Below are 129,185 nucleotides of genomic sequence, written 5' to 3'. Positions count from 1 at the left end.
TTTTCATTTGCATAAAATATTTTTTCCATCCCTTTACTCTTAGTTTGTGTGTGTCTTTCATTCTGAGGTAGGTCTCTTAGAGACAGTGTATATATCTTGTTTTCTTATCCAGGCAGCTATCCTATGTCTTTTGATTGAAGCATTTAAGCCATTTGTATTTAAAGTAATTGTTGATAGATATGTATTTATTGCCATTTATTTTTTAAATTATTTTCCTCTTTTTTAAGAAAATTCTTCTTCTTAAAACAAGCCCTTTAACGTGTGTTGTGATACTAATTTGGTGGTTACAAACTCCTTTAGCTTTTTTTTTTTTTGGTCTGGGAAGCTCTTTATTCTCCCTCAATTTTAATTGATAGCCTTGCTGGGTAAAGTAGCCTTGGTTTTAGGGTCTTGCTTTTCATCATCTTAAAATTTTCATGTCAATCCCTTCTGGCCTGAAATGTTTCTGTTGAGAAATCAGGTGACAGTCTAATGAGAACTCCCTTGTAGGTAATTAACTGCTTTTTTCTTGCAGCTTTTAAGAATATCTCCTTGTCTTTAGGCCTTGCCATTTTAATTATGATGTGTTTTGGTGTGGTCTCCTTTGGGTCCATATTGTTTGGGGTCTCTGCATTTCCTGGACTTGTGTGTCTTTCTCCTTCACCAGTGTAGGGAAGTTTTTGGTCATTATTTGTTCAAAAAGATTCTTGATCCCTGGCTCACTCTTTTCTCCTTCTGGTATTCCCATGATGTGGATGTTGTTACACTTCATGTTTCAAGAGTTCCTTAAACTCTCCTCATTTTTTAAAATTCTATTTTCCTTTTCCTGCTCTTAACTGGGTGTTTTTTTCTACCTTGTCTTCCAAATCACCGATTCAGTCCTCTGCTTCATCTAACTTATGCTTATTCCTTCCAGTGTAGTATTTATTTCAGATATTGCATACTTTATTTCTGACTGGCCCTTTTTCATGGTTCCTATGTCTTTTATCATGCTGTTTAGTGTATCCTTATAATCATTACCCTAAACTCTGTATCTGACAAATTGCTTGCCTACCTTTTATTTAGTTCTTCTGGAGAATTCTCTTGCTCTTTCATTTGGGGACTTTTTCTTTGTCTTCCCATTTTGGCTACCTCTGTGTGTTTGTTTCTATGTATTAGGTAGATCTGCACAGATTCTGGTGAAGGCCTATGTCAGGTGCTGCCTGTGACTGGCCCAGGGCAACCAGTTTGTAGCTATCAGTGATCCACAGCTTGTGGCTCCTTCTGCTCAGCTGGGTATGTGCAGTGAGAACCAAACTGCACACCAAAGCCAGCTTTTACCAGCACTGGGCCTGTGGGAGGGTCAGCTAAAGTTGCAGAGCTCCCAGGGATCTGTTTTTGCCTGCAGGCTTTCTGTTGGGTTTAATCACTCACATAGCTTCCAGGTGTACTCTTTAGCACCCTGGTTTAAGATTAAGCCCTGGGGTGCCACGGGGTGGGGCATGAGGGATTCCTGCAGGTGGGGCTATTACTTCCCCCAGGCTGTATAGAGAGGAGTGCTCTGTATGAAAAAGATGGCTTCTGCAGTATGGGGAAAGACTCAGGACAGGAATCCTGGTGGCTGACCCTTCAGCTCTCTCCCCAGAGCCTCCAACCCCAGATTCTCCTCATGTGGCTCTAGTCTACTCTGCTGGAGCCTAGGGTAAGTAGATGCAAACAAAATTCTGTGCATTGGCCCTTTAAGAGACTCTCTGTGTCTCTAGCCATCTCTCCTGGTGTACAGAAACCCCATTTCTTTTCACAGTCAGATGTTATTTTGGTTCCTTTCTTGGTTCTGGTGATCTAGGCTGGGAGTCCATCTTGGCGTGTAGACCCCACACTTCTCAGGCAGAACACCCTGGCCACTGAAATATCCCTCCAGAACCTCAACTGCAACCCATGAGAACCCAGCAATCCCTCTCATGCCTCCATACTTCGTACCAGTCTCGTTGTGGTGGTGTGTTTTCTTCCCTAAGTCCTTGGTTATAAGGCTTCTCTCTAGGTTGTGTTCAGTTCATTATTCAGGATGATTTTTCTATAATTTAGTTGTAATTCCAGTTTGACCCTGGGAGGAGGTTAGTGTAGCTTCCACCTACGTCACCACCAACTTGGATCTTCCAGAATATATTTAAAGTGTACAATTTAGTAAGTTATAACATACATGTACACCTGAAAACAATCTCCACAAAAAAAGATAATTAACATATTTACTGACCAGAAAACTTTTCTGGAGGCTTTGGTAATTTCTCCCTTTTACCCTTCCTCCTTCCCAGGCAACCAACCACACATCTGCATTCTGTCTTTTTAGCTTAGTTTGCATTTGCCATAACTTTATATAAGTAGAGCCACACAATGTGTATCCCTTATGTGTGTGGCTTCTTTCACTCAACATAATTAATTTGATATTCAACCACATTTCTTTTCTTTTCTTTTTTTTTTAGTTTTTATTTATTTATCTTAGAAGGGAAGGGAGAGAAAAAGATGGGGAAAGAAACATCAATGTGTGGTTGGCTCTCATGCGCCCCCTGCTGGGGAACTGGCCCACTACCCAGACACGTCCCTGACTGGAAATTGGACCCGTCACCCTTTGGTTTTCAGGCCCGTGTTCAATCCATTGAGCCACACCAGCCAGGGCTCTATTCTTTTTTAAAAAAGAATGTATTTTATTGATTATGCTATCACAGTTGTCCTGATTTTTCCACCTTTGCCCCTCTCCATCCAACACCCCCTACTCCCTCAGGCAATCCTCCCACCATTGTTCATGTTCATGGGTCTCGCGTGTAAATTCTTTGGCTACTCTATTTCCTATACTGTACTTTACGTCTCCATGGCTATTCTGAAACTACCTGTTTGTACTTCCTAATCCCCTCACCTCCGCACCCATAATCCCACACCGCCCCCATCTGGCAACCATTAAAACGCTCTCTGTATCCATGATTTTGTTTGTGTTCTTCTTGTTAGCTTAGTTTGTTTTTTAGATTCAGTTGTTGATAGATTTGTATTTATTGCCATTTTCGTCCATAGTTTTGACCTTCTTTTTCTTAAACAAGTCCCTTTAATATTTCATATAATAATGGTTTGATGAACTCCTTTAGTTTTTTCTTGTCTGGGAAGCTCTTTGTCTGGCCTTCACTTCTAAATGAAATCTTTGCTGGGTAGAACAATCTTGGCTGTAAGTCCCTGCTTTTCATAACTTTGAATATTCCTGTCAATCTCTTCTAGCCCCCAAAGTTTCTTTTCAGAAATCAGCTAACAGTCTTATGGGAACTCACCTGTAGATAATTAATTTCTTTTCTCTTGCTGTTTTTAAGATTCTCTCTTTATCTTTAACCTTTGGCATTTTAATTTGCTGTGTCTGAGAATGGGCCTCTTTCCATCCCTTTTGTTTGGGACTCTCTGTGCTTCCTGGACTTGTATGTCTATTTCCTTCACCAAATTAGAGAAGTTTTCTTTCATTAATTTTCCAAATAGTTTTTCAATTTCTTGCTCTTTCTATTCTCCTCTGTCACCCCTATGTTGTGAATGCTGAATCTCTTGAAGTGGTTGCAGTTGTTCCTCATTCCTTTTGCTTTTTTTTTTACTTTTTCTAATTTAATTTTTTTCACATTTTTTATTGTTGGTCATATCCTAATTTCTTTGGATTATTTTTTTCTTCTTGTTCTGATTTGTTGTTTTTTGCTTATTTATGTTCCAAATCATTAATTAGATTCTTAGCTTCTTCCACTCTACTGTTATTTCCCTGTAAATTGTTCTTTATTTCAATTAGTGAATCCTTCATTTCTGACTGGATCTTTTTTTATCTTATCTCCATTTTGTTTAGCTCTTTTTCTGGAGTTTTGATTTGTTCTTTCACTTGGGCCATGTTTCTTTGTCTCCTCATTTTGGCAGCCTCCCTGTGTTTGTTTCTACATATTACATAGAGCTGCTTTGACTCTGTGTCTTGGTAGGGTGGCCTAATGTAGTATGTGTCCTATAGGGTCTAGTGGCATAGCGTCCACTATCACCCAAGCTGGGTATTAGAGGTGCACCCTTCTTGGGGGCTGAGTACACCCTCCTCTTATAGTTGAGCTTTGATTGCTGTTGGCAGATCAATGGGAGGGATTTACCCAGGTCAGTCAGCTTCAACGATTGGGTATGACCATTGACTACCAATCTCTGCCCTCCATGGAGGATGAGCTGTGCAGGGGGCAGGGTGGTGGTGCTCCAAAGTGGTCTGTATCTGTCCACTGGGTTTTCAGGCCTTGGGGTTTCCCAGGTGGTGCAAGCCGAGGTCAGCCCCCACCTGTGTTTTGCCTGAGGCCACCCTTCCTGACCTAGAAAGTTCCATGAGAAGGGTACTATTTGTGGTGGGCTTAGAGATTCCCAAGCAAAGGCAAGCTGTGAAACTAATCTGGCTGCTGCTAGTGCCTGGCCTGGAGCTCACTGAGGCCAGCTGTTGCTTGTTTGATAGGATTTAGGAAGTTATGGAAAAGCAGCTTGGGTGGGCTAGAGTCTCTGGGGATCTCCAAGGCAGGTCAAACAATGGTAGCCAGGTTGATGGAGTCTCAAATATGGCACCTGCCTGCCAGCTCCATGGCTCTGCATGGGGAGGGATCAGCAAAGGGACAATGGCCCCTGCTCACCTTGATGCCATACACTTCAGCCTCTCCCAGTATGCCCCTTGTGCCCTTCAAGCTGCCTCCCTGGTGCTATAGCTCAGAGGGAGTGAGTCTGCATAGGTGAGTCCGTGTGTGGGTTCTTTAAAAGGAACTGTTTGGGGCTCAAGAAGTTTCTTCTACCAACTCAATCCTTGCTGGTTTTGCTGCCAGAAGTTGTGGGGACTTATCTTCTTGGCACTGAAACCTTGGGCTTGGGAGCCTGGTGTGGGACTGGGACTCCTTGCTCCCGATATATTCCTCCCAAATTTTTATCCACCGCATGTGGGTGAGAGACCAGCTCGTTTTGTGCCTGCTGCCCCTCCTACCTGTCATGATGGATGTGGTTTCTTTAATTCTGTAGTTGTCAGACTTCCATTCAACTTGATTTCTGATGGTTCTGAGTGGTGGTTGTTCTACATTTTAGTTGTAATTTTGATGTGGTTGTGCAGAAATGCAAGCCATGTCTGCCTATGCTTCCATCTTGACCAGAAGCCCCCCATTTCACTTTTTAGTACCGCTGCCTCCACCCCAGGTTTCCACAGAGGAGGAAGTATAAGCTTTTTAAAATGTAAATTGGATCATGTCAATCTCCTTCAATGGACTCAAATTTTCCTTGACATGATCTATATGGGACTACTTGACCAGACCTTGCCTATATCTCTTACCTCACCTTATGACATTTCATTATGCTCCAAGAGCACAAACCTCCTTCCAGTTCTTCAAAATTTTCAGCCTCCCTTCTACATCAGGATCTCTCTCTCTGTCCCAAGAGATAATAAGCTCCATGAGGACAAGGACGTTGGTCTCTTTTTCACCTGTACAAAAGTACCCAGAACAGTGGCTATCTGCACATGTAAAATATTACTAGATCAATGTAGCCAAGAGTTATCTAAAGCCTGAGCTAAAAGCTAGATGCAAGAATTGGACATAGAAAAACTTAAAAATAAATAATGAATAAGATTTGGTGAATTATTTGACTTCAGATTAAGAATAGAGAAGTATCAGAAATGACTAAAGCCTCCCCATGGAAAGCTAAGAAAAAATAAAACATTGGGAACTCAGGATGTAGAGAGAGGGATTTGTGTAGAAATGGTGTATTCATTTGCCAAGGCAATATATAAAGTGTTCGAGGCCATGGTGGACCATCAGAGAGAAAATACTGATTGGGAAATTGGAAGTGTGGAATTGAAGCTTGCTGAGGTAGAAGTGAATGTATTCCTCAAAAGGTAGATGGTAAAGAAAAGTGGACAATAATGATAGAATTTTAAGGAATGCCTCATTTACATAGTGCAAGGAAAATATGAAGCAAATAATTGAGCAAAGAGTGACCTGAATGGTAGAAAAAAGGGGATATAATGTGTTACAGAAGACAAGAGAAAGTTTTTTGCAAGAGGTCACCCAACAGAGGAAAGTAGAATGCCTTAAAGAAATAAAAGCAAACTGAATAGTGGGTGGAGGGATAAAAGTGAGATCCTGGGCAACATTGAAAACTTGGGGGCAGGGGTTCATTCGGGTTTAGAAACAAAATGCTTATGTCCTAGGAAATGGGGAGTAGCATTTTCATCTTTACAAGAGGATGGTACACCCTATAATATAATAATATAGGGGTTAACCCTATATTAACCCCTAAGCCTCCTGTCTCTGCCTCCCCCAGCCCTGAAGCCCATGGATCTACATGCCACGTATCAGACAGGGCCCCTGATGGCGGTGGAGACCACTCGGAACATAGTGCTGCACTGGCGGTTCCACAGCTGGCCCCTGCGCTCCCTGCGCACTCCAGTGGCCTCCCTGCACTCCGTGGTCCGGGAGCTGGGGGGCTTGGCTGGGGGCCCTGGCTGGGGGGCCCCACACGGTGGTGGTGCTGGGGCTGGGTGCCCACTTCACCACCTTCCCTCCATCCATCTTTGTGCGACGACTGGCACAGATCCAGGCAGCCGTGGCTGCACTGCTGGCCCGGGAGCCCCGCACTCTTGTGGTCATCAAACTGGCCAACACCGGCTACAAGTCCATGTATGGCAGTGACTGGTTCACCTCGGCTCCTCCGAGCTGCCTTTGTTGACCTCTGTGTGGCCTTTGTGGATGCCTGGGAAATGACCTCCAGCCTGGCCCTGCCAGAGAGCATCCACCCAGGGTGGCTCATTGTCCGCAATGAGGTGGACTTCCTCCTCTCCTTCATCTGCCCCACCTGAGTGCTTCCGTGGTTTCTGGGGCTTTGTGGATAGGGGTCATAGGAATTGTGAAGAGGACCAGAGCAATAATGGGACCCTGAACTAACAATGATCCAGAGAAGAGTAGTTACCCTGATAGTGACCACCTAAGGTTAATTACTGTTAATGTTTTGGAGGCCATCCTTGTATACAGTTGTCTATATGCATAAAACATATATGTGTGTAATTTTAGACATATGAAATCTTTTACATGCCTTCTTTTAATTAACTATTTTAATTCCCAATTTTTTATTGGCATAATTGTAGATTATGCAGTTGTAGGTAATAATACAAAAATCTCTCATACTCAGTTTCTCCCTATGGTAACATCTTGCAAAACTATATTATGGTACAGTATCCCATGCAAGATATTAAGATTGATACAATCCACCAATCTTACAGACATTTCCCCAATTTTATTGCACTCTTTTGTATGTGTATGTTTTTAGTTTTATGCAAGTTTGTTATATGTATTTTCCATCTAATTCTCTAGCATCTGTATTGTAGCCTTGCAAAGGAAAGAAGACAAGGTCAAGGGTTTATCCAAAGTGGCAAGTCTAATAAGCTAAACTAGAGTCTCAGTGGACTCTACTCTCAGGCTAAAGATAATAGAGAAACAGAATCTCAGACCTTTTCACTTCTCAATCCACTTTCCCTCTAATCAACAACTATTGTCACCAATGTGAATAAGAGCCTCTTTGAGGGTAAGTCCTGTGAACAATGTTCAATCCTTACCTTTTGATTTTTTCTGCACCATGGGCCTTTCCTTCCTTGTTAAAACCATCTCTTGTCCTTCATAATATCAGATCCTTCAATTCAAACATGAGTAACTTGAAAAATGAGATCCATCAGAATCCATTTTGCTGGTGAGGATGGTAACAGGCACCTAGTTTTCAACATTTGTGGTGGTTGCAAGATCAGGCTCCTAGCACAGAAATGGCATCCTTGGTACAGTGTAAACCAAAGCAGGAATTCCTCCTACTGCTCAGCTGGGCAGCAGCAGTGCTGATGGTATAAAGTACAGTTCCTGGAAGTCTAGTTTCCAGGCCTGCTTCTCCAGTCTCCCAGCAGCATGTGGGATACCTAAGATCCTTTTATTAATACTTTTACTCTTTAATCAGCCAGCATTAGCATCTATTTCTTGAAAGCAAAAACTTGGATTAATCAGACCATGTGATTATGTACCTGGCAATTACAGGTTCTTATGTTAAGTACTATCATAGAAGTGAGCTATGAGAATATAAAAGACAGGCATACAACCCAGCTTTGAGGATCTAGGAAAGAATTCCACAAAGGTGAGATACCTGAGTTGGGTTTAGAAAGAAGACTGTGGATTAGCTAGGCACAGAGTATCAGAAGGGCATTCCAGGCTGAGAAACAGGGATACTCAAAACCACACAACATTTCTGAGTTTGGAATAGGCTGAGCCAAGAAGTCAAATAACAGAATAACAAGAAGACTCCTGAGAACTTTATATACTATGCTAAAAGTTGTTTCTTAGAGGCCCTGGCTGGTGTAGCTCAGTGGATTGAGTGCAGGCTGGGAACCAAAGCATCGCAGGTTCGATTCCCAGGCCCCCAGCAACTGCACATTGATGTTTCTCTCTTTCTTTTTCCCTCCCTTCCCTCTCTAAAAATAAAAATAAATAAATAAAAATAAATAAAATCTTTAAAAAAACATTTAAAAAAGTTGTTTCTTGGACTAGTAGCATGTTTAGAGACCATGCCTTTCAGAATATATGCCAGGATAAGGTAGATGCCTGAAATTACCTGGCTGTGGTTGTTGGTGAGTACTTATTTTGTATTCAGTACCCAGCCTTGCCTGAACACTCAGGGAACAGTTAGCTGAAAGTGACCATAGCCCGTGATGGAACCTGCTGACCTGGAAACAGCAAGCTGGACCCTCAGCTTGCAATCCTCTGAGCCCAACTTCCTTCCCTTAGTCCTTCAGCTGTGACCCTGCTCAGCCAAACTCCCATTCTCCTCGGGAACCTAGTTATCTCAAGTTCTCCCTCAAACAACTCTACTCCCTTCCCTGTGCCTTCTACAGTTAACAGAAAGGTCTTCTCCAAAGTTGTGTCTTGCTTTACTGGGAAATAAAACACTTTATGCCCTTAGCATTGCCCTTGCTGCTAGAAAATCTAAGGCTAAATTTATTGCTTCCATGGAGCAACTTCTGAGCAATGAGTTTAATTGCTGGTTTATCTACCTTTGCCAGTAATTAAACTATTGTCTCTCATCTCTAGACATGCCCTTCTATGATCTACTTTGTAAGTCTGGAGCTGGAACTCTACAAACATTTCTGCTCTAACTGCTGGTTCGCTACTAGGATCTTTCAACAGAGGATTCTAGAGTGAGGACTGCACGTCTGGAGGAAATAGAAGAGGCTCTATTCCTCGCTATTGCTGTTTGTATCCTGTTCCCATCAGCTGCAGCAACTTTCACACAGGCAGCATCTGTTCCTTCTAGGAGCAGAAGCTGAATTCAGTTGGTGTTTTTCCTTACACTTGCAGAACCAGTTGAACAGCTTCCCTCCCTGACGTCTGAGTTTTTTCTCCACGGATTCCTCTCCTAAGTTGTCATCATTCTAATATCTCCATTTTGCTCCTTCTACCCCAAGGGTGGGAGCTGCTTCCCAAAGTTGCAACCTACATGACACCTTAGTGTTCTTTTTCTGCTTTCTCAATTACCTGTGAACAAATTTGTATACCCAGTTAACACTTCTTTATGTTAAATTCTCTTCGTTAAAATCTAGTGTGATTTCTGTCTTCTTTCCAGACCCTGACTGATACACTGTCTTCTCTGCTTTCTGAGTTTTCCTTTTTGTAAATCAATCTTTATCTTGTCTAATCAAAAAATTGTATAATGCATTTTGGAAATAGAATAGAAATAATGTTTTCCTACATAAACTCTGGGTTTCAAAGTTCCTCTTTTTCCCCCAGCCTCTCACTCATTTCAACAGACATGCCATTTGGAATCCTCCCAGCCCCCAGCTTGAGCTCCCTGTCTCCTCTTAGTGCTCAGTGCTACAGAGAAGACAATGACAATTCAAGCTCAGGAAAAAAGAACTCAGTCTTCGAGCAAAAATGCAATATACAATCTGATGTACACATTTCCCTCACCTGCTTAGGTATGCTGCTTAGGTATGGGCTTCAAGTCTAGTTTCTCTCCAGAAAGGAGATCTATATCTCCCTCTCCCCAGGACATTGTTTTGTTCTACAGACTACAGACGTCAATAGAAAAGGCTTTCTGGTATGTGGGAAGAGGAAGTAATTATTCTTTCTCTGAGGGTTTGGACCATACTGTTCTTCAGTGATTAACCTTCTCTAGCCTACAGCCTTAGTCCCACATTTCTTCTTTGCTTTTGTGTTCTCTGCCTCAAAGTTTATTCTGTTAGGGAGTGTGGTTCTCTCTTTCTTACTGCAACTGCCCTTTCTCCATATTTGACCTCATTTTGGGCACCTGAGTGGCACATTATCCATGTGTTTGGAGATGCTGTGCTTTGGCAGTAGTTGAAGCATCAACAGGGCTCTGTGATATGCTATGAAGAGGAAAATAAAGACTTTGGGGACTTTATAGAGGATTGAGAGAAAGAACACGAGGAGTTGAGAGGTATCCTGCCATTAGGTAAGAGGGTTTAGGTTTCAGAAAGAAAGTGAGAGCAGGGGAAGTGGACAGATGGGTAGATTCGAGTTCAGGAAACAGGGCATTTAATCTATTTATCAAGCAACCACTATGAATTAGTCACAACATGGGCAAATTACTGCCCTTAGTGTTGTGTGGAATACAAAGAAGGGCACAAGATATCATGCTTGATTTTGAGAAAGTGATGTGCGTAGAGCTTAACAAATAGAACACTGGGTAATGTCATCCACGGATGGGGGTATGAGACAGCATCTGAGTGGTCAGGAAGACAGGAGACTTAGGTAGTTATAAAAACCAGAATTAGATAGGGTTTCAAGGAGGGAAAAGTGGTTGACATTTTAAATACTGCTGAGGACTTGAGAAAGATAATGGAGAAAGAGACCTCAGAGATGACAATTAGCATAGACAACCTTGGAGTATAACTGGGAGTAGATTCACGCTTGGGAGAGGGTGAAAAGGATCTTTTATTTCTATAACATGTGGAGTATCTCTAGGATAGGATACTGGGTGTCCACCTTTCAAAAGACATTGACCAGCGTCCAACTGGGTAGAGCCAGGGATGATGGCTAAGGTGTCATGGATTATGGTGCTGTACCTGTGGTATAGCTGACCTTGTGGTCCTGTAGCCCAATTCATGATTTCCTTGCATGTTCATTTTCATTTACGAACAGGACTAAAGGAGAGAGGAAGGGACACTATGTTGTGGTGTGGTCCCCATTCACAATGGTTCCCATTTCCCTTTTTGCCTCTATGGACCACTGCCTGGTGCAAGGCAATCATCTAGAATTTAGTGATCCCCAGCCTTTTTGGCACCAGGGACAGGTTTTGTGGAAGACAGTTTTTCTGTGGAGTGGGGGATAGTAGGGATGGAGCTCATGGGGTATAGAGAGCGATGGGGAGCTGGAAGAAACTTCGCTTGCTCCCCTGCTGCTCACCTCCTGCTGTGTGGCTTAGTACCTAACAGACCACAGACTGATATGGCCCATGGCCTGGGGGTTGGGAGCCCCTGATCTAGATGGTCCTGAGTACACTGTTGGTTGGGGAACCACGTACACTGATTGCCACCCAAATTCCAAAAGTAAGTTCAGGTCTGCATACAGTAGTGACTTGTCCATCCATCAGCTGAACAAATTTTCCCGAGATGACTTTGCTGGCATCCCTTTGGGGTTTGAGTTATGATGTCAACTTGACTTTGCCCTGGGCATCATTTATAATTAGATAGATTGATTTCTCTTCTTGGTCTGCTGTAGCTGAATGTGTCTGCCTAAGTCCCAAGGCTGTGTTGGAGAGAATATGGAACCTGTAATGTAGTCCCAGGAGTAAAAAGGATATACTGTATAGTAGGATGTCTGGATTTCTAAGGGAGGATGATCTGAATTCCTGGGTCTTTCATCAACCCCAAGAAGTAAGTGCTGAGGAGAATATAAGCTCCCTCCTAAATGAGGGGGATGAATAAGAGTAGACAGCAGCTACTTTATGAAGTTGGAGAAGAAATCATTGGCTCCTTCATAAGTTGAATTCCTTTACTACTTGCCTTTGGTTTAAATATTGAATAAACATGATGTGGTAATCATGCTGGAAGCAGATGCCTAACGGTGTAGGATGACTGGATTTATTAGAGCAGTGTTGGTGGCTTTTAGATTTTAAGGAAGTCTGTCCAAAATCATAGGTACAAGAAAGCAGGGGTGGAATTTCTAGGTGCTTGATGGAGGTGGGGGAGGTAAGTAGGTAGGTGGAGTTGGAAAGTTAAGATCTTTGTGTTTCAAGAAAAGAAATAAAATAGGAGTGTATCTGGAGTTTGCTAATAGCAGTTGGGGGATGGAATCTTTTTAATGCACTTATTTCTGTCCCCCATCCTCATTTGGGTGGAAACTAAAAATTTGCTCAGGTGTCCTGTGTTGCTGGGGCTGCTGCTACTACTACTACTACTCTTACTACTATATTCTATATTCTTGCTTTGTTATTGCTTCACATTTTTATGCTGCCTCATAATTTTATTACACTTGTGTGTATCGTATAATTACTCAGTCCCTGCATGGATGCTGATGAAGACAATAACATGGAAAGTTACAGTGAGATTGGTGACACCACTCATTTGCTATACTGCCCCCTGGCTCAGGGCTCTTTGCTGCTCTGGATTAGAGAACAACTAGAAGTTAATGCAGAAGATCGAGAGCAGTTTCAGTTTATTCTCAGCTTGATGGTCCCCGATCCTCACCAGCCAGGTTGTCAGAGAGGCAAGTGGCATTAGCTTTTGCCACTCCCAGGACTCATGCCGGGTAGTGGAAGGCCTGCTTCTCAAGCTCTAGGCCAGGTTTCCAGAGAGGGAATACATATCTTTCTCTCTGACTTTAGACAACCTGAAAGAGCCCCGAAGCCCATGTGTCCCATATAAGTAGTCCTCTGGACTCTCCTGGGCTTTGCTTCTGGGCCACCTGATCCTTCTTCAGACCTGTTCTACTTAAACATGTCACCAGCCACCAAAGCAGTACCTAGGAGTATGCCTGTCTTTGCCCCACTTAATCTTGCCCTTCTCTGGGGTCCAACTTCAAAGGAAGAGGAAGATAATTTCTCTATGAAAGTATACTTTTTAGATGGGCAGAAATGAAGTGTGATAAGCCCAGTTCCTTCTTCTCAGTGTTTTCAAAGGAAGTGAGATGTCCACTGAGAATATATGCTCTTGATTGCACTCTGCTGTCTTTTCATTGGTGAATTGAACCTGTTTACATTTCTTTCAATGACAGTGTATAAAGTAGGACTTGTTTCTTCCAACTTAGTTCAAATTTCCCATTTATTGTAAGTTTTTTTCCTTCCCTGGTTTCCAATGAATGAATCAATTTTTTTCTGATGATTTGAAAACTGTACATTCTACTTTTAGTTTTATATTCATTAACTATATTTACTTAACCCTGTTAAGGCTATCAATATCTGTATATTCACTCCTAAACAATACAAATACCCTCGTGTCCCTTAGTCATACCCCATGCACCACCTCCACTGTGTTGGTATTGTCCAGAATTTAGTTATGAGTTATATGAATATATGCATTTTTCTTTAATCTTTGTTTCTCCTCCTTTTTATTGGGATATAATTTATATATATAGCCAAATTCACAGTATATACTGTATTTTGCTGCATACAGTGAGTGCCCACGTATAATGCACACCCACGTTTTTGGCCCAAACTTTCAGGAAAACAGTTGTTTCAATTTTTTAACTCAATTATTTACTTATTTACATTTAGAAACAAAACTGATTATCATATTCCAAGGCATTATTTTGCATATGGATATCATTATTGCTTTCTAGAGTTACACTTTCAATTCATAAGCATAAATAAAAGAATTAACATTTATATAGATATGGAATTAGTACCACCCATGTTAATGTGCATCCTTATTTTTCCCTCAAAAATTTGGGCAAAAAAATGCACATTATACACAGCAAAATACACTAATTAACTTGGAAAAATGTATATACCCATATAATCATTACCCAACGGAAGATAAAGGACATTACAGAACCCCATAAGGTTTTTAAAAATAATTTATTTACTTTTAGAGACAGGGGGAGGGAGAAAAAGAGGAAAAGAAACATCAATGTGTGAGAGATACATCAATTGGTTGCCCCTCACATGCCCCCAACTGGGGACTTGGCCCACAACCCATGCATGTGCCCCAACTGGTGACCCTTTGGTTTGCAGGCTGATGCTCTCGGTCCACTGAGTTGCACCAGCCAGGGCTGAACCCCATAAGATTTTTATGCCCCCTTCCAGTCAACTCTTCACCAGAGCCAACTGATATTCTGATTTCTATCATCATAGATTAGTTTGTCACTTCCAGAATTTCTTATTAAAAGAATAATGTAATATGTGTCTTTTTGTTGTTATTGTTGTTGTTGCATTTATCAGTTGTTTTATTTTATCACTGGGTAGTATTCAATTTTATGAATATATGAAAACTTCCTTATGTAGTCTTCCATTAGTGGATATTTGCTTTTTTGTTCCAATTTGGGAATATTCTGAATAAGGCTGCTATAAACATTCTACATAAGTTTTTTGTGGGCATGGCTAGAATTGCTGGATCATAAATGCTCCAGGAGTGTGCTGGAATGTCTCCACTGGCAACCTGAACCACCCCAAAAGCCCTCTCAATTGTGGATGATTGTCAAAGTTGGTGTTCTTGGATGAATGTGGCTTCTTTAAATGCTTGGTTGTCAGACTTCCATACAGCTTGACTTTCTGACAATTCTGTGTGATATTTGTTTTGTAGTCTATATTTAATTTTTGCTATAATTGTGCAAGGAGGCATGGCATGCTTACCTATGCCTCCATCTTGAACGGCTGAACAACTCTTTCCTTTTTTTAAGGATTTTATGTCTTTATTTTTAGATAGAGGGGAAGGGAAGCAGAAAGAGAGGGAGAGAAACATCAATGTGTGGTTGCCTCTCTTGCACCCCATACTGGGGACCTGGCCTGCAACCCAGGCGTGTGCCCTTACTGGGAATCAAACCCATGACCCTTTGGTTCGCAGTCTAGCACTCAACCCACTGAGCACCCCCCCAAGCCAGGGCTGGCTGGACAACTCTAATTTCACCCTGTTTATGATGTCACTCCTTCTGATTTTACACTTTTGTTTACCTAGGGTCTTGGTCACATACCAGATGCAACTCCAGGCTTCTGCAGACCTATTCATCACACAGTTGAAGTGGCACAAGATTGTGGTTGTGGGGTCAGTAATTGCAATTTGGGTAAGTATACCTCTTTCCACTTGTCTCTCTCCATCCATAGAGCATGAACCAGTTACTTTCATCTAGACACAGAAGGCTGAGGGAAGCTCTCCGTTTTGTCATTGCATTTTCCTGTTTCTAATCCAAGAACAGAAATATCATGGAGGAACTAGATCATGGGAAGAACATAAGCACATTGTATCAGGTAATGGTAGCTGTAAGGGTGTCCAAAACAGTAGCCCAATAGAGTTTGTTGGAGGGAAAAAGAGAATGTAAGATGTCTATGCCTTCTCTTTCCCTAAGTTGTTATATTTCTTTCCAGTTCACCTGGATCCTTCTTAGTTCTTAAAACTGAGAAAGCCACTACTACCTTATACCTTATCTCTAAAGATACCCTGCCCCTCCTCCCTACCTGGTGCATATGTAGAAGTTTCCTTTTCCTCTTGGTTCTGCTGAGAAAAGTTGAATTCTAAAAAAAAAAAAGCTTAACCAGGAATAAAAAGGGAAAGCAAAAAAAGAAAACTTAAATATATAAATCTATGTGTATGTTTACAAAGGACAAACCACTTGGACAAAGAACAAAAACATCCTTTCTTGTTTTCTAGTCCAACTCAAGTCCATGTCAGAGAACAGGAAACAGGAATTCAGTAGAGAAGTGCTATGTCAGAATAGAGTTTATACCTCAGGGACATGATCCTGGTAGAGGAAAAGATTACCCCAAGAGATGACATTTCCTGATATAACTATAGAGCAATAAGCCCTTGAGCCACCCTACCCTACTGTACCTCAGGATATCTTCACTTTCTCCCCATCAACCAGGAAGTACCACACTAAGAGGAAATTCAGTTTCTTTGTCTACTGTCTTATACCTGTTGGAATCCAGGCCTAGCCTGGTTATGGTCACTAATATTTTGTTCCTTGACAAATGAACTCCTCTCTCTTTCCCCTCCACAAATGTTTCAAAAATACAAATTTGTGTTCTCTGATCACTACTGAAATAATTAGAAATCAATAATAGAAAGATTTCTAAAAACTTCCCAAATATTTGGAAACTAAATAATACACTTCTTAATAGCCCAGTGGGTCAAAGGAAAAATTTGAAAAGAAATTAGAAAGTATTTTTAATGGGAGGAAAATAATAACAGACCTACAAAATTTTGTATGATACTCAGAGGGAAATTTATAGCATTAAATATCTTTGTCAGAACAGAAGATTTCAAATCAATGAACTCAGTTTCCACCTCAAGAAGCTAGAAAAAGAAGAAACTCTATGTAAGCAGAAGAAAGGACATAAATATCAGAGCAGAAATAAGATAGAAAACAGAAAAATATAGAAAATGAATTGAAAGTTGGTTCTATGAGATGACCAATAAAATTGATTAACTTCTAATAAAACTACTAGTAAAAAAGAGTAAAAAGAAATTATCAATATCAGGAATACAAAAAGGTATCATCAATACATATTCTACAGATATTAAAATAATAATAAAATGCCACAAGCAAATTTAACCCAATAAATTCTACAACTTTCATGTAACTGACAATTCCTTGAAAGACAAAAACAAAAGATGAGTCAAAAATAAATTGTCAACCTGAATAGCTTTATATATGTTGTGGAAGTTGAATTTGTAGTTAAAAAGTCTACTTGCAGCTTCTGGTGGCATAGGCAGATATGGCTAGCCTCTTCACACAACCACATCAAAATTACAACCAAAATATAGAACAACCATCACTCAGAATCATCAAGATGAATGGAAGTCTGACAACCACAGAATTTTAAAAAAACATATCTATCGAGACTGGTAGGAGGGGCATAGACATGGAACAGATTGGTCTCTCACCCACATGTGGTGGATAAAAATTAGAGAGGGATATCTCAGGAACGAGCAAGCCCAGCCACACACTAGACCTCCCAGCCCAGGGTTCCAGTGCCAGGAAGATAAGTCCCTACAACTTGTGACTGCAAAAACCAGCTGGTATTGAGTCGGTGGAAGAAACTGCTGGAATTCCAAGCAGTTACTCTTAAAGAACTCACACACAGACTTACTTACTCAGACTCATTCCCTTTGAGCTCCAGCACCAGGGTGGCAGCTTGAGGGGCACCAGTGGCATACTGGGAAAGGCTGAAGTGCCTGGCATCAAGGCAAGCAGAGTCCATTGTCCAGTTTCTGTGCCCTCCCCCCACAGAGCCATGGAACCAGCAGGTGGGTGCCAATTTGAGACTCCATCAGCCTGGCTAACACTGTTTGACCAGCCTTGGAAATCCTCAGAGACTCCACCCCATCCAACTTTCAGGTCCACCCAAGCTACCTTTCCATATGAATGGCTGGTATTGGCTCATGCTTCACAACTTCTTAAATCCTACCAAAGAAGAAACAGCTGGACTCAGTGAGCTCCAGGCCAGGCACTAGCAGCAGCCAGATTAGTTTCACAGCTTGGCCTGGGAATCTCCAAGCCCAGTACAAGCGGCAACCTTCTCTAATTGCTTTATAGCTTGGAAAGGGCAGCCCCAGGCAAAACACAGGAGGGGACTAACCTTGGCCTGCAGCACCCGGGAAACTCCAGGGCCAGTGAACCCAGTGGACAGCTGCAGACCACATCAGAGTACTACCACCCTGCCCCTGCATAGCTCATCCTCCATGGAGGGCAGAGGTTGGTGGTAAATGGTCACAGCCAATCGTTGCAGCTGACTGACCTGGGCAAATCCCTCCATTGATCTGCCAACAGCAATCAAAGCTCAACTGCAAGAGGAGGGTGTACTCAGCCCCCAAGAAGGGTGCACCTCGAATACCCAGCTTGGGTGATAGTGGACGCTATGCCACTAGACCCTATAGGACACATACTACATTGGGCCACACTACCAAGACACAGAGTCAAAGCAGCTCTATCTAATATGTAGAAACAAACACATGGAGGCTGCCAAAATGAGGAGACAAAGAAACATGGCCCAAGTGAAAGAACAAATCAAAACTCCAGAAAAAGAGCTAAATGCAATGGAGATAAGCAATGTATCAGATGCAGAGTTCAAAACAATGGTTATAAGAAGCTCAAGAACCTTCTTAATGAGGACCTCATCAGCATAAAAAAGACCTGGTCAAAGATGAGGGATTCACCAGTTGAAATAAAGAACAATTTACAGGGAAACAACAGTAGAGTGGGTGAAGCTGAGAATCAAATCAATAATTTGGAACATAAGGAAGCAAAAAATAATCAATCAGAACAGCAAGAGTAAAAAAGAATCCAAAAAAATGAGGGTAGTATAAGCAGTCTCTGGGACAACTTCAAGAGGTCCAATATTTGCCTCATAGGGGTGCCTGAAGGAGAAAAGAAAGAGCAAGAAATTGGAAATCTATCTGAAATAATAGTGAAATAAAACTTTTCTAATTTGATGAAGGAAATAGACATGCAAGTCCAGGAAGCCAAAAAGGAGTTAGTTACCAGAAGGTTGCCAGATGGGAAGCGGGAGGTGGGAGAATGGGTGAAGGAGTGAGGAGGTTAAAAAGTACAACTAGGTAGTTCCAGAATAGCCAAGGGGATGTACAGTACAGTATAGGAAATGGAGTGGCCAAAGAACTTATACACGTGATCCATGGACATGAACAAAATAGTAGGGGGATTGCCTAAGGGAGTGGAGGGTGCTAGGAGGTGGATGGGGGGCAAAGGTGGAAAAATCAGGACAACTGAAATAGCATAATCAATAAAATATAATTGAAAAATTTTTTAATTGTTCCAAGTGTTGCCATCAACTGTCTGTTGAATGCTCTCTTTTCCCTGGGCTTCCTTAATCACATCTCAGTCTAATTCCATAACTTTTTTTTAATCCTCACCCAAGGATATGATTTGTTTGTTTGCTTTTTTTATTGTTTTCTTTATATTTTGTTTGACAAAGAGAGAGAAATAAATATCAATCAGTTGCCTCCCATCCTGACTGGGGTTCGAACCTGCAATGTAGGTATGTCTCCTGACTAGGAATTGAACCTGCCACCTTTTGGTGTAGTAATGATGCTCCAACCAACTGAGCCACCTGGCTAGGTCTAATTCCATAAATTTAAAGCAAATATGTGTTTATTGATTTTAGAGAGAGAGGAGGGAAGAGACAGACAAACAGATAGACATTGATGTGAGAGAGAAACATCGATTGGTTGTCTCTCATATGCTCCCTGACCAGGGATCAAACAGGCAGCCTAGGTGTGTGCCCTCACTGGGAATTGAACCTACAAAATTTTGGTGTGTGGGATGACATTCCAACCAACTGAGCCATACTGGCCAGGGCCAATTCCATAATTTTAAGTCAATTTCAGTTATTTTATCAGTCAGTTTTGTTTCTAAGACTCAATTCTATTCATTTGCAAATTCAGCTTCATGCCTTGTTTAAAGCTCACCTCCTCTGGTCCTTTCCTCCTCTGTCTATCCTTTCTTGCCAAATTCGGCTGAGGCTCCAGCTGATTTGAGTTGGGGAGTAAGGCATGCTGTGCTCACATGGACCTTTCTCATTCCTCTTCTCTCTATTTCCCCTTCGATATCAGGAAGGGAAACCAAGAGATAGAAAAGTAAACAGGCTCCTCCCTGTCACTAACCTGAGTGAGGTGGACATCCATTCCTGTTGACTGATCACAGCTAGTGACTAGCTGATTGACTGTTGGCTTGAGGAAGGGGTGGTGGCTCAATAGGTCCTGTGGATGAAGGGCTTAATCTCAAGCCACTCCCAGAATCATTGGTGGTCTCTTGTAGTTCTCTACCATACTGTGTCTCTTTGCTCAATTGCATTTCTCTTGGCCCCATGGTACATGGGTCCCTGGTACGTGACCACCCCACTTCTTGGTCACAAACTACACCAGAAACTCCTATGACATGGCACAGAAAAATTCAAATTCCATGAGCTAATTAATTGCCTTTTGGATAGGTAGTAATGATCTGCATAAAGGAAATATCTCCTCCTGCCCCACCCCCTCTGCACCAGTTCTTCCTTCCTGAAGTAGCTCCCAAATATTTTTTCCTGCTTATGTTGATTTTATCCAGGAGAAATGTAAGGAGAGGAGGCATTTGGGCATCCCCAGTGCCCTGGCTCTTGGGAAAATCAAATGAACAGGAGTGTGTACATATAACCTAATGTCTATGCTGTGAGTAAAGTCAGAGCAAGGTTGTCAAGATCCTTGATGCTCAGGTGTAGCCAGAGACTAAATCAGATGCAGGGTAGATAAATTCTGGAGACCATCAAATGCTGATGGGCCATAAAATTGAATTAACCTCCTGCCCTGGAAGGAATTGCTAAGCATTTGCACTGTGATTTTGAGCCATATAGATGTTTCCTATGAGGCAAGGCCAACTTAGGTTGTGCTAACTTAGATTTTTGTTGAGAGCTAGAGAGAGCTGCAGTCACAGCCTGTTGCTTCCCCAAAACCCAGTTCTAACTGCACATGGCTCTCCTTTGTGCCTCTAGTGTAAGGAAACCCCAGGATACCACATGTCCAGCCCATCGACTGTTCTTCTTTCTATGTGGAAAGGAAATCCTCCTTCTAAATCCAGGATGGAGATATCTAGTAGACTGGGTTGTGGAAAGAGAAAAATAGGAGGGAACAGTGGATTTACTCTGGGGTCTGGGGTACAAAAAGAGAAGATGAAATTGTAAGGAATGGGGAGAGGTGGAAATGGGGGCTAGGTCCAAGCCTGGACCCCCTCTGGTGGCAGTGGGAATGTGAATGTCAGAGGTGAGCACTTGGTGGGCAGAAATGTGCAGGGACCAGGAAACGGAAATGGTATTTATTCTTCATGGGATTTAGCAAAACCCACAGACGTATGGTTTTAAACACGAGTCAGTGTTTGCAGAGGTGTGCAGTGGTGGCTCAGACAGCAGCTTTGGGTCAGAAGTAGTGTTACAGGGTGCAGCCAAGAGGGGGGACCCCAAATAGGCATTTGAAATGGGGTCCAGAACTCAAGGTGTCCAGGAGATTTTAAGGTGTCTTCACCCCTTCCCCCACACACAGGTGTGAGTTGGGTGAAGGGGCACACAGAGCAAGAACATGCAGGGCAGCTTTGCAGCTAATCCATGGCATGGTCATTTAGCATACCTATAGCCTTTGGCTGGTCACTTAGATATGCTAAATAGCTATGGCCATGCTCAAAGCCAGGGGGATGGAAAGGGACCTCCCCCCAAGATGTGACTGGGGGGCAGGTCCCCCGAGTTACAGCACCTGCGTGGGAGCTTGGAGAAGATTGGCTCCAGTACATGGGGTCACACCTGCCCAGACCCACAATGGTGACCAGAAAAGCTGGAGAAGACAGCAGATTGAGGGCAAGTGTGCCCGAGTGTAGGAGGAGTTGGAAATGGGGCTGCAGAGGAAGATTGGTGCAGGGATTTAAACCCAGACACGGCAGCCATTGACAGAGAACCACGCAGCCTTGACAGAGTGGAGACTCCTGTAGCCCTGAGAGAGAGAACCACACGGCTCTGTCAGAGTGGGGACTCCCGTGGCCCTGGGAGAGAGGACCACATGCCTTTGCCAGAGTGGGGACCCCCGCAGCTTTAGAAGGGGGAACCACCACCTGGTTTTAGCAGAGATCCCGGCAACTCAGCTGAGGGTGCCGGGAACCCAGGGAGGTCTCCCAGTCGAGATGGAGTACTAACTGGGAATAACCAGAGGACTGCCTGAGCCATGGACTTCTATTTCCTTTCCTGAGATACGGTACTCTGGACTAGGCAAAGGGGGAAGGAAGGACTGTGTCTGTTTGTGTGTCTTTTAAGGGACTTTAGGATTTTTTGATAAAGACATTAGGTCACTACTTTAAGTTTGAATAGCATTAAATAAACATTCCTTTTCACGAATCTCTGGCATTTAGAGACGTCTTTCCTTGGGCGGCGGACATGATGGACCTGGGGGCTTTTTTTTTCAATAATAGTATATCATCCCAGGCCCCCCTTGTTTGTTCTGTAACAGTAGCAAAAGGCAAGGCAGGTAGGCTTCCTTCCTGAGACCCACCAGGCAGAAGAGACCTAAATTTGGCAAATTGAGAACTTCTTTCCAGAAACAAATATGAAGAGGCACAAAACCATTGACAGGTTCCTCTTTTTCTCCCCACAGATCTTGTACATCAGGGTGTCCTGGTGTGACAGAGCTGTCCCTTGGTCCCCAAGGCCCCAACCTGCCCACAAGTCCTCTGGCTCTTTCCCCAACGAGCTCTCAGACCTGACCCATCTTCTGTACTGGCCTCTGATCCCAGGAGATGAGGGGGAACTTTTAGCCTCCACCAGTCCTCAGACCTCCACCTACTGCCTGAGGGGTTCTGCCCAGGCCAGCTACACCCTGGGAGACTCCCTAGAGGCCATCCTTGTGGCCAGAGACCATCGGGGCAGGCCCAAGACCCATGGTGGAGATCTGTTTCAGGCACGGCTGCTGGGTCCTGACTTGAGGGCAGGGGTCCCTGGGGATGTTCAGGATCTGGAGAATGGCACATACCTGCTGTCCTTCTCCCTTCTCTGGGCTGGGCAGGCCCAGGTGCAAGTGTGGCTGATTCACTCCAGTGAGGCCGTTGGGGTTTTGAGAAGAATCTGGAGAGACCAATGGGCCACAGTCGATTTCATGGGCTATTTTTGGGGACCCACAGGATATGAAGAAATTGTAACTTGCAATATTAATCCCCTATTAACTGGGAAAGAAGAGTCTATCTGTCACTACAGGGATGAAGATTCGGGGGAACTGTGGTTCTGTGCTCGACCTCCCACCCTGACCTGTGACTCACTCGTGGGACATTCAAGTAGACAGTACTGGAATGTGACCACATCGCATGAGAAGGCCCTGCTGGTGTGGTAAGAAACCCAGCATTCAGGGATAACTGCCCCAACTCCTAAATCCTTGTCCCTGTGATTCTTCTGCCTGAGCCCCTGCCCTTATCATTCATCTATTCACTCCTATTACATACATCTCCTGAGCACCTATTATATGCTCAAGTCAATATATATATATTATGTAATCTATAATACATATTATATACATAACAGTCAGCATCCCTGCCCTCTACACATTTTCAGTGAAGAGACACATGAGTTTTTAAAACAGGAAGTGTGATAAGTGCTTCACTGTATGCACTGAGTGGTTTGAGGACATGCAGAAAGGGCCCCCCATCTGACCTATGATGGTCGAGGCAGGTGACAGTTTAGCTGGAACTTTAGGGGGAACCACAGACCTCTGGCAAAAGAGAGGTGTGTTGTTGCTGTCCACCCTCTTGACGGCCCCTGCAAGGAGAGATGTTAATTCAGAAATCACCATTATATGTGGTCAGAGAGTAGAGAGGGTGGTTGTGAACCCACTGAGTGAGGAGGAACAGAGACTGTAGCCTGGAAACCAAGCAAAACAAAGGCTGAGAATTGTCCTCAGTCTCAGGGAGCAAGCCTCCCGGGTGGAGAAAGAATGGGAGTGAGGGAGAGGAGACTGTGAAAACAGACTTGCTCACAGTGAGCCCTTCTGTCCCTGAGATCTGAGGCAGAGCTGGTGCTAGAGAGACCCCAGGGGTGAGGGAAGCATTTTTTAAAATGGGAGACCCAGGCATCTGGTCCCTGTCTCCAGAGAGACAATAGGAGGAGGAAGCAAAAACAGGGCCCCAGAAGATGGCTGGTGTAGGGAGTACAGTAGAGACCAGGAGAGGTGGAGGGAATTCCCTAGAAGGGGGAAGGGAGAGAAGAGGCTATGGCTACAGGCAGAGATTCAGGTGGGAGGGCTGACAGGTGAGATAGCTGGGCTTCATCACCCTGAAGAGCATGGAAGTTATCACTGGCTGCTGTGAGGACTGGAGGATCCAGCGGGCCTGAAGCGCCAAGGCAAGCTGAGCTGGAGACACCCGAGTGCCAGCTCTGCCAGAGCCCACCTCTGGAGGCCCTCGGCCGTCTTCCTGTCTGGGGACTTCCCACTAACATTTACCTCCTGACATGAAAATTTAGTACCAGGACCAATTTTCATGCTCCCTTTGGTCAGAAAAGGAAAACCACCTTTTTGGCCTTGGTTGACTGGAAATAAATCTAAGATTCAATCTCAGGACGTCACTTGGAGGTCAAAGCCAAGAGCCTCTGGAGTGAGACTGCAAGGTTTGAATCACTTCTCCAGCTGTTACTGTTTGCCAGCTTCTTTGCATGTGATCTCTAGCAAGTTACCTATCCTTTCTGCACCTCTGTTCTCTCATGTGTAAAGGGGATAATAATAATAATACTACCCTCACAGACTTGTGGTGAGGAACTAATAAATTAATATATGTAAATGGCTTATAACAGAGATTGCACATACCTGGCTTGTTGGCTCTTATCATCTGATCTCAGGTGTTTGTTCTTCTTGAGCTTCACCTCCCTGCTCCAACTCTGTGCTAGACACCATCCAAAGTCCTAGTGGTCCTGGAGAGAGGAGAGCAGGGCTGAATGGTCTCATCCTGCAGAAGCTAACAGTGTACTCATGGAAGACAGGCATTAAACAGATAACCACACATGTGACGAATGTGTAGTGGACATGAATTTGCAATCCCAAGGTCAAGTGTTTTCTTTACATCAACTTTAGTCCAATTCTGAGGGCCTCTATAGCAGGGCTGGTGCAAAGGGTTCCCCTGGCCTAGGGTCCTGCCGAGGAACTGACACTTGGTCATGAAGGATCTTTCTTTCTTTAGTCAACTGTCCACAATGGTCACTCCAGAGTGCCCATAGTCCAAGCCTGAGTGGTTTTGGGCTCTGCCAGGACAGGCATCTCCAGCTCGGTCTAGAGTCCTTGGGATAATTCCACACCTGCTCCCTGAAGCTCTGTAACCTCTCTAGGGTTCTAGGGACCTGACACTCTTGGGACAGGCCACACTTAGGCATTTTTCTAGATTCCAGGAATGTTTTCTTGCTCCTTTTTCTTTCTGAAAGCAAACTCCCCTCTCCTCCTGAAACTGGAAAAGACACTGGCTTTTGGGCTGCCTGTCACTACCAAACCCAATAAGCAATGACAGCGATTGAATCTTTATGGGTGCTTTATTCAGATGGCCAGGGATCTGAGAAGATGGCGGGTTCATACCCTAACAGACCATCTTACATTTTCTTTCCAAGCCAGCGTTTTTATAACAGAGAACAAAGGGCGGTGAGGGGTTTTGAAATTCAGGGAAAATTAGATTAAAAACAAACACAGTATTCTCGCCCTGGGCAGTTAGCTATTCCCAGGGGCAGGTGGTTGTCTATCTCTTCCTGGAACACGAGGGCCCAGATGTCTCCACGTGTCCCCAGGTGGCAATCTTCAGCAGTGCCCCAGGGGGTCAGCTGTTTTCCCAGGAGCCAGCATGGGCCTTACCTGTAGGATCTGAAACAAAAGCTTTAACATATACATTACTTACTAGGCTCAACTATTTACCTTAAACTAAAATTTTCCAAGTCTTAAGTCCCCTATCACTCCTGGGACACAACCTCTACAATCGGTCTATTCTTTCTTGCAGCAAATGCTTACTGAGCACCTGTTACAAGCATGGCCCTGCTATAGACACTGGGAAAGCAGCAGGGAACAAAACAGATAAGGTCTCTCCCTGGTAAAGCTTATATATATATAACAGAAGAAAGGGATAATAACAATAAACATAACAATAAGTAAAGTATATAGGATGTTAGAAGGATGTTAAATTTCCCAAACTATGGGAAATTTAAAATATGGAAGTGGTGAGGATTAGGAGTATGTCCAGGTCAGTTTGCAATGTTAAATAGGGAGTCAGTGTGGACCTCTAATGAGGTGACATCTGAACAAAGACTTCAAGGGGATGAGAGTTGGCCAAGGCTGTACCTGGGAGAAGAGGGCTCCTTGCAGAGGGAGTGCAGTGGTGTGCCTGATGTGTCTGAGGAACAGTAAGGAAGCTAGATAGCTGGATGGTGAAAAGATCAGTAAGGTTAAGGGAAGGATACGGCATAAATAGGAAAGACTCTGTAGATATGATGGGTTTTGCTATAAAATAAAAAAGATCATTGGGAAAACGAAAGGTAGAAGGCTTTGACCTCAGGTTGCAGTGGTAGAGGTGTTTAAAGTGATTCATTTCTAGATATACTCCGAAGGCAGCACCATAGAGTTTCCTGAGAGACGCAACGTGGAATGTGCCAAAAAGTGAGAACTCGAAGATGGCTGCGGGGTGTGGGGCCTGCTCACCTGGAAGGACAGAATTGCCATCAGCTGAAGTGGGGAAAGCTCTGGGTGTGGCAGGGCAGGGTAGGGTGCAGATCAGGAATTTGGTCACGAGTATCAGATATCAAGTGGAGATACTGAGCAGATGGTCAGATACACAGACCTGGAATTTGACAGAGGAATCTGGGCTGGAGATCTCATTGAGGAAGTTAAAGTCAGGAGGCTGAGTGAGACGACCAAGGGGAGGAGTGTGATCCAAACAGAGGAGCAAGGACTGGGTCTGATGCTCCGATATAAAAAGGTTGGGGAGAAGGAGACTAGCAAAAGGGGCTACCAGAAGAGGGCGATGTCCTGGCAACCAAGGAGAGAGCATGCCTCAGGGAAGAGGGAGCTACTGCTGGGCTGACCAATGGTCAGGAGTGACAAAGAACTGATTGGATTTTGCCATTTCTGGCAGTAAGAGTCCAGCCGGAGTGAGCTCAGTGAGACAACAGGAGAGTTAAGACTTCTTGCAAAAGGATCCAATCACCTTCTTGTATGAATCATGTTTTTTTTAAAAGATTTTATTTATTGATTTTTAGAGAGAGGGGAAGGGAAGGAGAAAGAGAGGGAGAGAAATATCATTGTGCCGTTGCTTCTTGCAGGCTGCCCACTGGGGACCTGGCCCGCAACCCAGGCATGTGCCCTGACGGGGAATTGAACTGGCGACCCTTTGGTTCACAGCCTGTGCTCAATCCACTGAGCTATACCAGCCAGGGCTGAATCATGTTTTTTGGTTTTTGTTTCTTTTTTAATGTTAGAGAGAGGGGAAGAAAGAGAGGGAGAGAAACATTGATGTGAGGGAGAAACATCTATCAGTTGCCTTCAGTACATGCCCCAATGTGGGACCAAACCTGCAACCCAGGCATGTGCCCTGATCCGGAATCAAACAGGCAACCTTTCAGTGTGTGGAATGATGCCCAACCCACTAAGCCACACCAGCTGGAGCAAATCATGTTTTTAATGTTCTATATTTTGTGATGCTTTGACATCTTGGGGCCTTGTGGGCCTGCCCCTCCCAGTGTTAGCTAACCCCTAGAGATAGCAAACATCTTGCCTTGAGCATGCCGTTGACATGCAACCTACCCACTCCCCAGTCTATACCACTTCTTCCTCCTTTTATCAGGTTCTTTCAGCCAAACACCATCTCCCTGCCTGAAATCACCCCAGAGCCAAGTACCAGGCAACTACTTCTGTAGCCCAGAGCCCATTGAAATTATTCAAACGATCCAATCCTAAACCCACTCAGCTGCTCATCCTTCCTCACCCATTCCTTTCCAAAAAAACTGCAATAAAGTATTTTACTCACACTTTCCCCTGCTTCTTATGCCTCTTGGCCAACCCTGGTGCTTCCCCCATGTAGCCTTGCATGGTGTACCATGCCCCCTCCTCACCTCTAGGACTTTATTCATTGCCTTTAAAGATAGAGTAACACACTATCTTTTCAGTGGCAATCATCTCCTGATCTATTGACTTCACCATATCTAAGTAAAACCAAAATCCTGGGTACATTTTAAAACACATCTGCTTTCCACACTGATGAAATCCCTGAGTCTAGGGAATTTTAAAGACCTGGATCCCTGAACTTCACTTTCCAAGCACTCTCTCTTCCCCAAGCTGTCTCCCAGGAGCCCTGACACTGGACAGATGCCATTGACTTTGAGAACTTCCTTTCCTCCAACAACCTTCATGTCACCTTATCCTAGAATTTCTTCCTATCACACATTTCCATTAAGGGCTCCTTTCTTGCCAATTTCTCTTCAGGAACATGACAGATAAGGTCCTCCCTCAGGGTATTTCTGCAATCTGGGTGGCAGAGGAGAGCAACAGGAGTCTGGGAAAGTGACACTGGGGCCTAGAGAAAAGGTAGCACTTATTCCATGCCTATAGCTTTCGTTTCTTCCATATTCACTGACTGTTTTGCTTGCAAACAATTGCTTGCAGTGCTGCCCCCTAAACAGCTCTGCCATCCTGGGATCCCAGGCCCAAAGCCTTCTGGCTTCTACTACCAAGGAGTGTGGCACTCACTGTCCTGCTCCAGCCACACCTTCTCCATGGTTGACAGCATCCTGGACTGCCTGGCTGGTCACGTCATCCACTTGATGGGGGACTCCACACTTCGGCAGTGGTGGGAGTATCTGCATGACACTGTGCCCTGTGAGTGGCTATGAGAGGAGAGGGGAGGACTCCTAAGAGAAAGGACTTTGAGAAGGCAGAAAACATCTACCTTGATATGGAGTGCTGTGTAAGGACAGGACACCTGGGTTTGGGGCACAGGACGGGATGGGAAACAGTGCCCAGGCTGTGCAAAACCTCAACAATTAAGTGGACAATCCGAGGCTCTAACAGGAGAGCAGACAGGTTTGATGATCCATGAGTAGATAGCCTTGGTTGGAACTAATTATTTGCTTGGGGGATACTGGAGGAATAGAGTTGTAATTTAAGAAAGTAATTGTAGAGAAACCAAGGATTTTGTCTTGTGACATTTGGGAGGCACTAAATGTTTTTAAGCAGAGTTTTTAGTTTGTTGGGTAGATAGGATTGAAAAAGAAAGACCAAAGACCAGTTACAAGACAATTGTATGGTCACCGTGTGAGGTGATGAGAAGCTAAACTGGTACAGAAATAGAGTGCTAGTGGTAAAGGAAGTACCATGCTAAAGGAATTGGCAGGCTTCTTGACTGCCTGGTTCTGGAATAAAGAGAGATGATCAGATTACTATGGATAAGCATAAAATGAACTCAGAATAAAAGTCACTGGGGTGCTTAGTGGCTGTGGGAGCAAGGGGCAGGAGTGAGAGAAGATGGCGTATTTATTTTATACCTTTTGCATATTGGGTTAAAGAGGTGGCAGGGAGGGAGTTTCTGGGAAACATGTGGATGAGGCATTTGAAGACATGGGATTGGAAGTGAATTGAGATGCCTGAGCTTCAGACAAAGTTTTGGTATTTATTCCTCTGAAGATAGAAATTCAAGGAGGTGAGAGTGTCATGTAGGGCCTTTGCCTTGCAAGCACAAGTTCCATAATATAATATAACATGGACTAAGAAGTATGCCTTATTGCAGAAAGGAGCCACAGGAGAGCCTGGGAAAAAAAAAGAGCATCAGCTCCCAGCCCAGTCCTCCACGTGTTCCCCCACCATCCAATAGAGAGAGGTGTGTGGGGCCAACAGGGTGGGTCTGTGCTCTCATGGAGGAGACCCCCAACCCCCATCATAGGTCTCCCTTCTTACCTACAAACAGAAGAGCAGCCTTGTTGGGATTCTTAGCACAAAATACATGTGGGCTGCCATTTGTTTACAGAAGTTGGAAAACACCAGCTGCCCCCACCCGGAGACCTTGATGTCTGTGGGACAGTTACCTACACTTCTGCTTGAGTGGTTGAAGCTCCCAGACTCCAGGGAGGGTTAGTATGGGTGCAGCCCCTCCTTTCGGGAAAAAAAGAAGCTCCAGTCCCTTTGGGACAATTCTGCTCATGGCCGGGTGGAGTGGGTGAGTTTTCTAGGCAAGAGATGTTTTTAAAGATGGATGGAAGCTCATGACACAGGTTGGGAAAACCAGAGACTCTGCAAGCTGATCTGGCACCTTCCTGTGGGACAGAGAAAGGCGGCCTCTGTGCCCACACAGCCATGGAGCTCACTGTGGAGCCAGCACACAGGGACTTTGCGCAAAGAAATGAAGGGCCTTTTCCTGAAGGTGTGTCTAGCTCTCTGTCAGCACACATGACCAAGGAGACTATATTTCAGGAGTCGCTGCCCCACCTAGGCTGGGCACCATTGTGAAAGGACAAAAACTGGACAACCCCGAGTCTCTAGCCTGGAGCAAGTCTTCAACCAGTGGCCCCTGAAGGGAGCCAGTGAATGAATTTGAGTTGGAGAGCCAGGCCTGAAAGGGGGCTGTAGAGAGTGACAGCACCCTGCTAAGAAAGGAAAATCAATGAGACAAAATGCTGCAAGGAGCCAGGGAGGTGGAGGATGGAGAACAGGTCTTCACGCTTGGTAACTAGGAGGTCACTGACAGTATTATAGATTAGGAGAGTAAAATTGGGTGATTGGGCCTCAGAATGATAGAGGAAAGTAATGTTAGGTTTTCTGTATTTTTGAATCAGGAATTACAGTCCTGAATTAACCCCTAAGCCTCCTGTCTCTGCCTCCCCCAGCCCTGAAGCCCATGGATCTACATGCCACGTATCAGACAGGGCCCCTGATGGCGGTGGAGACCACTCGGAACATAGTGCTGCACTGGCGGTTCCACAGCTGGCTCCTGCGCTCCCTGTGCACTCCAGTGACCTCCCTGCACTCCGTGGTCCGGGAGCTGGGGGGCCTGGCCAGGGGCCGCCACACGGTGGTGGTGCTGGGGCTGGGTGCCCACTTCACCACCTTCCTGCCATCCATCTTTGTTCGAGGACTGGCACAGATCCAGGCAGCCGTGGCTGCACTGCTGGCCCGGGAGCCCCTGACTCTTGTGGTCATCAAACTGGCCAACACGTGTACAAGTCCGTGTATGGCAGTGACTGGTTCACCCTTCAGATGAACTGGCTCCTCCAAGCTGCCTTTGTTGACCTCTGTGTGGCCTTTGTGGACGCCTGGGAAATGACCTCCAGCCTGGCCCTGCCAGACAGCATCCATCCAGGGTGGCTCATTTTCCACAATGAGGTGGACTTCCTCCTCTCCTTCATCTGCCCTACCTGAGCGCTTCTGCGGGTCTTTGGGCTTTGTGGATGGAGAAGCTGGTGCGATGGTCAAGCCTGCAATCCCTTCTTCTCAGTCCACTGCCCCCCTTCTCTGATCTCTTTCTAATGCACAGATCATAAAACCAACCAGTAGGAGTTGGGATGTGGGTGGTGGCAGGGGGAGCAGCCTGGCAGTGGTCCAGTACATCTTGAAAGGTTTAGTTCCCACAAGGAGTAGCAGTGCTGAGGGGAAGAGGGAAAGGATAGAGCCAGCAACATCTACTTCATCAGTATGAGGATTGTCAATTTATGTGCAGGAGTTTCTGTGTAGAGTATCAACAAGCCTTGCAAAGGTATAAGATGAATCCATTTCACTTTATCAAAGCTACCCTCATGCAAAGCCTGAATGTATATATACACTTTTCCAGTAATTTTCAATGTGTAAAAAATTTTTTCTATCTCTTTTCTTTATTTTTTAAGCTTGAGATATAGGTGATAGGCTTACTCCAAGGTCCTAATGGATATTAAAGAGGATTTTGGTGTGCTCCTCGGTGAGTCCATGTTCTCCAAGAAGCAGGTGTCAGAGATCTACTTGCTGTGCCAACATTGGGCAGCCTACTTCTAGGTTTCTCTTTATGTAAAGAAAATAACTTTTAAGCTCCTGGGTGTTGTTTGTTTGTTTCTGTAATTCACAGCTGAATCCATGTCATAATTCACAAAATTGTGGATTTTTCAATTTGTTATTTATACCATTTTTCTTTTACATGTTTGAAGTCTGTGTAATTATGCACATACCAGAAAATCTGACACAAAACAGCCAGCATCAGGGCATCACTTGTAAAATCACTGGCTTTAGAAGGGAAAAAAAGAATCCTTTAAGCATTTAAGCAAAAAAAGGCTTAAGTCACTTATTAGGGAAAAATTTAGATTGACTTAGATTAATAAACAGCTATATTCAACATTAGAAGACAGTAGAACAATACTTGCAAAAACCACAAACTAAAAGAACCCAGGAATTTTACACTTAGCTAAAGTTATTATTCAGCTACAAAGGCAACAGACAAACATGTAATATGTAATAACTCAGGAAATATAGTTGATTTTCTTTAAAAATGACAAAAGTCAAAATTCAGTGAAACAAGAGATTAACTGATATGATACAGAATTTTCATATCTGGGCTTTTATCCAAAGGAAAACACTAATTTGAGTAGATATCTGGACCCGCATGTTCATTACAGCACTATTTACAACAGCCAAGACATAGAAGCGACCTAAGTGCCCATCAATGGATTAGTAGATAAAGAAAATGTGGTATGTATAGACAATGAGATATTATTTGGCCATTAAAAAGACAGAAATATTATGACAATGTACATGGATTTTGAGGGTATTATGCTAAGTAAAATAAGTCAGGCAGAGGAAGACAATTACCATGTGATCTCACCTATATGTGGAATCTGGGAAGAAAATGAGCTCATTGATACAGGTTACCAGAGATGGGGGCTGGGGCATGGGTGACATAAATAAAGGGGGTCAAAAGGTACAAACTTCCAGTTGTAAAATAAGTTCTGGGATATGATGTATAGCGTGGCCACTATAGTGAAAAATACTGTAGTACTGCATGAAAAGTTTACCAAGTCCTCACCTCTGGAGGCATCAGATGAAAGCAACTGAATGGTGTCAGCTGGAGAGTCCAGGGACTCAGGAGGATTGTTCTGTTTAGAGCTAACTGGTCAACCTTCAACTTCAACCTTTAGCTTTTACCACATTCAAATCAACCACTGAATTATACACTTTAAATTAATGGATTGTATGGTATGTGAATTATATCTTAATAAAAGATGAGCAATAAAGCATGAAGAATTGGCAGAAACTGTTATGTGTTCCTCAAAACCTAGATCCTTTTCCTACTAGACACACAAAAGTGTGGACCCCTATGTTTATGTTTTCGTGTATTTTTAACGGTCAATTTTAACAAAACATTTAAGTGTTGAAAAATATTGAAAAATTGAAAAGCAGGACTATTAAAACTCACAATACTTTAGTTTTAAATATTTTACTTATACCAAAAAATTATTATAATTTTTCCTATGTGTTTTTTTAAAAATCCTCACCCAAGACATGTTTATTGATTTGAAGGAGAGGGGAAGGGAGGAAGAAAGAGAGAGGGGAAGGGTAGAAGACAGAGAGGGAAAGAAGCATCAATGCGAGAGAGATACATCACACATGCCCTGAGTAGGGACCAAATTTGTGAACTTTCAGTTCATGGAATGATGCTCCAAACAACTCAGCCACCCTGGCCAGGGCTACCTACCTACCTGGCTTTAATGAAATCAATAATAACTTTAAAATATACTGAGTTTCTTGCCTTCCCCTTATGTCTTCAGTCTGAGGAGAGTGACTCTCTTGCTTTACCATGGTCCTGGTCCCACAGCTAAATATATTTCCCAGCCTCTCTTACAGATGGGTGGGTGTCAAACAAGTGATTTCTGGACAATTCGATGTGGGAGAAAGTGATGTGTATATATTACCTCCAGAGGAAGTGATGTAATCCCTTCTGTGCAATCCTCCATGCTGTCTTCCCATTTGCCAGATGGATGGAGAGGACCCTAAAGAATTAGGGGAGGTGAAGCTACAGACAGAAGGAGTCTGGGTCCCTTAGTCCTCAACTGGAAGAGAGATGCCCAAGAAGCTCTGAACCAGGAACATTCACAATGAAATGTTACATGGTTCAGGACAGAACTTCCACTGTGTTAAACTACAGGCATTGGGGGTTGTTTGTTACAGCAGTAGTAGGGTTTACTTTATTTAGTGTACCTAAGGTCCAAGAGTGAAAAAATGTAAGATACATTTTTTTGGTTGACTATAAACCCCTTTTCTTCTTATCCACATTTCCCAGGTTACATTGTGTTTTTCCTCTCCTATAGCAGGGTTTTCTGCAATAAAGAGCCACTGAGCATGACTCCCTTTGTATCCACCACACTTTTGCCAACAGGAAATTCACACTCCGTGTAGCCTTTGTTCAGTCAGGAAGCAGGATGGGTCCTGGTTGGAAACATATGGCTTTCTCAGATGACAGCAACTAGAAGAGCACCTAAGAAAGTGGATACTATAAAGGAAGGAGTGGGAAGGGTGAAAGAACACCAGAAGGGACAGTGTGGTGGCCGAAGGCCAGCCCAGTGAGCCTTCTCTTTTCATCTGCAGGCCTGAGAGAGTGGTTACCAGAATCCAGACACAGAGGGAGGGAGGGAGAGCTGTGCAGAGAGGGCTGCTTGACAGGCACTGGGAACAGAGTCAGGCAAGAGGGATCCTACCCTGACCCCAGGCTCTAGAAAGTCTTGAACATAAACACTCAGGTGAATTTATGAAACACACACGAACTTCTGGGTCACCTGGATTCCAGCACTCCCATGCTGGCCCAGCAAAACTTGTAACCTATAAAGAGGGCTCTCGTGACTAATATCCTTCCTACCTCACAGAAGTGCTTCTCCCCATAGCCTGCCCCATGTCCTGACCCAAGGGGACTGGACCCAAATGCCATAGGGCTTGGTGGGCCCTTGTTGACAGAGAAGCCTGCCTTTGTACAGGCCTGTGTGAAAGAAATGAGCAGAGGAGGTATGGCTGTTTCAGAAAAGACAAATTAATTAACTTGTTAAGCCTTTTCCTCAGATAACTGGAATGCAGTAGAGTTTTGCAAACAAACAATTGTGTCCTGGTTGTGCCAGCACCCACTTTCTCTCTTCTCTTTGTGTTCCAGTTTATGGTTCCAGGTACAAAGCAGCATGCTCTGCATTGCCAGGGTCTAGTCTCGGCGGGGTCTCAGGGTCCCAGAGGATGCACGGCTAAGGCAAAGCAACTGAAGCAAGACACCCGGTGGGGGCCAGAGGACAGCCAGGCTTTTTGGGCCTGACTGACTCACTGAGAAAAATCAATCTTTATGTTTATAGGGGAGGTTATACAACATTCAGTGCATAGTGTGATTATTAAAACAGAAACGGTTACCATAGAAATAATTTTGAAAAACACAGAAGGTTTTACAGATCAATCATGTTAAACAAAAAATAACTGAAAAATACAGGAGGTCCCACAGATCAACCATGTTAAACAAAGGTTATTTTGACCAAGAGGGTTATTAATCAGATAGCCAACAAAGCTATATGGGCATAAACTTTCAGGTGCCAATTAGTAAGTAGGTGTCTATTAAGATTCTAGGGATTGGTTTAAATTAAATGGGTGCAAGGGGTGATTTATAGGTTATATAGAAATTAGCTGTTATCTGTTAAGGTTAGATTTGTCTAGGTTAGGTAACTGTTTTTTTTGCCTAGGTTTTTGATTTATATATCTTGGGGGGGGGCATGTTTTGTATTCATTTCCATGTATTGAGATTATTATTTCCAACTAGAACTCCTTGCTTCTTTACACTCTTCTCCAGGGTATTGGAGGGGTAGTGACTCTAATAAATCTTAAGCTTTTGAGTGGTGACTCCTTAAGAAACATTCCTAGCAACAGCTTCCTTCAGCATTCTGGCAGGTGGTCTGCCCATAGTTTAATTTTGTCCTTAACTTCCCAGGTGGGGGAAACAGGCAGCATTAGGGTTGCTAGGGGTCTCTATTCTGTGGTCAGCAAGTCATTCCATGCAGAATCAGAGGCATCGTGCATGTTTTTTGTTATAACACACAAGTATCTAAAAATCCCACCACCTATTGCTAGCAGGGACAGGCATACAGGAAGAGATAGACAGGAGATCCAGCCAGTCGCCTCTGCTGTGCAGATGTGTCTCACCCAAATTGACTGTGTCAAGGGTCAGCTGTTGGTTGGCTCCTGACACTGCATAACAGCTGCACATGGCGCTGTAGCACTTTAAACAATTCTTATCACATGTCTACATATGCGCATGTGTGTACATATTATACATACATGTTTGTTATATATGGGTTTGACATATGCATGACGCATGCTACAAATGTTGCTTTAAAAAGTGGTTAAAATCATGATCTAAATGATAACAAGTCAGATCATGAAATGAAAATATTTTATTATATCTTCTGCAATAATTTCTGATTTGTGATCCTACCTCAACACATGAATATGTTGTGTAAGATGCATGACATTTCCAAATGTAAGTGTTGCTGCAAGAATTGTATTCACAATTCCAGTTTCTGCCTTAACAGAAAGAAGTTTCTTCAAATAGATATTAATAAAACAAAACTATCTTAGAACTACAATGAACCAGGAAAGGTTTTATTGTATCCTACTTTCTGTCATATTTATTTCTAAGTATTTCATATTTTATACTATTGCAAATGGTATTATTGTCAATTCAATTTCCAATTTTTGGTCAGTATATAGAAATACAACTGATTTTTGTATATTAACCTTGTATACTGCAGTCTCACTTCACTCACTTGTAGTTGTAGTGGGTTTTTTACAAATTCCATTGGATCTTCTATGTACACTATCATGTCATCAGTGAATAAAGAGTTTTTACCTCTTCTTTTCCAATCTGGATGACTTTTGTCTTAATTGGTGTACTCACAGGCTTTTAATTTATAAAAATGACTGAATGACAGGTCAGAGAGGCTAATGCCATTGACAGTTTTTATTACTGACACTTCCCAAGGGAAGGGGCAGGCCAGGCCATGCATGGGCACCAGTGTCAGTTAGAAGACAGACCCAAGAACAAGAGGAAAGCACAGGCCACAGTTGTTGTTGTGTTTTCTGCAGGAAAAGCAGGGCAGGATGGGGGATCAGTTTAGGATTGGCTGCTGTGACTAATTCCAGTGGACTTTGGGCTATTGGTGCCATTTCTAGGTGCCTGATACCTGGCTCAGGGTTGATTTATGGCAAAGGAAATAGAGATTTGATGTGTGAGAGTTAGATAAAAGAGGTTGAAGATTGGTGAGTTTGCTCATGAGAGGCATGCGTCCAGAAGAACCTTTAACTATCTCTAAGAATTGACTAGTCCTGGGAGGGACAGTCTCCTCCAGTCAGGAAGGCTTCAAATGACAGAACTTCAGGTGTATAGAAAGTGAAAAAATATAGTTAGGGCCCTGGCAAGGTAGCTCAGTTAGTTAGAGCATTGTCTCAAAATACCAAAGTTGCAGGCTTGATCACTGGTCAGGGCACATACATGAAGCAACCAATGAATGCATACATATGTGGAACAACAAATTGATGTTTTTTTTCTCTCTTGCTCAAAAAAAATCAATCAATAAAAATATTTTTAAAAGAAAATATTGCCCTGGCCAGTGTGACTCAGTTGGTTGGAGCATTGTTCTGTAAACCAAAAGGTTGTAGGTTCTGAAACCAGAAAAGACACCGGAGTTCGGGCTGCCTGTCACTACCAAACCCAATAAGCAATGACAGCAATTGAATCTCTATGGGCGCTTTATTCAGATGGCCAAGGATCTGAGAAGATGGCATGTTCATGCTCTAACAGACAGACCATCTTCCCTTTTCTTTCCAGGCCAAGGTTTTTACAGCAGGGAATAAACAAGGTGCTGTGAGGGGTTTTGAAATTCAGGGAGAGTCAGGTAGAAGAAGCTGCAACATTCCTGTCCTGCACGGTTAGCTGTTCCCAGGAGCGGGTGGTCATCTGTCTCTGGAACAAAAAAGTCTGGATGCCTCCAGTTGTCCCTAGGTGGTAATCTTTAGCAGTGCCCCAGGGGGTCAGCTGTTTTCCCAAGAGCCAGGACAGGCCTTACCTGTAGTTTCTGAAACAAAAGCTTTAACATATACATTACTTGCTAGACTTATAACTTTTTACCTTAAACTAAAATTTTCCAACTCTTGAGTCCCCCATCAGTTCCATTCCCAGTCAGGGCACATGCCTAGGTTGCAGGTTCAGTCCCCAGTTGAGGTGTGTACAAGAGGCAACCGATCTATGTTTCTCTCTCACACCCATGTTTCTCTTCCTCTCTCTTTCCCTCCCCTCCCCTCTAACCAATAAGCACATCCTCAGGTGAGGATTAAAAAGGAAGGAAGGCAGGAAGGCAGGAAGGCAGGAAGGAAGGAAGGAAACAGAGTTAATGCAATAGACCTTGTGATGATTGGATGTCAAACAGATAAATACAGAATCTAAGAAAATACAGTTAGAACACTTTTATTTCCTCTTCTTTCCTATTTCAAGGGCTAGAACCTCCAGCACAATGAATGGAGGTGGTGAAAGCAGATGGCTTTGCCTTATTTCTGATCTTGGGGGCAAAACAGAAGGAGGGTAAGGTGCTACGGAGGGGCAAAGGGTGGGGCAGTGATGGATGTGGCCAATAAGGATGGGAGAATGGAAGCTCAGGAAAACTTGGGGAAGATTTAAGGCAGTGGTCCTCAAAATGTGGTCCACGGCTCACTCTAACAGTGGGAAATTGTAACCCACTCCACCATTCTTTAGACAGTTTCTGTAAGTGCTAACTCTGACTAATATGTAGCTTGTAAATGAAGAGCATGTATGTATAAGAATCCTAGGAACTAGCTTCAAAGGATAGAGTCTTCAACCTTTAAACATCCCAATTCTGGAAGATTTGCTGATCTTCATCCATGAAGGTAGGAGGACGTGAAGCCAGGATGACTAAGCCAGGATGATACACACACTGGACCGTCACTTGCCTTATCAGAATGGACTGTGCTAGTCTGCACGTAGAGAACTTTTCTACCTCCTCCCTGATCTCTTTGTTCTCCCTCTCCTTCATTATAAAAAACCTCTGCCTCCACTGAGATGGGGAGATAGATTTTAAGACATGAGTCCCCATCTTCCAGATGGCCAGCACCTGAAAATAAACCACTTTCCTTTACATCAGCACCTACCTCTTGAGTGTTGGCTTTTGCAGCAGCAGGCAGCCCGACCTGCTTTCACTTATAGCTCTGTCCTGCTCCTAATGACACTGCTTCTGCCCCTCCCCCATGGTCACTAGCTGCCTTTAGGCTCCGCTGTCTTTGCATCACAAAACACCAGGCCCTCCTCCTCCCATAAGCCCTCCCCCCTCCTCCCGCCCCCATTGTGAGTGGAGCCACAGCTTGAGGCTGACTCCCAGGCCCTCTCATTCTTGTTGAAGGAAGAAATGAGGAACAAATCTAGAGACCACATGCCATCTCTAAACAGAAATCACATCTCACAATTCCTAACCTCAGGGGGATCCAACTGGGTCCAGGGACTGAACGTGACAGGAAATGTGCAACATGCATCTAGAGAGTCTGCACAGGGAACCAGCATGGCCTGAGGGCACCTGCATAGCAGGTTCTCTGCAAAAGTTAGAGAGTCTATTTTGTAAAAGTTCTGTGCTGCTCAGTGAAATCAGCAGTGACATCCCTGGTGGGGTCCCCTTCCTCAGGCAGCCTGGCAATGAGGGGACTGTCCAGCCAGGTCCCATAGCTAGTTGAGCAAGGCAAGAATGGAACCCAGGTGTCACCCCTCAGACAAGGCAGGCCACCCTCTAGAGATCCTTCTGAGAAGCCAGTGGGTCCCCTGTCCTCTGTTCTGCCCACATTTCCAACTGTTATCAATTCACAAGCATCTTTCACAGCCCAGAGGACTAATGACCTTAAGGCTCTGTGGCCTCAACTCCCCCATGGGTAAAATGGAGATAACAGTATACCCACCACAGAATGTTGTAAAGCTGAAAGTGAGGCAATACATGTTTAATGTCTGACTCAGGTAAGAAACCTCCATAAAAATTTGAGACCCACCCTGGCTGGTGTGGCTCAGTGGACTGGGTGCTGACTTGCAAACCCAAGCGTTGCTGGTTCAGTTCCCAGTCAGGGCACATGCCTGGGTTGCAGGCCAGGTCCCCGGTTGGGGGCACATGAGAGGCAACTACACATTGAGGTTTCTCCCCCTCTTTCTCCCTCCCTTCCCCTTTGTCTAAAAATAAAAATAAATAAAATCTTTAAAAAAAGTGAAACCTCTCTTCTCAGACTTGGGAGGAAGGTAAGAAAAGCAGACACAGACACAGAGGTAGGCGGGGGCTGCCTGACTGGCCTTGGAAGAAGTGTGGATGTTTTTCTTTTTTCCTTCCTTTCTCCCCTTCAATAAAAAAATGGTCTTGGGTGAGAATAAAAAAAAAAACAACAAATACTAATTCATGTCCTGGACCCATGACTTGAGAGTCACGGACTTGAGGCACTCCCTCTCTGAGTCTTGGTCACCTCTAATGTGAAGTGGAGAAGACAGACAACCCTACAGATCCAGATTTGAATTCTGTGGGTTAGGGCGTGGTCTCCAGACAACCCTCTCTGGGGAGATGGAAGGGTAAGACCACACTCACCTCTTAACTTCAGAGAGGGTGTGAGGTGCACAGAGGGAACAGAATGAGGGGGGGTGGGTCTTGTTTCTGCCTGGGGACTACAGGGGAGGGCCTGAGGCCAAGAGCAAGCTGGATGCACCTGGGGCTGGAGCTGGGGGCTGAGGGCGTCTCCATCAGCGTCCCTCCCTCCTACTCTTTCTAAGGGGGTGTAACTGGGCAGAGACTCAGGGCTGCTTTTCCTCTCTTGAAAGAGCCTGAGCCTGGTCCTGCTGCCACCACTTCCCCTGGATTGAGAGAGAGAAAAAGAGGCTGAGAGGCACCCAGAGAAGCCGAGAAAAGGAGAGAGAGAAAGAGAGAGCTGCAGACTGACTCCTAGGAGATGAGCAAGTCCCTGGCAGAGAGGCAGTAGAGGTGAGAGAGGGGAGGCCCAGGCAGCCAAGGTCAGGACCACACCCTTCAGTGTGAAGATGGGGACTGGGGGACCTTTATTATGGTTTTTTCACTGACAGCAAGGGAGGCCCTTTTGCAATATAGGAAAAGAAGAAGCCAGATGGAGGAAGGAAGTGCTTGTCACTCTGGGGCAGGAGTATTACGGGAAGGCTCCCACCTTCCCTCAGCCCTCTGAAGGAGCCTGATCCTGCCCCTCCCAGTTGTCAGACCACCCCCAGGCCGCCTCTCCCTTGGGCTCCCCTCTGGCCTAGAGGCTCTGCTTGTCTTCTCACCCCAGGACAAGAGCAAGGCGATGGGTCTGCCCCTGCTGCTGCCCCTGCTGCTGCTGCCACCAGCATCTCTGCAGGCTGGTGAGTGGCCAGGACCTCCTGGCTCTGCCCAGGGTTAGGAGGACAGGGAAGCCCCCCACCTCTGGTCTGTGGCCAGGCATCTGGAGAAGGGGTCTACTGGGGTAGCCAACTAGGCCTCCCACCCACAACAAGCAATGGGCTAGGCTGGTCCCACAGTGCTGGGTCCCCCACACCCCTCACTCTCCTTTCTACCCCAGGCCTGGAAAGGGAGACATACAGCCAGAGAGTCAGACATACCACCTGTCACACTTCTGCCCATGGGTGAAGGTGCCAGGCAGTCTGGGGTTGTCTTTTGGTCTCTCCAAGTGGCTTCAAAGTCTCTCCCTCTTTCTCCTTCCTCCAGGTGGCTCAGCAAAATGCAAATCAGGCCCTGCTTTTCAAGTCAACCAACCAAAGCACCTCTTAGCCCCTGTGGGTGGTTCCATCCACATCCCCTTCTCCTTCTGTTACTCCTGGGAGTTAACCAGGGATCCCAGGGTGAGAATATCCTGGAGAAGGGGACACTTCCATGGGGAGTTCATCTACAACACAACCCCACCTTTCACCCATGAGGATTACAAGGGCCGCCTCTCCCTGCTCTGGACAGAGGGCCAGAGGAATGGCTCCCTCCAGATCTCGAACTTGCGGAAGGAGGACGAGTTTCAATACTTCTGCCGAGTTTGTTTGAACACAGGGACTGGACAACCTTTGTCAGTGCAGTCCATTGAGGGGACCAAACTCACCATCACCACAGGTGAGTCCTGCTGCCCCAGCCTCTGGTGGCCTCCTGCCCCAGGACTGGTCCAGGCACCTCTCTTCCTGACCCTACTCTCATATCCTCTGCCTGCTCCTGACTCCTTCCCAGGCCTGTGCTGACTTTACCATTCTCACCATAATCTCCCCCAAACTTGGGCAGCCTTCCTTGCCCACCCCCCTCACTGTCCCCTTCAGATCCAGCCCCCAGCCCCATCCCCAGTCTTCAGCCCCTTCCTGGCTCCCTGGTTGTCCTCCCTTCTTGCTCCAAGATGGGGCTCCAGCCCTGCCCGCTGCCCTGGCCCCAAGTCCTCCGGGTGAACTTGACTTTTCCAGGATGTGGCCTGCCTTCCCTTTGTCATGTGCCTGTGTGTGGGGCCCCAGCAAGCCCCCTATCTGTGTCTCCCCACAGCCATGAGCTCAGCCTGGCATGCACAGAAGATAGCCAATGAGAGTCTGAGGACACCCCTGGCCTGGCCCCTGTTAACACCCCACCATCTGTTTTTCCATCCTCCCTGCTTCCTTTTTCTACTCTGCTCCCCAAAACATGGCCCTCAGTGCTCTCACCCCAGTGCCATCTCTTTCCTCTTTTTCCCCATCTTTCTCTTCCTGTCTCCATCCTCTTTAACCTCCTTGCCTCTCTCAGGGCTCCACCGCCACCTCCTGGACATGCAAGTCCCTGTGCTGCCCCCTTCTCCACCCCGATCCTGCTCCTCTTACCAGGTTATTAGAGTCACCTCTGCAACAACAAGGGCAGCTCCCGCTTACTGCGCAGTGTCCATCTGAAGCCTTGGTATGAGTTGCCCTAGTTAACCTGTACCACGACCCCACAATAACATCAGGTACTGCTACCATCTTCATATTAAAGATGGGAAAACTGAGGCATACAAGCTAAACACCAGCCCAAAGTCCTGCTTGTGGTACAGGCAGAATGTGAACCCAATTTAACCTCAGAGCCTCCTCTCAACTACTAGCCTCTCACCTTACCTACTGACTTGATCATCTTATTGTCCTGATCCATTTTTAACCTGCTGTGGGGTGTGTTCCTTAATAGTTCTTCCTATATTGCTTATTGGGGTGTGGGATCTTAAACCTGGGTTTATCCTTCTCCAGGGCAGTGAGGGGAGAGGCTCTCTCCCAGGCACAGGCAGTGAGGGGATGTATTGTGAGACGGTTCCGTTTTTGTAATCTCTTGCACTGGCAACTCTAAACCATGTCCATGATGAGTCACTCCTGCCAGCAGGGAAGGACACTCTCTGTGCCCCACCCCGCCTACCCTGGTAAACCACTGCTCCCTCTTGGCTACCACGTTAGTATTAGAGCAAACAGAAACTGGCTCATAAACTGAATTATTCGAGGCAGCCTTGGATTTATATTCCCTGCTCCCTCTCCATATTTCTTTAAATGTCCTGTTTTGAGAGATTTGCGTGCTTTTTAGATCCCTCCTATTCGTTTCCTAATTCCCCAATATCCTCTTTATTTTTCCCAAATGTTCTTTATTTTTACTACTAATGTGCAACATTATTTTTTAATGTTTTATAACAGCCACTAAAAAGTCGTGCATGAACCCTGACCAAGATACTGGGTTATATGCACGTGTTTACCTCCACTGCCAAAATCAACTAAAATGACAGCAAAGTAAATTTTGTAAAACAAAAATCCACAAGGACAAAAAATACGTGAACTAGGTGGACAAAAACAAAATTTGGGGAGCCAGAAACAAACAGACTAATGTAACTGGTTTCGGCGACCAGAGGAACCACGCCCTAAACCAGCACTGGGGCGACCCAGAGGCAAGGCAACTTGCACTGCAAACCCCTTACAGGTTCAGGAATGGCAAGTGCCCCTAAGTACCCCTGAAAAGGGGCCTGAAAACTAGAGGATTAGTTAAAAATTTATTTAAGAGCAGGGAAACCTCCATACTCCAACTCTCCACCCCAGCAGAAGACTGTAGATTTGCTTTCCAGGAAAAAAAATGAACCAGAAGGACTCTGAGGGAAGTACCTTGCGCATAAGTAGGGGCAAGGGTTCAGTCCTTAAAACTGGAGATTTGGTGAACTGATGAGACCATAAACACCTGAACACCCTTAGATGCCCCCTAGGACTCAGGCAACCAGGCTGGTATACTCCCAGCCCCACCAAGAAGAAAAGATCAGGAGAGTCTTCTCTGAGAAATCTATCCAATGGGTTCAAAAAAGATGTAGAAACCTAACATAACTCTACAGCCCACTAACTGACAAGCACCTTCTCCCGTGCCACACACACAGCTTCTGAAGAGCATGGCTTCCTGCCTGCGGGGAGCCAAGGGGGCAAGGAGATTGGGGTCTCGGCCTCGCACCAAATCCCTCAGCACTAAGGATTGTACCCTCGCCTCAGCTAAAGATACCATTAAGCTAAACATTTAAGGACGTCTTCACCTATGAAATTCAGAGAACAAAAGAAACAGTGGGGGCAGGGTACAAAAAAGCTGAAAGAAACCAAAACCAAGGGGGGGGATGGATTTTTTCAGATATCTATCATTCTCTGAAAGAGAATGCAGGCATGTAACAGGAAAGCGTGCTTTACAAAGGAGCCTTCCAAACAATAAGCAAGCTCTTGGGAATTAGAGATATAATACCAAAGGTAGGAAACTCAGTAAAAGGATTGAAAGATGAAGTTCGTGGAAATTTCCCAGAAGGCAGAACAAAAGGTCAAAGATTTGGAAACTATAGTGGCTTGAACAGCAGCTATAGAAAGACATGCTCATACGCCAATCCCCAGAACCTATGAATATAACCCTGCAACAGATATGATGCAATGAAGGACTTTGAGGTAAGGAGGTCATCTGGGACTACCTGGGCCTACTATGAATGCAAACACAAGTCCTGCATGAGAGAGGCACAGACAGGAGAGAAAGCAATGTGACCACACAGGCGGAGAATGGAAGGATGCAGCAACCAGAAACTGGAGGAAACAAGGAACAGATTGTCCTCCAGAGCCTCCCCAGGGAGCTCGGCCCTGCTGATGCCTTGATTTCTGACTTATGGCCTCCAGAACTCTGAGAGAATAAGCTTCTGTTGTTGGAAGTTACTCAGTTTATGGTAATTTGTTACAGCTGCCATAGGCATATATAACATAGAAACTATAAAGAAAGATAAGAAAGATTGAGGATTGGTCCAAGAGGTCCAACCTCTGAATAATGCTAGTTCTTGAAACAGAGAAGAGAGTAGGCCATGAGGAAGAAAAATAACAAAGAAATCACCTAGAAATTTTCCAGAACGAACGAGCCCTGCAAAATGAGTCAAAATAAAAAGACCTACCTCAGGGGCCCTGGCTGGGTGGCTCACTTGGCTAGACCATCAGTCATCCCATACACCAAAATGTTGTGGGTTTGGTTCCCGGTCAGAACACATACCTAAGTTGTCTCTCTCTCTCTTTCTCTCTCTCTCTTCTCCCCTCCCCCTCTAAAATCAATTAAACATTTGGAGCTATCAAATCTCTCAATAATGAATATTTTATAATACGAATTCAATAAACATATCCCCAAGTGATGATTAAGAAAAAAGACCTACCTCACAAAACCGTGATATGAATTTTCAAAATGTCAGAGGTAAAAAGAAGATTCAACAAATTTCCAAGAAGAAAAGAAACAGGACACATACAGAGATTCAGGAATCACATGGCTCTGGATGTCTCAATGGCAATACAAAATTTAGACAATGACCGAATGTCTTAAAATTCCAAGGAAAATTTTTTTTCATTCACTCATTTAACAAATATTGATTGAGTGCCTACTACATGTCAGGTGCTAACCTGAGGACTGGTAATCAGCAGTTAAAACAAAACAAAACAGCTCTGGCTGGTGTAGCTCAGTGGATTGAGCTTGGGCCTGAGAACCAAAGGGTTGCCGGTTTGATTTCCAGTCAGGGCACATGCATGGGTTGCAGGCCAGGTCCCCAGTTGGGGGTGCATGAGAAGGAACCACACATTGATGTTTCTCTTCCTTTCTTTCTCTAAAAGTAAATAAATGAAATCCTTTTTTAAAAAAGTACCCACACTGAAAGACAGCAGAGAGCAGAGCAAATGCCATTGTTCCCTCTTGGACCCCTTCCCTGCACACAGTCACAACCCAGCAACGTGGGTTACCCCTCCTGGGTGAACACCTAAGGCTCGGCACCTCACACATAACAGGCATGATAAGACAAAAAAGAATGGCTGAAACGAAAGAACAGATCAAAGCACCAGAAAAAATACAACTAAGTGATGAAGAGATAGCCAACCCATCAGATGCACAGTTCAAAACATTGGTAATCAGGATGCTCACAGCATTGGTTGAATTTGGTCACAAATTAGATGAATAAATGAAGGCTACACTAAGTGAAATAAAGGAAAATGTACAGGGAACCAATAGTGATGGGAAGCAAACTGGGACTCAGATCAATGGTGTGAACCAGAAGGAAGAAAGAAACATCCAACCAGAAAACAATAAAGAAACAGGAATTCAAAAAAATGAAGAAAGGCATAGGAACCTCCAGGACATCTTTAAACGTTCCAACATCCTAATTACAGGGGTACCAGAAGGAGAAGAGGAAGAGCAATAAGTGGAAAACTTATTTGAACAAATAATAAAGGAGAACTTCCTCAATCTGGCTAAGGAAATAGACTTCTAGGAAGTCCAGGAAGCTCAGAGAGTCCCAAAGAAGTTGGATCCAAGGAGGAACACACCAAGGCACATCATAATTATATTACCCAAGATTAAAATGAAGGAGAGAATCCTAGAAGCAGCAAGAGATAAGGGGACAGTAACCTACAAAGGAGTGCCCATCAGATTGTCAGCTGATTTCTCAAAAGAGACCTTACAGGCAAGAAGGGGCTGGAAAGAAGTATTCCAAGTCATGAAAGGCAAGGACCTACATCCAAGATTGCTCTATCCAGTAAACCTATCATTTAGAATGGAAGGGCAGGTAAAGTGCTTCTCAGATAAGGTCAAGTTAAAGGAGTTCATCATCACCAGGCCCTTATTATATGAAATGTTAAAGGGATTTATCTAAGTAAAAGAAGATAAAAAAATGTGAGCAGTAAAATGACAGCAAACTCACAATTATTAACAACACCTAAAACAAAAATAAAAACAAACTAAGCAAACAACTAGAACAGGAACAGAACCACAGAAATGGAGATCATATGGAGGGTTATCACAGGGAAGTGGGAGGGGAAGAGAGGGGGAAAAGGTACAGAGAATAAGTAGCATAGATGGTAGGTAGAAAATAGACAGGGGAAGGGGAAAGATAGTATAGGAAATGTAGAAACCAAAGAACTTATATGCATGACCCATGGACATGAACTAAAGGGGGGAATGTAGGTGGGAGGGGGTGTGCAGGGTGGAGGGGAGTGAAGGGGGGAAAATGAGACAACTGTAATAGTATAATCAATAAAATATATTAAAATAAATAAATAAAAAGTGCCCACAAAGATAACATTTACACTTGAGTGTGGAACAAAGACCCTTCACCCCACCAAAAAAAAAAAAAAAAAGCAAAGACATTCATTGTGTGTGTCAGGTGGTAGTGAAAAAAGAAAAGGTGGAAAATGAAGCATAATCAGTGGGATAGAGCTGCTGCTAGATGTGCTGCTTTACTCAGATGGAACAGAGAAGGCCTCTGGAAAACTAGTCAAGAGTCTCAGCAGGAAGCAGCCACTCAAATAAGATAAAGAAGAGAATTTTGAGTGGGTGCAGGTAGGAAAACCAGTAATGGATGATGAGACACCTGGGACCAGCCACAAGCCTGTGGCCTCTGGGGAGGTAGAATCAACATGCCCATGAGGATTGGTTTATGTGTCAACCTGACTGGGCCAAGGGGTGCCCAGAGAGCTGATAAAACCTTATTCCTGTAGGTTAGGAGTTTTTTGGAAGCAATTCACAGTGGGCATCTTCCATTGCCTTGTGGACCCAAATTGAATGAAAAAGTGGAGGGAGGACAAATTTGCTCTCTTCTTGAGCTAAGGCATCTATCTTCTCCTGCCCTTGGATGATAAAATTTCTTCTGTATCTCTATCCTATTGGTCCTATTTCTCTGGAAAACACTAATACGATACCATCAAGGAGAGGGCAAAGAGCTATGTCCTGACCTACCCTCCCCCTCCCGTCTTCTGCTGGCAACTGCCAGTGGCCACTGAATGGGAACCAGGGGCAAGAGATCTCATGGGTGGAGTCCCTCAAGATTAGCCTCCAAAAGCACCAAGGAGGTGCAGAAGAGCTACAGAATGGATCTAGAGAAGCCAGAGGAAAAATCCAGCCTAGGGCAGATTTGTAGGAAATACGGAAAGGTCTTAAGAAAAATGTTCCAGTCAAGAGGGAACACAAGACAAAGGTGGTGAGATGGGACAAGTGTGGCTGAAGCAGATGAAGAAGCTGAGGGTGGCAACAGGTGGGGTCAAAATAGGCAGATGTGCACACACACATATAGATATAGATATCACACAGTAGAATTAAACTGCATGTTATTCTGCTCTATAACTTTCCATTTTTACTTAATGCACTTCAAGTAACTTTCCATTTCAGTACATACACACCTGTGCCTGTTTTTTCAATGCTGTGTGGTGTCCCATTGTAGCAATGTGTCATAATTTACTTAATCAACTGAGAATTTAAAAAATTTTTAATTACTTAGGGAAAAATTTACTGACATGACAGATAAAATAAAATGATAGCAATGCATATTAAAAACAAAACTAAAGCAATACTCAAAGTTAAATTTATAGTATTAAACACTTATATTATTTCAAATATGAAGAAATTTTAAAAGTGAATGAAATAGTTAATTTCCAAGGAAGAAGTACCAAAAAGAGAAAGGAGCCAGCCCTAAGGAAAATCATAGTTTGAAACTAATGAAAACCTACGAAGCAACAGATTTATTAGCAAACAGGACAGTAGTAAGAATAACAAATGCAGGAAGTAGTTATTTAGCAAAAAAAATAAAACAGACAAGACTGTGGCGAACCTAACAACTTAAAATCCTGTTGAAATCATGAGTGAGTGTATGCTTAATTACAGGTTAATATATCTAAAAAGCTCTGTGAAATGGATGACTTCCTGAAACAATTTTAAAGGATGAATTTAAGAAATAGTAAACTTTAATGGTAGACAAGAAGAAATTGAGAGCACTATTAAAATACTATTTTTCATAAAGATTTCAAGTTCAGAAGGTTTAATAGATAAATTCTTGTAAAAATTTAAGGAACAGATAATTCCTAGACAGAAGGTTCCAGAATATAGAGAAATATGGAAAACTATGTAGTCCTAATTAATTTCATAAAATGGTATCATAACCCTGATGCTAATATCCATTCACAATGTTTTAAAATGCAGACTAAAACGAGAGGCTGGGTTTTCATCTGTCTGTTTGCTTTACGGATCCTCAAGTTGGCACAATGGGAATGAAGGTTGACACAACCTTTGGGAAAGCATTTGGGAACATCTGTCAAAGTGTGAAATACCCACACATGCTCTTAGACCCAGTGAGTTCAGTGCTAGGAGTTTGTCTTATGGAAATGCTGGTGCAAATGTTGAAAGGCCTGTGTTTAAGGTTGTCCTTTTCAGCATTATTGTGATGTGGCAATGACCTAAATGTCTTTCAGCAGGAAATGGAAAGTTACCTTAAGTATTTATACTTTTATTATTAATTTCTAATAAGAGTGGACAGTGAATTTGGTCTACATTAAACTGAAGATTGTATTTTAATTGGATTTTTTTACTTGGTAGAGTATTTGGTCAAATTTTTAAAGGTCCATTAAAATAAGATACAATGTGTTTGTAAAACTTAAATATTAATTTAACCTTAAAAACACATTTCAATATACACTAGGTTCTTTACAGATTTTTTTTCATTTATTAAGACAATTGTGTAAAAGGGCAAATCCTGGATGACTCCGCTTAGATGAAGTACCTAAAGTAGTCAAATTCCTAAGGACAGAAAGGAGAGTGGTGGTGGCCAGGGGCTGGGGGAGGAGAAAATGGGGAGTTGTTGGTTAATGGGGACAGAGTGCCAGTTTGGAGAGAAGAAAAGGTTCTGGAGGATTATGGTGGTGAGAGTTGCACAGCAATGTGAATGTTCTTTTTTTTTTTTAAGATTTTATTTATTTATTTATTTATTTATTTATTTATTTATTTATTTATTTATTTTTACAGAGAAGGGAAGGGAGAAATAGAGAAACACTGATGTGTGAAAGACACAGCGATCAGTTGCCTCTCACAGCCCTCTCCAACAGGGGACCTTGGCCCGCAGCCCAGGCATGTGTCCTGACTGGGAATTGAACTGGCAACCTTTCAGTTAGCAGGCCAGCGCTCAATCCACTGAGCCACACCAGCCAGAGCTGAATATTCTTAATGTCACTGAACTATAACTTACACATGTTAAAATCTTAAATTTTATGTTATGTGGCTTTTGCCACAGTTTTTTTTTTTGATCCTGTGATCTAGTTACCTCTATTTGTAAGTGATGCAATGAGGTTCTGAGGTCACAGCACTGATCGGTGGTAGAGTCAGGATGTAAACTGAGTGATGTATATTCTAAGCCTTCAGCCTTTCACCTTGTTAATCCCCTCCCGGTGTGAGAGCTTCAGAGGGTTGCTCCCTGCACCCAATATTCCCCAGACTAGGGAACAGGATGTGATAGGTTCACGCAGATACCTCCAATCCTCCAACAGAAAATTTGCTTATTTCTCATGTTTTTTCAGACACTGAGAAACCCACAGAGGGGCCCACCAGCACCAGCACCAGCACCACCACCACAGATGGTGTCAATATCTCTGGGGAAGAGAGGAACTCAGGGTCTCAGCCCCTGACTCCAGGAGCTATAGTTGGGGTGGCAGTGGCCAGTGCTGTGTTCAAAATCGCAATTTTGGGACTGATAGTCTACCTCAGGTGGAAGAAGCAGTCCAGGTAAGCGATCCTTTCCCCCAGGCTTCCCAACTGGGTGTTTTTCAGGACCACTTGCACCAGGATGACTGCAGATCCCTGCTGGGGTGAGGTCTGGACAGGGAATCTGCATTTTTAATAGTCTCCTCAAGTGGTGACTGGGAGTGACCAAGTTTGAAAACCACAGCTCTAAACCAACCCCTCTCCATAAGTCTGACTGTTCTCCAGTTCTTCTCTCTTTACTTAATCACTTATCAGTCCTCACCTTTTGTTCATGGAGAAGAAAGGGTCTGCCCTGAAATTAAGGAGAGAGCAAAAGGAACAGGAAGTTGGCTCAGCTCAGCAAGCATTGGTGGGGTACCCATTTTCCAAGGCCTGACTTGTAATTAGAGATACAAAAGTAAATACAGCAGAGATCCTGTTCCTCAGGAACTCAGTAGGGGAGGGAAGGGATTTGGTGCAGTTGCCTGAAAGGCTTTTTGCCTCATTTGGAAAGAACTATGGTAGTTGGGAACAAGGAAGGGATAATCAAGGAGGACTTCTCAGAGGAAGTGACACCTGCAAAAAGTCTCAAAGAATGAAAAAGAAGTAGCCAGGTAAGTGGCAAGGGTGGTATTAAGGTTATTGTTCTTCCAGGAGAAGGAAACCATTCTGGGAACTGTGAGTAGCTCATGCTATGGAGGAGGCAGGAAATGAGAGAAGAGGACCTTGTAAGTTATACCCCAAAGCCTTGAATCCCAGAGGCAACATTAAGCAGTGAGGTGGCAACCTCACTTCGTCTTGCAGATACATAAAGCCTGCAGTGGAGGGACCAGACACGGGCCAGGCTGGAGTCAGTCTAATGCAGTGACACCTCGAGTGCAAGCAGAGAGCCAGATTCCTGAAAAGGTTAAAAAGGAACCAGTAAGACTTGGTGATTGGATTGATGTAGGGGTGAGGGAGCCAGAATGTCCAATTTTACAACAAAGATGTGATAAAACCAAGGGAATTAGGGAACATAGGAGGTCAAAGACAATGTTTGGGGATGAAAAATTATTCCTCCAGTTTGGGATATGTTATATTTGAGACACTTGTGTGGCATCTGAGTAGAGATGTCCATCATTTACAGCTCGAAGAGAGGACCAGCCTGGATGCATTAATTATTTGTACCCCAATACCCTCCAACACTGATTTGAAATTACTTTAAAGAAAATTTGCAATGAGAGATTTGTCCTCATAGATGTTAAAGCACAAAGGTAAAGAGCATAGAATCTGACTGCCTTCAGTCAACCCTGGCTGGGTCAATTCTGGCACAATGGTAACATTACTCTGTGCCTCAGTTTACTCATCAGTAAAATGGGGATAATCATAGTAATTAACCCAGGTGTTGTCATGACAATTAAACAGAATGCATTTAGAATAGACACTGGCACAGAGTAAGCACTAGATAAGCATTAGCACCTACAATTATTAAGCCACAATAATTAAAGTGATACAATACTAGCATATAATAGATAAACAGAAAACAGATAAAGTGATGGACAAAAATTAAAGCTCAAATATAGGCCATATGAAAACAGACCCAAATATGCAGGAATTCAGTAGGTTGAAAGGTAGCCTGTCTAATCAATGTGGAAAGATGAGTAATTCAATACATAGTGCTGGATCAGTGGTGCATGGCCACCTGAGGAAAAAAATAGCATTATTCCCTACCTCACAATGTGCACCAAAGTAAATTTCAAGAAGATCAAAGATTTGAAGAAGAAAAAAATGACACTAGTACCAGAAGAAAGCATGCACTGGAGATGACTTCAGAAGTAAGACATAAAACTTGAAAAAACCATGAATAAAAGTATTGATAAGTTCAACCACATACAAACTGAGTTTAAATTCTGCAGTGCAAAAAATACCATGGTTTTCTCCTGAGAGTGAGGATGAGGGTCAAAGATGAAGAGAAAATGTGACACAGTCACTGAGGACCTGAGAAGCCACAAATCGGTAGAAGCATCATAGCACATAATTGTGTTTTTCCCCAGCAGTATTCAACTGTGCAGTTGAGTAATCCTTAGGACCTGTCAATTAAAAGTTCTGTTTAGCAGCTAGCATCAGAGACCAAAAACAGCCATAGCTTAAGTAACACAGTAGTTATTCCCTCATGAGGAAAATAATCTGGAGGCAGACAACAGAGGCTGCTGTCCTTAGGAATGCAGGCTCCTACCTTCCCACTAACAGTTCCTGGATACTGACTTCTGTCCTGAAGGCTGCCTCATAGTCCAAGGTGGCTGATAAGACTCCGGCCATTATTTCTGAATCCAAGTAAGAAACAGAAGGAAGGAGGAAAGGATAAAAGACTATGTCCGAGTTGTCTGTCCTTTTGAAGAGCCTCCCTGGAAGTCCTACCCACGCGTCCCCTTATATCTCATTGGCCAGAGTTTAGTCATATGTCCCACACCTATCTGTAGGGGAGCACATAGCCACTCCAAATAAAATCAAGGTTCTGTAACTGAGAAAGAAGAGGTGGATGGATACTGGATAAGCAAATAGCATGCCATGCCAGAGACGTATGTAGGATCGGAGGTTTGCCGGCTCGGTATGGCAGGACAAGGGAACTCAGGAGGTCAAGGAGCTGGTGAAAGGGTCCAGACGGAGAGTGGAGGACTCGCAGACATTCTAGGTAACCTGAAAGAAAGTGCATTGTCAGGGGACAAGAGCTCAGGGAGGTCAAAGCACGGGTGTAGGGGGAAGGTGATGAAAGAGAGCTGGGAGGAAAGAAAGTTGCAGCATAAAAATGATACTAGCATATAGTTTTAGAGTTCTTATTCCCAGTGATTAAAAAAATAAAGGCCAGGGTATAGCTGAGTGAGGTGGAGGTCATTGGAGTTGGAGGGGAATGAGTGAGTCTGGCATGTTAGAGGACTGTCCCTGTGGGTGATGACACCTCCCAGGAGGGTGGTCGGTGGTGGACAGGATGTGTGTGAACCAGGGACCATATGCCTGGGGAATGCTGTAGGGACTTGAGGAGGATCTGGAGGGGAAATAGGGTGTTTGTGGGGCAGGGGTGGAGGGGTCGGCTAGGTAATAGAGTCCTCAGCGGAAAAGAGGAACAGGCTGCAGTGCAAACACAGATTCCAGACATGAGGTTCACAAGGTGGGACAGAGAAAGAGCCACCTCTCAGAAGGAATGACAAGAAGCTGGTTTGAAAGGGCAGGAGGGAGCGATGGTGCCTGTGACAAGAGGGGGTGGTGAGGGGTGGGTGGCCAGGGCTCAGCAGTGGAGGGAGCAGGTTGGGGGATTGCAGGGAGGTCAAGGAAAGGGGCAGGAAACAGACAGAAAGTTAGGGAGATGGGGCAGGGTGAAGGGGATACTGGGTGCAGAGAGCTTTCAGGAAAAGTTGTTGAGGACAGCTTTGGTGTTGAGGACAATAGCAGGACAGGTGTGGGTGGCTTTAGGGTGCCAGCTGGGTGCTTGCTCTGAGTCCCAGGCCCTTTTCATATGGGTTTCAGCAGAGCTGCTCTGCTGCCCTGGTTTATCCAAGGGTCGTGTCAGAGTAGGACAGAGCAGAGAAGACAGGAGGAGAAATGATGTTCATGGATACGCACTGAAAGGCTGTTGGTCCCTGTACAGGTCTGTGAACTAAAGCCAGAGCGGCAGACAGGTAAGTGCTTGTCTTCAAAGGGGAACATGGGAGTGGGGTGGGGGCGGGTTTGGGGAACAGGAAGTGCTGTTGTAAGCACAGCACTAGGGAGCTTTTCACAGCTGTTCTCATCCTCCACTTCCCCACCCACATTTTCTTCTGTTCCGTGACAGGTCAGGTACTTTACTTACTAAGAAAAGCATATTTAATTACTTTCTCTGGTTCTTTCCCAGAGTGTCCCCCTGTTCTCTTTCTGTAGTATCCCCTTTTTCTCCTCCTTTCATGGCCAATTCTCAGCTTTTCCTTCTGTTCATCCTGTTTTCTTTCTACCTTGAACATTACCCTTTCCAAACGCATTTCCCTGTTCCACACTTTTCCCTCTTTCTTGCTCATTGTCCAATCTGCCTTTCCCTGCTGAGGTGGCAGGAGGGACCACGGGATTCATGGCTTCCATCACCTCTAACATCTGCCTTTTCTCAGAGCACCTTCCCCACTGAGCTCCCAGCCTGGCCTCCTCTCTGTGCCCTTCCCATCCTCCTCTCCCTCCCACCAGTTTCCTTTTCTCCATCCTTCTTCCCATTTCCACATTCACCCTTCTCCCTCTCTCCTTTCTCTGCCTCCCTGACTTTTTGCCAGCTGCCTTCCTCGGCTCCCCTCCCAGGATGGCGTCTCCTCCTGGGGACCAAGGCCTGAGCACCCAGCCAGAGGCCATGACATGAGCCTCCTGGTTTTCCTTCTCCAGTCTTAACCAAGGCAGGGCCAGCACAGGGGACAGGAACTCACCCTTCCAATTTCTCCTCCCGTGCCCCCTTCCTACAAAAGTGGCTTCCCTAGAACAATCCTCTTCCTGTTGGCACTCAGGGACCTCTCCTGGGCTGAACCACAAATCACCTTTCAACGCTCTTCCAGGCATTGGAAGAGCCTCCAATTCTGAGAGCCTCAAACCATTGCCTACACCTTCCAAGTATGTCCAAGCAGCTCGCAGAACCTCCCACAAGAAAACCAGCCAGGTGCAGGCCTTAGCTCTTGTCTGCTCAGCCTCTGACACATTTCCCACCCTCTCCTTCCCATGCAGGGGATCCTTCCATAACACTGAGGAGAAGTATGAGGACATTGGGAATACAGGTCAGTTCTACCACCGTCACTGCCCACTCTCCACCTTGGCCCTTCCTACTTCCCCACACTCTCTCCCCACACCCCTCCTCTTTCCCCTGCCTCTCCCATCCCTCCCGTGTGACCCTGGTCCTAAACTGGCAGATGACCTCACTGCTGAGCCCTCCACCCACTTCTCTACCCTGGCTGCTGTGCCATCTGACCCTGGCACATCTTGATTTTTTTCCTAGGACAACATGAAGACCCCAAGCTGGACCCAAAGGTAAGCAGCTCAGACTAGAGCCTGAAAGAATTAGAGGGAAGCTTGGAGAAGGTGGGGTGGACATACAGGGGGACTGTGGTACCGGCAGGGTTCTTAGGTGTGGGATCACTGCTCTCAGATGGGGTCAGCTCCCCTCCACTTCAGCCCCTTCTCTTTCTGTTCTCACCCAGGTTGATGGTGTCCTCCATGCCTCCCTTGTCCTCGCCAGCTCGACCTCACCATCAGCACCTCCCTGCCACCCTGTCCACAACAGCCCCCAGGAAGAGACCCTATACTCTATGCTAAAGGCCTAAGGAGTGGGACTGAATGATGACCTCCTTACAGAAAGCCGCTCACAGGGATCACCACTTCCTATAATAGGCCCAGCCAGTCACAGATGACTCAGAAGTCAACAGACATCAAAGGCCACCAAGGACCTGAGAGAAACAGCCATCTGCTCCAGTTCCCTCTTCAACTTCCTTCCTTGCCCACACACGAGAAAAGTACCAGGCCACAAATATTGTTTGAAATGAGTGCATCTAAGGAGGAGACTGATGCCACCTTCAACTTCTGTCCTTGCCAAAAATGAACTATAATAGCGCATACCCAAGGTCCTCCTCTAGTACTTTTATTCAGTGACTGTAAGTCCCCAAACACTGGTAGGCAGCCTGGAATTCAAGTTCTGCCCCTCAGTCTAATCATTCTACTACTTCCCTTACACTAATACTGGGCATCATTTAAGCCTTTACATACATCACCTCATTTAAACATAAACAACCCTATTTTAGTGGAGTGGTAAAAGTGGGAGCAGGCTGAGCAAGAGAGTGAATGGAAACTTATGAAAAAGGAATCAACAAGGATATAAAAGGACAGCGGTGGCTCTGGGTGCAGATGCTGACCAGTATTCAGGTGAGGTGTCTAGAAGCAGAGGTAGCTGGAACAATGGTCTTTGTTTTCTCTGTGGATAAGTGCTGCCCCCTTCTGGGAGTGAGGAGGGAATGGTGTAGTGTGATTAGCTGCTGCTTGGGGGAATGGCAGAAAGCATAAAAGGATTACCAATCATTGGAGATGGTGAACTATTAGTATCACCAATTCATACACACACTCATCATTGTAGACTGCAACCAAAAAGAAAAACAAATGGCCACAAATTCTTCACAGCTTCTTCTATCGAGAGGTGGAGGCTGTTTCCTTATCCCTGAATCTGGACTGGCCTTATGACTTACTTTGACCAATAGAAGGTGATACAAGTGATACTGTGTGATTTCTGGACCTAGACCTCAAGTGCAAGTGGGCTTGCAGCTTCTGCCCTAGCATGAGAAACCCCCCTGCCACCATGTAAACAAGCCTGAGCTAGATATTGGAGACTGAGAAACCATGTGGAGAGAGGCCCAGCCATCCCACCAATCCCAGCTGAGGCACCGTGTTGGGTGATGAGGCCGTCCTGGACCATTCACCGCTAGCCAAAGCATTCAGATTCACAGAATTGTAAGACATAATATATGTGTAGTTTTGGGGGTGGTTTGTTGTACAATAAAAGCTAATTCACTCATTCTTTAGATAATTTTTAAAGCATATTCATAACTATCTGGTTGTTTCCAGTCATTGTGCCTTTGTCTCGGTTTTCATTTACTCCTTGGTCCTTTTATTTTTTTTCCAATGGAAAAAATTTTTTTAAAGATTTTATTTATTTTTAGAGAGAAGAGAAGGGAGGTAGAAAGAGAGGGAAACACCAGTGTATGGTTGCCTCTTGCACACCCCCCACTGGGGACTTGACCTGCAACCCAGGCATGTGCCCTGACTGAGAATCGAACCCGCAACCCTTAGGTTTGCAGGGCCGGCACTCAATCAACTGAGCTACACCAGCCAGGGCCATAGAAAAAAAAATAATAGCTAAAAACATATGTTTACAGGGTGATCAATAAAAGAATTTTAAGACTTAAAAGACTTTTATGGGAAGTGAAATGGAAAAAATGAATTAAAGGCAAAAATTTAGTACATTTTTTGGCTATTAAAGAAGAGCTTTTGTTTGTTTGTTTCTGAAAGTATATTCTTTTCCCACTACCATTTAGTCCCCCGATACCTGCCCCCGACAATCCCCACACTGGTGTCCATGCCCATGAGTCCTTTTTCCTTTTTCTCAGTCCCTGTGCCCCCTAATCTCCCCTACCCTTAGCTGTCATCCTACTCTTTTATGAGTCTGACTTTATTTTGCTTGTTAGTTCAGTTTGTTCATTAGATTCCACATATGAAATCCTTGATCCTTTTAGAATGTAAACTCAGAAAAAAAAATTCCCTCCAAACAAGCTTGAATGTTTCCTATTACTACAAAAGGAAAATCACAAAACGCACTATGTGTATGTGTGTGTTACTGGGAAGTTTACAGCCAAAATGTATTAGTGTTCAGTTCAGGAAGTATGCTGATAAAATTCTCAACTTCCTAATAAAATTATCTTTGCCTTCTACCTGGCAAAGACTACCTTTTAATCTTTATTTTAATTATGCTATATTACTATATATACATCTATTGTAGCCACTTGGAATCATTTCTGAAAATAGACATGTTAAAATTATGAATAGTCTCCTACCTAAACTCAACCTTCTAGCCCCTCACCATGTCACATGTCTCTCTAGGAATGTGACCTATGAAGCTCTCCTTCAGGGCCTTTCCCAGATTTAGAGCCAGATGGCAGCCGAGATAAGAAGCAGCTTGGGTGAGGGCATCTGGGATGTTTTGGAGTGGAGGCTAGCTGACCGAGAGGTTATGTCCAAAACTGGGATTAGTTTCTCTCTAGAGTAGTAAAGGGATGGGCAATGGAGTTTAGAAGCCTTCATTCACATGCTTGCTCTGACATTTATCAACTCACTGCACTTAATTCCCCCATCTACTTTAAGACGATGGTTATAGTACATGTACATGGCACAGAGTAAACAGTGAAAAAAATGTTAGCTTGTCTGCACTGGTGTGGCTCAGAGGGTTGAATATTGTCCCACAAGCCAAAAGGTCACTGATTTGATTCTCAGGCAAGACACATGCCTGGATTACGGTCCAGGTCCCCAGTTCAGGGCATGCGAGAAGCAACCAATTGATGTTTCTCTCACACATCAATGTTTCTCCCCTCTTTCTCTTTCCCTTCCCCATTTCTCTAAAAATAAATAAAGTCTTCTAAAAAAAAGTTAGCTTTTTACTAGTTAGCCTGTAATATTTTTCTCCTTCCCCATAAACCTGGCCACTTAACTTCCACACCACCCTGGGGTCCCAGCCCCCAAACCCTCTGGCTTCTACCACTGAGATACGGGGCACTATCTGTCCTGCTCTGGCTGTTCCTTCACACTGTTGATATATCCTGGGCTGCCTGGCTGGCCACGTTGTCCACATGGGGGACTCCATGCTATGGCAGTAATGGGACTATCTGTGTGACACTGCCTGTGAGTGGCCATGACAGGATGGCAGGACAGCTGGAGCCTCATGAAGAAAAAGGTGAACAGGGAGGGCTTTGAAAGATACCCCTTCATTTGCATAAGTGGACAGGATGCTGGAACTCCTCAGATGATGGGCAGGAACAGACAGTTAAAACCTTGACAAGGAGTCAGAACTGGGCAACAGGTAACAGACATTCAGGTAAATCAGAATAATAGAATGTATTTATTTCATGGCATTTATAGACAAAATCTCTGAGCTCTGGAGCATTCAGAGAAGTACCTTGCACAGTTTCTGCTCTCAAGGAGAACCATGGGGAGAGGGCATTTCCAGAAAAAAAAGACCAACACCAGGCATTACCTAATGTTAAGTGGATAATATAGAGACTGCACTACAAGAGTTTAAACTAGGGTTGGAAAAATCAGGGAGGGTTTTCTGTAGATGAGCTGAGCTGGTCTGGATGGTGGAGAAGAGAGGGGAGACAGCTGGGAGACAGCTGGGAGACAACAGGAAGAAAGGCCTGCAGGAGAAAAGGAGGCTGTGGACTTGTCTGGAAGGCCAAACCAGAGCAGACTTTGACTTGAAAAGGACCAGGAGAGACAGTTTGGGTTATTCTGCAGGTAATGTGGAGTCACTGAATATTTTATAAGTAGAGGAATCTACTCATACAGATGAAGTTTTCCAGAGGGTTTTCACCAAAAAAGAACCTTGAAAGAAACATCTAAGAGTACACTCTGGGCCCAGCCTCCTGATATCTTGAGCACTGCTTTGCTCCTATTATCAGCCCTCTTTCCACACCATCCTCACTGCCTCTAAGGGATCATTTCTGCCAGTGCTTATATCCTTTTAGGAGTCGTCTTGCTGCGAGCAACTGAAAACACAGTCAAAGCAGCTTAGGCAGGAAAGGAGTTGATCAGCCAGTGCAGGTGACTGATGAGTTAGGCAGTGGGTCTGACTTTCAGGCTCAAACTTGTCGTCAGGCCCCACCGGTGTGGCTCATTTCGTTGGGTGTTGTCCTGCTAAGTGAAAGGTTGCAGGTTTGACTCCCTTTGCCTCCTGTGCCTGTGGGTCTGGTCTGGCTTTGGTCCCAAAGACAATGTTGCCTCCCACCTTCCCTTCCCCTCTCTCTAAAAATAAATAAAATCTTAAAAAAAAAAACAAACCAAAAACCAACTTCTCATCAGGTCTTTTTTTCTTAACTGCTCATTTTGTCCCTTTTGTTTAGTTTCATTCTCAGTCTCCATTTGGTGGCCCCAGCAGCAGCTGGTGGTCCTGACAAGGTGGCAAGATGATCCATTCTCCCATGTCAGTCTTGCAGGACAAAACTAGATTCTTTTCCACTAGCTCTAGCAGAAACCCTTAGATTACCAAGACTGGACTAGTTTAGGTGACTTGCCCATCCTGGAGACAGTGTGGCCAAAGAGATGTGTTGCCCTGAAATGACCAGGCCTGAGTAATGAGCAGAATGCCTATGTTCTGGAAAGTCAGTCAGGACTGGAATTACATTTGTTCAAGGTAGGAGTTCATAGCTCTAAACAACCCTACTTCTCCTCTCCTGTCCTCCATACTGGAGGCCAGTGGATCTATCTACATGCCACATACCAGACAGGGCCCCTGATGGCTATGGAGACCCTTTGGGGACATTGTACTGCTCTGGCAGGCCCACAGCTGGCCCCTGTATACTCTTCACACACCAGTGGCCTCTACACTCCGAGGTCTGGGACCTGGCTAGGGGCCTCCACACCATGATCTTGCTGGTGCCCACTTTACTACCTTCCCTGCATCCATCTTCATCTCATGACTGGCAGGGATCTCAACAGCTGTGGTTGTATTCTTGTGTTCATCACCTTAGTCAACACCGCTGTGAGTCTGTGAATGGCAGAGACTGGTTCTCTCTCCAGGTGAACCAACTCCTCCGAGTTGCCTTTGCTGACCTCTGTGTGGCCTTTATGGACACCTGGGAGATGACCTCAAGCCTACCCCTGCCCAATAGCATCTTTTTTATTTGCTGTCCCAGTACCTGGAATGCCCCTCTCCCAGATCCTTATACAGCCACCTTTCTCCTCATTCGATTCACTGATTAAACATTATCTCCCTGACCGCTCTCCCACCCCACAGCCCTAACCCCTTTTCAGCCTACTTTTTTCTTGTATCACTAACCACAACCTGTAACTGTTTGGTTTACTACTATTTCTGTTGTTGTTTACTCCTTTTTCAATAGAATGTAATATCCACGAGGGACAGGGAGTTTAACTTGTTCACAGTTGTAGCCCAGTAACCTAGAGCAATGCTTGACACACTGCAGGAGTTAAAGTATGTATTGAATGAATTAATGAATGAATAAAGTCAGGTGACTACGGTGTTACTTCTACTCCCTGCACCTTTTCTCAACAACCTGCATCCCATGAGAAATAGGCAACTGGCCAAAAAGTGTCCCTCTCTGCTTTTGCTGATTACATCTGCACGATTGTCATTATTCATGCTTCATATTTACATTAGGGCAGTAGGACTTTCAATGTAGTTTCCTATTTTTATTTGGGACAACTCTCCCACGAACACTCTCCCATTTTATTAATGAAGCCCCCAGAGGTGGCATGCATTTTGATCCAGTCCTTGGTACTAGTTCGCAAAAAGTGATATCGGTGAGAGCACCCTATCCTCGCCGGAAAACCAGCCTCCCGGCTCTGGCTGACTCGGTCCTCCATATCCTAGACGTGAGTTCTTTGGCTGGGGAGTTGGAGAGCCCAGTCTCTCCCAGAGCTCATCCCTGCATTGTGGGATCCTCATTTCCGACCATGGGACTCTGCCAGCTGTTCCCTGGACCCTTTGTTTCTGGGTTCCAGGCTTCCCTGACCACCTTGAAGGGGGCTCCGTGACCAGGCACGACCACGTCGGCAGTGCCTAGGACTCTCTTACGGCTCCGCTCCTGGGCCACTGGGTCTTCACTCAGGGCCTGCCACGAGTCCCCATCCCCATCACGTTCAAACACATCGCCCACCACCGCTACGGTGCCCAGAGTCGTGCCCGCCACCACCACGCTCACGTCCCGCTGGCCCCCATGGCCCGGCGTGGCCCACACCTCGAGTCCTGGCCCCAGCCGCAGAGGCTGTTCCTCACTTAGCCCGTGGGGGAGGTAGCGGCCCCTGGGAAGGCAGAAGTCGTGCGAGACCAACAGAGCTGCTCCTGGAAACAGCCCCAGGTTCCCGATATGATCCGAGTGTCCGTGGGTCCCCACCACCAAAGTCACGTCTGCGGGGGCCACGCCCTGCCCTGCCAGGGCCCCGAGGAGCGCCTCCCGAGACCAGGGGCCTCCAGTGTCGACGAGGATGGGGCCACGGGCTGCCTCCTCCAGCGTGGTCTTCGCCTTGCCGCCCTCGGGTGGGGGCTGTCGGTGGCTGACCTGGCCCCCGGCCCGGGGCAGGACAAGGGTCACAGAGCCATCGGCGCGAACAGTGTCACCAACCCCCTCGGGTTCTGCGTAGCCCTGCAGTAGAACCACAACGGAGTAGGGGTCGCCAGGCACCCGCAGAGGTGGCTCCCCGTGCAGCAGCTCTGTTCTCACTAGACCGCTCATGACTGGAGAGGAACGAGCTGGGGAAAGAAAGGGGGGGGGGGGGGGCGGCTGTGTAACACTAGCCAGGCCCTTGGGGTTTCCCACACGTCTGACCGCCCCCAAGTGGCATCTCCGAGACTCGGTTCTTTCCCACCCCCTCGCACTCTTAAGGTGCTATTGCCCTCAAACCCCTTCCGAAGATGGTATCTTCCAACCTTTTCTTCCACCTGACACTGCGCGCCCTTCAATGTCTTCAGCCCCTGCCTTGCTCCTCTTGCATGGTAGGTCCACTCATCATCTCCCAAAGGATGTCTTTTAGTTCCTTCACTGCAGCCGAAGCCACTACCTCCAACCCAATTTTGTACCTCTTAGATCTTACCTCATTCTGAGGAAAGAACGGAAATCGGCAAAGCGCGGGATTTTGGCCTTTCCGGGCTGCCGTAAACCCCAGTACGGTGGCCGGTATGACACCACAGTGAATTTTATTCCTAGCGCATTTTATGGCATACGTGGATAGGGGCAACACAGATCCAAGCCTAGGAACTGTGCTCTGCCCGAGTATTCCTGCCAGCTTCTTTGGGCCTTATTCTCCGGGAGGGGCGCTGCCACATCAGCTAGCTATGAAGAGTGCACCGCAGTTGTTTGAAGCTTCAGACTCAGTTTTTTCTTTTTTTAAGTTTACTAGCACTATAGAAAATTTGGCACCTGTGACTATGCAGTAGGCTCTCGGTGAAATTAATATGAAGTAGACCAAGTATCTACCCCACCTAACATCAGCATTACCCCATCCCCATCCTTGGTCAGTTTGTTGGCATGTAGCCTCCTGGACGCAGGTGGTGTATGTATATAAGTCGTAGATGATGCCCTTTTGGCTTCCTCGTTGTAAGGGTCTAAAAAAGGCAAAGTGCCCTTCCCAAGGCCCACAACTCCTATGCCATTGTTGACCTCTGGGTAGGTTGGGAGTAGTAAAAATATTTAAAGGGAAAAGCCTTCAACACTGTCTCCACACATACCTACAATTAAGGGGCTAGAAGGCAGGCAGAGGGCTCATCTGTTGGGGTAAGGCGACCACCTACTGTTCACACCTCTCTCCCAATAGCCAAACCATGCAGTACCATCAGGATCTTGGCTGAGACCAGATGGGAGAGAACAATTACAAGCTCTGGGGTGGGTCACACACACACACCCTTAAAGCTGTAGAGCAGGGAGAGCTCAGACTTCAGAGTGTTCTTTATGACCCCTGTCTTTTGTGGATACTCAAAAGCAAGGGTCAAAGATCCTCTGGGTCATGCTTGGGGTGGCCTGGTATGTTGGTCATCTCTTCTTCCTTTTCCTTCTCTTCCTCTTCTTGATCTTGCTCCTTCTCCCCTCCTGTCTTTTCTTGCCCATCTGTGATCTTCTCATTTCCAGTCCAAGTTTCCTGTAGACAGGCTAGGTTGGGTGATAGAAAATAATTTAGACACTGGTCCTGGGGGTAGGGGATTTTGTGGCCTGGCGGGAAAGGAGCCAGCCCCGACACTTACCAGTTTCAGCAGCTGGGAGCACATGACCTTCACAGAGAAAACGCTGTAGGGGCTGCTCCTGATGGTGGAAGTACCAGTCTCCCACGACGTCTTCAAACTCCTCCAGCATTGTCTCACACTGGGCAAGTGGAAGGGTCAGAAGAGTATCTGCTTTGCTGGGCTTTGGAAACCCTCCTCTTTGCTCTTTACTCCCTGTCTCCCGAGCCCACCTTGGAGAAGCAGGTACCCAGGAAGTTAAACTTGGCCTACTAGATGTGCAATCCTCATTCATTCAATAAACATTTGTTAGCACCTACTCTATGGAGTAGGTTATTAAACTCTGAGTCTCAGCTTCTGACCTATCAGATGGGAAATGGTAATCAAGTTGTTGTGAGTGTAAAATGAGGCAGCAGCTGAAATGTATGTGGCCCTGAATTTGTACATAGTAGGTACTCAATAAGTGGTAGTGCATATTATTAGCCTCCATTATTACTTCTTGATATGCTCCTGGGTGCACCTCAATCAATGAGTCCTCATTCTTCCCCCTTCTCCCTGCTCAGAGCTATACTTCTCTATGATCTAGCCCCCTTTTGAGTTCTCTTCTCACCACCCTGAGCTGTATCTTATCCTACCTGCTTCTTGAGGAAAGTGACCTCCACACTGGGCTCGTCCCACAGTTCCAGAGGGATCCCCAGATCCACCTTCACCCCCTTCTGCACCAGGCCTTTCAGTGTTGCCATGGTCTCACTCTGCCCCTGAGAGATGAGAATTTGGAATCAGCCCGGTCCACACCCCCACTTCCTCCTTCCCATATCTGCCACATCAATTTTGTAAACTACTGGAGACTGAGAGGTGAGTTTCATGAAGGTGAGATGAGGGAATCTAAAGATGAGGAGGGGACACTTTAGAGCTGGGGAAGATAGGCCCCAGAGGATACAGGTCTGAGAAGTGGAATCCTGCCCTGGGGAAGAGTCTGACCTTGGCATATCTCAGTGAGCCCTTGCGTTCAGCATGAACACTGTAATCCAGGATCTGTTCACATACATTCTCCAGGGCCTCTTCTAGCCTTGTCTCTCTGTGGGAAGAGGGGAAACAAAGATTCCCTGAATACTGTACGAGCTCCCAGGGCTCTTTGGGGGCTGGAAGGTGGAGGAGCACCAAGAAAGACTCACGAAACGCTGTAAAGGACGTTTCTCTTCCTCTTGCCTGTGTCCAGCACCTGCCCCAGTTCCAGCACCTCTCGAGATCGGCTAGTACGTCTCAGCACTTCCTGTAGCTCCAGGCTCAGCAGCTTACACACTAGATATCCAAGGGGATGTGAGAGATAAACATGCCAGCAACTCATTCAGCAAATGAACAAAGGCAGCAGAGTGTGGTGGTTACAAGTGCAGACTCTGGAGCCAGCCTGGCAGGTTTGCAGTCCTGACTCAGCCACTTAGTAGCTATGTAACAATCCTGCTGTGCCTTGATTCTTCACCTATAAAATGGAGATAATAATAGTATCACCTCATAGGGGTGTGGTGAGGATTAAACTAATCAGTCTATGCAAAACCCTTAGTATAGTGCCTGTACATAGTAAGCACTACATAAGTCTTTGCTGTTGTTTTGCAATTATTTGTTGAGCCCCTTCTGGATGAACAACAGCAATACAAAAAGCATTAAGACCCAACATCCCTATCCATGGGCCATTGCCAATGTAGGTGGGGACAGATAAAAAGATGGCAATATAGTGTGACAGATCCTACACTAGGGGGCTTAAGACAAAGAGACAATCTCATTAGGAAATGCAAAATTCACTCAATGGTTACATATTGACTTCCTGCTAGCCTGAGATTTCCTTAAGGATGAGCACTGCATGTGTTTCACCACTGTCTTTCCAGCACCTAGCATGTGACATGGCACATTATGGGTCCCAAGAAAGGGACTGGCCTATACAGAAGTGCCAAGTGAATTAAACACAGGAGCAAGTAACAAAAATGCCTAAAATGTGCCAGGCACTATGCTAAGACCTGGGAGACCCAGGTACTCTCTTTCCCTGCAAAGGCTTACAAGACAGTGGGAGGTGACAGATAAGAAAGACTTCCAAAGGAGGTAACAGTTAAACTGGATCTTGAAGAACCACATGCAGAAGGGAAAGGGTTATTCCAGGCAAAGGAAAAATAACCTGCAAAGGCACAGAGATGTAAGAGGATATGACAGGCTCACTGACCACTGAGAAAGAAGTTCAGTGTGATTCAAGCATGAGCACTTTGGGAATGGGAGTTGGGTTAGGGAAATGTAAAGGGTGCATAAAACAAAGATACATTTGCACTGCCCTAAAAAAAAATGTTGGCTGTATTCTGATTACTGCAGGAGACCTGCACAAATGTTAGAGTAAGGACTGATAAAATTGGGTCTTGTTTAGAAAAACTGACAGCGGTATAGGGAGAACCGTGAGGATGCAAGTGAAAGGAGAGGAGAAATTAGGACCAAGTCTTGAGGAATAGTGATACTGAAATTCAGGTTAAGAGAAAAAGAATCCCGGGAAGAAATTAAAGTCAGGAAGGCAACAAAGTAGGGAACCAGAGCACTCAATGGCCACCTTTTAAGTGCCTTCTCCCAGCTGGGCTCCGCACATAATAATGCAGCCACAGAAGATGCCTCTTGCTGTAAAATCCATACCCTACACACCCTTTGAAAAGCCTGCGTGGCCTACTCTTTCATTTATGAGCTTCAAAAGCTGATTTACTCATCCCTGAACCCCCTCAGAAGGGCGCAAGACCTATAATTTGGGAGTGTCTGCGCCGAGGTGTGGCAAAAGAAGTCCACAAGGTATGAGCCTCACACACCGCTCCTGCAGGATCTCCAGATTTAGGTCTAGTGACATGGGGAAAACACACACACACACACACACACACACACACACACTGAAGATGCTCAGTAGAGTGGGTGGCCCAGCGCATATCCCCTGAACTACAATTCCCACAAACCACAGGAGCCCAGGCCAGCCAGAAAAGGCGGGCTCTCTCAGTTTGTCTCGTGGGAATTGTAGTGCCATAGTTTGGGGTAATGCTATAGGGTCCCTCCCTTCATCTCATTCGGTTTCCCTCAGGTCTTCAAGGAGAGCGAGTAACCAACCCATCAAGGTTAATTTGGTCCGGCCCAGACAAAGGAAGTGGAGCAGAAGGATGCTAATAGGGGCTACTCCCTTCAGATACCTTCGCATTTGCTGGGCAAGCGTTCTGTGTCATCGTCTTCCTTCGGTGTCCCAGGCGAAGCTGGGACGTACACAGTCAAAAAGGAAAGCAACATTCCCAACCGCACAGGTCCCATGACAAGGTGCAGTCCACAACCAACACCCCTCGCCTTCAAACCAACTTGGGGAAGGCAGCGGGCCCTTTTAATTCCGAGGGAGTAGGCGGCAACTTTAACCTAGCAAGGGAGGCGCACGCGCAGTGCCGGCCCCAAAGGGCGTGGGGCTACCGAGAGCTCAGGCCTTTCCCCGCCTCGGTTTTGTGGCGCCTCCCGAAGGTCCTGGCCGCCGGGTAGAGAAGGAATAAGCAGAAGTAATTGCTGCAAAAGTGCTTGCTCCTTACACACATACATTGAAACAGTGTTTTTATATCGTTTGAGGCCGTGAATCTAGAGGACTTACTCCGGCTCCGAGAAGGGGTAGTGATCACTCCCAGTCTCTGCCAGGACCTGCTCCTGGAAGGGGCGGGGCCAACATGGCGCCGAGCGCCGGGTGAGCGGCGCTTTGGCGGCGGTGAGAGTTTCTTCCTGCGCGGGGCGCTTCGCTGGCAGGGGAGGGTCGAGTGGTACACGGACTAGACCCCTTGACGGGCCTGTGTGGGGACCCGGAGGAGGACGGTTGGTTGTGTGTCCGTACGCGTGGGAACTCTGTGTTTGCATTGGAGGGATGTTGGGGGATGAAGTGGGCTCTGCTCTTTTCGCGCTGGTCCCATTACCTGGGGACCTTCGACCCATTAACCTGTCGAGGGAACTACACACGTATAGCTCAAGTTAACCTTCTCCTGCGAAGTCTTTCTGCCGACTCCACTGACCTGAGGGGCTGTTTTCTGGCAGAGGGTACCGCAGGGTGTTGAAGGATTAGTAGGAGTTCTCCAGGACACTGGGACACGATTGCTTGTATACCCGGCTTCAGGCATAGAGTATGTGTTAAGTAAACGTGTTCCCTGCAACTGAGATTTACAAAAGAGAGGGAGAACTGGGATGGTTTGAGAAGAACCAAATTCTCTTTCTCTTCCATCTTCTCACCCCTCCAGCACGACCCCACCCGCCCCCACCTACACCCCAGAGTCAACCCTAAACACTTTTGACATTAGTTTTCCTAATGCCAGCTTCAAGTGTGCTATTTTCCTATTGTCCGCCAAGCAGATTCCAAGCTTGGGTTCTTGTTCCTCTTGATACTTGTAGTATGGAACATGTATTGAGCACGTACATCTCTAAACCTCAGTTCATTCATTTATTCAACAGATATGTATTGAGTATCTACAGTGTCTCAGGCAACAGTCAGCAGTCTTTGAATACATCAGTGAACATAACTGACAAAGATCTCTGTCAACACGGTGCAGGACGGGGAGGTGTGGTGATAAACGATAAGAAATGGTTATATATGTTAGATGTTAAAAGCCATGGATGGGGAAGAGTGGGGGTGGAGTGGTATTAAATAGGATGGTGGGAATAGGCAGCTAGGCTGGCACCTGGGGAAGAGCATTCCAAGCAGAAGGAACAGCAAAGGCCATAAAGCAAGAGCATGCCTGTAAGGTTTGAACAGCAAGGAGGACAATGGGGCTGGATCAAGCTGGAAGAATGAAGCAAAGGAGATCAGAGATGTAATGCAGAGGACCTTGTAGACCATAATAAGGATTTTACTCAATTGTGAATGGGGAGCCATTATGGGGTTTGAGCAGAGAAATGACCCAATTTGATTTATAACTGGACAGAATCACTCTGGTTGCTCTGTTGGAAGTAGATGTAAAGAGCAAAGTTGAAAGCAGGAAGAGCTTATCAGGGGGCTATTGAAGTTATCTGGGTGACAGATGATGGGGACCTGCAGTGAGAATGGAGGAATCAGGTTGGATCACCTAGTGGATTTGATGTGAGGGTTCACATAAAGAATGAGCTCCTGGATGGAGGATGTCTCTATGAAGACAAGGCAGAGGCTGGAGCAGGTGAGGGGGCAAGAGATCAAGGGTTCAGTTTTAGTGGAGATTAAACAGTTTGATATACAAGCCTGAAGCTAAGAAGAGCACTCTGGGTTGGGGATATAAATTTGGCTGTCATCAGCCTATAAGCAATATTGAAAACAGGTCACCAAGTGAATACGTGTAGAGGAGAAAACTAAGACTGAGCCCAGGATGTTCCAACATTAAGCAGGTGAAAAGAAGAGGAAGAACCAGTATTGGAAACTGAGAGGTAACGGCCACTGAGGTAGGTGGAAAGCCAGGTTTTCCTGGTTGGTGCCACAGTGGAGTGAAAGTTTTCAGGAGTCAGTAGTCAGCTATGCTATGTGCCGCTTTGAGGTTAAAGAAGACAACAGAGAATGGGCTTTGGATTTGGTGATGTGACCTTGATGAGAGGTTTCAGGGACCTAGTAGGGTTAAAAGCCTGATTGGAGTAGGTTCCAGAGAGATGAAAAGAATTAGAAACAGGTTTAGGAAAACTGTTTCAGGGAGTTTTATTGCAAGGAGAAGCCAAAATATGGGGTATGTCATGTAGAGGAAGTGAAAAGATTTTTTAAAATGTATAATTTGATGAAATACATGTAACATAAAACTCGCTATCTTAAACCATTTTTAAATGTAGTTTAGTGGCATTAAATACATTCACATTGTTGTGTAACCATCACCACCAACCAGCTCCAGAATTCATGGTTTTTTTTTTTTTTTTTTTTTTATTTTTAGAGAGAGGAACATCAATGTGTGGTTGCCTGTTGTGCACCTCTCCACCAGGGACCTGGTCTGCAACCCAGGCATGTGCCCTGAATCAAATCAGCAACCATTAGGTTTGCAGACAGGCTCTCAATCCACTGAGCCACATCAGCCAAGGCCAGAATTCTTCGTATTACAAAGCTGAAATTCTATACCTATTAAGCAATAGCTCCCCATCACCCTTCCTCCAGCCCCTGGCAACCACCATTCTTTCTGACTTGAGTTTGACTACTTTATAAGACCCTCACACAAGTGGAATCATATATTTGTTCTTTTTGTGACTGGTTTATTTCACTCAGTATAATGTCCTTAGGGTTCATCTGTGTTGTGGCATGTGTCAGAATTTCCTTCATTTTTAAGGCTGAATAATATTTCATTGTGTGTATATATATTACTTTTTTTAAGATAGGAGAAATAACAGCATTTTGTAAGCTGATGGAAAATGATCTAGTAGGTTGAGAAACTAATGACACAGGGAGATGGGAGAAATGCTGAATCAATACTGGAGGTGGCAATAGATATATGAACATTTTCTCTATAGTAACCGGTGCTGCTTGGTGGGTAGATGTGGTGGAGTCTAGGTCCCTTCTGATGGCTGAACATGAGGAAGGAGAAAATGTGGCACAAAGGACAGGATTGAGTGCATTGAGGTATAATGTGCTTGTCTGGCAGCATTGAGGGCCCATTTGAAGTTTATGGCCATGAATTTAAAGTGGGAATCAGTCATTAAGGTTGTGTGTTTTTCTCATCACATTGAACTATACAGGTATATAGGCTCAGGGTGGGAGAGTTGTAGTTAACCACTATTGTATTTGTGTCAGTCATGAATGATGATGCAAAAAGGGGCAAGAAAGATGAAGGTATGAGGGAAAGATCTTAGGAAAAAAGTGTTTTCCACATTTCACAGAGAAGAAACTGAAACCAGAGAAAATTTAAGTAATCTGCCCAAGTAAACAACCAGGTAGTGCTAGGTCTGGGATTTAAATTAAGGGCTGAGATCGTTCCACCATACCTCACTTGTACAGTGCCTGGCATAGAATCACAGCTCAGTAAGTTATGTTGAATTGGATGGGGTTGCTACCTCCTTGTGTACCCAGTACTGACTCATGTGGGAATGGACAGAAGACACCCAGGAGTTCCTTCCCTCCTCACGTCCTTATTGTCCTCCATTTGTTGTGGTCTCTACTGACCAGGTAGCCCCTTTTCTTTGGGTCTCACGTTTCATTTTATTTCTTCTGCCCACCCCATCCCTCTGCCAGGATTTATTTGCATCTCTCCACCCTGGGGCATCATCCTTTGGGGGAGGGCGGAGGGGCTCCAGAATGGCTGAGGAAAAGAAGCTGAAGCTCAGCAATACTGTGCTGCCCTCGGAGTCAATGAAGGTGGTGGCTGAGTCAATGGGCATTGCTCAGATTCAGGAGGAAACCTGCCAGCTGCTCACAGATGAGGTCAGCTACCGCATCAAGGAGATTGCACAGGTAACCTGGCCCCTCTGCCCAGCCCTGTATTATACTGAGGATGTTGCCCAGGCCCCCTTCTTCCTCAGGATCTCAGGCTGACATTTGTTCTCCCACCTACAGGATGCCTTAAAGTTCATGCACATGGGGAAGCGGCAGAAGCTCACCACAAGTGACATTGACTACGCGCTGAAGCTAAAGAATGTTGAGGTGATTGGAACACACAGGACTGAGATGGGAGGGTGGGTGAGAGCAGTCGTCTCAGATACTGCATTTGCCTTCAGTCATGCCTCCATGGGCTCCCTTCTTATCTTGGTGTCTCTCTCTCTCTCTCTCTCCTGATATAGCCACTCTATGGCTTCCATGCTCAAGAGTTCATTCCTTTCCGGTTCGCCTCTGGTGGCGGCCGGGAGCTTTACTTCTATGAAGAGAAGGAGGTTGACCTGAGTGACATCATCAATACCCCTCTGCCCCGGGTGCCCCTGGATGTCTGCCTCAAAGGTTGGGGGAAAGGAGAGCAGGGTGGTGGGGGAGGAGGGAAAGGAGGAGCAATGCTTATAGGCTTGAGGAAGTTCACAAGGATGAAACCTTCAGTGTAAGATTCCTGGTGAGTTGCAAGAGTGGGAACAGAAATGGAAGCATATTCTGTAGTGTGGAGTGGCTCCCTAATGTCCATGTCCAGCAGTTCAACTTGACATCTTCCTTTCTCACAGCTCATTGGTTGAGCATTGAAGGCTGCCAGCCAGCTATCCCAGAGAATCCGCCCCCAGGTAACCCCCTGTTCAGACCCCACCCCTCTCTATCTCACTCTCCCTTCTTCCTCTACATCTACCACTCTCGTCACTCCTGTTGTGACTACTTTCCCACCAGCTCCCAAAGAGCAGCAGAAGGCTGAGGCCACAGAACCCCTGAAGTCAGCAAAACCAGGCCAGGAGGAAGATGGACCCTTGAAAGGCAAAGGTCAAGGGGCCACACCAGCTGATGGCAAAGGTCAGTACTGCTGGGCCAGTACTCTTCTGGCTCTTGCCCCAAAGCCAGATGGTCATGTCTGAAGTAGGTGAGGTCAGGCTGAGAGCTCAGGTCAGACCACCCCAGAAGGGATCAGCCAACCTAAGGGAAACTGGGTCTCCCTGGGTAGGGAAGTGGAGGAGGGTCAAGATTTGTCTGGTACCAAGGCCTCTTCTGGAGCTTTCTTTTTCAAACACATCTTGCTATTCCACACAGGGAAAGAGAAGAAGGCACCACCCCTGCTAGAGGGGGGCCCTTTGCGACTAAAACCCCGAAGTATCCATGAATTATCTGTGGAGCAGCAGCTGTACTACAAGGAGATCACTGAAGCCTGTGTGGGGTCGTGTGAAGCGAAGAGAGCGGTGGGCCCCACCATCCTGCCATAATCCCAAGACTCCTCTTGGGGATTCCACAAATTCTTCCATGGTATCTGCCCCCACCTCACTCATTTCCCTCCTCCCACAGGAAGCCCTTCAGAGCATCGCAACAGACCCAGGGCTCTATCAGATGCTGCCACGATTCAGCACCTTCATCTCAGAGGGGGTGAGAGGATTCAGGAAGGCCAGGCCCTAGGATGAGGTTCCAGGGGGTGAGGAGGTGGCAGGGGGTGCTCATCTAAAGGGTTTCCCTGCCCTATCACTTCTTCTGCAGGTCCGTGTGAACGTGGTGCAGAACAACCTGGCCCTGCTTATCTATTTGATGCGCATGGTGAAGGCACTGATGGATAACCCTACTCTATATCTAGAAAAATATGTGAGTGGCCTTGCCCACTCACCTCTCATCCCAGGGTCTGGACACTACCAACAGGAAGCTATTTATCAGTTAGCTGACTCGCCACTTCTCCCTTAGGTGCATGAATTGATTCCAGCTGTGATGACCTGCATTGTGAGCAGACAGCTGTGCCTGCGGCCAGATGTGGACAACCACTGGGCACTCCGAGACTTTGCCGCCCGCCTAGTGGCCCAGATCTGCAAGCATTTTAGCACAACCACTAACAACATCCAGTCCCGGATCACTAAGACCTTCACCAAGGTGAGCCAAGAGAACAAAGAGCACAGGCCCTTTTACATCTCCACCTCAGGGCTGTTGACAGGACAGTGAGAGCTCTACCCACACCGGTGGTAAGTCAGTTGTGGCTGAGGAAAATGACACTAAAAACAAGGGGCAAAAGTGACACTGAGAACAAAGGGCAGGGGGACTATAATTTGAGCCACATGTATCTGTAGTGTCTTAATGATCTATAAGGAAAGTGTATTTATGAAAAACTTGGGCCCTTACCAATTACCCTTCCAGCCCTATTATCTGGATTTATTTTCTGTCCCCTTACAGAGCTGGGTGGACGAGAAGACTCCATGGACTACACGTTATGGCTCCATCGCAGGCCTGGCGGAGCTGGGACATGATGTCAGGCCCTAGGGGAAGCACTGGGGGAGGGAGGCCTCATGAAGTCATACTGGGCAACAACCCCCTCCTTGCATCCGCTTGGGAGATCCTGTGGTGACCCCAGGGCCCCAGCTTCTCCCTTCCTTTCAAACAGGTGATTAAGACTCTGATTCTGCCACGGCTGCAGCAGGAGGGGGAGCGGATACGCAGTGTCCTGGATGGCCCCGTATTGAGCAACATTGACCGAATTGGAGCTGACCATGTGCAGAGCCTCCTCCTGGTGACCAGAGCCCCTGTCCTCTCCCTGCTTCTTCCCACTAATCCTCTCCCCACCCCCCAACACACATAGGTACAATGTTTAGCAAGCATGTGGTATTGTTTATTCACTTATCCTGTCTGTGCCTCATATGTTCAGAGCACACCTCCGAGTACAATGCTATTTTGCAGCTGTAAAGACTGAGGCACAAAGGAGTTAAGAAAGAAATAAGAGGTCTTAACTTTCAATCTGTGATTACTAGACTGCACTGCCCTTGATGCTTCTGCATCACTATGGCCCATTCTGTGTAAGGCAAATGCCTACACGTACCAAAACTACCTCTCAGATATTACCAGGGAATTCAGCATATTCTCTGTTTACACCAGTTGGTGCTTGTGTCTTTTTACAAAGAAAAAACACAGCATTCCTTGTACACACTGCTTTCCAAGCAATTTGGCCTCCAACAAGAACATACTGAAATGATGTATAATCCTTTTTTGTGCCTTCACCACACTTCTGAGAGTCCCAGCCCTCTTTCTACCTGGCTTTGTTCTCGCCTTCTCTCTGCAGAAGCACTGTGCCCCTGTTCTAGCAAAGCTGCGCCCTCCACCTGACAATCAGGATGCCTACAGGGCAGAATTTGGGTCCCTCGGACCCCTCCTCTGTTCCCATGTGGTCAAGGCCCGGGCCCAAGCTGCACTGCAGGCTCAGCAGGTCAACAGGACCACTCTGACCATCACTCAGGTCAGTGACAGTGTTGGGAGGGGAAGGGCGACCCAATGGAGAGGAGAAATAAGGTAAAATGAACAAAAATGAAGGGTGGGGGATGGGGACAGAGCCCTGGTTTGTATCAGGGTGGGAATCACAAGCAAGAATTGTGTAAAACCCAGGGCCCTCTGAGGCAAAGTCTTGGAGGGAGCTAGGCCCCCAACCCCAGTGAGGCCCACTGAGGGCCAAGAAAAATCCTTCTTTTTCTTACGTGTTATTTTCTTGTCTCTTCTTCCTACAGCCCCGGCCCACACTGACCCTCTCACAGGCCCCTCAGCCTGGCCCTCGGACCCCTGGCTTGCTGAAGGTCCCTGGCTCCATTGCATTGCCTGTCCAGACGCTGGTGTCTGCACGAGCTGCTGCCCCGCCTCAGCCTTCCCCTCCTCCAACCAAGTTTATTGTAATGTCATCGTCCTCCAGCGCCTCATCTACTCAACAGGTACGTGGAGCCCTGTGGGACCAGAGATGGTGGGGAGTATGTCACCATGCCATCCGGAGGTGCCTGGGATTACCTTAGAGCACTCTGTGGGGCCCCAGAGTAGAGGCGAGTCACCTGTGGGCCCAAACACAGGAAGTGCTAGAAGGAGCACTTCCCAGGGGCCCACAAGGCTGTAGCTTTTCCCCTGAGCTAAATCAGAGAATTATTTGGTTGGACCAAGTGAGGTATTCCTCCAGGCCTGGGGAACAGAGAGGACACAACGCAACAGGCATGGCCTTTCGGTTCTTCTCCCAGGTCCTGTCCCTCAGCACTTCAGCCCCTGGCTCAGGCTCCACTACCACCTCTCCTGTTACTACCACAGTCCCCAGTGTGCAGCCCATTGTCAAGCTGGTCTCCACTGCCACAGCTGCACCCCCCAGCACTGCTCCCTCTGTTCCTGGCAGTGTCCAGAAGTACATAGTGGTCTCTCTTCCCCCAACAGGGGATGGCAAAGGAGGCCCCACCTCCCATCCTTCCCCAGCCCCTCCCCAATCATCAGCCCCCTCCCCACTTGGGAGCAGTGCCCTATGTGGGGGAAAACAGGAAGCTGGAGATAGCCCTCCTCCAGCTCCAGGGACTCCAAAGGCTAATGGTTCCCAGCCCCCTGGATCTAGCTCTCCTCAGCCTGCACCTTGACACTGTCACACATCTGCCAACATTCTCTCCTCCAGATTCCCTCTCTCTACACACACACACACACACACACACACACACACACACACACTGGGTGGAAGGAAGTAATCACCTGCTTCCCTCACCTTAACTTTCTTTATAGATATTGTACAGACAGCTCCTCAGAATAAAAGTTTGATTTATAAATTCTGATTCATCTCAGTCCTTCCTGTGTCCAATACCATAGGAGGGTCTAACCTGTTGAGTCCTCATGGTCTCTAGGACTTGGGATTCTTTCAGCCAGACCCATGGCCACAGGCCAGAAGGCTGAAAAAGACAGTGCCATCCTTCTCCTGAACCACAGGCCACTGCCTTTGCTGCCTGTGTCCTTGTTTGGGGAGCCTCAGATCCGAATGACATAAGCATCACTGTGGCTTAGGTGTCGCACCCACTTGTGGGGGTTGGCGCTGCCGCAAGGTGTGAATGCCAGCCTGAGGAAGCGAACCTGGAGGCCGGAGCACGTGTGCCGGGGAAGTTCAAAAGAGAGGCTTGCAGGGCCGAGCCCCAGAGGAGGTGCTGAGGTGGAGTGCCCTTGACCAGGAGGCCCAGGCAGACCTGGGACTTCCATCTGTGAGGGACAGAGGTAGAGGAAGGAGTGCTGAAGGCACAGAGAGGAAGGTGGGTAGGGAAGACAAAGGGCCAGGAAGGTGACCATACTGGTGGGAACAATGCAACAACTACATTAGGAGGGATAAGTCTGGGGGCTAAAAATGGAGGTGGGAGAAGAGGACCTTAGAGAATCAGCAGCTGATACCTGGAAAAGGCCTGAGAGCTGAGAGCCTCCTTGCACCCGAGGCAGGTCCCAGCGAAGTGCTCCATCCCCCAGCTCTGCCTTCTGTTCTGGGCTACTCAGCTCCTGAGACAGGCTGGAGTTTGGAGAGGTGGTAGGCTCAGCTGCCTCAGGAGCAGCCCAGTTCCACCCCCACAGTGCTATCCTGTCGTTCAGGGAAGCTGGTAAAACCACCCAACACCCCACAATGCACACACACTAACCTGACCACCCCTCTGGGCAGGGGAAGGTGCAGCCTGATGTTGAGAGCCTGGCTGCAAACACAAAAGGAACAGAGTCAGCCTCAGAAAGGTAGTAACTTGTCCCCATTCTTCACTAATATCACAGCTGGAATTCAGCGCAAGTGCCACCCAATCCCATTCCCAAACCCTTAAGCCTCTAATTAAACCTATTCCAAGGCTGGTGGCTGTATCTGAAAGCAGAAGCAACAGGTACCTGGGCCCTGTCTCCTACTACCCATAGTTGAACTAGTCTTGGCTACCCCACTCATACCTCTTTGGCGGCAGGTCACATCGTAACTTCAGGTAAACATGGAGCCTGGGTGAAAAGGTACAATACCGTTACTCTGGCCATACCTCACTGCCATTTCACCATTCCCCACTGAAGGCCCCCATGTATGTGCTGAAGGAAAGAGAAGAACTAAAATCTACCCAATTGCACTAGTCATTAGTGTTCATGGGGCTGAGTCCACTTGAGGAGAGGGTGCCTTTTTCTAATTTGTACCCTATACCACTAACTACCATCCTCCACAATAAATCTTGGGAACATATATCTATTGGCTTGGGTTCCAGAGAAATTCTGGAATAAGGAAAATGGTCTGACCTGCCTGTGCTTCGGTCCCACTGCACAGAGGGAAAAAGCCGGAAGGGGAGCGGGGAAGGGAGGTCATCTGAAAGTTGGTACCGCATCACAGTCAGCTGAGATGAGGGAGGAATGGAGGTCAGTTTGGTCCCCTCAAACAAGAACTGCTTCCCTTCCCTTGGGTAGATGGAATAAACTAAAACTAGGCCAGCCCATTCTGACCTCTCCCTGAGGTGGCTGCAAGCGGAGTATTCGATGAGACTCAAACTCGTCCAGATACACCGAGCTGTGAAATGAGACCTCATCTACCCGAATTCCTGGCCCATAACCTAGAAAGAGAGAAAGGCTCTTCTACTAACCCGTATTTGGGAGAGAAGAGCAGGGGTGTTGTGGGGATCTATCTCTAATTTCTCTTCATGAAACTTCTGGTAGTGGCCTGAATGTAGGGAGAGAAAGACCCACTTGCACCTCACCTCTCAGTTCTGACTTTCCCACACAAAATTCTTCTGTCAAACCGATGCGCATCTCTGTCAAAGAAAAGGACATCAGAAAAGGCCAACAAATACCACCATACACACCACCAAGGAGCCTGTCCCAAACCCAACTGTGGGTCTAACCCACAGACTTCTCACCAGAGCCACTGGGAAGAAAGCTCTTGAGTCGGATCTCTCCTTGCACATCCACCTTCAGCAGTGAGCCCTGAGAGTAGCAGGGAAGTTAATGCCCAGAGGTGACCTCCCAACATGTTTCCCAGATACTATCTACCCTCAGCTCCAGGGCTGGGGACCCAAACTTACATTAGATGCTATCAGTACAGACAGTCTCTCAACCACATCCAAAAACACTTCATTCTTTTGGCTCTGAGAAAGAGAGGGGATTTGGTTAGTTGCAGGCTAAACAGCCTGTATTCTAAAGTGGACAGGGCAGTGGAGGCTAGGGCCCTGGGGTGGGAATACAAGGTAAGGGGAGGGATTGGATTATCCAAATTTAGGAGAGGTAGAAAGATATGCAGGGATCTTGGATTCTGGAGTCCCCTAAAAAAAATCAGAGGGTCTAAACCTGTTTAGCCCTCCCTCACCTGGTCAGAACGGCTGGAGAGGACTGGGCGGCTGGCTGCACTGCTGGGGGCCACTTTGCTCTGTTGTGTCTCCGCCCCAAACTGGAAAACACGGAAAGTAATCAGCACTCAAGGTCTAACAGCCCCTGCCAACCCTCCTCCCCTGCTCTCCCCCCAACTCCTGATCCTCTTTCCTTCCACTGACCAAGCCAACACTGCTGAGATCAAAGAGGCTGAAGGGCTTGCTGACCACAGCCTCAGTCTGGATGAAGTTCCTCAGCATCTCTGTGGATGTAGTCTGTATGTAGCCATAATCCTAGGGATGGGGGAAGGACAGTCTTTGGGTGGCCAGTAAAGAGGTGAAAAGGAGTGGACTCAGCCTTCCAGTCAGAGGACAGATCTTCAGGGAATAGGTACAATGAGGGAAACAGTTGAGCCTTACCAATACTTCATCCAGGAGTTCATAGACGAGAGCCACGTTGCGGGAGATGGTCCCCTCACCCAGGGAGCCACAGTAATCGCCTATCAGAGTGGCTAACCTAAGAAAAAAGAACGGGCTGTGTATCTCTTCCTCTTCTCAGACCCCCCACACCCAGCTGCCCAGCCCTGCCCTCCTCACCGAGAAAGCAGCTCTAGGAGGCTGAAGGGAGAAATGTTTTCCGAAGTTGTCGCCACCAAATAGAGACCGCTGTGTCTGATGTGAATAAAATGACGGTCGTTGTGGTGCTGAGGCAAACGTAGAGCGGGGAGGAGAAGAGAAAGTGTCAGAAAGAGAGTTCTGGTTAAGGTCCCAGGAGACTTGCGCTGATACCCTGATTCCTCTCGTTCCTAGCAGTACGACTTAGAACTAGAAACCTCCCTAGGGCCCAGTTGCCCCAAGTTTAAGAGTAATCAATGATAATACCTACCCCAGAGTGCTGAGAATTGAGATGTGCGAGGAGTTGTGCTGCTATATCGTTAGCGTTCAGTAAACTTTCCTCAATACTAACTGGAGGAATTTACCCACTCCAAGGGGAAGCTCTCAAGGACGCAGCCCTGAGAAGAAGGCCCCCCGCCCCTTACCCGCCTGCCTTGAGTACCACTCCTAACCCCTCGTGGTTACCATGACAACCGGTGACTCTTCTCCGGGCAGTCCCGTCAGCTTCCGGTAAAAGAGCTCGGCCACATCCCGGCCTCTACTGTCACCGCGGACTGACGGGTTGAAGGACAGCTAAGGAGCTGGCAACCCAAGCTGGCTCTGGGACACTACTCCCGCCCAGCCCGTCCCCCCTGAACCCGTGGGTCAAGGATACAGTCCTTGTAGATGAGTGGGTCCCCCTTGGAGGACAGAATGAAGAACTGGGAAATCATGGCCGTTCTGCGGAATAGTCTAGGAGACAAAAGTTGGACCAGCCCCGCCCGGCGGCCCCGGAACAAAAGGACGCGTTTGGGTAGGCCCTTTAAGAGTGCTTCTCCTTGTACGCGGGAAACCCAGCGACTGCCTAGCCTCGCCCAACCCCGTCACTCAGCCCAGGCGCCGTGTGATTGGCCGAGACTAGAACCCGCGGCGAGAGGGAGGGACAGAGAGCCTCCTTTCGGATTGGTCCTCACGTAGCGGCGCCGGTCACGTGTTAGGCGACGTTTCGCGCCAATTTCGGTTGGTCAGCCGCAGTCCACCGCGCGAACGTTCGCAGCTACCGGGGAGTGAGAACGTGGAGCCCGCCAACTGCTGCCGCACGGTTCTCAGCAGCAATGGCACTTAAAGACTACGCACTGGAGAAAGGTGAGGGTCTGCAAGCCTAGGAGGGGAGTCCTCCGCGGGAAATCTCCTGGCCAACACCTAATGGAGTGAGCTAGGATCCTGCAGGCCGGGTTCTTCTGCGTGCGAGGTCGGAGCCCGGGTCCGGAGGCAGACGGCTCCTAGGAAGCGCGCCGAGACACGAGGTCAGAGAAGAGCTGGTGATTGTGTCCGAGAAAGGAGTGGGGGCCGTCGCTAGGGGACAGGCTGTGGGCTTCAGTGGAAGAGGTCACGCCTAGCAAGGATCTGCATCTCGGGATTCTGTGTAGGGCATAGGGTCGAGTACTCCCGACCTCGATATCTTCCGCACTCTCCGACGTTCCAAGTGCCCGCGTCCCCCGGAGCTGCCGAAGCCCTGGGGGAGGGTTGGCTCACACTGCTGCGCGCGGGGATTGGCCATTTTAGGCCAACCTACAAGCGGAAGTGGAGGCGGGCGGAAGTTGCGCGACACTGCTGGTAGATTGTGGTGTGTAAACAGTGTCCTTCCGCGCGATAGTCTCGGACAGAGGTCCGAAGGGTAGGGGCGTGCCTGGAATTGGGGGTTTTAACGCGAGTCCGAGAGGAAGTATAGAGAGGTAGTGGGAGACACGGAGTGGCCTCTGGACCAGCTGGCCGATCGCGGGACCGCCTCCCGCCCTGGGCGGAGGAATCCCAGGGTGTGAGGCGGCGGCATCTGGGCCCATGTGCTTCTTTGTTTACTAAGAGCGGAAGCAGTGGCGGGAGAGGGGGTGGGGTGGAGGATGGAATTAGTGGGCGAGATTTAGGGGACCGAAAGAGAAGGGGCAGTTTTACTTACGGAAGACAAGATGAGGACCTTCACGCTTGAGTTTGCTGTGGGAGTGGGAGACTTTTGGGAAAGAACATTGAGATTTCTAATGAAGGCAGAGACTGGAATTCCCCTGGAGGGGAGGGTATTGGTTAATACTCTCAACTGCAAGGTGCCCCTAATTCCTTTCTAGATTAAAACAGACTTGTAAAAGGAGTTTTGCTGAGTTTGGGGAGTGTTATGTAGAGTGATTTAAATGTTCGTGTAACTAATTCACTTAAATGTAAGTGAGTTTCTTTGATTTCTGTGAAAGGAGTTTGCAGTAAGATATCTAGAAGAAAGCGTTGATCCTCATGATTTTACATTTACGTTACAGAAAAGGTGAAGAAATTTCTACAGGAGTTTTACCAGGATGATGAGCTTGGCAAGAAGCAGTTCAAGTATGGGAATCAATTGGTAAGTCTAAGGTTAGAGGGAATGGGGTGGCTGCTCAAAGAGCTGTAAGAGGTGGCCTGGCGTATTTCAACAACTACATTTGTCTGTAAGTGACACACGTTTAGTGTGGTATCTGAATATAATACTATGTGATAATTAAGGTTTTTAGGAGTTGAAAGGTGGCTTTTCTGGGGCTAAGGAGCAAGTGTTGTGGTCACACTGGTCTTTCTCCCTCTGGAGGCCTGAAATCGGTGTCCTGAGCTCACAGTGATGGGTCCATGCAGGTAAACAGTGCTGAGCACAGTATACCTGACTCTGAGGTCGTGGCTATTCCTCACCCCAGGTTCGACTGGCTCATCGGGAACAAGTGGCAATGTACATAGACCTAGATGATGTGGCTGAGGAGGACCCTGAGTTGGTGGATTCAATTTGTGAGAACACCAAGCGCTATGCAAGGCTCTTTGCTGATTGTGTTCAAGAGCTGCTGCCTCAGTACAAGGAGAGGGAGGTGAGTACAAGGAAATGCAAGGCAAGGAACTTAGATTTCTGTCAGGAAGCTTCTCAGATATTAATGTTTTCTGAGCTGGCAGAAGGAGGGGGCAGTGATTTCTGCCTGATGTTTTTTATGCCCCAGCCTGCCACGCATTATTTCCATCTTTCTTCTTCTACCTGTAGGTGGTAAATAAAGATGTTCTGGATGTTTACATTGAGCACCGACTGATGATGGAGCAGCGGAGCCGAGACCCTGGGGCAGCCCGAAGCCCCCAGAACCAGTACCCTCCTGAACTCATGCGTAGATTGTGAGTGGTCTCGGTAGGGAAGGGAATGGGAGTTGGTTCTCCAGAACCTTGCTAATGACTGTTTTCTCCCTTAGTGAGCTGTACTTTCAAGGCCCAAGCAGTAATAAGCCTCGTGTGATACGGGAAGTACGGGCCGACTCTGTGGGGAAATTGGTAACTGTGCGTGGAATTGTCACTCGTGTTTCTGAAGTCAAACCCAGAATGGTGGTGGCCACTTACACTTGTGACCAGTGTGGGGCAGAGACCTACCAGCCGGTAAGTATGAAGTAAGGAACAGGAGCAGAGTTAACTTTGTTAGTGGTTTTTGTAAGAATTTTGTCTGTTGATATTTATCTGTAATGTTTATTGTAAAACACTCGGCTTTACTTGTCTTTCATCGTTTTTTTGGTACATGGTGGTCTTTCCATTTGTGGTTTTTCTTGCCTGTCAGTGGTTTCCCAGAGTAGTTCAGGATGTTTTTGACATGTCCATGAAGATGAAATGTGATCCAAGTGACTGATCTTAGTGGATCATTTTCTCATGGTTTCTTCTGATGTTTTCTTACATCCTAGATCCAGTCTCCTACTTTCATGCCTCTGATTATGTGTCCAAGCCAAGAGTGCCAGACCAACCGCTCAGGAGGACGGCTGTATCTGCAGACACGTGGCTCCAAATTCATCAAATTCCAGGAGATGAAGATGCAAGAACATGTGAGTTTGGGGTATGTTGTCTAGGAAGGGTGGGACTTAGGAGTCATTTTGAATACTGTAGTCACGCACGGAATAGAAGAAAGAAAGGACGGAAGAAGGGAGAGCTGAAACAAAGAAATCATCTACAACAGGAGGGAGGTTTAACTGAATCTTTGAGCTGGGAAGAGGTGAAGGAGATCTCTGCTTCCGTCCTCTAATTGGCTTGCCTGAAGAAAAGTGGAGCGCTTAGGTAGGAGCTTAGATCCTGGCGGGGCCTTACGTTCTTTTTCCTTGCCTGTGCACCCTTATCCTCCACAGAGTGACCAAGTGCCAGTGGGAAATATTCCTCGTAGCATCACGGTGTTGGTAGAAGGAGAGAACACGCGGATTGCCCAGCCCGGGGACCACATTAGTGTCACTGGTATCTTCTTGCCAATCTTGCGTTCTGAGTTTCGACAGGTGGTACAGGTGAGAGAGTCTGCAATGAAGAGGAAATAGTCTCTTTTCCTCCTTGCCTACTCACCCACCATACTCATAGAGGAAACTATTAACAGCAATACAAAATAGAACAAAAAGTTTTATCAGGAATCCGAGTGAATTGTGTGGATAGAAAAAGGCCATTCATATCCTGGTCTTTTTCTGTTCAAGGGTTTACTTTCAGAAACTTACCTGGAAGCCCATCGGATTGTGAAGATGAGTAAGAGTGAGGATGATGAGTCTGGGTCTGGAGAGCTGAGCAGGGAGGAGCTGAGGCAAATTGCAGGTGAGAAGTTGGGGGAAAGACTAGCAATGTTTCTTCCTAGTACTTTTTTTTCCTAATTTTCACTTTTCCTCAGAGGAGGATTTCTATGAAAAGCTGGCAGCCTCCATTGCTCCAGAGATATATGGGCATGAAGATGTAAAGAAGGCACTGTTACTCCTGCTGGTGGGGGGTGTGGACCAGTCTCCCCGGGGCATGAAAATCAGGGGTAAGAGGGAATGAAGGGGAGGCTGGGGGTAAGGGAAGGCAATTGGAAGAATGGATGAATGGAAGACAAGAACTAGTATCCCTGCAGATCACAAAATTTGTAAAAGTTGGCCCTTTGGCTTCGTAGACACGGAGGGATCAGAAGTAATGATACCCTAGGTATGGGAGCAGGGGCAGACCTCTTAGGTATCTTTATCTGTTGTTGGGTAACTTGCATTGAAATTAATTGCAGGGGTTTTCTTTCTTTCCAGGCAACATCAACATATGCCTGATGGGGGATCCTGGTGTGGCTAAGTCTCAGCTCTTGTCCTACATTGATCGTCTGGCGCCCCGCAGTGAGTAATCAATCGTTCTGGGAGAGGTAGATGTAGAAGACAGGGATAGGGTCACAGTGTTTATTATCTTTTGGGGGGGTTTGGAAGGTGGAAGGTTGGGAAAGGGAGATCATTGTTGGCGCTGGCACCCCATAGATCTTTACCCAGGAAGGCTTGGATGGGTAAGTAGAGTAGATCAGTGCCAGCCTCACCTCACTGTCCCCATTACTTGTCCTTTGCACTCTTCTTTTCCACTTCCTAAACATGTCTATTTCCTCCCTTCCTGACCCTGCCATTTCAGGTCAGTACACGACAGGTCGAGGCTCTTCTGGAGTGGGGCTCACAGCAGCTGTGCTGAGAGACTCTGTGACTGGAGAACTGACCTTAGAGGGTGGGGCCCTTGTGCTGGCTGACCAAGGTGTGTGCTGCATTGATGAATTTGACAAGATGGCCGAGGCTGACCGCACAGCCATCCATGAGGTCATGGAGCAACAGACTATCTCCATTGCCAAGGCAGGCATTCTAACCACACTCAATGCCCGCTGTTCCATCCTGGCTGCCGCCAACCCGGCCTATGGGCGCTATAACCCTCGTCGCAGCCTGGAACAGAACATACAGCTTCCAGCTGCGCTCCTCTCCCGATTTGACCTCCTCTGGCTGATCCAGGACCGCCCCGACCGAGACAATGACCTACGGTGAATAAATCTGAACACTCAAGGAGACATCCCTTAGGAAGATAATCTGGAGGGAGGGAAGAGATTGGAAAGCCCTCAGATTCTTTGATCATGAAAATTACTCCAAGGTTCTTAGGGAAATGGTGGGTTTGGGCTGAAACACCATTAAGGGTTTCCTGGGAAAGTTGTCCCTGCTATGCTATGATGAGATGGAGCCAAGGAAAGAAGACAAAGAGTTGGGGCACAGGGTGTGTAGCACCAAAAAGAGTATGTCTCCTTGCCTCCACTATTCCCAGGTTGGCCCAGCATATCACCTATGTGCACCAGCACAGTCGGCAGCCTCCTGCCCAGTTTGAACCTTTGGACATGAAGCTTATGAGGTAGGAGAGCTGAGTAAAGAACAGGTGTGCTTCACTAGTTACCTTGTGTGACTGTCTTGGGTCTTAACGTTTTCTCCTGAAAAGTTTTTAGTCTTAAGGTCTATGTGTGTTTTACTATCACTCTGCCCCTTTCTGTGTGTTAGATCTGAGGATACTGAGTTTAGGTTCCCCCCAGCCTGGCCACACAAGCACACACACCAGAACCAATCTTTCACATCACTAGCCTGTCTCAGGTGAGGCAGGCTGATTTTAGGCAAAGCTGAGTCCTGCTTCAAGGATACTTGATGCCACTGTGTTCTCCACTGGTCTGTGCAAGGGTTCCCAGTGGTTTTTCAAGGTTTTTTCTCTATTACCTATTCTCTTTAAGTAAACAGTTGTGTTAAAGCAAATAAAATACATTCCTTTTAGCTATACCATGTTCAGTGCCAGATGGATGTCTTACACAAAGATCGTTGACCTTAAAAGTTGGAAATAATTTGAAATGCACCACGAAATACATCAGTGATGTGCAAGCCACATAGATAGTTATCCACTTTTTTTCTAATTAAAAGTTCCCCTCTGATCCCTAGAGTTTCATTAAATGGGAAACATACTCTTCTCTATCTCCCTTTTCTACCTTCCCACAAACCACTTCTCTTGCAGACGATACATAGCTATGTGCCGGGAGAAGCAGCCCACAGTGCCAGAGTCTCTGGCTGACTATATCACAGCAGCATATGTGGAGATGAGGCGAGAGGCTTGGGCTAGTAAGGATGCCACGTATACCTCGGCCAGGACTCTGCTAGCTATTCTGCGACTGTCTACTGCTCTGGTGAGTGCCCAGTTCCTGTTCTGCTGGAGGGTTAACTGTTTTGACTTACTGGACAGCCTGCCTTCATGTCCTTTTCTCGTTGCCTCCTCCCTTCCACTCAGGCCCTGCTGGGGCTAAAGTGCTGACAGTGCAGATAGTGGTCCTGTCCATGCTACCGCACTGTGGGTACTTGCTGCTCCAGCAGGGCACGCACAGCGTCCACGGAGGGAAAGGCCTTCTCCCTGCTTCTCAAACCTGACTGCGAGGATGGGTGGGATGAATTTCACTATGTCCTTGATTCTGTGCTAGAAACCTTCATTCTGTCCTTACATCCTGGACCTGAGTCCTGGGGGCTCCAAAGTGCTGTTCGTGCAGGTAGTGTGATTATCAGACCTACTGCTGAGCTAGCACTTCTAGAGCCCCAGGGACACAACCTCTATGCCAATCGCCTTCTAGGCTGAGCTCCCCCTGTCATGGTGGGAGCCCACTGGAATTCAGAAGGGTCTAGTCTCCCTCACAGGACAGCTGAACACCGGGACTGGCCAGTGTTGAGAGGCGGAGACTTGGGCAATTGCTGGACGCTGCCCTGGGCATTGCACTTGTCTCGGTCTGACAGTGCCGGCCCCACACTGCGGATGTTTGGGGGGAGGGTAGGGGACCTCAACTTGGTTTTTGTTAGTAGGCAACACGGAAAGGGGTTCCCTGACTGTGCTACTCTCCTCCTTCTGTTCCCATCTGTCCCTACCTTCCCCTTAGGCACGACTGCGAATGGTGGACACAGTGGAAAAGGAAGATGTGAACGAAGCCATAAGGCTAATGGAGATGTCAAAAGACTCACTTCTGAGTGACAAGGGACAAACAGCTAGGTGAGTGGTTTAATGGAGAAGGAAATCAGGAGTCACCTTCACTTGCACGAGCAGGCCACTTTGGTTTCTGTAACACCTGTACGATGGTGGTCTGTTGAATGATCTTGTTTGTGCCCTGACCTTACCCACACTTTTTTTTTTCTTCCAGAACCCAGAGACCAGCAGATGTGATATTTGCCACTGTCCGTGAGTTGGTCTCAGAGGGCGGAAGTGTCCGGTTTTCTGAGGCGGAGCAGCGCTGCATATCTCGTGGTTTCACACCTGCCCAGTTCCAGGCAGCTCTAGATGAGTATGAGGAGTTAAACGTATGGCAGGTCAATACTGCCCGGACTTGGATAACTTTTGTCTGATCCCAGCCCACTTGAGACTGGGGTCTACTCTGCATACCGTGCTTAAGCCCCTCTCCCCCTTCCGTTAAAGGTCAAACAGTGCCTTTGAGAGGAAAGGCGGATCCCATCTTTTTCCTAAACTGCACTTGTTTTGTTCATTACTTTGGCCAATAAAGTGTTTATAGATTGGTGCTGTTAAAATGAGGTATTATGTGTGTTCTAGAATCGTATCTTGTTCTACTTGTTGTCTTTCATCCACTCAATAAATGCACTGAGTACCTGCCAGGCACCGATATAGACATGGAATACAGTGAAGCACAGGAATCCCACTACACAGAGACTGGTTTCCCTGGATCTCTCAGTTGTACTCAATGTATATTGGGTATACTGCAATGTGACATTCAGGTTCTGAGGACACAGTGTCAGTATGTAGTAACAAGGGTCTCTTCCAGCTAACTCCCCATTCCTACTTTCTGAAATGCCTCCAGTAGACATCTCATTACACCTCCATAGTCTTCCAACTCCTACTTGAATTTTATTGGGAGGGTAATTGAAATCAGGGACCTGGAGGAAGGCATGTGGAAATGAAATGCCTGACACAAGTAACTGCATAGAACAGTACCCATGATGACACCACCTGGCCTCATCTCTGAAGTACAGACACTAGTACCTGTGCCTCAAGGCTGAGGTGCCTGGGTCAGGCACATAACTAGGTGTAGCAGGCACTCAAAATTTAGCAGCAGTTGGAAAACCTGTTAGCGAATACTCAGTTCCCACAGGATCAAGGCTTTCATTTTGTCCATGACAGAAATGTGTTTAATACCCCTCTCCCTCCCACTGTGTGTGTGAAAAACAAGTTAAAGCTTGGGAAAGTAGCCCTTTATAGGGAGATATTAAAACATTGCTTAGATGGAAGCAGGCAGCCTTCTGGTGTGTGAAGACGGTCCATCTGACCACACATGGGGTCAAATGGCAGTAAGCTCCCAATCACTGAAAAGTGTTGAGAACAGCTGGTAATAAAGAGGGACTCATGCCTCTTGGAGCAAGGCTGGAACCAAGGGCCTCCACTGAGATCCAAGTTGAAAAACGTGTGGTACCTCTAATACAGGACAGAGCCACTGGAAGGGGTGCTGAGGGACTGCTCCCCCTTTATTAATGACAGGTTTCTCTAAAGGGAGTATAGTACCCCTCCCTCTGAGACAGTTGTCTGACTCCTGTGCATCATCTCTTCAAGTACCCTCTCAGAAGAACAGCCCTCGCATCCGCCTGCCGATGCCTTGTCGATCATAGAGGACGTTGAACTTGTTCACGAACTGGTTCATGGTGTTGCACGTTTTGGTGATGGTGCCAAGGTAGGCCATGAGCCCCACATCATTGCATTGCTGGGAGGGAACAGAAAGAACCAGTTCCCCAAGGGATCTGGGTCCCTCACAGTATGCCCAAGGAACAGCTGAGTCCTATGTCCTGCATTCAGAAACGACAGCATTAAGCCCCACCTCCCCATCCTGGGTTTTACACTCACATCATAAAAGTCTGTCTTGAACTTGTCTGTGCTCAGTACTGGAAGACAGTGACACAGTGCATAGGCCTCACGCAGAATCTCATGGTTAAAGGGGACCTCTCCTGAAGGCACAAAAAGGCTAATTTAATGTGGATGCCATCACTTCCCCAGGAGAGAGGAAAAGTGTCAGGAGGCCCCTATCCTACCTGCTTCAGAGGCCTTGACATACTCCAAGATGAGCTTGACACGACTGTGCAGCATCTTGATGGCACTATGCTGTGCTATCAGGTGTTCAGCCACTGCAGGGGGACAGGGGCAAGCCACAGTTGAGCAGGCTTGGGACCACATCTGCCACCCCCACTTCCAAGGAAAACCTTCTAGCCTCAGTTACCAGTGGAGTTCTCTCCACTGCCTGTTGCTGTCATTCGAGCCACATGGTCTACACCAATGCGTTCAGCTTCCTCTGTGGCCAGAGTATAGGTCAGTTCAGCAAACAGCATTGTGGCCTGTGGAGCACATAGGGAGAGTCAAAAGCAGGAAACACCAGTGGTAGGATCCGAGGGTTGAAAGATAGGAAATTACCTCTCCATTGATTATATCGATGACAGACTCAAAAACGCTGACAGGAAGCTGTAAAGAGACGGAAAACAGCTCTTACATCAAATGTGTCTGAACCTATACTATGTGGCAAAAATTGGACTTAGCCTTTTCACTTTAAATTTTCTCATCTAATAAATGCAGTGACAGAAATATTGTCCCCATTTTACACATGAGGAAAATGCAGATTAAATGACTAACTCAAAGTCACACAGCTGGAAAGTGGCAGAAGGAAGATTCAACTCAACAGAAATATACAGTAAAAGGGGATGAGGATAAAAGATAAGCATAGTGACAGACAAGCATGACAAAGTGAGCATGGACGGGGTCAGTGTACTCACATCTGTGTGCTTGGTCATAGGGTTCAACTTAAGAAAAAGGGGGCTCTCGATTATCTCACACACCTGGAAGAGGAAGATGATGGACACGATGTCAATGCCCATCTTCCTTCCTCTCATTCTCTATTCTCTGCCTAGCATGCACATATGTGAGCATGTATACCTGCTTATGGACGTGGATGTCGGAGGGGTCAGGTGGTCCCCCTGTGGTATACCAACCCAGAAACTCCAGCTCCTTGAATACCTGTTTAACTGGAGAGGAAGGGGCCAAAGTATTTCTTTAAACAATCCTTCCTTAATTTGCAGCTCCTGGTGTATTTTCACCAGCTTCTCCCCTTTATAATCCTGACTCAGTTTAGAATCCCTTCTATCATCTCATCCTTTTACTTTCTTTGGGCGGAATACTTGAATGTGTTCTTTTTCTGAGATATTTTCAGCTACTCCCTCTTCACTTTTCCACCTTACTCATTCCATGTCCTGTTTATTTGTCCCAACCCCATCCGTCTTCCCCACATCTATTTTCTCCCACTCCTCTGCCCACTTCTATTCCCCTCTCACACTGCTCCTCCTTGGTGTAATAATATTCTTTGTCAATGATAATCTTCTCTTCCACGGTGTGTGACAGCAGTTCAAAGGAGTTCATCACCTCGATATTTCGGCCCTCCTGCTTCCCGATCAGAGCCCCAATCACTGGGAAGAGAAGGATACATAAGAGGTGAGGAGAAAGAATCCAAAAATTTCCCTTATCATTATATCCTGAGGGTCTGAGATCAATGTGAACCAACAACTGGGGTGAGGAAGAAGAAAAGACCACTATTTGGGGGAGATGACCAGAAAAGATTGCATAATTAGGTTTAACACTCACCCTGCACAGGCCGCCCTTCCTGGGAGCGCATGCGAATCCAATGGTCTGAGATGTTCAGAATCACGAGGGGATGAAGAGCGACTGAAACACTCCCAGTCACTCCGGAGGCCATGACGCTGGGAACTACTAAGGGTTGACGAAAAGAACAGCGGGTGAGAGTCCGGGGCCCACATCCCGCCCCGGCAAAGCCCGTCCTATACATCCCTCCTGCAAGTTATCCCAGGGTGCAATGTTCCGTCCGCCCTCCTGACTTCTTCCAGGATTCAGAAAGGCGGCCCTGATGCACCCTGAAGGCAGTCTCCAGCAGCCGTTCCCGCGAGGCCAGTTACCTGCCGCATCCACCTCCATCCCGCTGCTCCCGCCCGTCCCGTTCGCCGCAGCTGCCGCCGCCGCCGCCATTTTCCCCGCGCCCGCCGGCCTGGGCCCCGCCCCTTCTCGGCTTCCGTCTGGCAGCAGTGCATGCGCAATGCGGCTGGGGCGTGCATCTAGTCTGACGCCTTGCCCCCCTCAGCGCTTCCCGCCTGGCCAAGGCTGGCACACCCCTGCCCCTAGCCAGCAGCGAAAGCCCAAGGCTCGCACCACCCCGAAACCAACAGGTTTTCGTAGGCCCAGACCTGGCCTCTTGTTTGCAGCCGGCCTTGAATAAATATGTGACCTCACCCGCCCCAGCCTTTTCTTCTTCGTTAGTATTATTGTAATGACTGACTAATTACTAAGTATATTGCAGAATGAATGAAATGTTATGTATTGCCCTCAGAATAAAATCCAAGTTGCTACCCGCGGCCTGCAAGGCCCGATATAATCCAGTCCCTGCCTGCCATTTGGCCCTGACCTTTATTTTTCTGGCCTCCGGGCCCCATGTTTCAGCCACACCTGCTTTCACATGTCTTCACACGCCCCACTCCCACTTAAGGGCCTTCTGTTGTGTTCATTGTAACCCAATGACCAATTTAGATACCTTACTCTTGGGTACCTAAATAATTTATTTTTATTTTGTAAGATTTTATTTATTTTTAGACAGAGGGGAAGGGAGGGAAAAAGAAAAGGGGAGAAACATAAATGTGTGGTTGCCTCTTGTATGCCCCACACACTGGGCACCTGGCCTGCAACCCAGGCATGTGCCCTGACTGGGAATTGAACCCTCGACCCTTTGGTTTATAGGCCGGCACTCCATCCACTTAGCCACACCAGCCACATGGCAAGGGTACCTAAATAATTTTTTTAAATTTTATTTATTTATTTATTTGTAGAGAGGGAAGGGAGGGAGGGGGAGAGAGAGAGAGAGAGAGAGAGACATCAATGTGCGGTTGCTGGGGGTTCTAGCCTGCAACCCAGGAATGTACCCTGGCTGGGAATCGAACCTGGGACACTTTGGTTCCCAGCCCGCGCTCAATCCACTGAGCTACTCCAGCCAGGGGTCCTAAATAATTTTTTAATAAATGAATGAATATCTGGGGTGGAGCCTGGTCTTGAGTGGCTCACTGCATGCCCTGTCTTTCCTTCTTCTGAATACTGATATTACCTTCAGTACTAGGAACATCCTCAGCATTTTGTAACACCTCCCATCCTCCCCATGGTCTCCAACTCCACGAATCTCACCTCTGACAAAGAAACCACTCTCACCCTCTCCCCACTCCTACGTGCAGTCAAGTTGTGCACACTGCCCCTCACCTTGCTGCCCCCAACATATCTGGCTGGCTCTTTTAAGATGTGCCTATTCTTAACCCAAAGTGTAAGCTCTATACAGCAGGCAGAATTCTATTTCTTAACCCTGTGGAGCCTACTCTGGTGCTCAGAACTAGCAGATACAGGGAGATGTTTTCTAGTGATAATGGTGACTTATGTGGATCAAGCAAACTTTCTATTTAGGATCCTGAATAAAGGGAAGTTGAAGAGCCAGCAACCCTCAAAGGAAGGAGCCTGAGAAATCCTGCAGGGAGAGAGGTCTTCTGGCCAAGGGGAAGTAAAGAGTTTGTCTCATTCTAATTGTCTGAAAAACCTGTCAGCCAGCTGAAATGTTTCCAGAAGAAAAACGTATATGCCTTACTTCTCTTAGGAGTGTAATGCTTCTCAGCTAGACTGAAAGCTAAAATAAGCACAGAATTATTCTTTTTTTTTTTACAGATTCTTTTTTTTTAATTTTTTAAGATTTTATTTATTTATTTTTAGAGAGGGAAGGGAGGGAGATAGAGAGAGAGAGAGAGAAAGAGAAACATCAATGTGCGGTTGCTGGGGGTTATGGCCTGCAACCCAGGCATGTACCCTGGCTGGGAATCGAACCTGGGACACTTTGGTTCCCAGCCCGCGCTCAATCCACTGAGCTACGCCAGCCAGGGCTCCAGAATTATTCTTTCATTAATAAAGGTCATGGTTTGTGTTGCTGTTTCACACATTAAAGCACTCCTTTGTCTTTTTGTTGTTCCAAATGCTTTTGAAACACTGTTCACATAATTACACAACTCATAGAACAGTAGTTACTGTGAAATTCAAGAATCGTTTTGGAATTGAATCAGTTGATATACATGCTTTGGAAGTAATCTCACTGAGCATTTCTTAAAAGTGCATTGTATTTAAAAATTACCAAGAAAAACTCAAGTTTGGCATTGTGTTAAGACAACTATCTCACTGTTCTCTTTCTACCTTCCAACAAAACTATTTGTAAATATAATGCATCTCTTTGTTGTTGTGTTAACTTTTCCTTCCACAGGGTAGAGGTAACTGGGCTGGTGGGGAATGTTGGTTCAGAGAGTCTGCAAAGAAAAGATATTGACGGACTTCCGGCAAGATGGAGGAATAGGTGGACGCACCGTACTTCCTCGTACAACTAAGATTAGAAAACCAATAATTTACAACAATAATTTACTATCAGAATAACACCCAGATCCGGCAGAGGATTTATCTGAATGGAAGTCCGGCAGCCAAGAAGTTGAAGTAGACGCGTTCATCCGGACTGGTAGGAGAAGACGAGCCGGGCGGGCGCGGGGCTGGCTCGGGTCGGCGGCGCGGAGGTCGGGGGAAGGTTTGGCGTGAAATCGGCGCAAAAGCCATCCGGGGGCGCAAGAAGGCAGCGGTGATTTCTGAGTACGCAAGCTGCGGCTGGCAGACCCAGAGGGGTAGCGATTGTGGACCAGGGCAGAACTCGCGGCCCAGAAGCCCAGACAAGGGTCTGAGTCCAGGGGAACGGAACTACCGCCATTGTTTTCTCCCGCCCGCTCCCGCTCCCGCTCCGCTCCGGCCCCGCCCCCACTTATAACGTCACAATCTAGCGACTGGGGTGCCCAGCCCCGGTGAGCACCTAAGGCTCTGCCCCCCACCGTAACAAGAGCAACCAGACCGGAAAAAAAAAAGGAGAGACAGGGGGGAAAAATATGTTTTCAACAGAGCAGATCAGTCCCCCAGGACTCATCCTTTTGAGCGACCAAGAATTAGCCAATCTATCAGATGCGCAGTTCAAAACACTGGTGATCAGAAAGGTCACGGAACTGATTGATTTTGGACGAAATTTAGATGAAAGAATGCAGATTACCATAAAACAGATGCAGGAAGACACGCAGAGGAGAGCCAATAGTGAAAGGAAGGAATATGAGTCTCAAAACAATACAGTGGACCAGAAGGAAGATAGAATCAACCAAGCAGGAAAGCATGATGAAATAAGAATCCAAAAAATTGAGGAAAAGATTAAGAGCATCCAAGACACCTTTAAACATTCCAATATCCGAATTATAGGGGTACCAGAATCGGAAGGGGAAAAGCAACAGATTGAGCACGTATTTGAACAAATAATAAAGGAGAACTTTCCCAATCTGGCAAAGGGAACAGTCTTCCAAGAAATCCAAGGAGCGCAGAGAGCCCCAAAGAAGTTGGACCCAAGAAGAAACACACCAAGGCACATCATAATTACATTAGCCAAGGTAAAAACGAAGGAGAGAATCCTAGAAGCAGCAAGAGATAAGGGGACAGTCACCCACAAAGGAGTTCCCATCAGACTGTCAGCTGATTTCTCAAAAGAGACCTTACAGGCAAGAAGGGGCTGGAAAGAAATATTCCAAGTCATGAAAGACAAGGACCTACATCCCAGATTGCTCTATCCAGCAAAGCTCTCATTTAGAATGGAAGGGCAGATAAAGTGCTTCTCAGATAAGGTCAAGTTAAAGGAGTTCATCATCACCAAGCCCTTACTTTATGAAATGCTAAAGGGACTTATCTAAGAAAAGAAGATAAAGAAAAGACATGTATAGTAAAAGGACAGCAAACTCACAAATATTAACAACCACACCTAAAGCAAAACCAAAAGAAACTAAGTAAACAATTAGAACAGGAACAGAACCACAGAAATGGAGGGCACGTGGAGGGTTAGCAGCAGGGGGGTGGGAGGAGGAGAGAGGGGGAAAAGGTATAGAGAATAAGTAGCACAGAATGTAGGTTGAAAATAGATAGGGGGAGGGCAAGAATAGTACGGGAAATGTAGAAACTAAAGAACTCATAAGTATGACTCATGGACATGAACTAAAGGGGGAAATGTGGGTGGGAGGGGGGTACAGGGTGGAGGGGAGAGAAGGGGGGAAATGGGACAACTGTAATAGCATAATCAATAAAATATATTAAAAAAACAAAAAAAATATGGAGAAAAAAAAGAAAAAAAGAAAAGATATTGAGGACTGAAGTGAGGACTGTCCAGTAAATAACCAAACTGGGTAACTGGGTCACCAATTGCTTTGAGTCTCTGGTGTTGTCAAGAATTTTACTCTTGCCCTGGCTGGTGTGGCTTAGTGGATTGAGTGCCAGCCTGTGAACCAAAGGGTCACTGGTTTGATTCCCAGTCAGGGCACATGCCCGGGTTGCAGACCAGGTCCTTAGTGTGGGGTGCACGAGAGGCAACCACACATTGATGTTTCTCTCCCTTTTTTCTCCCCCTCTTCCCCACTCTAAAAATAAACAAATAATCTTTTTAAAAATTTTTATTATTTATTTATTTATTTATTTATTTATTTATTTTTAGAGAGGGAAGGGAGGGAGAAAGAGAGAGAGAGAGAAACATCAATGTGCGGTTGCTGGGGGCCGTGGCCTGCAACCCAGGCACATGCCCTGACTGGGAATCAAACCTGTGATGCTTTGGTTCGCAGCCTGCACTCAATCCACTGAGCTATGCCAGCCAGGGCCAAATAAAAATCTTTAAAGAAAAAAATAATTCTAGTGTGGCTCAGTTGGTTGAGTGTCATCCCGCAAAGAGTAAGGTGTCCAATTTAATTAGAGCACATGTCTGAGTTGCAGGGTTCAGTCCCTTGTCCAAATGCACACAAGAAGTGACTAACTGATGTTTTTCTTCCTCCCTTCCCACCTCTCTAAAAATAAATAAAGAACATCTTAAGAAAAAAAAAGACATTCCATTCTTTGGGGTCAGGTGTTACCCATCCAGGCACCATTCATTTACTTAACAGAAACATATTTAGGAGTCCCTACCATGCAGCAAGCACAATTCTAGGTGCTAGGGATACAGCACTGAACAAAACAAAGTTCTGAGTTCATGAAGCTTACATTCTAGTTGTAAGAAACAGGTGGTAAACACACATCAGAATATTAAGGGAGATTGAAGGGATGGACTTTTATACGGAAGGAAAGACCAAATGGAGTAAGGGAGCAAGATATGGAAATACCTGGAGGAAAGAGTATTCCAGAGGGAATAATTGCAAAGGTCTTCAGGCAGGAAACTGTTTTCTGTGTTCTAGGAATAATAAGAAAGTCAATGACCAGAGCTGAGTGAGTGAGTGAGGGAGGGAGAAAGTAATAGGAGATGAAATCAGAGTGGAGATAGAGTCTTTGGGGACATTATGAGGGCTTTGGCTTTCAGTCTGAACAGAGGCATGACGTGATTTGACTGGAAAGGCTGTAAGGGGTCACCCAGGTTGGTGCATGGAGGTTGGATGATAGGGACCATAGAAGGATGGAAGTGGACCTATTATTCTACTCCAAGCGATAGATGACCACAGCTTGGGCCTGGGCAATAGAGGTAGAGGTGGGAGATGACTCAGGCCTGCAGCTATTTATATGCCCAGGTGCAGCATTGGAAAAATGTCCCTAGGTCTGATCAGTGTCACCCAGTTTGTTGGGCATCATCCTGCAAAGCAAAGGGTCACTGGTTCGATTCCTGGTCAGGGCACATGCCTGGGTTGACCCTGGTTGGGGCACATGTGAGAGACATCCAATCATATTTCTTTCTCACCTAGATGTTTCTCTCCCTCTCTTTCTCGCTCCCTTCCCTTTCTCTAAAAATAAATAAATAAAATCTTTAAAAAAGAAAAAAAGAAAGAAAAAGAGTCCCTAGCCTGGCAACTATAGTATTGATACTGTGTGGCATACTTGAAAGTTGCCAAGAGAGCAAATCTCATAAATTGTAAAAGAGAGAGAGAGAGAGAGAGAGAGAAAGGGAGAAGGAAAAAAAGAAGAAAGGTTCCTTCTGGAGCTCAGGCTGGATTTCTATCCCCACATGCCCCTTCACCTAGCTGCCCTGCATAGGGCACAGCATGCAAGTTCTGCTTGAATTCAGGATACATTTCAAAGTAGAGTCAATGGGATTTGTTGACTCAAGAATGTCTGGGCCTCAGGAGGAGCACATGAATTTCTTACAGTTAGTGTGAAACAAGGCTGTCCTGGTCTCTGCATCGCATTGACATGCATATGGAAGAGGGGGATGTTCGCTTGAGGAATTTCAAGACTGGCAAACCCAGTGGAGGTCAGATTGCCAGCCAGAGGTGCTGCCTAACTCAGGCAGACCATAGGGGGGCTTGCCAGGCTATGGTGGCAGTGCCTCTAGACAATAGTGTTAAGTGTCCTCCTGCCTCCTGCGTCTGAGGTGTTCCCTTCAGACACTGGGTTATTGCTCTCCTTCCACAGACAGAATTGGTATGTCACATCCCAGGAGCTATAACTTCTCCTTTTCTCCAGTTATTCCCTATGTGTACCCAGACCTTTGCTTGCAAGGCCCCGGTGTGAGTGAGACAGGGCATTTTTACAAAATTTACAAAGACCCATTATACCCTCCACTTTGACACCTCTATTTGTTCCCTATTATCTCTAGCTTTTGGAGCTACATTCCTTGGCTCATGGCCTCTTCCTCATCTTCTAATCCAGTGCTTTTAGCAACATCTGTGTCCCTCTTTTCCCATTATCACATTGACTTCTGTAGCAAAATCTACCCCTGCCACCTTCTCACACGTACAATATACTTGGGATTACAGTTAGTGCCCACTGGGCTAATCCAAGGTAATCTTCCCATCTGAAAACCCTTAATTATATCTGCAAAGTCCCTTTTGTCGCATAAAGTAACATTCACAGATTCCAAGGATTAGGACCTGCTTATCTTTGGGGGCCATTGTTCAGCCTGCCACAGCATATGCGGGCAACTGTAAGGGATTCGGAGAGCAATGCCCTCAATCAAGTGATCTAGAACCACATAAGTCCAACAAGAGAATCCTGGTGGCTGGACCAGAACTGAGTTGGCATTCCCCAGGCTCCCCTGTGGCTTGGCTGTACCAGAGGGTCTACTAAGTACGCTGTTCTGGGGTAGCCATTATAGGGGGGAAAAGAAGTATAATTCCAAGGAATAGTCATGGCAGAATCTTTAATTTTCAAAATAAGTCTAGAGAGCTTACTCACTCCTTTCATTTTTGTCCCTACCCAAGAAGAAATGGCTGACCAAGAGGAGACAAATGCTTCAGAGGGATGGCCACATTCAGTGATCAGGCTGGCTTATTAAGGTGTGTGGACCAGGAGGAGGTAGAAGAGGTAAAGGAGGTACAGCTGATTTTGGAGAAGGCTATTCCAGTGCTTGGCAACCAGATGCTGTCCATAAGGAGTGCAGACGGCTCAAAACTTTGACTCTTGGCCCATTCTTGGGTGGCCTTTTTTTGGCAAAAAGCACACCAATGTCAGACTGTTGATGGTCCACAAAGCCTAAAACACAACACAGGTTAGTTTCAAGAGCCCTCATGATGTGGCCTGAGTCAGGGGATCAGACTGGAACAGGGACACTAGCACCAAGAGAACCCCTAGAGGTTGTCAAAGTTTCGATGAAGTCAGTTTAGGACGAATAGGAGGGAGCTTCTGGGCAGTGCAGGCTTGATCAGCAGCTTGATGCCATTCAGTTTTATCAGCGACCTGGTGCTCACTATGGGCATCCACATGAGTGACCCAACGGTCAGAGCCAAGGAGTTCACTGCTCCAAAGTGTGTGTCTTCGTAATTCTATACCTGTAATCCTCCAAGTGGTGAACCAAGCTGCCGTGCTCAAGTCAGTAAAATGTAATGCGGCTCATCCAGGGGAGCACTTGCCAGCTGTGTAATGAGAACGGTTGTGAGTTCTGCCCAGTGCTTTCAGTTTTACACAGCTGGCCATGAGGCTGGAAAATAGCAGTCATCCAATGGACCCCATCAGGTTTTACCTTAGTGAAGCCATCAGCTAGCCAAGCCCAGGCATTTAGGGGAACCTCTGAGACTTGACGGCTCCACCGAGCCATGTCTTTGCTTCAAGTGGTTTCTCCCAAAGCAGTAGGTGCCACTTTTTCATGTAAAACCTCTCTAGGTCTAGGCGACTGCGCTCTTAAAAATACCATTTCTATTTGACTAGTGAGGCCTTTTAGGCTCGTCCCAGCTTTTTAATCATGCGGTTCAACCCGATTTACTATTTACGCCAAAAGGCGTTAACAGGCTGGAAAATTACAAAGCCTCCTGGGTCTGGAGTTCTTCAGCAGCAGGTGTAATTGATGGCTGCGTCCGGCAGGTGACGCTGTTGCATTCAGAAACGGCCTCTGTGCAAAATTGGCAGCACCGGGCAGTTTTTGGCACCCGAGTCACTCCTGTGCCCAGCAATTTGTCCTTACTGTTGGCTGATCTGGAGTATGGCAGGAACAAGGTACGGCAGCTGGGTCATGAGCCCAGCCCAGAGGAGATGCAGACCACTGGCTTATGCAGCGCTGGCCAAAAACGACTGTATATAGACACCCTGGCCTTGCACAGAGGGGCAGTATCCCACCAGACTTATGAATACTCCCTCCAAGCCCACCTTGATGAATACTAGTGGCCTTTTATTGGACTGGGACTGGACAGGCCTCCTGAGTTCATTGTGTTTGGCAGTGCTCCCTGTGGCAGGAGGAACAGATGCACTGGCCTGCGGTAGCTCCCAGAATCCCCATCCCAGATGCTGGCTTTGAGCAGGTTCCTATAACCCACAATGGGCTAGTCATCTGAGGGTAGTCCACATCGTGTGGGCACTTTCTGCAAAACATCATAACCACCTTCACATACACACACACGGGCACCACACATGCATGCTCTTTATCCAGCAGGATGAGCTGAGAGACAATAAGGTGTCCACATTTCATTTATGCCTGGAGGTAGTCAGAAGAGTTTAATGTATAAATAAACTATCAGTAGTTTTTTTAATTGATTAAGGTTCTGTGGGGGTACAAAGATAAATTGGTCCATACGCCTCTCCCCTAAGAGTTAGAATCTAGAAAAAGAGAAAGAATTGTGTTTGGGTGTTGTAGAAACTAGCAGACCTTGAGCTAATCCCAGCACATATTCTTGTCCTCTATGTCCTCATCCTGGGCATTTAATCAGTTGCCAAATGCTCTTGTTCTTAGCTCTATAAAATCTCCCATACCAATCATCCCCTTCCTATTTCTGGCAATACCCTAAAGCCTTCTGGGCCATCATTGTTAGTGGATAGCCTGCTGTGCCATTGGGAATGCCAAAGTTGTCTCTGCTCACCTGTAACTGGTCCTGGCACCTGATGGTAACCCCATTCTCCACAACCTTGACTCTTCCACTCTCACTCTGCCTCCTGTTAAACAGAAATTCCAGGCTCTCTGGTATGATTTAACCTCAACTTCCTGATCTCTAACCTAACCTAGAAGGCATATACATCTATATCCATCTCCTCACCTACAGTTGTAAAGGGTGAAACTTACCTGTAGTTTCACCAAAACATCTTGTAGGAACCAGTTGTGACTCAATGGTTTAGAGGCATGCACTGTAGATTGAGCAGTAGCAGTGGAGACAAATGAATGGGCTGCAGTCAAGTGCTGGCCACTGGGAGATGACCTGCCAAATCCCACCACCCACACAAAGCGGAGAAACTTTGGGTTCTAGCCCAGCCATAGCTTCACATTAATATGATGTGCCGTTGTTATGGGAGAAACTCCCAGAAACTTGGTTCTTCTCACCAGTGCATTAAAGAATTACAGATCAGCGAGTCTATCAGCGTGCAAGCAGGGTTTATTGGTGATTCATTCTCATGAAAGAGAACGGGCCTAGTTAAGGGGGAGCGGTGCTGAAAGGCAAAGGTTCAGGGCAAAGCAGGGTAAGGGCAGCAAAAGTAAGGCTGACCAAAGACCAAGGTGGCAAGCGCAGGCGTGGTGAGAGCTGGAGTGGTAAGCACGGAAAGCCAAGAGAGCCAAGAGCGTCAAGCCAGAGTCCTTTATTCTGAGGGCTTCTATAGTTGGCAGGATTTGGAGGAAGAAGTTACATATTGATTGACAGGTAAAGGTGGAGCAGCTTTTGGTGGTGGGGTGGCATGAATGCCCAAAGACATTCATAGGCTGCTTCCTTTGGGCACTGTGGGCCCTTTCTGGCCTTTCAGGCCTTGGGATGAAAGCAGTTTCAAAGGCTTTCTTTCCCAGATAGTGGAGACAATTCACAGAATCTCAAGGACTGCCCTCCTCCCGGGTCAGCGTGGTGTTTCCTGTGCTGTTGGAACACCTGGCAGTATGGCCGGCCCAGGCTCAGGACTGCTGAGTTAGTGGGGGAGACGTACCTCCTGCCTCCTCCCTGCCTTGGTTTGCTATCTCGCCCATCTAACACCATGACGGGGCTTTGGCTATTTCTCCAAAATTAAAAATTTTATTCACATAAACCCATATGACTTTTGGCCATAGCTGAAAATAACCATCTGACAAGTGAGTTGACCTCACCTGCCAGCCAGCCCAGAACACAGCACCTACATCACAGCTGAGGCCTTCCCACCCTGTGGCCCCCAATTGGAACTACTCCTGGATATTGAAGTGTGTTATTTCCTCCCTTTCTCTAACCCCTCAAGGGAGTCTCCATTATAAACAAGAGGTGTGACTGAGTGCCTATTTTGCCTCCAAACGTATCCTAGGGTCCTGTGTGCATGCCCATTTGTAAGGGGGGGGGGGCGCTGTGTGAAGAGAGGAAAATAGAACAGAACAACAGAAGAGAAAACTGGGTCAGATCCCTTAGAGAACAACTTCTTTCTTGCAGTTTCACAAGTCCTAACTCCAATTTGGATTGTGGCTTTGGATTCAAAAGCTCTCTGGAAACTTACATCACCCCCTCCCTACTTTTCACGAGTTAGTCTTGAGAGGCTGAATTATAAGAGCCCATGAGGTACTGGATCACAGCGCTAACAACTCATCAGCACCAAGAAGCTCAGATCACTGGGTAGGAAGCACCCTGAGATGCCCGAGCTGCTGTTGTTATGGGAATGTACTTTGTGAAGTGAAGATCCAAAAAATCCACACAGTTCTGACCAAAAGGTAAGGATTAAGAGACCTCTCTTATTTGTGTGATGCACAGAATTCCATTCCACACAGAATCTTAGGGCACTTCATTTAAAGGTAAAAGAGAACTATAGAATCATGCATCTGTTTCCAGTAATAACTAAAAATGAGCTGGAGGGTGCCTCTAATTCAGGTTGGGATCAAGTGAATCCCTGATTGCAATGTTCATACCACAGAGCCATAAAAGAAGGATGTTGGGATGTTCCATCTGTCTTTTTCTCCAGCCTGCTCCCTCTCTCCAAATCTGGGATTCCTGAGTACTTAAATGTATATTCTCTCAGGTCCTATACTGGGATGTTGGATAGGAGGGGCCAGCTCATGGGGAGAAATTGGCCTGGTAGTAAGGGTTCCAGAGTATAAGGCTGGAACACAGGTACTTGCCTCACGTCTGGCCTTGGAGCTAACATAGTGTCTTGCCCTCAGGACCACAACTCTTGCAAGCCAGCTGCCCTCTCCACAATGTGTCACTTAGTGAAGGCAGCTACTAACCAAATGGTTTCATCTTGTTCAATTCACTTATCTGCCTGTATCAGCTCTTTTTTTCCCCCTACATCCAGAGTGCTGGACTGCCCTGGAGTGGTAGAAATGGGATACTTGCAAGTCAGTTGTTTCTTAGGCATGGGGCTGTCACTTGGCATAAAGTGGCTGAGGAATGTGGTTGAATCTCTCCTACAGAAGGCAATGACATTATTCCCAAAGCCATGCTTGGAGTGTGTTTGTTGAAGCTGTAATCAGCTACAGCAGCCTACTTCTGTAGCCAGGGTGTACTTTTCCATACTCACCAGTTGTTTGAGGGAAGACAGCCATCCCAAACTAAACTTGGAGAGAGAGCTTTTCATCCTAATCCCAACTGGGGGTGATTTTGTCCTTCAGAAGACTTTTGGTACTGTCTTGAGACATTTTTGGTTGTCAAACTGGAGGTGGGTGTTACTGGCATCTAGTGAGTAGAGACCAGGGATGCTGCTAAACATCCTACCATGGACAGGATAGCACTCTACAACAAAGAACTAAATAGCCCCAAAGCTTAGCATCAGCTCTTTTGGTGCACACACACAACCTTCCCAGGGCTCAAGCTGGCTCAGGTGGCTTGCAGAGGACCAGTTCCAGTATTTGCTGCCTTAGAGAAATTGGAACCCTCTTCCTCCTTCCCCAGTGGCCCTGTCTCTCTTTAGCATTTCTAGGTTTATTTCAGAGGTCCAGTGCCCTTTCCTGTCACTGAGACCTTGAAAGACTTAACTTGGAACTATCTCAGGAAACAGGGAAGGATAGGGGATCAGAGCTTCTTATGCAAACTGATTCATGTCCTCCCCTGCACCTAGCAACATGGGACAGTAGAGCTTTGGTAAACTACAGACAAAGGGAGCCCATATTTACAAAACCTAGGGAGACCACTGAACAAAGATCAGTAATTCATGGGGATTTTCTCTCCCTAAGTGGCACCTCTGTTGCTAAAGACAAATGATAAAACAAATGATAACATAAGTGTTTTTTTAAAAATTATTTATTTATTTTTAGAGGGAGGGCGAAAGAGAAGGAGAAAAACATTAATATGTGGTAGCCTCTCACATGGCCACCACTGGAAACATGGCCCGCAACCCAGGCATGTGCCCCGACTGGGAACTGAGTCAGTGACTGTTTGGTTCACAGACCATGCTCAATCCACTGAGCTACACCAGCCAGGACCATTCAGTAGAATCTTATTCAACCTTAAAAAGAAGGAAATTCCAACACATGCTACAACATGGATGAAACTTTTGGACATAATGCTAAGTGAGATAAGCCAGTCACAAAAGGACAGATACCGTCCACCTATATGACACAGTCAGAGTAGTCAAACTGAGAGCAGAATGGTGGTTGCCGGATGCAGTGGGGTGGAAGGGGTGGGTGGGGGAATGGGGAGCTATTCAATGAGTGCAGAGTTTCCAGGTGGGAAGGTGATGATCGAAGGTCATGGTTGTATAACTGTGCAAGTGTGTCACCACAGCTGTAGGCTGCTGGCTGTACTTATCTTTTCATTTCGATTACAGGAAAAAAAAAAGGAAAAGAAAGAAGAGGGCTACAATAACAAAAACTGGCCAGAGTCAGCCTGAACCAAGATGGCACTGGATCTGATCTTTATGAGACCTTGAACTTCAGTATATACTTTTTTTACTCTTTTTTCACATTTATTTTTTATTTTTTTAAATTATTTTTTGATTATGCTATTACAGTTGTCCCCTTTTCCCCCTTCACTCCCCTCCACCCTGCACACCCCCTCCCACCTACATTCCCCCCTTTAGTTCATGTCCATGTGTCATAAGTTCTTGCCTTCTACATTTCCCATACTATTCTTACCCTCCCCCTGTCTTTTCTACCTACCATCTATGCTCCTTATTCTCTGTACCTTTTTCCCCTCTCTGCTCCTCCCACTCCCCTGTTGATAACCCTCCATGTGTTCTCCATTTCTGTGGTTCTGTTACTATTCTAGTTGTTTGTTTAGTTTGTGTTTGTTTTTGTTTTAGGTGTGGTTGTTAATTATTGTGAGTTTGCTGTCATTTTACTGTACATGTTTTTTTATCTCCTTTTTCTAGGTAAGTCCCTTTAACATTTTATATAATAAGTGCTTAATGATGATGAACTCCTTTAACTTGACCTTATCTGAGAAGCACTTTATCTGCCCTTCCATTCTAAATAATAGGTTTGCTGGATAGAGCAATCTTGGATGTAGGTCCTTGCCTTTCATGACTTGGAATACTTCTTTCCAGCCCCTTCTTGCCTGCAAGGTCTCTTTTGAGAAATCAGCTGACAGTCTGATGGGAACTCCTTTGTAGGTAACTGTCTCATTTTGTCTTGCTGCTTTTAAGATTCTCTCCTCATCTTTAATCTTAGGTAATGCAATTATGATGTGCCTTGGTGTGTTCCTTCTTGGGTCCAACTTCTTTGGGACTGTCTGAGCTTCCTGGACTTCCTAGAAGTCTATTTCCTTTACCAGATTAGGGAAGTTCTCCTTTACTATTTGTTCAAATAAGTTTTTCACTTGTTGCTCTTCCTCTTCTCCTTCTGGAACCCATATAATTCAGACGTTGGAACATTTAAAGATGTCCTGGAGGTTCCTAAGCCTCTCTTCATTTTTTCAAATTCTTGTTTCTTCATTCTTTCCTGTTTGGATATTTCTTTCTTCCTTCTGGTCCACTCCATTGATTTGAGTCCCAGTTTCCTGCCCAGCACTATTGGTTCTCTGTACATTTTCCTTTATTTTACTTAGCATGGCCTTCATTTTTTCATCTAATTTGTGACCAAATTCAACCAATTCTGTGAGCATCCTGATCACCAGTGTTTCAAACTGTGCACCTGATAGGTTGGCCATCTCTTGGTTGCTTCATTGCATTTTTTCTGGAGCTTTGATCTGTTCTTTCATTTGGGCCATTTTTTTGTCTTGTCATGCCTGTTGTGTAGTGAGGGGTGGAGCCTTAAGTGTTCACCGGGGCGGAGCAACCCATATCTCTTTGTCTTGGTGCAGTTTGCAGGGCAGGGGTCCAAGAGGGAACAGTGGTGCTTGCTACGCTCTCTGCCAGATTTCAGTCACTTTCCCTGCTTCCTGCAAGCAAATCGGGCCCTTCTGGTGCTCATTCCCATGTGGGCAGGTTTGTGTACATCCTGGGACCCTGTGGGTCTCTCCAACAAACTCTCCTGTGAGGCTGGAATATCTCCCTGTGCCTCAACCCCCACAGGTGTTTTCAATCGGTGTTTTGAGGCTTTATTTCCCCACACTGGGACCCTGGGTTGGTGGTCTGTCTCACTCCCCATTTTGGCCTGGTTTATCTGCATGCAAATGTGGGACTGGGTGTGCGGCGCCCCTCTACAATCCGCCGCCTTGCTGGGTCTGCCAGCTGCCACTTTGCATGCCTGGGGTCCACCAGCCATCCTGCCTCAAACCCTCTCTGTTCCGGCTCCCTGACTCCAACCCTCCTACTGGTCTGGATGATTGTGTCTACTTGAACTTTTTGGTTGTCAGACTTCCATACAATTCAATTTTCTGTCAGTACTGGTTGTTTTTTGTTTTTAAATTATTGTTGTCCTTATTTTGGTTGTGTGAGGAGGCAGAGTGTGACCAAGCCTACACCTTGGCCAGAAGTGCTTTTTTTACTCTTTTAAAGTAGATTTTATTTACTTATCTTATAGGGAAGGGAAGGAGAAAAAGGGGAAAAGAACCATCGATGTGTGAGAGAAACATTGATCAGTTGGTTCCCCTTTGCATCTTGACCAGGGACCAAACCCACAACCCAAACATCTGCCCCAACTAGGAATCCTTCACTTTGCCAGAGGACCCCCAACCAGCTGAGCCACACCAGTCAGGACTGTTATTTACTTTTCAATAAGTTTGAGTCCTTGAGGGTACAGCATTACATGGATTCTGTGTCCAATGGCCTTAACAGGAAGGTTGCTTTGAAAGTTAGCATGCACCACACCACTGTTCCCATGAGCATGAGTTACCTTTCCCCAGATTACTCTGGCTTTTTCTGTTCACCACCAGGAGTCACTGTGTTATTCTTCGCTTTGTACACATAAGCACATCTCTTTCCTAGACAGAAGCAGTTTGATCTCAAGCATAAACACCTTCAACTTTAAGAAGAGCTGTGTGCTCCCTCTGGTTTCACATACCCCATTTACAGCTGGCAAAAATGGCCTTTGACCACAGCCTTTCAGACATATTTGTCCTTGTAGAAGTCCTGTTCCTGGCAGGCTCCACAGGCTTCAAGATGAAGTTCAGTATATACTGATTATAATACATTAGCATGCCAAATGACACATCTGCTGGTACCAGGACAGATCCCACTCTGATCATATAAGGAAAGAAAAGGGGTAGCACCCCAATTCAGGAAAGAGACCAACCTATAAACTAATGCATATCCCTCCCCTCATTATGTTGCCACCATAATCACCCCCAGACTTCTCTAGAAGGAGAAGTTGATTTGTGAGTCTGACTCCTGCTTCTTTATTCTCTGGCCATTGAATAAGAGCGAGACAAAGAAATATGGCCCAAATGAAAGAACAGATCAAAGCTCCAGAAAAAGAAGTAAGTGACAAGGAGTTAGAAAACATATCAGATGCAGAGTTCAAAACACTGGTAATTAGGATGTTCATAGAAATGATTGAGTGTGTGATTGCAAAATAAAGGAAGAAGTGAAGGCTATACAAAGTGAAATAAAGAAAAATATACAGGGAACCAACAGTGAAGGGAAAGAAACTCAAATCAATGATTTGGAGCAGAAGCAAGAAATAAACATTCAACTGGAACAGAAAAAAAAACAGGAATTCAAAAAAAATGAGGAGAAGCTTAGGAACCTTTGGGACAAATTTAAACATTCCAACATCCAAATCATAAGGGTGCCAGAAGGAGAAGAGGAAGCACAAGAAATGGAAAACTTCTTTGAAAAAATAATAAAGGAGAAATTCCCTTCTGGCAAAGGAAATAGACATGCATCCAGGAAGCTCAGAGAGTCCCAAAGAAGTTGGATCCAAAGAGAAACACACAAAGACACCTTATGATTAAATTACCTAAGATTGGTGGAAAGAAGGGAAAGGGTCTAGTAAAAGAGCATGTATGAATGAGGCATGGACATGGACAACAGTGTGGGAATCGACTGTGGGAATGGGGGTAGGTGGGTGGGGAAGGGCAAAGGGGGTAAATTGGGACAACTGTAATATAACAACAATAAAAAATCTTTTTAAAAATCTTTAAAAAATAAAATAAAAATCAGTTACCCAAGATTAATGATAAGGAGAGAATCTTAAAAGCAGCAAGAGAAAATAAGAGAGTTATCTACATAAGGTTTTCCTTAAGACTATCAGCTGATATCTCAAAAGAGACTTTATAGGCAAGAAAGGGCTGGAAAGAAGTATTCAAAGTTATGAAAAGCAAAGAACTACATCCAAGGTTACCCTATCCAGCAAAGCTATCATTTAGAATGGAAGGGCAGGTAAAGTGCTTCCCAGATAAGGTAAAGATAAAAAAGTTGATCATCACCAAGCCCTTATTATATAAAATGTTAAAGGGATTTATGTAAGAAAAAGAAGATAATCGAAACTCTGAATAGTAAAATGACAACAAACTCACAACTATCAACAACTGAACCTAAAATGAAAAACAAAAAAACAAAAAACTAAGCAAACAACTAGGACAGGAACAATATCACAGAAGCAGAGATCACAAGGAGGAATATCAGTGGGGAGGGAGAGGGGAGAATTGAGGAAAAGGTACAGGGAATAAGAAACATAAATGACAGGTACAAAATAGATGGGGGTGGGTTAAGAATAGTACAGGAAATGGAGAAGCTGAAGAACTTATACGTACAACCCATGGACATACCCTTAAGGTGGGGGGCAATACTGGTGGGAGGTGGGATAAGGGCAAAAGGGAATAAAGGGGAGAAAATAACAGGACAACTGTAACAGTATAATAAATAAAATATACTAAAAAATGGCCCAAACTGGAAGTTTGGTGTCATATATATTCTACTTGAATAAAATTTTTTAAAATCTCTCTTAGGAGGTCACAGGAGCAATATGGACATGATTTCAGTGCTGCGGATGGGCTTCACTGGAGCTACAGATGTTATTGGAAATTCACCAGTTTTTTACTAATGTCCTGTTTCTGACCAGAATCCTCATTGCAGTTTAGAGTGATGTCTCCTGTTACCTCCAGCCTTTCATATTTCCTTAATCTCTCCTTGTCTTTCATGGCCTTGGTGAAAGTTTTTCTTTTTGTAATTCCCATGAAGAATTTTTTTGTAATTCCTATTAAATTTTCTCAATCAAACTATGACAATTTAGAAAAATCTCTTAGGGTCACTTAGGCAGGATATTTTATATATATAGTCTGTCTATAAATATATTTTCCAATGGCTGGAAAACGTCCAGCCATTGTTAATGTAACAAGAATGGTTTGCATGACATTGATATAACCTGACAGCCAAGGAGAGTGGACTGGAATGTGCATGTGTGAACAATGACAACTTCATTGTACTAGTCAGTGGGGTGGTAGATGCCATTGAGTGAGCTTGTGTACTGTGTGGCCATCACATTCAAAAATGACTGAGTGAGTAGAACAATGAGTCTGCATCAAATTTTCCTTTAAACTTGAACATTCCTTCGTAGAAACTATTTGGATGATTCAGAAGTCTTTTGGGGAGGATGCAATGAGTGATTGGCAGATTCATCACAACAATGTGCCCACTGATGTATCGCATCTCTGGCAGAGTTTTTTGGCGGAACATTATTAAATCACCCAGATGACTCATCTCCCTTACAGCCTAGATTTGGCACCCTGAAACTTCTGGCTTTTCCCAAAAAGAAAATCACCTTTGAAAGGGAAAAGATTTCAGGCCATCAGTGAGATTCAGGAATATACAACAAGGCAGCTGATGGCAACTGGGAGAATTGTGTGAGGTCCCAAGGTGTCTACATTGAAGGGGACTGAGGCATCATTGTCCTATGTATAATGTTTCTTGTATCTTCTTCAATAAATGTTTCTATTTTTCATATTACATGGCTGGATAACTTCTGGACAAGGTCCAGAAAAAAAATATTTATAAAGGGTCTGGCAGAAGTAAAGCCTACTTGAGTTTGGTTGGTAGGGTAATAATATGGGTGTAATCATTTACAGTTTTAATTTGAACATTTCACCTAAAATATCATATAGCGCGCTTGAGTGAGATATTGTTATATTACAGAATTATGTGTTTATGATTGTGTGAGAAAAGATTTTGTAGTAAAAAAGAGGCTTTATTTGTGCCAGGCCCTGTATATTGGACAGGAAGAATTTCGTTAAATATTTGCTTGCTTATTTGCTAGTTATTGAGTAGTTGTTACTGAATGCCTGCTAAATACCCAGCAGTGTTCTGGATTCTGGAAGACTACAGTGGTAAATACAACAATGTCCCTTCTCTTAGGCACTAGTGAGGGCTGGAGGAGGGCAAATACTGATAATGAAAAAGTACACAAAATAATTTCAGTCACTAACATGGAAATATTTTTAATTGGCTAGAAAATTTTATTTTATTTTTTAGAAGATATTTATTTATTTTTAGAGAGGGGAAGGGAGGGAGAAAGAGAGGGAAACATCGATGTGTGGTTGCCTCTCATGCACCCCCACGGGGGACCTGGCTGGCAACCCAGGCATGTGCCCTGACGGGTAATTGAATCATCGACCCTTTGGTTTGCAGGCTGACACTCAATCCACTGAACTACACCAGACAGGGCTAAAATTTTATTTTATATGGTCAGATTCAAGAGGCTTTTTAAGTGGCAACCTTCTTTTACTATTGTTTACTGAAGTATAACATATAAACATCAAAATGCATAAATCCTAAGTGTACAACTCATGTATATTGAGATAAAAATTCATATATATATATTTAATATATATACACACACATATGTATAATCTGTCCAGAAGGTAACCAGCCATGTAATATGAAAAAATAGAAACATTTATTGAAGTAGATACAAGAAACATTATACATAGGACAATGATGCCTCAGTCCCCTTGAATGTAGACACCTTGGGACCTCACACAATTCTCCCAGTTGCCATCAGCTGCCTTGTTGTATATTCCTGAATCTCATTGATGGCCTGAAATCTTTTCCCTTTCAAAGGTGATTTTCGTTTTGGGAAAAGCCAGAAGTTTCAGGGTGCCAAATCTGGGCTGTAAGGGAGATGAGTCATCTGGGTGATTTAATGTTCCACTAAAAAACTCTGCCCGAGATGTGATGCATGAGTGGGCACATTGTTGTGATAAATCTGCCAATCACTCATTGCATCCTCCCCAAAAGACTTCTGAATCATTCAAATACTGTATTTATTTGGACTATAAGATGCACTGTTTTCTCCCCAAATCTGGGAGGACAATGGGGTGAGTCTTATGGTCCAAATGTGGCTTACCTGGCTCACTGGGGGTGGGGTGGTGGAGCAGGGTCACAAGTTATTAAATATTTTACCACATTTTTTGCTTCAAAATTTTTTTCCTATTTTCCTCCTCTAAAACCTAGGTGTGTCTTATGGTCCGCTGCATCTTATAGTCGTAAAAATACGGTACTCATACTCACTCCCTCTGAGCTCCAGCACCAGAGTAGCAGCTTGAAAGGCACTTGTAGCATACAGGGAGGAACTGAAGTATCTAGCATCAGGGCAAGAGCTGGGGGACAGTTTTCTCCCAGACAGAAAGGAGGGCAAAGGCCATTGTTCCTTTTCTGAACCCTCTTCCCACAGAATGACAGAGCCGGCAGGTGGAAGCCATATCTAAGACTCCATCAACCTGGCTCACATCGTTTGTTTCATCCTGAGGAATCCCTGAGGCTCTGCCCCACCCAACTCACAGCCTACTCAAGCTGTTACCAGTGTCTTTTCCATATGAATGGCTGATCTCTGCTCAGGCTTCACATCTTTCTAAAGCCTCTCAAACAAGCAACAACCAGCCTCATTGAGCTCTCAGCCCTAGCAGCACCCAGCTTTGGATCAGAGTTTGACTTTGCCCAGAAAACTCCAAGCCCAGCACAAGCAGCAGCCATCTGCAGACTGCTTTGTAGCTCATGCTGGGTGGCTCCAGGCAGAACATAGGTGGGGGCTGACCTTGGCCTGCACCACCCAGGAAAGCCCAGAGCCTGTGCAACCAGTGGACAGTTACAGACCATGTCGGAACAACTACCCTGCCCCTGCACAGCTGATCCTCCACAGAGGGTGGAGGTTGGTGGTAAGTGGTGACAACCAGTCCTTGCAAGTGAATGGCCTGAGTAAATCCCTCCCATTAGCCTGTCAACGGCAATCAAGACTGAACTACAAGAAGAGTGTGTACTCATGCCGTACAGAGAGCAAATTGGGTAATAGGGGAAGCTGTGCCACTCTACCCTATGGGACACCTACTACATTATGCCACACTACCAATATGGGGAGTCATAGCAGCTCTGACCTAATGCATAGGAACAAACACAGGGAGACTGCTGATATGAGGAAACAAAGAAATATGGCCCAAATGAAAGAACAGAATAAAACTCCAGTAAAGGACTAAACAAAATGGAGATGAGCAATTTATCAACTGCACAATTCAAAACACTGGATATGAGGATGCTCAAGAAACTTAATGCGGACCTCACCAACCTAAAAAAGACCCAGACAGAAATGAAGGATATACTAATGGAAATAAACAACAATTTAGAGGGAATCAACACTAGAGTGGATGAAGCCAAGAATAAAAGCAATGATATGTGACATAAGGAAACAAAAAATAACCAATCAGAACAAGAAGAAAAAAGAATCCCCGCCCCCCAAAATGAGGATAGTGTAAGGAGCCTCTGGGACAACTTTAAGTGTACCAAAATTTGCATCATAGCAGTGCATAAAGAGAAGAGAAAGAGCAAGAAATTTGAAATGTGAAAAAAAAAAAGAATGAAAGAAAACTTCCCTAATTTGGTGAAGAAAATAGACGTGCAAGTCCAGGAAGCACAGAGTCCCAAACAAGATGGATGCAAAGAGCCTCACTCCAAGACACAGCATAATTAAAATGCCAAAGGTTAAAGGTAAAGAAAGAATCTTAAAATCAGCAAGAGAAAAGCAGTTAATTACCTATAGGGGAGTTCCCATACAATTGTCAGCTGATTTCTCAAAAGAAAGTTTTCAGGCTAGAAGGGATTGGCAAGAAATAGTCGAAGTCATGAAAAGCAGGGACCTACAGCCAAGATTGCTCTACCCAGCAAAGCTATCATTTAGAATCAAAGGTCAGATAAAGAGCTTCCCAGACTAGAAAAAACTAAAGGAGTTCACCATAACCAAGCCATTATTATATGAAATGTTAAAGGAACTTATTTAAGAAAAAGAGCAATACTATGACCAATAAAATGGCAATAAATACATACCTGTTAACAATTGAATCTAAAAAAACAAACTAAGCCAACAAATAGAACAGACAGAATTATGGATATGGAGAGTGTTTTGATGGTTGGTAGATGGAAGGGGGTTATGAGGAAATGAGCGAAGAGGTGAGGGGGATATAGAAGTACAAATTGGTAGTCACAGAATACCCACAATATAGGAAATGGAATAGCCAAAGAACTTACAGGAATGACTCATGGACATAAACAAAGGTGTGAGGATTGCCTGAGGGAGTGGGGGTATTGGATTGAGGGGAGCAAAGGAGGAAAAATTGGGACAACTGTAACAGCATAATAAATAAAGTATAATTTAAAAGAAAAAGGTAAATAAACTTTTGTAGCATCTGGTCTAGATCTATGCAGGAAGACAAGAAACTCCAGACAGTGGGAAACTGTGCAAGATAAACAGTACTTTTCCTTAAATAAATCCCAAAGAAGAAAAATTAATTCAGAGATGCTATTGGCTTGTGAAATTATAATTTCCCCAGCAAATCTGTACTAACTAAATCACAGGCAACAACGGAATCAGTCTCTGAATATTACTTTTGCTGCCTCCCTAAAACAAAAATAAAAAAAAGACTGTATCACTTCTGGAAGTCTAACCTCCTCACAGAGCCCTGTTCTTGATCACTGTTTCTTAACACATACCATATTTCACTAGAATTGGTTATTCAAATTATTGTCCTTAGACTGAAATCACTGAGAGGAAGGGCTGTTGCATTCGCAGAGGTGAGAGGCTGTACACTAAATATTGGATAAAGTAAAAGTTGAGACCAAATGCGAGACAGAGCTCTGAGGGGGATCAAGAGGGCTCTTGTTACTCAGGAGATCAGAAGAGTTTGTTTTGTATATAATCTGTAAGAACAGGGTTCCATCAGTGAAGGCATAAAAGTGAGTAAAGATGAGTGAACCACTAAACCTTGCTGCTCATTTCATACATTCATCACACCAATAGGTTTTCCCCTGTTTTGTTTGTTTGTTTGTTTGTTTGTTTGTTTTTGGATCAGTAACTTCTCCAAGTTTTTCTCTCTCATCCCTTGTACAGATTTGTCCTGACCTGTACTCTCTGATGGGTTGTAATGTATTCTTGAGATTTTAGTAATTTAAGGGGGCAATTTTACATGACACTGTTGAGGAGGGGGACATTCTTTCTGCTACCCTTGTTGAGTTCTTACAACTGGACTAATAATAAAATCAACACAGGTCAGATTAGCAGGAGAAAAACTAATTTAAAATGTGGGCATGGGAGAGCATAAATAATGCTCAGAGAATTGATAGACCAGACATCTTTTCATACTTTTAGACAAAGATAAGTTTGTGAAGAACTAACAGGACAGGTTTGGATGCTCGTTGGTGAGGAATCTAATCTAAACAAAGTATGGATTTGGGTAGTAAATTAGTAACAATGTTTTCTACCTTAAGCTTCTACCCTTGAGCCCCACTCCTGGATTCCCTAACTCAAGGGTGTCTTTCCCCCTTGGAGCAAGAAGGGCATTTTTCACAAGGGAGATTTTTCTCCTGACTTCAGGAGGACCCAGAGGTCAGAGTGTTCTTCTTGCATTGTTAGTTTTTTAAGTAACTTTAAATCAACATAATCATGGCCCTGCCTGGCATAGGTCAGTGGATTGAGCCGAACCAAAGTGTCACAGGTTCAATTCCCAGTCAGGACACATTCCTGGGTTGCAAGCCACCGCCCCCAGCAACCACACATTGATGTTTCTTTCTCTTTCTCCCTCCCTTCCCTCTCTAAAATAAATAACTAAATAAATTAATAAAGTCTTTTTAAAAATCAACATAATCAATATAGTGTTGCTCAATATTTTGTGGCAGCCTGCCCTGGTCCCGGATAACACCAACAGAAAACTTTAGAAACATAAACTTGGCTTATTTTGAAATTTCAAGTAAGGCTGAATTTTTTATAATGATGAATTCTTCCAAAATTTACTACTATAGCTCGGCTAGGGGCCGGGTCGCTCACGCACTGAGCGCTCTCCTCTGCCATTGGCTGCTACTCAGGAGATCGTGCGTGGAGCCGGAGCCGGAGCCAGTAGACCCTGTTTCTCCCACGCCCTACGGCACCCCCTTTCGCTCCCTGTGCCTGGCCCGCTGCGCCTGAGCATGCGCCCTGAGACGGAGATGAGTGGGATCCCAACCCGCTCGGCCAGCAGGGGGAGCGGCGCTGCGGCGGGCGGGGGCGTGAGGCCCGGCTGTCCCGTCAGCGTTTGGGCCGTTCGCCGGCGCCTCGCGACCGAGACCAGAAGTCAGTAAACCACCGAGAGGCGGAGACCTCCCATTTTCCTAGAGAGAGCAGGTGGGAACGGCGCTGGGGGTAGGGGTACGGGCGCGAGTTGAGTGGCAAAAGGGAAAAAAAAAAAAAAAAAAAGGAACCGACCCGGAAGCGAAACGGAGGGAGCTTCCGTTCTTTGTTCTGTCCCTGGTGTGTGGGTCTGTGACAGTGTCCAACGGGGCCTGGTCCGTGTCCAGGCCCCCCAAGTCTTCCGTCCCTGCCCCTAGGGTGAGTCCGGCCGCCCTCGGGGCTCGTGGTGAGACGGAGTCTGCGATCGCCCGGAAAGGGGGTGGTGTCCGTGCTGCTGCGGCCCGTGGGAACCTCAGGCCCTCCTGGAGCAGGGTGCTGAAGGCACCGCTCGCTCTCTCGCAGCTGGTCTCGGACTCGGTTTTTCCGGGGACGCTCCTTCACCTGCGTGAGAGGGAGAAAGGGGCTGCGGTTCTGGTTTTACGAGTTAGTGCCCAGCAAGAGCACTTAAAAGTTCCACTGTGGCTGTGGAAGGGTCCCTCTCTTTGAAACAGTTGATGACAGCCACCCTAACTTGGTAGTTCTCCGAGACTCTTTTAGTTGAGGTTCACACAGTTACTCGCATCCACGGTAGGAGGGTAGGTTTGTTTTTACTTACCTGGGTGTTTAGGGTCAGAGAATGAGTTCTTCGAAGTGTGCGCAGTTAGAGTTATGTCTGGGAGGGAGTGCAAACTCAGTTACGGGCATAATCCACAGGCGCCCAGTAAATCGAGTCGTTTACGGGGAGTGGTACAACTGTTTGTATTCCATTTGCAACTGTATGGATCTCTGATTTGATCCGGGTTTTTGGTGGGATTGAACACAGACCCGGTGTTTACCCTCTGAAGGGCATGTTTAAACTGTACCAGAGGATTAGCAGGATGATGAACCTGAGATGTATGGACTATTAGAGAAATTATAGTTATTTATCCCCAAGAAGAAAAGTTTATGGAGAGAGGGCATCATTTGGTTTTGGAGAGTTGTGTGGGAGATTCTGTCGTTGAAGCTCCATAGGTTATTAGGTAGGTCTCTGTGAGGTGAAGTTCTAAGGGGGTGGATTTTCAGTTTACCATCTCCTCCTGGCTAAACTGTGCAGCAAGGGAACAGACTCCTTGCTGAAGTATTGAGAGTATCTAGCAAGTAAGCCGACATTGTTTGCAACTTGGGAAGGGATCTTAACATGGAATGGGAGTGTGACCTGGAGAACTTGCAGTTCCTTTCAGCTTTCTTCAGGATGCAACACAAGTACCAGTTGTGGTCTTAATTGGTATTTGTTAGCGTACATCTCTTTTTCCCCTTATCTATAAATATTTAGATTAGAAGTGAAGTTTACATGAATATTTTAAATTCCTTTTTCTTCTTTTCCCTTAATCATACAGCATTGGCATCAACTAAAGTCAGAATTCCTGGGAACTTGAACAGAATCTCCTCCTAAGTGCTACTTTGGCCTTCTCGAGATAACTCCTAAGAAGGTAGGAAAGGATCCAGCAGGTAAAGCTTTCTATGACTCGTTTTCACTATCAGGTCATTTTCCTCAGTCCTCAGAAGCTGCTTGAGGAAGAGGGGTTGGCATTTGAGCAGGGCAAGGGCCCAGCCTGCACCTAAAGCTGTAGGAGTACAATGGAGAGTTTTCTTTCTATGAGAAACATTGTTTACTGATCCAGACACTGGGTACTTGTTCTCAACAATATGCCTTTGAGTTACAGCTTTGGTTAACCCAACTGTGAGGAGGGAACATTGCTTTTTTCCTCTGAAAATCAGAGTCTGATTTTCCTTTTGAAGGACAGTTTGGACTGAGAGCTGATTTGCTGGGGGTATCTGCTTATAAACAGTCCTGGAAATTGTAAAGATGTTGATAGGAACAAAGAGATGGCTGGCAGCGGTCCCCAGCCTTTTTGGCACCCTGGACCAATTTCATGGAAGACAATTTTTCCATGGACCAGGTAGCTGGGGATGGTTTGGGGATGATTCACGCACATTACATTCAAGCTCACCTCCTGCTGTGTGACCTGTTACCTAACAGGTCTGGAGTTTGGGGACCCCTGGTTCAAAGGGACCCAGCTGGGAGAGTGATGGTGGCAAGAGGGTACATTACCCACCTTGAACTGGTGGGCCTGGTTCAGTCATGCCTGATTCAGTGCTTTTCACTGTGTAATGGTGTTGGTGGTGAGCATTTTATACCCTTTTGTTGCCCAAAGACTAGAGTTCTCTGAACTCTCAGTGGCTCTCGGACTAGGCCCCTCCCCTTTTTATGTCTCCTGTGAATACAACAGTCTGATGGTGAAGTAAATACCATTTGCATTCCTGGTTTTTTACTCCTTTTAGTAGTGCCTTGTAATATAGTTGGCGCTCAACAGATGTTTGTTATATGAGCAAATAAATAGGTAAAGAGAGGGAGGTAGACAACATCCAGGGTTTTTTTTTTTCTTTGCTCTTGCCTAAGTGTAAGGGTGCTGTGGTGGCTGCTGCATCTGTTCTAGATCTGTTGATTCTTGCCATAATGTTCAGTGAAGTGAAAACTTCTATTTGAGATCCAAACCTTAGTCTAGGTGTTAATGTTACGTTTTATTCACTAGAACCACAGAAAACAGATCTCTTTTGATTTGTAGCATCTGGGAAGCGAGGATATTAATAGGGATAAAAACAAAGTAATTAGTAATCTTGTGCTTTTTAGACAGTATTTGTCCCTGCTTCAGGGACTTACATTCTGACCTAAGGCAACGTATTAGGAGAGAAGGGAGATAAAAAGAAAGTTGGCTGTCACCTTCTCAATGAGAGGATACATAGCAACTGGGACTAGTCTTTCAGATCTGTGTGAATGTATACACCCAGTCCCTGTCATGAGACTCACAAGGACCACAGAAATGGCCCAAGTTCCTCGACAATACCCCACCTTTGACTGGGACAGGAAGGAGAAAACAATTTTAGAAAGAAAGAGGGGGATGAATTTATCTTATTTAATTTAATAGAACTGTTTGTCCTAGCTCTGTGAGACTACGGTTGTCTCCGCAGGTTTTTAACATGAAAGACATGGAACTCAGTCAGTTTCTCTAAGCTCCATTATTTGGGTGTTATTGCATGGCTCCTTTTTCTCTAAGGATAACACCTGAATTTAATGTAACAGCTAGAAACCTAGTAAGCTTTTTCTCCCACCAATTCTAATGTTTATGAGAGTTGTTTTTCTCCTCTATAAATAAATAACTTTCTCTATGATCCCAATTTTTTAAAAGATTTTATTTATTTATTTTTAGAGAAACATCAGCATGTGAGAGAAACATCAATTGGTCGCCTTTCACATTCCCCCAGCTGGAGACCTGGCCCAGAACCCAGGAATAAGCCCTGACTGGGAATCAAACTGGCGATGTTTTGATTCTCAGGCCAGCCTTCAATCCACTGAGCACTGAATATTTGAGCCGCACCAGCAAGGGCCCAAATATTCTTCAAAGTTGGTATGGTGCATACATACATATTTTGCAGTCTCTGTGTGCGCTCTTTTTCACTTTGATATTTTTCATTTCAATAGTTATTTACTATTTCATTCTGTTAACATTATTATTTGGCACTGATATTCTCTGATTTTTGTTGTTAAAAATAACTCTCAGTGTCTGTGGGGAGCCCTGTAGTGATCCTCATGTAACCTCATTATAGGGAGTGGGAGTATATATATTTACCAGGGTCTTAAAGACTAGTCCCCATTACTACATTTCCTCTCATTGTTCTTGGGTACTAACTAAAATGCTAGTGAGGTGTTTTTTTTGTTTGTTTTTGTTTTTATGAATCTTGAACTTTTGTTTCTGCAGTGCTTCCTTATTCTCATTCAAAACCTGCTTCTGGCTGAGTGTTGGAGACCAGAGACAGGTGCTTCTGGCCTTACCCATGGAAACTCAGGCTGATCACGCATCTCAGGAACCTCAGGCCCTGCTTGAGAGTGGTAAGGAATGGGGGATTCATTCATTCATTTATTGAGTCATTCAGCAGTCATCTATTGAAATCTCAGGTACCAGGCAAATTGCTAGAATCCAGACATGATTAAGATACAGTTCTTGCCATTCAATAACTCACAGCTGAGTGTGTATTCACATACAGCTTAATAGGTTTTATAGCTGAGGCATTTTCAAGGGCTGTGGGTTCCTTGTGCAAGATTAAGAAAACTGGGACACACCAAATTCCATTTTCCAGGGGCTTATTAACAGCCAAGTTCATAGTCCTGGTTTTGCTCTTTAGGACTACATGCTTAGAGGACACTCTTGGGAATTGTTTTGTAGGTCACGGGCAAAAGATAAAATTTAAAAAACATAGGTAGGAAGCCATGAAAGTATTTGTATTTTGCTTCCATAGACTGCTTTCATGACTAGAGCCAGTTTAATTCCTAGTGCTATTATTCCCTTAGGCGGAAAAGCATTTAAGAAGCTTTTTCATCTGGGTGATTCTGCAGCATCTAGTATCTAGGGATTTCAAGTTTCTATGGAATAAATACACTAACCTAAAAATTACGAAAAAAGGTAGGTGATCAGGAAAAAATCTGGGCAATACAGCTAACTGATAAGGACTTGTATCCAGATTACAGAAAAACTCTTGCAACTCAGGAAGACAACCCACTTTTTAAAATGGAAACATTTAAATAAACACTTCACTAAAAAAGATATACAAATGCTTGATAAGCACATGAAAAGATGTTTGATGTTGTTCATTAGGGAAATGCAATCCAAAACAATGGTGAGATACCACTAAACATATATTAGATTGGCTAAAATTTAAAAGATATACCATACCAGGACCCTGGCTCGTGTAGCTCAGTGGATTGAGCACCAGCCTGTGAACCAAAGGGTTGCTGGTTTGATTCCCAGTCAGAGCACGTGCCTGGGTTGCAGGCCAGGTCCCAGTATGGGGTGTGCAAGAGGCAACCACACATGGCTGTTTCTTTCCCTTCCTTTCTCCTTCCCTTCCCCTCTCTAAAAGTGGATAAATAAAATCTTTAAAAAAATAATAAAAAATAAATAAAAGATATACCATACCAAATGTTGGTAAGGGTTCAGAGGAACTAGAACTCTCATATAGTGCTGGTGGAAATTTAAAATTGGACAAATACTTTGGAAAACTGTTCATCATTTTTAAAAATGTTAAACTTACATACCCATATGATCCAGCCATTCCAGACCCAGCCAGAGGTGATAAGAAAACCAAAGGAAGGAAAGGAAAGGTGGGAGGGAAGGAAAGAGGGAAAGGAAGGGGATGGGGGAAGGGAAGGAAAGAAAGGTGATTAAGTACAGAAACAGGAAACACCTACAGTGTTGAGATTTGTACATTTGATCTGGGGATGGAGAATAGCTATGAGTGTTATGTCCTTAGTCAGGGTTGGGGTGAAGCTCCTAGTTTTCCTCTGGTCTAAGAGAACTTCATACAGTAGTTTGAGTTCAGAGATATGGAAAATGATGAAAGGAATATGAGCAGGACAGCCTTTGTTTCTGGCCAAGCCTGGGATAATGGATAAGAACACATTCATCACTAACAACAGACTGGGCACATTTCATTGAGAGTAGAGTGACTGGATAGAAAGAAAGGGAGCAGGGGCAGAGTAGAGAGCAAGATTCAACATAATTTTAGACATCTCTCTTTAGGATGGGCCCACAATGAATGTGCCTATTATAAGCACCTTTTGTAGCTATAAAGGAAATGAACTTAAAAATGTCAGAGGGAGTAGGTCCTAGGTTGTCCCAGCACCCTATGAGTTCTCTGTAGGTTGGGAGGCCAGACAGCAGCAGACTTACTCATAGACCCTTTAATGTCCCCAGCTCTTCCTTCCTCAAAAGTTCCTCCATTTTCCAACAAGGAAAGTCTGGGGGATGAGATGTTGGCAGCCGCACTCCTAAAGGCCAAGTCTCAGGTAAGCTCTGGTGCCCCTTATCTTCTTTTTCTTTCCCATTTTGTGGACATTTTGGTTCAGCAACATCCCAGTTCAGTGCCCCAACCACGATTCCCTCCATCAGGACTGTGGTCTTTTCCTACTGCGTAATGGACCTTACTTTCTTTCTTGGATTCTCACCTCTGTCCACCCTAATCTCCTTTCCTCAACTTCCCAAATATGCTTTATTTAACCCCACCCCCAATTATTTTTTTGGTGCTGTCAGTCCTCACCCTGAAATTGCATGCAGGAATGTGTTGTTTCAGGAGTTGGTGACATTTGAGGATGTAGCTGTGTACTTTATCCGGAAGGAGTGGAAGCGTTTGGAACCTGCTCAGAGAAATCTCTACAGAGACGTGATGCTGGAGAACTATGGGAATGTGTTCTCGCTGGGTAAGGAGTTATGCTTTCTCAATAAAACTCTCTTGGCATTTCTTTGCTTCCTTGTTTGCTAGTAACAATTGAGTCAGAGGAAATAATTAATTAAGGATTGCCTTAGACTCAGAAAATTGTAATAATAATAATAATAATAGTAACTCCCATTTGTATAGTAACTTGTAGTTTATAACAAAGTTTCATATATATTCTCTCATTTAAGTCTCACAGTAACACAGCATTTGAGGGACTAGAATTATCCTCCTCATTTTATAGTTGAGGAAAGAGAGGTCAGATCTGAAATGCTTTACACATGGTCCTACAGCTGGGTGAGTGGTGGAACTCTAGCCCTGGTTTTTGAAGTCCAAATATGGTACTTTTTTTCCATGTTATTTTTAGAATTTAACATATAATCCAGAGACTTTTCCAAAAGATTAGCATATTGGGATCCCAGAACATGCGAGGTACTGCTCTGTGCCCAAGTGAACATCTGGAACTCCATCTCCTCCCCTTCTCTGTTGGGCTACCTTAAGGGACTTGTTGCTTTGTTCATGACGTAGTGCAACTGCTGCTCTTGTAGACATTTTAAGTTGTTATAGGGAACAATTCCCTTCTTAGCCTTTAGTCTGTGGACTGTTAATTCCTCGTCTCTCACTTTTAACAGTGAGAACATATTCTTCAACAATGCCAGAAGGTCTTCCTAACTCCATTTGAGACCTCCCTGACATTTCCTTTCTGACCCCAGCAGGTCCTGGGTCTGGGATTGAGCTCTGTGACTGCTTGATATGAACAGGATAAACCTTGTCCTGTGTCGTTCCCCATGAGCAGGATCCTTATTCCTGTATTTTGACATGATCTCTGGGCTGAGGAAGAGCCAAGAGTTCTGGGTTTGAGGGGAATTGAGAAGAGAGATCTTCTGAGAGGTGCCTGTTCAAGTGAAGGAGAAACAGCTGTTTCTGTCCCTAATATTCATTGCCCTATATTTACTTTTGAAAATATTGACAAACTAAAAAAATGCTAACATCTAGACCCTTTGTATTTGTACTCTGCGCTTGAAGTTCCCTTTAAACATCCCAGGACAGTGAAACTAGAGAAGTCACATATGGAAGTCGTTTACATATCATCACATCATAGTGTAGCCTTCTAGGCCTAGGGACCAGAGATGGACTAACTCTGTCTCTTGCCTCTTTCCATGCATTTGGCATATGTGGCACAGCTACAAACATGAGTGTTCTTTTTGCTTGGGGCTGTAGGGGGTCACTAGTGACCTCGACCTTGGTGCTCCTTTGTGCTCTGCTACTGTTTCTCATCACCTTCCCCCCTTTTCTTAAACAGTTCTAGTAATCACCATCTCCCAAATTATATCTACAGTCTTTAACCTCTCTGAGGACTTTGTCACTTCGTTGAGCATGCCCTTCTTCTTTTATTCTTGGTTCCCTGTCCCTGCCTGATCCACCCTGTCCTTACAATCCAGCTTTTTCTACTTCCAGCTGTTTTCTCAGTTTTGCTTCCTGCCTTTCTCCTTCCCTGTTCCCTCTTCTCTTATGCTGCTTTAGCTACACATAGCCTGGGCAGATAAGAGGCATGCGTGTGATTATGCTGTCCTCTGGTTTTGATTCTTTCTTTCACAAGGAACAAGTGATGTTTGTATTTTGTATTATGCCAGATGGTGAGACCAGAACTGAGCATGATCAAGAAATTTCTGAAGATACAGGATCACATGGGGCGCTATTGGGAAGATTCCAAAAGGATATTTCTCAGGGTCTTAAGCTTGAAGAAGCCTATGAAAAAGAAGTCAATCTAAAGAGGCAGCTGGGGAACTCCTCTGGGAAAAGACTGAATAAGAAGATACAAGATTTTGGTCAAGTGACAGTTGAGGAAAAGCTAACCCCCATGGGAGAGAGAAGTCAGAAATATAATGATTTTGGGAACAGCTTCACTGTGAGTTCCAACCTTATTCCACATCAGAGACTTCCTGTGGGAGACAGACCCCATAAGTGTGATGAATGTAGCAAGAGCTTTAATCGAACTTCAGACCTTATTCAACATCAGAGAATCCACACTGGGGAAAAGCCCTATGAATGTAGTGAATGTGGGAAGGCCTTCAGCCAGAGCTCACATCTGATTCAGCATCAGAGAATCCACACTGGAGAGAAACCTTATGAATGTAATGATTGTGGGAAGACCTTCAGTTGTAGCTCTGCTCTCATTCTACATCGAAGGATCCATACTGGAGAGAAACCTTATGAATGTAATGAGTGTGGGAAAACCTTTAGCTGGAGCTCCACCCTTACTCATCATCAGAGAATCCACACTGGCGAGAAACCGTATGCTTGTAACGAATGTGGGAAGGCCTTCAGTAGGAGTTCCACCCTCATTCATCACCAGAGAATCCACACTGGAGAGAAGCCTTATGAATGTAATGAGTGTGGGAAGGCTTTCAGCCAGAGCTCACACCTCTATCAGCACCAGAGAATCCACACTGGAGAGAAGCCCTATGAATGTATGGAATGTGGAGGGAAGTTTACTTATAGTTCAGGCCTTATTCAGCATCAAAGAATCCACACAGGGGAGAATCCCTATGAATGTAGTGAGTGTGGGAAAGCCTTTAGGTATAGCTCAGCTCTTGTTCGCCATCAGAGAATTCACACTGGAGAGAAGCCTTTGAACGTAATGGGAATGAGCAAAAGTTCTCTCAGAGTTACTGAATTAAATATCAGAGAGTCTACATGAAAGAAAGCCACATACCTGTTTTTCTCAGTTCCTCTGAGTCTAAAGAGTTCCTGCCTTACTATAAAAATATGAACAACTTAGGATGTGTCCCTTCTGATGCAAACATTTCACTTTAGAGAATGGGGTTAATTGGGCCAATCATCCTGGCACAGTGATTAGCAACCTAGTCAGTTTCCCATGGAATAGTACCAGCCTTGAAAAGTTATGAGGCAAGCAGCAGATTGATTGTTGGGAATAGAGGGATGCTCTGGGACCAATCACCTTCACTATGGAAGGGATTTTGCACTAGACAATATTTCTCACACCAAGGGAGCCTTTCTTACTAAGGTGGGCATGGAAGCACAGTAGGAAAATTCTAAGGATTCCTCTAGTTGGAGTCAGTACAGTCAGCATAGAAGGCAGTGGCAAGAATGTTCTGGGTCCTGTTACTTGCTAAGAAAGGGAAAAGGAGGCTGTATTTGAAAGCCCCTGTTCCTAATCCAGCTTTAAGTTTTGATAAAATTTGGTGCTGAGGGATTTATTTGATTTGGGGAAAGGGAGTGGGGCAGGCAAGAGAGGTTTTCTATGGTGACTATTCTTTATGGCTCTTGGAGCAGCAAGACCAAGTTTCCAAAAGCTGTCCAACATTTTTGTTGGAGAACCCCTTGTCATTCCTGTTGCGATATGACTAATTGGGAAATCCATCTAATCAGCGAGTCTAACATGAGGAAGTGGATCAAAAGCATTTTGAATAGCCTCTGCTTCCTCTGTATGATAAAAGTGATTTAATCCAAACCCCTAGTGACTAAGGATGCTGTTAAAGAGCTCACTTAACCAGCTTGCCCTGCCTTCTGTCACCTATGATCTATGACACCTGACCCGAGCAGCTAGCCTCTTCTGCCCCCACCTCTGACTTCAACAGCAGAGTATGAATTCACACACAGCGAAGCCTAGAGAAGGAAGGCTCTGACCAGAGCCTGGTGGTAGGGCTCCTGCTGGGTTAGGATGGAGCTCCTGAGTTTTCTCAGCTTGAAGGGATGACCTTTGATTATGTTTTCCCAATCTTGCTCATCCTGTAGCATAAATGAAGTGCACTATTAAACAGAATAGATTTTCAGAAGGAGAGATTGAGTGTGTTTTTGTGCAGGAGCAAAATTTATTTTAATTTAAACAGGAAACATCAGTGATTGTAAATTGAGTCATTAAAAATTAATCTTGAAAATTTTTTTTACAACCATTTCTCTCTTAGTCACAAACATGTCACCTTTTTCCCTCTAGACTCTGATCACATTCTTCTAGTTACTGCCCCAGACTATTCAATCATTTACACAATCACTCCCACCTTTACACCCTCGTGTAGAGGTTTTGTGCTGCATATCACTCAGTGTGGTATGGTATTTAAAACCAACAACTAAAACTAGAAAGGTGTTACTGGGTATAGGGTTCCTGACAAGCGTGTACTCCGATATTGAGTACAATGGGCATATTTAGGTTTCTTAGTTTGGCTGTTGGTGGGAGGATGTTACAGTCATGGAGAAGACAGATGAAAGTCTAGTGGAGAAGATGAAATGTCTGGAGCTCTAGCCTCTGAAAAAATTTGGATCACATTGTGATCACCTAATGTGTTTTTAATTTCTTAAAACTATAATGAAACTCATCATTCGGGCTGTTCTCTGACATCCGCACATACTTGCAGATTGTTTCTCGGAGTGTAGACCATGAACTATCCATATTAGAGTCACTAGGCTGCTTGTTAGTAAAGCAGATTTCTAAGTCCCAAATCAGACAAAATTATTTTTGAGGCTAAAGCTTAAACTACACTGAAAAGGTGTGTGTGTGTGGGGGGGGGGGGGGGGGAACAGTTAAGGAAAATTCCTAGAAGATAAACTTGAGCTATGTCTTAGATAATACATGGTAATTAAGAGCTTCCAGTTAGGACAGTTTGGGGTGGCCTGAGGATGGCCACTTAATGTGAAGCTCGGGAAAGACCAGTGAACAGGAAGTGTCAGCCCCTTTGCCCAGATGGCGAACACTTCGCTTCCCCCACCCGCACATAAGACTTCATGGCTGTCAGTCTTTCATAACTTCTCACTGTGACCTGAGACTGGGGCCATTTCATGAAAAAAAGTTTTTGAAAAGACCTTTGAAACTCATAACATTTTATTCACCTGATTCTTTTGATTATTCATAACCCCACCATGATTCCTCAGTCTATAACTGAGCATTCCTTAATGTGCATAGTACCCTTTTGTGTCTACCATTATCCTTGGAATCCATTTACTTCCAAGGCCTCCATCATCTATGCAAGTATTAAATCTGCATGTGTGGCACTGATCCCTCCCAAGCTCTAGTCTTGTGTCTCCAGTCTGCAGAGCATTTACACTTGAATCTTTAAAAGTTTCAAATGGCCCTGGCTGGTGTGGCTTGGTTGGAGTGTCATCCCATAAACCGAAAGGTTGAAGGTTAAGTTCCTGGTCAGGGCATATGTCTGGGTTATGGATTTGGTCCACTGCCAAGGTGCATACAAGAGGCAATTGATGCTTTCCCTCCCTTTACCCAGAAAAGCAATAAGCATGTCCTTGGGTGAAGATTAAAAGTTTCAAACTACATGTTTCAAATCAAGTATGCCTTTCCCATAAACTGCCCCCTCAAAATTTCTGCAAACGTCTGAGTCACAACTGAGTTGTTCTGTGTGGTTTTTGTGTGTGTGTGTGTGTGTGTGTGTGTGTGTGTGTTTTAAATCCTACATCTAACCAGCATCAAGCCCTGGGCCAATTTAGGAAGCATAGAATGGAAAAAGTTAGGAAAGTTTCAAAGCTGAGATTATGGAGGAGGTGGGATTTCCACGTGATGGTAATAACAGTAGCATATACTCTGCCTGGCCCCTTTCCAAGTGTTTTTCATATATTAAATTTAATCCTCACTACAGCCCTCGGTAAGGTAGGTGTTAGTATAACCCCGTGTTATAGATGAAACTATTAAACTTGCCTGGTGAGATAGGCCAGTGAGATCAGGATTTGTCCACTTGGTGAGAAGCTGAGCCAGAGGCTAGATGGCTTAGATGTGAAATGGGAAAGTACCTGTAAAGGGAACTTTATCTAGGCAATTTTGTCCTGTCAGTTATGATTCTACAATCCCCATAGTTCTTACTCTTCATTTCCATTGCTGTTAACCCTAGAGTTCAAATCTTTCATACTTCTCCCTTGGATTATATAGTATAATGAAGCAATTTTCAACCTTTTTCATCTAATGGCACAAATAAACTAATTACTAAAATTCTGTGGCACACCAAAAATATATATATTTTGCTGATCTGACAAAAAGTAGGTACTGTATTTTTCAGACCATGATGCACCCAGGTTTTAGAGAAGAAAAATAGGAAAAAAAATGTTGAAGCAAAAAATGTGGTAAAATATTGAATAACATAAATAACAATATTTCACCAATGTAAATATAAACAGAACTCAACAGCAGCATTAACAACCATTATTCCTCCCAAATTTGGGGGGGAGGGGTGCGTCTTATAGTCTGAAAAACACAGTATAATTTCTTAAGGCTTTTTAAAAGGTTTTATTTATTTTTAGAGAGAGGGGAAGGGAGGGAGAAAGAGAGGGAGAGAAAGATCAATGTGTGGTTGCTTCTCATGCATACCCCCTACTGGGGACCTGGCCCACAACCCAGGTGTGTGCCTTAACTGTGAATCAAACCAGCAACCCTTTGGTTTGCAGGCCGGCACTGAATCCACTGAGCCACACCAGCCAGGATGTCATTTTGTTTTTTTATTAATTTGACAATCTAAGGGAAAAGAGGTCAGTGCCCCTGACTAAATAGGTATTGCATGTTTTAAAATTTTTTGTGGTGCACCAATTTAAAATCACTGTCCTAATGGATGGATATCTTTATTTTTATTTAGTTATTTTTAGAGAGAGTAACATGGATTTGTTGTTCCACTTATTTATGCATTCATTAGTTGATTCTTATATATATCCTGACCAGGGATCAAACCCATAACCTTGGCATATCATGACAACATTCTAACCAACCAAACTATTTGGCCAGGGCCTGGTTTGATATCTTTACTTTCTCACATTAAAAATCACTCTCTCCCCAAGCAGTATACCCATCTTGTCACTTTATGAAAAATTTCAGTGGCTTCTTTTTTTATAGAATAAAATTCAAACTCCTTAGCTGTATGTAGTCAAGGCTTTCCTTGGGCTGGCTTTCATATCTGTATTGCCTTATGTCTTAGTGCTGCTCTTCACACATCTAAAAACAAGATGTGTGACAAACCCGAGTTGGCAGTCATTACAGCAGTAAAAACAGACTTTATTTGGATAAATTGCAGTAAGTGAAAAGAAACCTCAATAAGAACTGGGCCCAATCCCGAATTCAGCATGACCAAGTGGAAATAATAGCCAAGGAGCAGGGTGGGGGGGTCAGTGGATGAAAATTTTCTAAGAGGAAACATTCAGGAGTAAGAGGGGTTTTGGTTAAACTGATCTAACAGGACTTTTGCTAAGGACAGGCGAGGGTAATTAGACATTGCTATGGAATGATGGTAGAAGATGGGGGCCTCATGCTTAAGTGGTGTAGCAGGGTTCTTGCTAAAACTA

General features: G+C 45.4%; 9 protein-coding genes and 1 pseudogene across 19 annotated transcripts; 5 read left to right on the top strand and 5 right to left on the bottom strand.

Annotated features, from left to right (window-relative positions):
* Nucleotides 1-15,027: 15,027 nt before the first annotated feature.
* Nucleotides 15,028-31,119, top strand: LOC114499151 (NXPE family member 3-like). Its single transcript, XM_028515124.2, is given in 6 exon segments — nucleotides 15,028-15,233; nucleotides 22,292-23,016; nucleotides 28,127-28,198; nucleotides 28,305-28,519; nucleotides 30,520-30,846; nucleotides 30,849-31,119. Coding segments are annotated over 6 exon segments (1,689 nt in total). The 5' UTR covers nucleotides 15,028-15,086; the 3' UTR covers nucleotides 31,052-31,119.
* A 9,790-nt stretch (nucleotides 31,120-40,909) lies between these two features.
* LOC114499044 (paired immunoglobulin-like type 2 receptor alpha) lies at nucleotides 40,910-56,161 on the top strand. Its single transcript, XM_036020075.1, has 7 exons — nucleotides 40,910-41,069; nucleotides 41,413-41,802; nucleotides 50,517-50,721; nucleotides 54,485-54,489; nucleotides 55,032-55,436; nucleotides 55,655-55,686; nucleotides 55,857-56,161. Exons 1-7 carry the CDS (start codon nucleotides 41,012-41,014, stop codon nucleotides 55,977-55,979), a joined length of 1,218 nt encoding a protein of 405 aa, XP_035875968.1. The 5' UTR covers nucleotides 40,910-41,011; the 3' UTR covers nucleotides 55,980-56,161.
* Nucleotides 56,162-59,288: 3,127 nt separating this feature from the next.
* MBLAC1 (metallo-beta-lactamase domain containing 1) lies at nucleotides 59,289-63,221 on the bottom strand. The gene is made up of 2 exons (XM_036020730.1): nucleotides 62,855-63,221; nucleotides 59,289-62,677 (listed from the first exon to the last, which is right to left on the bottom strand). Exon 2 carries the CDS (start codon nucleotides 62,658-62,660, stop codon nucleotides 61,848-61,850), a length of 813 nt encoding a protein of 270 aa, XP_035876623.1. The 5' UTR covers nucleotides 62,661-62,677; nucleotides 62,855-63,221; the 3' UTR covers nucleotides 59,289-61,847.
* A 78-nt stretch (nucleotides 63,222-63,299) lies between these two features.
* CNPY4 (canopy FGF signaling regulator 4) lies at nucleotides 63,300-67,566 on the bottom strand. The gene is made up of 6 exons (XM_028511143.2): nucleotides 67,339-67,566; nucleotides 65,314-65,440; nucleotides 65,120-65,216; nucleotides 64,774-64,896; nucleotides 64,163-64,280; nucleotides 63,300-64,070 (listed from the first exon to the last, which is right to left on the bottom strand). Exons 1-6 carry the CDS (start codon nucleotides 67,451-67,453, stop codon nucleotides 63,910-63,912), a joined length of 741 nt encoding a protein of 246 aa, XP_028366944.1. The 5' UTR covers nucleotides 67,454-67,566; the 3' UTR covers nucleotides 63,300-63,909.
* Nucleotides 67,567-67,821: 255 nt separating this feature from the next.
* On the top strand, nucleotides 67,822-76,237 carry TAF6 (TATA-box binding protein associated factor 6). Of its 3 annotated transcripts, none has more exons than XM_036020725.1 (15): nucleotides 67,822-67,887; nucleotides 71,339-71,552; nucleotides 71,655-71,741; nucleotides 71,879-72,032; nucleotides 72,245-72,301; nucleotides 72,402-72,521; nucleotides 72,756-72,901; nucleotides 73,005-73,082; nucleotides 73,191-73,292; nucleotides 73,389-73,571; nucleotides 73,869-73,943; nucleotides 74,077-74,202; nucleotides 74,749-74,922; nucleotides 75,188-75,385; nucleotides 75,680-76,237. In XM_036020725.1, the coding sequence occupies exons 2-15, from the start codon at nucleotides 71,397-71,399 to the stop codon at nucleotides 76,058-76,060; spliced, it is 2,037 nt and encodes a 678-aa protein (XP_035876618.1). In that variant the 5' UTR covers nucleotides 67,822-67,887; nucleotides 71,339-71,396; the 3' UTR covers nucleotides 76,061-76,237. The 3 variants fall into 3 exon arrangements, with proteins under 3 accessions (XP_035876618.1, XP_035876620.1, XP_035876619.1); XM_036020727.1 differs by having other exon boundaries at nucleotides 67,849-67,866; XM_036020726.1 differs by lacking the exon at nucleotides 67,822-67,887 and adding an exon at nucleotides 67,900-68,293.
* Nucleotides 76,219-80,316, bottom strand: AP4M1 (adaptor related protein complex 4 subunit mu 1). Its single transcript, XM_036020729.1, has 16 exons — nucleotides 80,037-80,316; nucleotides 79,847-79,935; nucleotides 79,364-79,470; nucleotides 79,187-79,283; nucleotides 78,950-79,060; nucleotides 78,766-78,846; nucleotides 78,485-78,547; nucleotides 78,320-78,386; nucleotides 78,161-78,214; nucleotides 77,910-78,016; nucleotides 77,709-77,803; nucleotides 77,379-77,423; nucleotides 77,090-77,140; nucleotides 76,851-76,962; nucleotides 76,405-76,664; nucleotides 76,219-76,358 (listed from the first exon to the last, which is right to left on the bottom strand). Exons 1-15 carry the CDS (start codon nucleotides 80,092-80,094, stop codon nucleotides 76,440-76,442), a joined length of 1,362 nt encoding a protein of 453 aa, XP_035876622.1. The 5' UTR covers nucleotides 80,095-80,316; the 3' UTR covers nucleotides 76,219-76,358; nucleotides 76,405-76,439.
* A 43-nt stretch (nucleotides 80,317-80,359) lies between these two features.
* Nucleotides 80,360-87,714, top strand: MCM7 (minichromosome maintenance complex component 7). 3 transcript variants are annotated; one of them, XM_028511112.2, is made up of 15 exons: nucleotides 80,360-80,506; nucleotides 81,664-81,743; nucleotides 82,066-82,230; nucleotides 82,398-82,522; nucleotides 82,597-82,777; nucleotides 83,074-83,211; nucleotides 83,509-83,658; nucleotides 83,839-83,953; nucleotides 84,027-84,158; nucleotides 84,409-84,492; nucleotides 84,773-85,166; nucleotides 85,442-85,525; nucleotides 86,168-86,336; nucleotides 87,072-87,181; nucleotides 87,330-87,714. In XM_028511112.2, exons 1-15 carry the CDS (start codon nucleotides 80,476-80,478, stop codon nucleotides 87,529-87,531), a joined length of 2,160 nt encoding a protein of 719 aa, XP_028366913.1. In that variant the 5' UTR covers nucleotides 80,360-80,475; the 3' UTR covers nucleotides 87,532-87,714. The 3 variants fall into 3 exon arrangements, with proteins under 3 accessions (XP_028366913.1, XP_028366915.1, XP_028366914.1); XM_028511114.2 differs by lacking the exon at nucleotides 80,360-80,506 and adding an exon at nucleotides 81,003-81,038; XM_028511113.2 differs by lacking the exon at nucleotides 80,360-80,506 and adding an exon at nucleotides 81,198-81,570.
* A 590-nt stretch (nucleotides 87,715-88,304) lies between these two features.
* COPS6 (COP9 signalosome subunit 6) lies at nucleotides 88,305-91,252 on the bottom strand. The gene is made up of 10 exons (XM_028525315.2): nucleotides 91,141-91,252; nucleotides 90,812-90,937; nucleotides 90,505-90,636; nucleotides 90,110-90,198; nucleotides 89,950-90,012; nucleotides 89,594-89,641; nucleotides 89,403-89,517; nucleotides 89,218-89,310; nucleotides 89,033-89,133; nucleotides 88,305-88,892 (listed from the first exon to the last, which is right to left on the bottom strand). The coding sequence occupies exons 1-10, from the start codon at nucleotides 91,208-91,210 to the stop codon at nucleotides 88,752-88,754; spliced, it is 978 nt and encodes a 325-aa protein (XP_028381116.1). The 5' UTR covers nucleotides 91,211-91,252; the 3' UTR covers nucleotides 88,305-88,751.
* Nucleotides 91,253-106,607: 15,355 nt separating this feature from the next.
* Nucleotides 106,608-107,076, bottom strand: LOC114498938 (annotated as a pseudogene).
* Nucleotides 107,077-115,499: 8,423 nt separating this feature from the next.
* On the top strand, nucleotides 115,500-126,401 carry ZNF3 (zinc finger protein 3). 7 transcript variants are annotated; one of them, XM_036019890.1, is made up of 6 exons: nucleotides 115,500-115,601; nucleotides 116,963-117,055; nucleotides 119,384-119,514; nucleotides 121,376-121,467; nucleotides 121,752-121,878; nucleotides 123,527-126,401. In XM_036019890.1, exons 3-6 carry the CDS (start codon nucleotides 119,460-119,462, stop codon nucleotides 124,591-124,593), a joined length of 1,341 nt encoding a protein of 446 aa, XP_035875783.1. In that variant the 5' UTR covers nucleotides 115,500-115,601; nucleotides 116,963-117,055; nucleotides 119,384-119,459; the 3' UTR covers nucleotides 124,594-126,401. The 7 variants fall into 7 exon arrangements, with proteins under 7 accessions (XP_035875783.1, XP_035875781.1, XP_035875780.1 ...); XM_036019888.1 differs by having other exon boundaries at nucleotides 116,963-117,074; XM_036019887.1 differs by lacking the exon at nucleotides 115,500-115,601 and adding an exon at nucleotides 115,689-115,805.
* The last annotated feature ends 2,784 nt before the right edge of the window (nucleotides 126,402-129,185 follow it).

The sequence above is a fragment of the Phyllostomus discolor genome, chromosome 3, assembly GCF_004126475.2.
Source record: "Phyllostomus discolor isolate MPI-MPIP mPhyDis1 chromosome 3, mPhyDis1.pri.v3, whole genome shotgun sequence".
NCBI classification, from domain to species: Eukaryota; Metazoa; Chordata; class Mammalia; order Chiroptera; family Phyllostomidae; genus Phyllostomus; species Phyllostomus discolor.
Note: the sequence above shows the minus strand (reverse complement) of the source record. Positions and strands in the feature narration are given on the sequence as shown.

Excerpts from the sequence above, each read along its gene's own strand:
- COPS6 (XM_028525315.2), bottom strand. The coding sequence starts at position 91,210 with ATGGCGGCGGCGGCGGCAGCTGCGGCGAACGGGACGGGCGGGAGCAGC. Across the intron at positions 89,518-89,593 it reads TCGATATAATCAATGGAGAG|GCCACAATGCTGTTTGCTGA; the intron begins GTAATTTCCTAT and ends TGTGCTCCACAG. Across the intron at positions 89,134-89,217 it reads TGTCAAGGCCTCTGAAGCAG|GAGAGGTCCCCTTTAACCAT; the intron begins GTAGGATAGGGG and ends TTGTGCCTTCAG.
- LOC114499044 (XM_036020075.1), top strand. The coding sequence starts at position 41,012 with ATGGGTCTGCCCCTGCTGCTGCCCCTGCTGCTGCTGCCACCAGCATCT. Across the intron at positions 41,070-41,412 it reads ACCAGCATCTCTGCAGGCTG|GTGGCTCAGCAAAATGCAAA; the intron begins GTGAGTGGCCAG and ends TCCTTCCTCCAG. Across the intron at positions 55,687-55,856 it reads ACCCCAAGCTGGACCCAAAG|GTTGATGGTGTCCTCCATGC; the intron begins GTAAGCAGCTCA and ends GTTCTCACCCAG.
- CNPY4 (XM_028511143.2), bottom strand. The coding sequence starts at position 67,453 with ATGGGACCTGTGCGGTTGGGAATGTTGCTTTCCTTTTTGACTGTGTAC. Across the intron at positions 65,441-67,338 it reads CTTGCCCAGCAAATGCGAAG|TGTGTAAGCTGCTGAGCCTG; the intron begins GTATCTGAAGGG and ends TTGGATATCTAG. Across the intron at positions 65,217-65,313 it reads AACGTCCTTTACAGCGTTTC|AGAGACAAGGCTAGAAGAGG; the intron begins GTGAGTCTTTCT and ends CTCTTCCCACAG.
- AP4M1 (XM_036020729.1), bottom strand. The coding sequence starts at position 80,094 with ATGATTTCCCAGTTCTTCATTCTGTCCTCCAAGGGGGACCCACTCATC. Across the intron at positions 79,061-79,186 it reads AACTCCTGGATGAAGTATTG|GATTATGGCTACATACAGAC; the intron begins GTAAGGCTCAAC and ends CCCCATCCCTAG. Across the intron at positions 78,548-78,765 it reads TCTCCAGCCGTTCTGACCAG|AGCCAAAAGAATGAAGTGTT; the intron begins GTGAGGGAGGGC and ends TCTCTTTCTCAG.
- TAF6 (XM_036020725.1), top strand. The coding sequence starts at position 71,397 with ATGGCTGAGGAAAAGAAGCTGAAGCTCAGCAATACTGTGCTGCCCTCG. Across the intron at positions 72,302-72,401 it reads CCCAGAGAATCCGCCCCCAG|CTCCCAAAGAGCAGCAGAAG; the intron begins GTAACCCCCTGT and ends CTTTCCCACCAG. Across the intron at positions 75,386-75,679 it reads GCGCCTCATCTACTCAACAG|GTCCTGTCCCTCAGCACTTC; the intron begins GTACGTGGAGCC and ends TTCTTCTCCCAG.
- MBLAC1 (XM_036020730.1), bottom strand. The coding sequence starts at position 62,660 with ATGAGCGGTCTAGTGAGAACAGAGCTGCTGCACGGGGAGCCACCTCTG.
- ZNF3 (XM_036019890.1), top strand. The coding sequence starts at position 119,460 with ATGGAAACTCAGGCTGATCACGCATCTCAGGAACCTCAGGCCCTGCTT. Across the intron at positions 119,515-121,375 it reads TCAGGCCCTGCTTGAGAGTG|CTCTTCCTTCCTCAAAAGTT; the intron begins GTAAGGAATGGG and ends TAATGTCCCCAG. Across the intron at positions 121,468-121,751 it reads TCCTAAAGGCCAAGTCTCAG|GAGTTGGTGACATTTGAGGA; the intron begins GTAAGCTCTGGT and ends GTGTTGTTTCAG.
- MCM7 (XM_028511112.2), top strand. The coding sequence starts at position 80,476 with ATGGCACTTAAAGACTACGCACTGGAGAAAG. Across the intron at positions 83,212-83,508 it reads AGATGAAGATGCAAGAACAT|AGTGACCAAGTGCCAGTGGG; the intron begins GTGAGTTTGGGG and ends TATCCTCCACAG. Across the intron at positions 85,167-85,441 it reads GACCGAGACAATGACCTACG|GTTGGCCCAGCATATCACCT; the intron begins GTGAATAAATCT and ends CACTATTCCCAG.